General features: G+C 39.9%; 1 protein-coding gene across 4 annotated transcripts; it reads right to left on the bottom strand.

The window, feature by feature from the left end:
- Positions 1-1,680: 1,680 nt before the first annotated feature.
- fz2 (frizzled 2) lies at positions 1,681-112,934 on the bottom strand. Of its 4 annotated transcripts, none has more exons than XM_046615721.2 (2): positions 112,858-112,934; positions 1,681-8,653 (listed from the first exon to the last, which is right to left on the bottom strand). In XM_046615721.2, the coding sequence occupies exon 2, from the start codon at positions 8,598-8,600 to the stop codon at positions 6,675-6,677; it is 1,926 nt and encodes a 641-aa protein (XP_046471677.1). In that variant the 5' UTR covers positions 8,601-8,653; positions 112,858-112,934; the 3' UTR covers positions 1,681-6,674. The 4 variants fall into 4 exon arrangements, with proteins under 4 accessions (XP_046471677.1, XP_046471676.1, XP_046471678.1 ...); XM_046615720.2 differs by lacking the exon at positions 112,858-112,934 and adding an exon at positions 100,581-100,700; XM_046615722.2 differs by lacking the exon at positions 112,858-112,934 and adding an exon at positions 70,566-70,961.
- Positions 112,935-121,896: the final 8,962 nt, after the last annotated feature.

Here is a 121,896-nt window from a genome sequence, read left to right as displayed (position 1 = left end):
TATAACCTGTTTTTGTATTTTTGAAGAGATATTGATGGCTTACAAATACAATAATCTAACAAATACTCGATATGCGATAATCGATTAATAAAATAAAATGAATAAATATTATTGATTTTTGGCTAAAGAACCTCCTCAATCGTATGGCTGGCCAGAGATAAGAAACTAGATAATACCCACATCCATAAATTGAATTCGAACAACCAACAACTCGACTGAATAAGAAATCTATACGTTTTCCATAAATTACGTAAATATAACATAGATAAGTAAAAGTAATGGGAATAAAAGAGCAAGGGTCAGCGGAGATTTTACTTCACTTTCATAAATAAAATATGTTTATGTTTATGAATACGCGGTAATTATCCCAAACATAGTGTGTTACTATTAAAAGCATAAGTTTATCACAATTAAATATGAATAAGAAACGTTTTTCGATATGGTGCAAGAAAAAAGATTAAAACGGTTATAATGTTCGACAGAAGTATAAAAAATCCGAAACTCTTCCACGCCAAAATAAAATTAAAAAAAAAATCCAGTTCACACATCACAGATATTGTAATTAAGAATATATCGATTTTACTAACTCGCTTTCTTGTCTGTCTATTTGTTTGCTTTTCTATTAAGTACAAATTTTGCAATCGATTTTAAACTATACATATTCGAATAGAAATCAAGGTTTGTGCAGAATTAAATTCGACACAGTTTCAGTACAGGGAATATTTCAGTTAAATTGTCAGCAAATTATGCATCGTTAATTGATGAAAAATAAATAAATAAATAAAAAATATCGTAAGCCAGCCCGTTTCATTAGAAAATAATTTTCCACAGTTGAAAACGAAGGACGATAAATAACGCTCTCTACTCGTAAGACTTGGCAAAAAATTACTTACACCTAGAACGGAGACAAGGAGCAAGTTTTAGGGCTTCAAGGATGTTACGGATACGTGTAAAGCGAGGCTCTTACAGGAGGTTGGAATTAACGCCGTGAGCCGTGGCTGCCAGGTTAGCCTAATGAGGGAGTGACTAAGTGATCGTTATCTCTCCTCGCTAGACCAGCTCAACACAACTGTGAAATCGTAAACGTCCAACGCATGGTTTTGTTTATGGTGTTGATACCGGCCTCCGCTATACCAAATGTCATATAAATTCGAACTATTCTGAGTCACTTTACTCTTTTGCCGAAGTATCGCGCCCCGTGCGGCGTTTGTAATAACCGTAATAACGACGTTCGTAGAGCGGAAGTGTGAGAAAAATTTGAAAAAAAAAAATTCCGTTTCCAAAAAATTAAAAACAGTAAGAGAAAAAAAAAAAAAAACAACAACATCGAAAAATGTATGATCAACAGAGGCCTAAAAACAAATAAAGAAATAGACAAACTTACCTCGTCTATAATTATTCGCATGTATTGTTGCGGGGTTAGTTTTTCTTTTTTTGTAGAAGTGTGCAGTAAAATAATGACGCGCATGAATTAAATAATAATAAAATGTAATTAAAAAATCGTATACAATTTTGATTTCTGTATATATATAAAGTTAATCGATATTTTTTTTTTTTTTCTTCTTCTTTTTGTTCCTTTTTCTACTCCTTACGTTTTTCTTTATGCGCCACAGCACTACGTAAAATACACATGCTACAGTATCCACATACGTATACTAGCGCAATTACATACATATATAATTATCTTTAATCTGTGTTCGGTTTCGTTTTTTTTTTTTTTTTTTTTTTTTTCAATCTTTTACTCGTCTTATTTTAATTCAAAAACTTCTGCAGCCTTGAAATTAAAAAATGATATATCACCATCAGTGCTGAAATAAAGAGTGTGATTATTTTACGAAAGATAAAGAATGTTGCTTTCGCGCCAAGCCGTAAACTGATAAAAACAATAATAATAAGAAATAAGAATAAGAAGAAACCAAGAATTGAACTTGGTAATAATAAAAATGATAATGATGATGATGTTGATCATAATAATAGTAGTAATGATAGTAGTAATAATAATAATAATATTAATAATAACTAAATAAAAATATAACTAACCGTCGCAAAAATAACAATGATAATAATAATAATAATAATAATAATAGCAGTAATAATAATAATTATTTTAAACCGTTTCTTTACACATAGTATTTTCGCTTTTTATTGACAATTATTATGACAAAAAGTGACTTACAAATATTTGTTATATTTTTTTGTTCCATACTCATATATACTATATATATATATATCTTTATATATATATATATAAACTTTTTCTCGATCAAAGTTCCCTTCTCATTGACTCGCACGCAGTATACATAATTCGGTAAAATGCAAAATCTGTAGATACAAGTATTGTTATTATTATTATTATTATTATTGTTGTTGCTGTTGTTGTTGTTGTTATTATTATATTTTTTTTACTTATAAATATATTATCATACGAACATTCTTCTTACCGAATAATATTACTCGATTTATTGTTGTTATTATTATTATTATTATTATTATTATTGTTATAATCATTATTATTATTTTTGTAATAACTTTAGGTGATATGTGAGAATAAATTATCTTCCTTTTCTTTCTTCTTTCTTTATTTGTTAATCGTTTAATTGCGCATTACAAATTACACGTCGCTATATTAGTATAACGGTCGTTTGGCAGAGCAGTTTTTTCTTCACTATTTTTTTCCCTTTTTTTTTTTTTTTTTTTTTTTTTTAATTCATGCGCATATAATAATTTGCGGCAAGTGTCGAGCAGTTATTTATATAGTATAAATTATGTACTAAGAGTCTCGTTAATAGAAATCACATTTGTGTGTCCATATAGATAATACGTATATATATATATATATATATAAGTTTATGGTTTTTGAGTTATTTTCGAGGCGGTCACGTGTCTTTTAACGCGACGCAACGCAACGCAATTCAAAAAAAGATACGTATCTTATGAATTACGATTTTACGATTTTCAACGCGTGCAATTATCACTGTAAGTTTGCAATTTTATGTTAATGTTTTCTTGCGTTTAGTTTTTTTCGCCCCCCCCCCCCCCCCCCCCCCCTCCCCCCCCCTTATCAAAGACTGCACGAATAACTTTTTTCTTCAAAAGTGCAGCTGCCGCTTTTGGTTTTGCAGTTATCGCGTTTTATCAGGTTTATTACGACTTGCTTTTACCCGGTGGTCTTTTTTTTTTCTCACTCGGGGGGGAAAATGTTATTTGTTATGACCTCGCGTTGTATATGTATGTGTGTGTGTGTATATATATATCGACTACCTACCACAGGTATTTTGAATACAATGTACATCGCGTTGTTTCTACAGCCGTTAAGTATTATGGAAACTGATAAAGAAAACGATGATGAAACAAGAAGACAAAAAACGGAAAGAGAATTACGAAAGAAAAAATAAAACAAAAAAACAGGGTATTCCGAAACGTGTAATATTTCGGATTCTCACGCTATGTTCATTTCAATTTTTTTACGTGAAAACAAACGAAAGAAAGATTAATATAATGGGGGGGGGGGGGGGGGGGGGGATAGCACAGAACAAGAAAGATACGGGGTGTGGTAAAAAATTGAAAGACGGGGGACGATTTACCTTCGAATAAATTTTTTTGGACATATCGAAGGCGAGGATTATTCATTATACAGTTATAGACCGTAAAAATTACTCCGTATGAGAATGACGAATTAAATAAAAATAATAATGTAAACTAAATATTTTCATATCTTTTGTTCAACACTCCCAACGTCAACGTAATTTCCGATCGAACCGTCCATTCGGCAATGCGATTATATTATTATTTCACCTGTACACTCTAAATTCTAAGATTTCGTATTTAATAATATATCATGTATATATGTATATATACATATAGTCAATATTCTTATTATTAATATGTACGTATAAGGATAATGATAATTTATTTACAATGATCTAAACCCTAATCGTGTGGTATGTACAATGGCATAATTATTATAATAATTATATATATTAATAATAACTACTGTCGTAATTAGCATTTACTTCAATTATAATTCTCATTTCAGTAGTTATCCAATTGTAAACGTTTGTTTCAAAATCGTTACAAATCACGACTATTCGACAACCTATTAACGGTCTCCAATTACTTTCACATACCTCTTCGTTGAGATGAGAAATTATTTTTTATGTCAAGTTTCCTTCATCTGTCATTATACACACATGTATATATAATATTGAAAAGCGATAACGGGAAAAAATGTTCGTTATAGTTTGTTTCTTTTTTTTCCTTCTACCTTCAAACTTTTTTCAAACGACAAATTATACCGATCCGTCATCGTGGTTCGTTGCGAAATGTTCTAGACACGTAATTTCTAAGAGCGGGAATCGATGAAGATGAAAACGCGTTTTACAATGACGTAGAAAAATCTATAACTAATGTATTATTGGGTATATAATACGGTGATACATTATTAAATAGTGGATACCGGAAATACGTTGACGAGCGTCGCGAATCCTGCTGTATTATAGTTATATTTATTACGATTATTATTATTATTATGATTATTATTATTATCATTATTATTATTACTACTACTACTACCGCTATTTTTATGTTGTATTATGTATTGTTACAGCTATAATATGCTACGCTTATGTATAGATAAATAGACGAAACGACACACACACAGAGAGACGGACAGAAACGGACTCACGGAATGTCCGCAAACGTTATTACATACGTGAAAAGTGTAAAAGTTGAAAAAGGAGGGGAAGGGGAGGGGGTAGATATAGACAGAGAGAGAGAGGGAGAGAGAGAGAGAGAAAAAAGAGATGAAAGAATTATGTGGCGGGTTTACATAGTACATAGTAATATAATAGGAGAAGGAGCCTAGCGTCAAGACATATCTACTTCCGGTCGACGAGGCGTTTCAGTGTTCCAAGACGATCCAACTCACAATATAGTTTTCGTTTTCTTTCCTTTCTTATTTTTTATTTTTAAAGAAAATAAAAAGAAAGAAAACGTTAACAATAATTAAACCATTCACGCCGACGACGCAAGATTTTTTCGGCTCTAGGCTCGTTCTAAGACACGGGATTTACGTATTTCGGCAAGCGCTGCAGGACCATCCTGTATAGCCAACTCTTATAGCTAGTCATGTATTTCTTTCTCCTCATTTTATATTGTTTAGGATTTATAATCGAATATGCTTCTACTTTTTATCGGTTCCTAAATTTTGAGCGCGCGGGAAATTACGGGGACCCAGAATATTTTATTTCAAATTTTGTTCATTTGGTGAACGAGAATTTTTACTTCACGGTCAACTTGGAAATTTCAAGATATTCGTACGATTCATAAAAATGTACAAAACGGAAACTTTAGTTCGATAATTTCAGGATTTTGGTACATTCAAGTCACTCCAAATCGGATTTTTTCGTGATATTTACACTTTGCAATCATTAATTTACTCTTATTTACCACTGGTTCACATCGAATGAGCAGTAAGATAGCGTATTTTCGAACGATTCGTATCAAACTCAGACACTGGTTCCTCCGGAAAATATCCACCGTGCAACAGAGTACCGAATGTCCATGAGCAACAGAGGTGAAGAAATATCTATCGATAATTTTATCTGAGACGTATCGGATGGCGGATAGTGAATAAAGACATTTTGGCAAAAGCTCTGACACTCACTCGAGGCTCTCGAGTAAATTTAGGTATTAAAATCAGACTAGCTGATTCACGTTTTGAACACAACTCCTCACCATCATCTTTCCATGGTTTTCTCCATGTATGTACACGCGACATATGTTTCACATAAGCCTCAAACAGGCGGGCATTTTTTTTTTTTAATTTTCCAGGTGTTCGAAAAAAATATTTCGAATCGAAATCTCAAAAATATGCATTTTTCATTTCATCACTGCGTCCGATTGCGAGAAATGTATGAGAATAAAACTGCCGGAAAACAATTTTTGAAATGTGCAAAAATGAAAGTAGATATTCGTTGTGCAAAGACATTGTTGATACCGAATGTACAAATCTATCCATTGAACCGATAAACTTTATCGATAGTCTTTCAAACTTCAGATATATATAATCGTACTGTACCTACAATGATAAAAAGTGTCGTCATGAGAGGACAAAAAAAATTAACGGTCAGAATTGCGCTGTCTTCGAGTCAAATTTAAGTTTCTATAAAATAAATATATTAAGAAACGAAAAATCGAAAATGGATGATATCAGAGCTACAACAAAACGAAAGAAACCACCGTAACGAGACATTGTTCGATCTTTATCGTGTGAGATGCGAGAATTTCGGTGAAAAAATGTTTTTCTCAAACACCGTAATTTTTGAGACTGCCTTGCCAATAGAGAATCCCTTACGGTGATCCCGCTCCTCGTCTCACACCTCTGTGGCCTGATTGTAGGACGGTGTGAGAGCATGGGCCGGAGTGAGTGGTCCCATGGTGGACGCGAGTGACCTCCTCGAGTAAATGGTAGCTGCTGAATGGGGTGTGTGAGGAGCGGTGTGAGGAGTGTGAGGAGCGGTGTGGGAGGTGGGTGGTTGTTGGTGAGTCGAGGACGCGTGCCTCCTGGAGGCCGGGGCGAAGGGCTAAATGGGTCCGTAGTTGCTAAGCGCGGACGGTCTTTCCTGGTGCTCGCAACCCGCGGTGCTCATGTCGCCCCCCGCCGACTGGTGACGTCATACGTGCGAGAGGGGCGGCTGCTTGAGCACGTGGTGGTGAAGGTGGTGCTGAGAAGCGCTGGCTACGCTGCCGGGTGGGAGAAGAGCCCCGCCGGCGGGTGGTGGGGGGTACTGAGGCCCAGCGCGGCCGACACCCCCCTTGACGCCGGTGTTGCCGGGGCCCGATCCGAAGAGTCTACGCCACAGCCGCCGCCAGGAGTCGAGGGTCTTCCCGCTCCATATCCATACACCGGAGGTGATGCCGACCGCAAGGGCCATGAAGTACTTGAGCATGAGAACCGAGTAGAGAGGTCGTGCCCGCGGCTGACAAGGGCAGGCCAGGGACCTTAACCACTCGTCCCTGAGGGTGGACTCGTATAGGTGACAGGCAAGGACCGCGCTAGCTGGCACGGTGTAAAGGACCGAGAAAACGCCGATGCGAATCATGAGCTTCTCGAGTTTGTCGGCCTTCGCGCCGGGCTGACGTTTCAGGACCGACCGGATCCGGAAGAGGCTGATGAACCCGGCCAGCAGGAAGCTCGTGCCCAATAGCAGATAGACGAGTAGCGGAGCCAGAATAAAGGTGCGAACGCCCTCCGGAGCGACGGTGCAAACTCCGGCGACCGGATCGCCGGCGACGCCGCCGGCCAGTAAGGCCCAAACGGTCTGGGCCGTCGGGGCGAGCCAGGCTGCGAGGTGGAAGTACTGGGAGTAGGAGGCGATCGCTTCGTTACCCCACTTGAGACCGGCGGCGAGGAACCAAGTGAACGCGAGTATGACCCACCAGACCGACGATGCCATACCGAAGAAGTATATCATCAAGAATACCGTGACGCAGGCGCCAGGGCCTTGGGCCCCGGACCTTAGTGCCGGACCCTCGCAAGCGATCTCCTCGTGCCCTAGGACGCTGCGTGCCAGGTAACCCAGCGACACGACGAAGTAACACGCCGAGAGAAAAACGATCGGCCGTTCAGGGTACTTGAAGCGTTGGGTGTCGATCAGGAAGGTGGTCACGGTCATGAGAGTGCTTGCGGCGCAAAGGCCGCTCCACAGTGCGAGCCAGACCGCCGCGAACCCGCGTTCCTCGTGGGTGAGAAACGCGCCGTGGCAGGGTAGGGCGCAGTCTGGGACCCCGGCAATGTCCTGCGGGAGTCCCAGACCCATCCCCACCCCCAGACTTGGCGCCCCCCCGACGGCCACGCTGCTTACCGCCCCGCCGACCCCCAGAGGTACGAGAGGTGCTCTGCATCGACACGCGCACTCCCTCGCCCTTTCCCCTGGGGGATTTTGGCAGTTTTTTTGATTTTTACCCGGCTTGCACCTCGGCGGCTGCGTCGGCCTCGACGGCTTCGTCGGCCGTGGTGGGGGCGGCATGGGGGCGCTGCTAGCAGCGCTGCTAGTGTGGTTGTCCTGTTCCATGCAGAGGTTCTCCGGGTCTCCGTGATTTGGCAACCGCTCGCAGGCCATCCGCTCCGGCCAGGAGAACCCGTACTGCTGCATCAGCGGTGCGCAGCCTGCTCTCGCCCTCTCGCAGACGCTTCTGCAGGCCGGAAGCGGCTTGGAGTACTCCGGCAGACAGATCGGCGTGTACATCGAGCAGAGGAAGAACTTGAGGTCCGGCGAGCACTTTATCTCGACCAGGGGCCAGAACTGATGGACCTCGAGGCCGGCCTCCTCCTGCGTGTCGTGGTTGAGCTCGTTCGGCATCGCGGTCAGGTTGTAACCGATCGACCTGCACATCGGTATCGTTATCTCCTCGCACCTTCCATTACCCGTTGAACCTCCGAGGCTCGAGTGGCCCCCGGAACTCGAAGAGCCAAGCCCCGATCCCGAGGGACTTCCGCTCGACGCGCCAATAGTTGAATCCGATTCCGCGCCCCAAAGGCTTCCCTGGAGGATAAGCAGCGCCACCAAAGCACCCGTCGTGCCTCGACAGGGACCCATCTTCACGGCGAAACCGCACTCCTTCAAAAGCCTGTCCGTTGCATCACTTCGGCCTGAAAGCAGAAAACGGTTGGAATTAAGCAGTGAGATTAAATGTGTAAATAAACCAGTCAATTTGGTGCAATGTATCTTTTTTTTTTCAACGGTACGAGGCTGCTGTAGCCGCCTGGTATATACTACAAATTGTGTGTATGCGTATGCTTCGACTGACGGGCGACAAGTCAAAATAAGAATTCGTCGGGGCAAACAACTTCTTGTGCATATAGCAGTGCAGGGACCGGATGTCGTTGCTGCCGCTGCCACCGCACCACCTTCGCATTTTCGACCTAGCAGCTATACAACCGCCGCCTCTGAAACCACTCGTGACACACGAGTGGTGCGAACAACGATTCTGGGAACCGAGAAGTCGGGAGTCGAAAAAATATCCTCTCTTTACTTGCTTTTTTTTTTGTTCTTTCGTTTTTGTTCCGTTATAGTTCTTCTCGACGACTCGAGATGAACGACTAACGAGAATTACATTCTTATCTATGACTTATAGGTGATGACGGTTACCGTATATACACTTTTATTTATCGTCTTTTGTGTATTTACCAAAGCTGGAAGTATAACATCCACGAACAAATACCGATGAACGTAAAAGGTGATGAAGCTGACTGGTAATATAACATTCATTCAAAAAAGACACAAATCCATTACTCGTCGCTTGGTTTACAACCAGGTGTTTCACATGTACTCAAAATCAAACAGTATGTTCAACATAATGGTCTTCATTTCTGAGGACTGCTTCTACAGCTATATTACCGTGCAGTAACACCATTGATCCAAATAAAGAAAATGGACAATTGGTAAGAAATTCCAACTCATCCTGTATGGACAGCCTCGTCATACCGCAAGAAATACATGACGCATCATCGTCCAGAACGCGAGCTCATGATTTCCCCGGCAGTGATGCCTGCAAAAAAAAACTGTGATCTTGTCTGTTCTCTTCTCACTGTTATTCAAGGTCCTGCGGATAAAGGATGTCGCACATTATGCACCCTGCGACTAGCCGATTGGTGGTGGTGGTGGCCACTTGCCCATTGGTTATATTGACAATGACCGGATCGCGAGGTTGTAAAACGTTAGGACTGGCCCACAAACTCCGAGCTTTATCGGTTATATCGCACAGCGACGCTGACAGAACCAGCACCAGCATTGGCAGTGGTAGTAGAAGCAGCATCGCAGCAGTCGCGGGTCTTATAATAGTCGTGGGGCAGGGGGCGTGGGGCGGGAGCGCCACGTGACCGGAGCAAAATGTTATTGTTGGAGGCCGTGTTAGTTTTAACGTTTGTTAACTGCTGCCTAATGTGGTGCTATTTATAGTTGTGGGAGGCGATGCATCGAAGGTGCTGCAGCGGTTCCATCCACACACGAACGAGTCGGGATCGACTCGAGGAAAGGAACAACACGAGCCTGCTGATGCTGCTGCTGCTGCTGCTGCTGCAGTCATACACCCACCGGAGCGTCGTGTGTGGTTTGATAGGCGAGCCGGATCTCCGGGATTCGAAAGATTCAGACGCAAAATACTCTCCCCACCCTGGCTCTCTTCTCCTCTCCTCACCGCTTATTTCGTTTCGATTCGTCTCATCTTCTTTCATTTCATCTCACCGCTGCAGGCATGAGGTGTTCAGTGAATCAGGGACTCAAGAGATCCAAACCGAATTCGAAATGTCCCCCGAACAGTTTGATTTTCCTGAAGATATTCACGTTACAAAATTTTCTCTGGTTAATCGGTGGATTTAAATTTGATCAACAACATGTAACATTCCAAATGGTAGTCAACGACACAATCCAATCGTGAACGCAGGGATGTGATAGTTTACTTACTGTGATCATTTCTGACCTTTGTATAATAGCAATGCGCACGAGGCAAATGGACACTATTGACAAACAAACAGAAATAAATGAATATTCATTATGGATCACGTGTTATTCCTGCTTCTTCAAGTCACAGTTAGTCCGTAAGGTTGAGTGATAATTTCTGAAGAGGGTATCATAAACAGTCATATTTTGAATACTTTAGGTGCTAACACGTGCTACTTCCATTTCTCCGGCGATATCTTTGGTCATATTTATGCTGACGCGTTATTCCAGGAATGTTTTTACTCACTGCCAGTACACGCAACGAACCACGTCAAGACAAGAAGTGCAGCTCATTCGATAAAAGTATTTTACGATGGTTGTGCTCGTGATTGTTATTGGATTCGTTGTCTGCAATTTGAAATTACCTGAAATGCGAATTTGACGATCAAAGAAACCCTCGCAAAGTGTTCAACTCCATGAAAATCAAATCAAATCTTGATAAAGGTACTACCACGTTCCCCGATTCCCCTTGATGACGCGACGCGGTTGACTGATTCGTAGTCGAAACGTGACTCGAATTTGATGCGTGATTTTATCTACGTTCGTGGCTGGGTTCCAACACAGAACTTGAGGGCGTTCGATTCCTACCCGTCAATCAAACGAGTCCCAGTAATAGTGCGGGCGGGGGTTGGAGGGGCGAAGCAATTAGCGAGGGTGTCTCTTCTTCCCTGGCATACGCACCTCCTACCACCACCCCACGCAAACACGTGACTCACGCGGTGTCGAGGCGTCGGGGCAATGCGAAAGTCTCGTACACGGGCGAAAAGACCGGGTGGTTATGGATAGAGGGGGCTGATTTCGATACCCCCGAGGGACGGGATTTACGGATGGGAATTTCGTCCTCTCCCATGCGTAAGTCGCTCCGGCGGAGGGGGGGAACCCATCTAACCGTAATATTGAACAATTTTTCCTCGTTCGATTTGGCCTATCACCGACTCCCCGGAGGGTATACGTCTTCAGACGCACGGGTCAAGAATGACGGAGATGGATATTCGAGCCGGGGATCAGGTCAAAGATTGGTTTCCGAATGTGCAAAGACTCGTATTTTTGACGACGTATGAAGGATTTTAAAATACAGAAAAGATCGTCACCACAGAAAGGGATTCATTTTTTGTAGTTCATACTTGGGCTTCCTTGAGTTTCTTTCACCGATTGACGTCAGATTAAAATGGTAATTTTATACAAAAACATCAAAATATATGTATTGCCATACCAACTTTTATAACAATAAATAAGAATAAAAGGGCGACTTCTTCGAATACAGTAGAAGTAAAAGCTGCACACGCTTCACGAATGTTAGGAACCAATAAAAGTTCCTGAGCTTACTGTATACGTAATGAATACCATGGTCACACAACCTGCAATCACGAACATGACGCGGTATCCCTATTTCTAAAAGATCGTCAATCATTTCGAAACGTCTTCAGAAGCCATAATATGAACTATTGCCTAAAACGAATCGTTTCACTCTGATGACCAATCGAGAATGTTGCGTGGCCTCGATTTGCAACTTGTCAGGACTTTCTGCAAGCCATCAATCGATCGGTACTAAAGCGGTTTAAGCACATTTCGCGAGTGTCTGGGTCATATAGGTGAAATCCCAAATGAATACTAAACTATTGATTTATCATTTTGTATCAATAGTGGACGTGGTCAGGGGTCGACCTCGGACAAAGCGTTAACTCGAGGGTATGCCTGAGAAAACCGCCCACCATGAACAACCTGGAGCTCGTTTGCACGGGTATATAACCTGCGACCGAGTGAGTCGATTCTCGTCCAACGGATGGAAGATGATTTAAATATTTACGATGGTCTGCAGAGTCATAAATTCAGCAGATATGAGCTGGGTATATTATATAGCCGTGGTACAGCAGCGGGACATTTGCACGGTCTGCAGGGTATTAATGTCGTTGAATTTTCAAATAAAAAGTGAAAAGTGAAATGAAAAATTCGCCTGACTGCAGACTCTAAGACCCCCGGCTGGGTTTCACGATAACTCGGTCCGCAGGACGCCGCAAGGATATTTGTGACCTCTTAGACCACCGAAATACCATGACGATAAATTCGCGAGAGTTGTCTCAAAAACGCGCAGCTTTTAACGTACCAGTATCAAACAATCAAATCATTCGACATTTTTAAGCGTAATCCAGGGCAAAATGAAAAAAAAAAAATCCGCAAGGTAAGCGCACTTCAAATTTGATGTCCAGAAATTGAACATACATGTACGATTACGTAAAATAAACAGTTTCTCAAAGTCAAAGCTTGCACTGAGCAGTCCAAGTGTGATCTGCGGTTGGTTTATTTAGGCTTAAAAAAAAAAAAATGTTTCGTTGAAATAAATAAGGGCTTCTATGCGCACTGATACAGCAAGTAAATGTTTATCCCATCAGAATACGGAAGCTGTATGTTTAGAAATTAAACATATTCATACATACGTATACCTATTTGAATCAGAAGCACGACTAGTTTCATCTCTCTATATATTTCTCTTCGTATCAAAGAAAGTTTCCTCCGCGTTAAATGTTTGTTTATTATACATATCATTTCACGTATATACGTCAATATAACTATAATACATGAATTCAGATTACGTAGATTATGTAGCTAAAAGAATATTCAATGAAAATAAAAATCCAATGTGAATTTCAATGTCTTTTCTACCATTCTAAACGAATAACTGAGACAAAAAAAAAAGAAAGAAAAATAGAAGACCGTTTTGAAAACAGATAAAGGTGATGAACTTTCATTAGAATGTCTACATATATACGAATATGATTGATATATTTCATTGCAAACCGCGAACAATAAACATTCACCAATCAACAACTAAGCTCATCGACGACCCATCCTAACCCGACGTCCCTGACCACTACCATGATCGAAAATTTAACCCACAGCAACTTCAAGAAGACTGAAGAGAATTATGGTACTTAATCCTAATCGACTAAGGCGACTACAAAGTAAACAGAGACAGCAGCGCAATCAGGACTTGAAAAAACACAAGAAGCGAAACGGCGATCGAGGGTAAAAGAACGACCACAAATACTGCAGTGGCAGAACCCGGTGTATCGCCAACGATGAATCAGTTTTAGCATCGCTGCTGCCAGGAATACGATGAGTCCGGAGAGAGAGAGAGAGAGAGAGACTGGCGTTGTTTGGGTTATGATATACTCCCCCGTGTAAATCACTCGACTCGTAATGGGTGTACACTCTGGGCCAAAAGCGAGTAGAGAGGTTGTTACTCTCCCTTTCCATTCGTTCTTTTCTCCCTCGTTGAAAAATATACGGTGGTCGGTTCGAGTCGGGGTGGCGCGACGATCGCTCAGTGAGATCGATTCGCGGATCGGTCGGTGTGTTGTCCAGTATTGTGTGAGTTCACACCGTACCGAGCGAGGCGAACGACGCGCCACGCCAAGACTCGAATCGCCCGTTGCATAAATTATTGCCATGCGCACTATACCCGATATAACCTGTTCCCTCTTTTTCTTTCGGGAATTATTTACGTCCCTCTACGGTCAGCAACTCCGCTCGAAGAGGTGTCCCATGAAGTTTCCTGAACAAACTCCAGGTAGGCTGCATTTGCAGGCAGTAGCTTTCACGGTCCTACTCTCAAGAGTACTCAAGACTCGACTGGCTTAGCTTCGTGCCAGAGGTAGCCGGTAGTTTTCAGTGGTTCTCAACGTCGATCGGTGTTCCGTCGTTTGAATGAAAGAAACCATGTTCAAAGTCGATCGTCGGATCGCGAGCCATCTAAATCATTTTCCAGACACCGATTCAATTTGGATCATGAAAAAGTGCCGCTCAAGATGCCTGGGTTGTTCTTCTGGGAGTTAATGCAAGAAGACAACGGCTGAGTTTGTTTGGAACGATGTTCACATGTCTTAAAGGTTACAAGTATTGTATGGGGTTCCGATCTTTGGACCTTAATTTCGATAAGTTGTTTTAGTACAATTTTGTTAGGTTACGAGTTATTTGAAAATAATCACGCTTTCAAACCGATGATAACAAGAAAACCAAGCTTTCAACAACAAGGTTCCAGCTTTCTGATTCTTTTGTTGGCCTTCACCCGACATCAATATCTACGGAATGACAATGGATCGAACATGGGAGATTGAGAATCGTGACTTGTCTCATGAATATTGTATATACAGTTTTTCAACTAATGATTAGATCATGTAAGGTGATCAGAAATCAACAAATCAGCTCTCTGGAAAGGTTCTGCGAGTTTGTCCCTAGTCTCATTGGAATTGGAAAACACTTCAGACGAACGAGAACATTTAAACCATTAGATAGTCATGCCAATTTTCTAGTAATCAAGAACTTTACTTCACTCCACAATCATTACCTTTAATTAAAATGGAATGAGTTTCGATTAAAGTAGAAAACATCGCAAGTTTTAACTCAACGAAATGTAACTGAACAAATTCGTTAAAGTAAGCTCATCTCGCAAGATTCCCTCGTAAACCTGAGGACGGTCATCAATTCGGTCGAGGTGAACGTGCCAGCGACGAGATCCAGATAGGTTTTCACCCACACATGTACGATTACGAAAAATTCATGAGATATCGATCCGAGGCTAAGTCTGGGAGCCAGGAAGCCACACAGAGAGAAATTTCTAGTCGTGGGTACTAAAAAACGGTTCCTACCTAGTCTCAGTTTCAACAAGATAAGCAAAAAATATACTTCTATTTTCTCGACACAATTTTTCTTTATCACGATGACTCGCGCTACACTTTCTTGCAAATGTTGCAATAATTTGGTGCCTTGATGCGAAAATAAATTCGCGTTCTTACCTTATTTGACGGAAAAAATGTGTTAAATAATTAATGAGGTACCCCCTGGGGTAAAAAGTCTGTGCGCACCGGTTGTTCATGGGTCGTGCATACCGTTTCGGTGTGTAATCGACTAAACCAACACCATATAGTACCACACACGCGCAAGAGCTTCGCGGAGGTCCTTTTTTGGAGGATAATTGATCGCTGATTGGATGCGACGGGTGACCGGCACGAAATCGGGTCACCGAGCGTTGTACATCAGCAGCACAAAGCAGCGGCATGGTTCTTCTGGATGGAAAATCTGGTCACGTATCCCAGGGCGAGATGGAATGGAAGCTGTGCAAGCATTGAGCGCTTGACTCGCGGTATTCTGAGGGGAGGCAATGAAATTTAATTCCCTCTTTTCTCACATGGTCATAATTTCTTTCCTATTTAAGTTCTAATTTCCGACAAATATTTAAAGAATTTCAGTGGTATAACCTGCACGTACATTATACGAGTTACATTGTACGTGCATCAATTACACGTTGTTCAAATACAGTGAAAATTTTTAATCACACTTTGTAAAACTCCTGGACTTTGGTTGATTGCGTTAATTTCAAAAGTCCTTGTTCGAGATTATTATCGATACGAAAAAGCTGCAGTGCTTCGAAATCATCAAACGACTTTGTACACCTTCGATCATCGATGCATTGAACGGATAATGAACCAACTACTGTTTTCATCCCCTAGATGTCTATTTTGAGTAAACCGATCGCACAGTCGAAGGCACAAAGCGATTTTGGTAACGCGACTTCGGTTCCGGATCTTTATCTGAATCCACGAAGCCGAAACCCCCGGTGGATAATTGCTCGGTCTGTTGTGCTCAAGGATGTATCGACCCGACCAAAGGTAGCCGCTGCCTCTGAAAGCGAATAAATTCTGTGCGGTAGGTATAAGAGCCGCCTGGTCGGCACGAATAAACAACGAGATTCTCTGACCCTTGGTCCAGTTTCCCTTGGAACGGAAACAAATCTTTCGAGAGTCGGTCGAGCGTGGAACAAACCTTTCAACCGGAAGAAAGGAAGGACTTTGCAAGCTTGGGAAGTATGCACTAAGTATACAATTTTACGGCGCGATTTGCTCTTGGATTTGCATTATAAAGTCGCTAATTGGGGTCAACACGAGCTTTCGGGTGAAAAACGAGTACCGTTGACTAATTATAGAAATATAAGAGGTCCGTTTTCAGATTCTATCAATAAACCAAGAAAGACTGTCTTTTCAACTTCAATTATAACCTTCTAACTATTTAATTAATACATTGCTGAATATTATTACGTCACGTTAATTGTATTACAGGAGAATTTCTCTCTCGTTGAAAAGAGTGGGGTAAAGTGAATCGGTTAATTGATACGGAGAAAGAATCAATGAACAGATAGTTCATTTCATCAAGAAATAGGTATGCCATTTATTAGAGACGATATTCTTCAGTCTTATAAAATTATATGAATATTTCTGTCTTCAATCGAGAACTGAACCGTAAAATTAACACCAATACAACTTGATTCTAATAATTTTTATACACGAGAAATTTTTTTTGAATAAAATAATTATTGATATCCGTAGTAATGGGAATACAGCTACGCAAGAAATTTTGACATAGTTATATTAAGAGGGTGAAATGCTGAGACAGAACATTTGAGAGACGTGTCACACACGTAAAACGACCATAACCGTTGCGATTCGTATAACTTGCAGCAGAGGTGGATACCAGACGTGTCAAGGATTCCTTCAGCTCGCCGCATAAGGTAGTTCGATGTAATTAATTGCCGATGAATTATGGATTTACCACTTCATCATGCTACGGATGCGATTTTATTACCGCACGCAACCGCACAAACCGATTCCGCTTCGTTCTTACGGAATTGTCTTTCGCGTCCAATCTTTTCGAGAACCGTATTCGCGAAATATTAATTAATGAACTTGACAGAGTTCCGAAAATATCGACGAGTAAAAATTGTATTGGTAGTTCTGAAATAAGTAGCGCACAGATTATTTTCGAGCAACAAAACATTTTGTGAAATAGTCGCATTTACTAGAGTCAATTTGGATAAAACCGATTGGATAGAAAAATGAATTCGATGTGTTTTAGTGACAAAGAAAATTTACAATTTACTCCAAAAGCAATTGATTAAACAATGCATGATCAACACCTTCTCACTTTGGCAAAGAGGAAACAGATTTCTCGCGATCCTTTGTACAAGGATTATAAGCTTTTAACTCCAATCCAAGAGCTCTGAATTGGAATAATGCTCCCACGAAAGATGAAAGTCGGTATTAGAAACATTGTATTTGTTCTTTTTTAAATCATTTTACATCTGGCCACGAAGCACGATATATGATTTATTTATTAATTGGATCCTTAATCATAACAAGATTAATATCTGGTAAGGTATTCATTAAAATTCTCTCATTTATTCCCTCACTTACGACTAGCTACAGTTACTTCCAAAACGCATCAGTATTTCAACCCTGCACATAAAATGTCCATAAAAATTTTTCATCGCCACTCGAAATCACCCCAATGAAAAGAAGATAACAAAAAAACAAAAAAAATTGTAAAAACGCGATAATTTCCTCCACCCCAAATCGAAATAAGCGTAATCCGGTAATATCGGTTTAAGGCATAATAATCAAGTGGGTTGGATTTCGGTTAAAAGGGTGATCGGCAGTTTGCCGTGGACCACCAGGTGGTTGAAAGCTCGGGTTGGTAGCGTCTTGATCCGGGTTCAGAGGACCTGACGCAGGTGCGTCTAATAACGAGCGCCGTCGCGTCGTCGGTCTAGCTCGCTAGGCTAGCAGGTAATTAATTAGTCAACGAAGCGGCGCAGCAGCAGCAGCAGCAACAGCAGAAGCTGAAGCCGGAATCGCGGGTTCCACGGACGGGGTTTTTATTACACCATCCAGACACGAGTCTGCGCCTCGCCGCGCCGGCTTGTTTGCTTTTCCAAAGCGGAAAGTGCGCTGCTGCTGCTGCTGCTGCCGCACAGTGAGCGCACCGTGCACAGAGAGAGAGAAAGAGAGAGAGAGAGAAAGAGGGAGAGAGAGAGGGAAGGAGAGAGGCGAGGTGGAGGAGAGAAACGGCCCTTGATGAACGAGCGCCGCGTAGCGGGGGCGGACACGGGTTCGTAAATCATCCCCAACCCTCGCCCTCGCTTTCTCTCTCTCTCTCTCTCTTTTCCTCTCGCGTTATCTCCGTCGGGGATCTCCCTGCCTCCCCTACCTGCGCCGCTGTATCAAGGAAGGCCACGAAGGCAAAAGGTCGGCCCGAGACTGGCCACCAGCGCCGCCGTGCGGGAAAGAGAGCAAAAACGGTCCCTATCGGCACCGAATGATCTGTCTTCGAGAAGCCCAACCCCCCTCTTCTCTCTTCCTTGCCGCAGCTGTAAGTCACGACCGTTTGGACACCGTCTGGTCCTTCAGGATCCCCTTTTTATCTCTCCACTGACAATGAGAGAAATTTTTAGTTCCGGTTACCGCTCGGTCCTTAACTATTTTCATTTTTTACCACAATCGAAAAATATTGTTCTAGGTAGAAAATGAAAATTAGTTTTCTAGCTGTTACCGGTAAGTCTGGTATCCGTTACTATTCTTTCTCATTACGATCACTGTTGCACCGACAATAGCGCAAAATGTTTACGCGTACCTCGTTTTTCGTAATTCCAACAATGTTCAAACAGTTTTTCTAACGATACCTGTTTTACTCCATTTTTCTAGTTACTGTAACAAATGAAATTCTTCTCATCGCCGGGAGAGAGATCCAACGAGATAATGCAATTGAATTTATCACCTCTCTAATTTGTTTATTCGTTTACTTTCTCGTCTTATTTCGTATCGTTTTCAATTGCGAGTAAAACAATGTACATATTACGGAGCACTTTTATACGACATCTTGTCTTGAATTTTTCAAAGGTGTGAATTGCGTCGTATACTCAGATCGTTCACCGAGGTCGTTAGTGGGTGGCTACGGATATTATGTGAGTATGTGGTTCTCTGTACGCACATGCATAATTTCTATGGGTATGGGTGGGACCGAAGGGACACGTTGGGCGTACGAGGTACATGCAGGGTTTCGATGGCCTGCTGCATGCAGGCGCTTTTATCTACGGGAGACAACCGAGGCCTGACAGCTACGTGATGCATCGACGGTCATCGACATTGGCGCGGAAGTCGAGGTCCGTAATAGAAGTATAACGTTGAAGGAGGAGTTGAAAAAACGGGTAGGAAAATTTCGAACGCGAAATTCAAGTGGTGGAGGAAAAAACGTAAGATTATTCGCAAACTGAACGGACTTTCAGAGTAATTAGTGGAAAAACAAATTTAAACAATTCGACTATGCATGTTTTAAGCGGAAAGGAAAACCTTTGATCAGTAAATGGGTAATGAAAATTGAGTGTAAGAATTTCAAAAACTCATTTTATTACTGGATTGATCATCAGAAATGGAGAACAACTAGATTTTGCATAATAATAAACGGAATGATAAGAATTGTTTAACGTACGACAGATTTGTGGAAAGCTGCAAAGTAGAAAGAGATATTATTTTGACAGAGATATAACTTTGATTTAAAAGAGATGTTAGGGTGGCCACAAATTTTTGGGGGAAAAAAAAAATCTTTGACATTTCCAAGTTTTCCAGAACCTAAAACTTAGTTTTTCCTGACATTTTCTCAGTTCTAGCATGTTACTAAAATCTAAATCGTTAAGTTTATCAACTTTACATTCGGTTCAAAGTCAATTCTCAATTCTGAAAACGTAAAACAAGTAAATTTGCTATCTCAAAAATTCGTTTCTAGTTCCCAAGAAAGAAAACCGATATTTTTAGTTTCTCCCATAACCATAACAAAAATTCCCTTACATTTCTAGCTTTTCCATGTATCCGACCGCCATGTAATTTACATTGAAAGAATAGTTTTGGAAAATGTAATGTTGACATATTTTTTTCTCCTTCACGTTTTCGACTAATTTAATTCATCTCCTTATTTTACTTCATTAATGATTTAAATACTTCGAACGGTCTTTAAACTAACCATAGAGAAAATACCATAGTCGTGTATTTACTCGTCCCGAGATGAATCTCTCTCGACTGTTTTTTGTTTTCAAGAATCGTAAAATTTGCTTAAGATAATTGAAGAGAACGGGACGGGGAAGAATAGAGTTAAAAGACGAGAATGAAAAAGAACAGCAGCAGCAGCAACGCATGGTTATACAAAAGAGAATAAATAAGATTTCCCGTGCATGCGAAGTGGCCGACAAGTAGGCACACGTACGATACGTATAGAGTAGGCGCATACTCCTCGAGAACAAGTTTTTTTGTCATTCGCTTCGAATGAGGAGGAGGAGGAGGAGGAGGAGGAGGAGAACAAGGAGAAAGTCAAGAAGAGGAAGGTAAGGCAAAAACCGGCCACTTCCTTAAACGCCTGATAGAATAATGACCAACTTGTTCAGCCTTCTGATCTCCGGATATAAATGAGATCCGCCGATCGATCGATCCTTCTACCTTGAGATCTATTAACGGCACTTCCATTCAACTCCCGTTACGTTCTTCATTCTCAAAATCCTTTAAGTGTTCTCTTGTCCAAGAACTAAATCAACTCACTGTTGACGTAACTTTCAATGAAATGGACTTTAAAGAAATTCGGTTCGTTGAATAAATGTTTCTTACAATTGTATTATGTGTTTACTTGATTGTACGAATATTGCCAAATAGGTCGTTAAAATGTATTTGCGTCATTGCGACATCGACCTGTGAAAGATTATTCTGTGTAACGTAATTACAGTGCACTCACATAATGATCAGGAATAACATTTCATACATAAAATTTTCGTACGTATTTAATTATAATCGTTGGTTTTTGTTGATCAAGTTTACAATCAGGAACATATACTGATATTTGAAGTATTGATATTATGTCGTAAATTTTTTGTTATTCCGTCAAGTATTTTATTACAAATTTTAAGTCAGGGAAAGAAAAAAAAAAAACTGAAAACTTGAAAGGAAATTCAACTCTCAAGCATATAGTCTGTTTTTGGATTACAATCGACACAAAAACCGGAAAAAACTAATTACCCTAAAATCTATTTTGATGCTTATTTAGAAAACTTGATTTATGCGCATCCATTATAACTTTCGTCGCCTTCAACCTTGTCAAAAGTCGGTCTTGGCTGCAACCCGCAGCGTATAATTACAAGTTTCGGGAATGTTGGATGATTGATGAAGAGTAGGGTGCAAAAATTTCCGCTACGGATACGGAGGAAGAGGGTTAATTTCTCGAGTCTTGGGTATCGATTTCCAGGCTCAAGCTGCTGCGAGATTTCGTGGAAAATATTACACGGACAATTTAGCACAGGTTAAATCCAGCTGCGTCCGTGCAACTCGAAGGGTAAGTATTACCGACAGAGATTTTTCTCACAGTTCACGCGATTCGCCGACGCCTCGATTCTCAGCCAATCGCGTACCGCGACACAAGTAGATTGCATAAATCTCGATCGGTAAGACTGCACTCTGCATTGCAGAATGTTAAATAACGAAGTTTCATGAATAATATATTTCCTTTTTCTACGTATTTAAAAATGATTGGGTCATATTTCTTGATTTCAGTTAAAAATGATAATCATGCAATAATTACATGCGATTAAATTTCGCTAATTCCGATATCACAGTGCAATTTTCAACCAGTTGTACTTGCTTTAACTTTACTTTACATAAAAAAAAAAAAAATGATGCAATCTGAGATGAAAAGAGTAATTTGTAAAATTTCCACGAAATGAATCCGGTGTATCGAATGGTGCGAACGCCTTTGCGGATCGGCCTGCAGTCCGATTGGGTAAATTCCGTTTCGCAATCAGCGGTAAGAAGTGATCTCGTTCGTTCGCGGATGGATCGGAACTCGAAGGCCTCTCTGTAGCGGAGCAGCTCACGGGTAGGTACGTTTAAGGCAATGATCGATCAGCGGCGTTGTTTCAGCCGTTGCACATCTGTTATATAGCTATAGTTTTATAATAATGTATATATATATTTATATATATATCCCGCTACTAATGTTCTATGTACCCATGGGCGTGTTTTCACCCACTGGCTCAACAATTCCTACCAGACCTACGATCGTTGAACACCAAACCTCGGGGAGATATGACGCAAAGTGAACGGCTTTCACCTACGCCGAACCTCAATTATCAATAATACGCATAGGCGTGGCACGCAGATAGTACTGCACTGCAACTTCGCCTCGTTTTGATTCGATCTTTCCACTTCTCCTGTTCATGGTTGTTTCCTCGTTATTTACTTGCACTTTTTTCTTTCCATATTATAAAATTCCTTTCCTATTCCCAGACCAAAACGAAAAAATGAAGAAGAGAATAAGAATTTAAAGGAAAAAAAAAAAAAAAACTGCACGTGCCAATTTTATTATTATTATTTTTTTTTTCTCATACAAGAGCAAATTTTTTTCTTATAATACATTGGCCTCAGCAAACATATATTATATAGTGTAACGTTCTTGGACGTTACAAAAATAAATATGGATCCGTGAGTTTAATTATGAAACCAAAATCAAAAGCGTTAATAATATGTTGAGAAAAAGCTTTAATTGCAGGGTACGTGTTTCTGGTTTTAAGTCTGAAACGAGACTGTTTTTACAATAATGTTGGTTGACGCAGCAACCTTATTCTTTTCAAAGACATAAGAGGTTTATAAACGTCTTTTATCTATGATGACTACTAGATCATTGAAAGGGGGCAAGGCGGGTGAATTCACCCTTTAGCGCTACTATGTAGAGTTCCGTTCGTTGCATAGAAAAATTATTGTCTCCCGCCAACCGTCAGAATTGGATTTCTTACGTGTTAATCAAATGGGAGTTACAAAATCTCGGTGCGGCACGTCTTAAAAAAATCGCACGGCGATTTCCTTTCACGAGGTTCAATATTATGTTATAAACTATGATTTCATGAAGCTGGAGATCGAAAAAAAAAATAGTTTTCTTTTTTTTTTTTGAGGCAGTCTAATATACATGTATATATATACCAACACCGGAGTTAATTAAATGAACTTCACGCGTTCATTTAATTTCATTCATGAAACGTCAGGACGATAGTAAGAGAATTTCAAAAATAGAACCGCGTGCGAGGTCCGTGACTTTTTTCGCACCGCATTTGCAAAACGTAACGCGAGTTACACGTTCTCGGGATTGCACGTGCAGATGATGAGGGTTCCACGGTTTATTCGCGTCACAGTAACAGCGTTATAGCCGGCGAGTGCGGCAGCAGTGCGGAATTACACTGGTAATAAGGAAAATGCATCGTGCATGCTGCGCCTACGCGGATCAGCAAGCGTTTATTTATATACTTTGTGCAATCGCCGCGAGAAAGTACGCTGAGAAAAATATCATTTGTTACAGTAGCTAGAAAAAATTTGAAAAAATGTGAAAAATCGATTTGTACAGAGATGCAAAAAGAGTAGCAAGATCAGAATGTAGAATGTCAAAATGTAGGATCGGATACAGATTCTAGATTTTACCGATCTATGTTTTGATATTTCTCTAGTTTCAATTTTTTGTACTTGGACTTTCTACATTTTGATAATTCTACGAATTGGATTTTAACGTCTTTGAAAATTTCATATTTTCGTCCTACTATGAATCGGTCATTCTAGTTTCTTACCCCCACCCAAACGGAAATGTATAACCGTATAGCCAGAAAATCTTGTACTCCTTTTTTTCTACTTTTTTTGTCTGGTATAACACATGTACTATATTTTCTCGCTACTATAATTGCTATGTAGTAAATTGATGCTATTGGGAATTATTGAAAATAAAAACAAAAAAAAAAAATGGTGTTAACCCTTTGAGTCATAGTAGTAATTATTGTTAACACCTATTGTACATCCATTATTTGTATATTTAGAAAACTTTTCTATATATTTCTTGGTAGATAGTGTACTAATAGGGTTCTCAATACTCGAGAGTAATTATTGCGATATAATGTAAATTGACATTGTTAGAAACAAATTGATTGAAAAAAAAAAAAAACATGAAAATTGAAGAAATTGCTTTCCGAGAAAATTAACCCTCTACACATATGTACACGTTTTACATAAATTATAAGTTTTTAGGGTCACTGATCGTGAATCTGAAATCGGAATTATAAAGTTTCAAGATGGTGGATCCAATATGGCGGAAGAAAAATTCAAATTCGATCGTATCCGGAGAATAAAAACTCTGTCTAAGTGTTCTTGGGATCGCTGATTACGAATCTGAAATCAGATTTAAAAAATTCAGTATGCCGAGAATCCAATCAGCGACCCCAAAAATCCGTACATAGTATTTTTTTGACCGGATTCGATCAAATTTCAAATTTTCATCCACCATATTAGATCCACCATCTTGAATTCTTTAAATCTAATTTCACATTCGTAATTACTGTTATTCAAAGGGTCGACTTTGCTATTCTATAAAAAATAATTATTTTCTAATTACTGATTGTATACACCAAAGTTTCAACTTCAATATAATTTAAACCGTTAATTGTAATGATTCTACTTATATTTTTTTCACAGAATTTTCTCTCTTAACAGCTCCGAAAAATAACAAATATAAAAAATTAAAATAATTGGTATTGCAATCGAACAATTCGGACGTTACAAGTGTAGGTACGTTGAAAGTTAGGTAGATGTCAGAGTATAAGAGGTTCGATTCTGAGAATCGTACGTGTGATTAACTGAATTATTTTTAACGAGTCAACGTGCAAATGCCAGGGAAAGAAGGGCGAGGGTGAAGGGAGGGAGTTGAGCCCGTATTACACTTGAAGCGAAATGCGTCAAGGGTATAATCCGGTAGCTACACGGTTACAAGATGGCTTTTTTTACCTTGGATTTAATTCTTTTTTCTACTTCCCTTTCCGCAAGTATCATGTAAACGGGGAATTCAAACAGGAGGATACTTTACGCGTTAATAATATAATGGACAGCCTGTTAAAACCGCACGCTCGTGAACTTACAATTAAGTAGATTCGCGACGTTCCGTTTCTCACATAAGTTGACACATGTAACTGCGATGTAAGGATTCTATTTTTTCGTATCTCATACATTTTATACCTTTTCATTTTGTGTATTAATAATACAGCTTTAATGTATACAAGTCTGAATATTGTACCCAGAATCAGTTTCGAATTTTTAATTCGTAAACCAAAGGAAAAAAAAAATTTTTAGGAATGTTTATTATTGTTATAATATAATTCACAAATTTTATATACTGATAATTTAATAACGCTCGTAATCAAGAGGGAAATAACTCGAGATTTGATTGGCAGAATAATTTTTTTAGTTGCATTAATCGAAATTAATTCATGCAATTTAAACAATTTTTTTTATTTCAAATTAATTTTTTAATTCAGAGAAATGTTTTAATTCAACTAGTGTAATTTATTCCAATTCATGAATTTCAATTTTTCTCTCGATAATTCTCGATCGTTCACTCTAATTCGATTCGAATTGATGGGAGTCTTAAAATATTTCAATTCCTCCTTTTTTATTTTCTGTTAATTCAACTTCACGTTTTAATTTGATTTTTTTTTCTCTCTGCAAATAAATAATTCTGGCATCAATCCAAACTGATTCAAACCCAATTTGACTTAATTTTCCATAATTCATTCATTTCTCAGTAATTTGTCATTATTTGAGAGTTAGTATTTAATAATTCAGTTAACTCTCGATGAATCAATTGAATTATAATTGATTCACAAACTTATTGACACATCAATTCACCGAATTATTTTTCCCCTCGGCTCGAATCCAATATTTGAACACTCTCGATTTTATCACATTAAATACATTGTATTTATTCTATTGCGTTTAGTGTGTAAAAATGTAAAAATTTGTACCATTCGATCAGTCAACAATGGAATTAAACAACCGTACATTTGATATCAAGTATATAAATCTCACTCATTCTGACTGTAGTAAAAATTTATAACTTATAATAAATTATAAGATTTGTATTGTGTAATAAAACGGCGCGTCTACAATTGTCACGTTTTGTTTTTCATAAGTCTTCAGCAGCGATTCCAACTTCCCAGTTCATAAACGTATATATACAAAATTTGACATAAGTTTCTTTAAAACAAATAAAATAATGCAGTGAGAAACAATTTCGTGAAAAATTTGAAAAATTGAGAAACGATTATTTCCATTCATTCATTTATTTAACCGTGTTTTTCCCCCCTTTGTTTCGTTTTTTCAATTTCGTTCTCGACTGCACGAAAACGAGACGAAAATAATTCGCTGAAACCGTTCCTCCACTGTACATATATTGTGCACGTATAATCGTTATTATTTTAACCTGGCGTGACGACGACGCGAGGCTTCAGGTGTCGAAGACCGCGAAAACGGGAATAAATATATATATAAGGCATTCCACACCAAGCCAACTTACGTCTGACCTTCACCAACGGCGATTTTTGTTATTTAAAATTGTTTTTTCAATCAGAGTGTACAAAAAGAACGCCTTTCGTCGAGTTTTAGATATCTCGAATATCGGATTGGATTTTTACTGTTCCCCAAAAAACGAAAATCAAATTTTCGAATAATTAGCCCCAATCGATTGACTTTAATTTTTTGTCATACATTCTTTGTTAAATAACAAAAATTTCGAGACCAAGATGAAAGCGGACAAACTTTTGGCTTAGAAGCTACAGGCAAAACAAGTAACCGAGAAGTGAAACAAAAAAAAAATAAATAAACACACGAATAAAATATAAATCTGTATTTATTTTACTTTCATTATCGTCTGTAAAAATTTTCGTATTTTAACAAAGAATTTGGAAAAAAAAAATGTGAAGTCAATCGATTGGGCCTATGCATTCGAAAATTAGAGTCACGCGTTTTTGGAAGCAGTAAAAAATCGAGGTGCAAGATGTTTTTTATTTTTGTTCACGCCACGACATATTCAAAAATAAGGAATAAAAAAAATTTTTTTTTTTACATCGCTAACGGTGATGATAATACATGGATCAGTGCGGGGTGGAATGCCTTATACATAACATATCTGCGTGACTCCCGTGCAATTGTAAAAGTCCGCAAGGCGATAACTCGCTTCACCGTGATATATATATATTATACATATGCACGCAGCGCATCTCACAGATATACATATAATATAATCGCGTTTGCGCTGCTGCACTGTCTGGAGGATAATTCTTGTTCGTCTAAACCGAAGCGAGAAGCAGTCGAAAAATAAGACCAGAAATTTTTTTTTTTTTAAATCATGAAAAAGAAAAGAAACAAGAAAAAAATGAACAAGAAAAAGAAAAGAACCTTTAAGATAGCGCGCGAGAAGTGAACGCGGCACGAACGACGCGATAACGCCACGTCCAAATAATATGACTAGTTTGAAACTGCGTGTGTGTGCATTTATACATGTATATATAATACGGCCATCACCATGATGCGTGTATTAGGTTTACGAGTGCATTTTAGGTGTCAAGTGCGTCACGTACAGTTGGGGACAATGAATCTGAGACAGCTAATTTTTTTACACCAGCGCAAAACGGTAACGCATACCTCGTTTTTCGTAATTCCAACGATATTGAAACAGTTTTTTTTTCAACGATATCGGTTTTACTCAATTCTTCCAGTTACTCAAACAATTGAAATTTTTCTCAGCGATCGACACGTCAACAAGTATTCTAAGGTTAGATTCGACGGTCATTGGTTATGTTGTTCTTTATTGAGATTGAGTTTGTTTCGCGCTCGGCCGACTGTGGCGCTGCAGGTTTCTCGGTGTTGCCAACGTAACTGTCTGGTGTAAAAAATTACCCGTCTCAGATTCATTGTCCCCGAGTGTACATACAGTGAGAATTAACCAAAGCCGCAAATGACAATGCGAGTGACACTGTCCATGCACCACGTGCGTTATACACATGTGGGTTTATATATATATATGTATATGTATGTATATGAACGTATCTCGTTCTCCTGCAACTTATTCCTCTCCTCCTCTTCCTCCTCTTCGCATTCCATACACGCCTCAGTACCGTTAAACATTACAGCTCGAATGCGAACTCGCACTTGCATTCTCAAATCGACACGAGCATTGCGTGCAAAGTGCAATTGGCGCGAGTGTGAACATACATATGCATGTGTGTATTAGTATAGTTGTTATTTTGGTAATTAATAAATAAACGTAATTGACGTGTTGTATGTGGAATAAAAATTGGCGGAAATCCTAAATTTGTCCGATAAGTTTAACACGTCTCAGCAAGCAGTCGAGTTTTTGTACAGAAAAATGCATATATATGTATTCGAACATTTTTTTTTTTTTTTTGTTTTCAAGAAAATTGTTTGTTACTTTAAAAATATATCGGGGTTAGTTCGGAAAATTTTCGATACTGAAATTCCCTGACTTTTCCAGTTATATTCGAAAAAAGCGATCGTATGTCTAAGAAAAATACGAGAAAATTCGTATGTTATATATCATATGGAACAGCTAGAGTCGTTGATATTCGTCGGGGAAATATTGAAAGGAATTAAATTACGACGACAGTCTGGGCGAGATGTTGCAGCAAGTTGAGGTGTTCTGCTCAACGTGACAGAACGTAGGTGTATAAATCCCGCATCGCTGGTCCAGAATTAAACGTGTAAATTCTCGGAAACCAGATGCATTCGATGAATGCTTACTTATTCAGTCGCTGGAAAGCAACCGGGGTTCGTTGCCGTTTGCCTGGAGGCCTTGCACACGAAGCAAGGAGGAGGTAAAACGCAGACGTCTCTCCTCTCCACTCCTCTCTCTCTCTCCCCCCTTTCTCTTTCCATCTGCGTTACTTCCTCCCCCGCAAATCCCATAATAACAATAATTAGCAATTTCTTTGACCCAATTGAGCAGTTTTATCACTCCAACAACGAGTAGAAACGACGCGTTCGTTGCAATAACAATGATAGTATTGTTTTTTACGATTATTGAGTCAGTGACATACGGTATGCGTAAATTGCAGATAGTTGGTTGGAAAATGGGGGGAGAAATAAAGGAAAGGAAACTAAACGAGAGTGGGGTATGTATTTAATTAAACACGAGAAGAATGCGAACGCGAGTTTTAAAAACACCGCGGTATAAATGTGACAAGATCTTCGCTGCTCGTTACATCAGCTGAGCGTATAAATTTGCAGTTACACCTATTACGACACTTATTTGCATTGTAATGTCGTTCGTAAGCTGAATTAACCGCACCCAGAAACATCATCGTTTACTTTGATGTTACAAATATATGCATGTATTTTTATCGAACGAATTTACTGTGTCGTACATGCGGCTTGCGAGATTTATGTTACGTAATATGTTGAACGATCTAACGAAATGGAATTTCGTTTGGAATGTGCAATGATTTTGATTAATTTTTCGTAGCAACCGGCATTTTGTTGAGATCGTGTGCGTGTGTGTGTGTGTTTGTGTATATATTATATATATAATTGTTTAATACAATTAGGAAAATTTGGTTCATTTGATTCGAGATTTTAGAAAATATGTTGCAGCGATTCGAATTTATACATTACCTCAATTTATGAGAAATTTGAAAAACAGAAACAGAACTAGTACCTACATCAATTTTAGAACTTGGATTAATCATCACACTGATAATACATAGGAAACAAATTTTAATGTAAATTGCCAACGTACGCAAAATGTGTACGTTTGAATTTTCAAAGAGCATAAGCATTAAATTCCGATCGTTCTTTAAAGAATCAACTTTCCGAGCCAATAAAAAAATGCTTCCCAAGCCTTTCCGAGCAGCTACCTCAATTATTTGAGATTCTAACCTCGAAAATTCGTATCAACTACATCGCGGGCAAAAACAGAAAACTCGGGATGGCCAGCCTACACGAACAGCCGATAAAACTCGCGCATGCGCGGTTGATTTTCAAGTTTCAACATATCGTCCCGGAACATAGAAAAATACCAAACCTACAAATAAGTTTCTTTTTTTTTTCGATGGTACTAAAAAAAAGTGAAAAAAACTATGGCGACGCTATTTTTCCACAGAATCAGTGCATTTCGTATTGTGAAATACACGCGGCGTAACATTACATGTAACACATGTGGATATACCGGGCGTCCCAATTTAAAATACGCATCACGTTTTCAGCCGAATTAACGTTTCAATTGGAAAATGTGTCCTACAAAAGTTGTTCGGTTCAAAGGGGGACACACGAAGATTTTTTTTTTGTTTTTTTGGTCCAGCATCACAGTTGGCGATGCTGTGGAGGACGGACCAGTTTTTTCAAATGTAATCATGCATTTTTCTTTCAACTAAAATATTCTTTATTCAAAAATCTACAATTTTCTCGAACATTTTTTTTTCCAAACGAATAATTCGTGAGATGGAACAAAAAAAAACAAATATTTTATTACTCCAAACTTTATTACTCCAAATAGTATATACTATTTATATTCTATATATATATATATATATATATATATATATATATATATATATATATATATATATATATATATGTATAAATTGATATAGGTAATGAGAATTATGAACGAAGTTCAAATTTTATTGCTTTAAAAGGGTTAGAAGAGCCGGAGAGATAAAGCGATCAGTAGCCTGCAGGCACGGTTGTTGATTAGTCGCCACGTGTTGGTGCGAGTTAACGTGATGATACACACGATGCTGGCTGGCATAGGTATGCCTATTCCTTCGGTGTTGGTTTTACACCCGATAAGATAACGCGTGATGGATGTTGCTATGACAATGAATCAAAGATGTCTAGATGATGTTCGTTAGACTTTTATTTATTCATTCATTCCTTTTCTTTGGTGTGAAAAGTACGCGGTTGGAACAGTTTTTCAACTTTTGCTCGCATTCGGACGGATTATTTAATTTTCTAACGCGTGAATGAAAATTGTTGATTTTGTGAAGTGTTCGTAGTCGTGTAAACGTGAATTTGTACACTAATAAAAACGTTTCTTGTCGTCAGCCGTGTGAAGAAAATGAGGAAAATTATTAATTTTCGACAATAAAATTGCTCGAGTATTTTTGTTCATTGAAATCGATGTTTCCTTGAAATTGCTTTATAATTGATAATAACAATGCATTTTTAGTGTATAGACGTTTATTTATATCTCAGTATCGAATTTTTTCCCACTCTGATCAGTGACACAGTTTCGATTCAATTAAAAACTGTCTTTTCTTTTCTCTTTTGTTTCGTCGTATATTGGCAATCGTTTCGTCGTCCTGTACCAGCAGAGTTTTCAAATATGTATCACGATACATTGTAACTTGTACACACAGTTGCATGTACATAAGCATATGTACCGAACAATAAATAACGAAAAATAAATATACCTGAGGATGTATGTATGTACAAAAGAATAAAAACAAACTACGTAACGCGTGTATAGAATTTAAAATGAGAAGCCCTAGAAACAAAGATAGATAAAGATAAAGAGAGAAAAAAAGTTAGTTGATTGATTGAAAATTGTCGATCAAAGATTCTTCTACGATGGTATCAGCCGAGATCATCGCAGCTCGTCAAAAGTTGCGTAACTCGAATCTTGAATAAACAACGATCGAAGATGAATGGAGCGTAAAATTTCGGAAACGGTGGAATTTTCCTTCGTGTTTTTGCCAAATATCGAAGTCCACGTATTTCAAACGCAAAAAAGGGTTCAACAGTCTGATTCCTTACGCAATTTCAACCAAAAGCGCTACAAAAAATTTTCATTCGATGCAGAAATAAAGAATTGGCACGAATTATACGAAATCGCAAAAGTAAATTCGTAGAATTCAATTCAGCGCAGATTCCTAAAACTTCAAATGATCTTTGTTACTTCGTAAAACCCCAAAAACCGTGGAGTAACAATAAGTTTCGGCCATTGTCGTCGAATTTTGACAGTTTTGTTCGATTTTACATCCAAACTATCCAATTCCGACATCAGGTTCCTCATCGGGGAGCCGAAAATTCCCCGAGTAACAAAATTCTGGTCTGAATGTTAAAAATTGAAAAATGTGCGAACGAAAGGCGATTAAAACGAAGTGACAGTCGTCTCTTTCATCTCCTTCCTTTCCTTCGGACGTACCATTCAGGCGGGTAATTTATAAACAACGGCTATGCCACTCGGAAATAGACCCTCAATTAACGACTGCAGTCCCGGTCTTACACACACGGTGAGTAAGTAATTCACGCCTCCTCGCATCATCCTCGCGGCATAAACGGGGTCCGGTGATATATCCCCCCATTCGGCAGGCGTCGGCGACGATGGCTCTCCTAATCCGACCATACAAATTGCTTATTTACGCCAAATACGTGCGTCCGGGTTTGCCCCCTGCCCTTCGGCCCTAGTGAATCAAACTTCAGGGCACACGCAGAGCTCTACGCATGCAACTACGTGCGTAACCGCGTTGTAAACAACACCCGATACGCGGACCTCGAGGAATTTATAACCGCGAGATCAAGTCCTCGTCCCATAGCCCAGATTTTTTTTTTTAACTTTGGGGGGGGGGGGGGGGGGGTTAGAAGTCTAAATCTCGATTTTCGGAAAAATCCCGCAATTGCGTTCGCCGCCGTCTTGATTTAAAGTTCAAGTTTTTCGTTTTTCTGAAATAACTCGTTAATTTTTGCTCTAAAGTTGTAAATTACTTCCAACCACCACCCTTCCCCCCCAAAGTTTAAAAAAAAAAAAAAAAATCACTCCGCGTAATTACTTCCATTTGAATGTCTATCTCTACTGGACTACTGGTCTGTCTGTCTGAAATGGCTGCAGGAAATATCGCAGTAAGCGTACCGTGTACTCTGATTACGATGGTGTAATTCAATTCGATTATTATCGGCTCTCTTTCTCTCTCTTTTCAAGACATGTTCGTTGTTGTTAAGACAAATGGTGTCAACCTTGTCAAAGAAGTTGATGGAATTGATTTTAGAACACTTGGTTAATCAGGTTCATCGATATTGTCGAAGGAATGATAGTTCGAAGTCGGGTACCACTTCAAGTTGTATTAATCGTGAGGCTGAAGTTAGCAACGTTAACGCAACGAAAAATTCGGGAAAAATTTAGAACGACTTTCAAGGTATTGGCTTTGCAAAATAAGAGTAGGTACATTTTATTTGTCACGGTTCACTGAGTTTCAGACATTGTTGAAGGTTCGAAGTAACCATTTTTAACAAACGTATGCGTCGTTACAGTAACGTTACTAACTTCAGCCTCGTTATTAATCATCAAATCAACTCCACGCAATAAACATACCCTGTACTCCAATAATAATAGTGTCATTCAATTCGACGATTGGCAGCTCTCTTTCAGAAAAAGTAACTTCAAGTTATACGACGTCTCTCGAGTGGTTTGATTCAACGCACATATGACAGTCGTTTCAATTCAGAATTGAATCATATACCTATTACTTGTACGTAATCGTGTGAAGGAGTGATTTGAATTCGTTTAATCGACTCCGCTAAACATCAATGCGCATCGGATAATGTTCATAGGTTTGACTTGAACATGTTCGAATTGGTTTGTTTAATAAATTTGTATTGATTTTAATTCCTCAAGTCGTATAACTTGAAGTTGCGGATAGTCGTAATACCTATGTCATACCTTAAAATAACTTGAAACCGTATCAGCGAGTTTTTTTTTTTCAAGGCGCGTCAAGTGGCCGAATAAATAAAAGAAGCGATTTTAAATCACATCACGTATCTTATAACAAGTCATTGAAATTCGTGTAGTGAAAATGTCTATTAGGGTGACCTGAATTCGCCTCAAGTGTTATTCTTAAGTCGTATGATTTCAATAAATCACTTCTAGTTTAACACAAAATTGCACACCGTCGTTCCATTTCATAATAATATTAATATAGTCAGCCACTCGATATTCATGACTGCGTTCAATAAATCGAAACTAAAAAAAAAACAGAAGTCTGACAACGTGTGCAGAGTCCAGTTTCTCTGTATCATCTCCGTGATCGTGCGATCTTATTTTATTAATCCCTTCCTTTTCACGAGGTTGAAGCAAGTAACGTCAACGTCACGAAACATCGGAAAGAAATTCATTGTTTTACAATTTTCAACCAACTTTCACGGAGTTGGGTTTTGTACCGAATTCCAGAAAATTCGAACGGTCCGAAGTGAAGTTTTTTTATGATGCTGAATTTGGTAAAGTTATTGCAACGATTAACGTTTCGAAAAATCTTTTGTTTCACAATTGCAGGAACGCCTGAGATTCAGCGAATCACAATAAGTCAAAACTTGTGGTTATTTGAAAAACTGAACAACTTCAAAGTCACTATAAACTTGAAAATAGTAATTTTTCCCTCCAATGTTTCGTCGGGTCAACGTTGCTAACTTCAATCACGTTTCTTTTCGGCGTAACAATTTCTGCGAATCACGCCCGCGCGCATAAAAAATTTCGCTATACCAAGTGATAAAACGGTTTATTTATGTCCATAAACGATGCGAGACATTTTCTTCGCCTGAAAATAAATAAGCTTGTACGTATAGCATAATGCCGTGACGTGTGCGTGACCGTAGAAAAGACCACATGTTATAAGCTGTATGTTAATTTTGTTTCGCAAGCGTAACAGCGAGAGGCGTTGGGCATTGAGAATATAAAGCGGCATGCGGAAAGGCGAGAAGGGGGAGGGGGGGGGGGGGAGAGGGAATAATCGAGAGGCAGTATATCTTTGACAATTAACGAACAAACAAACACACCATCAGGCATCACCGATTGGCGGTGTTATCGACGAATACAACCTGAGCGTGTCTGGAATCTTAAATTTAGGCTGCTGACTCGTCAGCTGGCAAGATACGGTTATTTACGTGTGTAGCTGTACGTGATAGATATTGCGGTCCGTTTTTATTTTCATCTTCGCGGGATGTAAGATCACCCGAGAATCGCAAAAAGACGCGCCCGGTGCCGTTCTCACATTTCGCATACTTCGTGTCATGCCGATTGTCATATAGTGTCAAGTTTTTGGGTGAATATTAAAAAACGTAGAAGGATCGGAAGATAGAAGAATCGTCGCGATGAATTTTGGCACACTTCTCGACCGTCTGCTTCGAATAAAGTAACCACAGGAGTCCGTGTTACAACGAATTGTGTCTATTAACGAATGATAGACTTTTACATTTCTTCACGGTGAGCGTATCGTTATGAACCGACGCCGTCGGCCATAGAATGTTTGTTGTTTAGAGAGGACATCTCGTAAACATGTTTGTCTAACTTGTCAACCGGACCTTTGCCTAACTATTTTATATTCAGGTTACAACGCAATGCCGAACTTTGAAAGACGGGAGAAAAAACTAGTCTATACGAAATTTCAAAATTTGGATATCTTAAGACTATACCGATTCGTCTATATTTCGACTTTTATATACTTAGATCTATTCAATTTTTGTCGACGTTCTATAAAACGGGTTTCTGCGTTTCTTGTTACATATTTTTACCCCTAGCTAATTTTTCGCGTTTATATTTTTCAGCATTCTGCGACGCTGAGAAAAGAATATGCGTACATCGATCGCACAAATGAGTCGTTATATCTGGAGCGATAAGCGTTGAAATTAGAACGGAAAGGGGTCCTCGCATTGCAATCGCTGCTGCAAGGTCGCCGGAAATCAATCACGCGGAGTGTTGAGACTGTGGTCCGATAATTTCGCAGATTTCGTCGTATCGGTAAAGATATTTATAAAATATGATCAAGACCACCCGGCTCGATGCGATCAATCTCGTGTAATTCACAATGATCGATAATAGCTACGGGTGTCATCGTTCTTTTTATCATCGCTCATTGAGATGAGTTCCAGTTACGAATTCGAATCTTATCTGCCGTGAATAGTTTCCACATTACGATCAAGTATAATCACTGATCGTCAAATTAGCGAAATTCTTCATGAAAATACGCATATTGGGAACGGTTTTTTGAAACGCAGGAATTGCGCTGTGTGAAATTGAAACTCGAGAACTTTTAGACAGTTTTAAGAACGTCGATAGAAAATTTTTGTCGGCTTGTACCGATGATGAGTATGATTAAAGGTAGGGGTGCATTTTTTGCACCAATTTCATGTAATTAACAAGTTACAGAGTCAGGATACGAGGCCTGATTATATGTAAATTATTACGTCGTAAATCAGTCTTCGTTCTTGCACGACATTGTGGTTAAAAAGTATCGACCGGCAGAAAAGGTGGAACTTAATTGCTGCTCGTCTCGTCCTCGTCGTTATTATAACCGCGAAAATAAAGGAATGATTTTAATTTTTTAAACTAAAATCTGTACAATAAAGCGATTTCAATTAAATAATAAAAAATTAAACCGTTTGTTCGAACTGTGATTGATTGAGGAATATATTGTACATGTACGAGAATCCGAGGAATGAAAAAACAATCATCCAATTTCGTCGAATAACGATTAAATTCGAGGAAGAAATTTGTAAAAAGTTCATGAAAAAAATTCTACTATATAATTTTTGTACTCCATGGCGAGTGGGATAGAATTAAGAGCGTGGCGTGTAATTCTCGATATGAGAAGAAAGTGCAATGTAGTTTGACCAAGATTGATGACCTGACACCGGAGTGGAGAGCCTTCGCGTTTGTCACACGAGAGCTGAAGGATGAATGATCGAAGCTATCACGTGCGGCGGTTGTGGTTCAAATTCGGCGGTTGATTTGAATTTCGAACGAAAATCGAAACGGCGTAAGAGTTTGAAATTCAGAAAATCGGGTGAAAACAAGAGAACAAAAAAAAAAAAAAAATGGACAGAACGCACGGCGAATAGAGAATACAGTTGTCGTATAAAAACCCTTGACGTGTTGCGCGACGTTGTAATATTCGTAAGATTAAAATAATTGAGAATTGTCAAAGAATCTCACCTTAATTTATCGTGTGGTTGCCGGTGCCGTAGGTGAGCACTGGCGTACGCTAAGCACAGAGTGTAAATTGCGGGGTTGTTTAAACAGGTTTTGTGTTGTTGAAGAAAATTAATCCATTATCACGCACGTTTATCAAAATAGAATAATAAACAGGGTTATGTGGGGTTGAGTTTTAAAACTTGCCGGGATGCTTTTTAGAACCCGCACCGCGGGCGGCGGGAGATTTTAAACGTACACAGGCACTAAATCAGGTTCATAAATGCGTCTTCTCCTCTCTCTCTCCCTCTCACTCCCTTATCCGAAATCCACGGTGAGTCAGGGGCTTCCCCGCGAGTTTAAATATTTTGATTATCCGTCCCGTGCGCCGCTCGTTCGCGCCGCGCCGCGCAGCCTCGGGTTCCGAAAAACACACTTTTCAAACAACCGCGAAACAACCGAACGACGCCACCGCTGCTGCTGCCTCTCTTACGGTCGCGCACGCACTGAAGCCTCCAGCCAGCCGTCTCCGGTGCCGAACCACGGCCACGGATCGACCGGCCTGCTAGGAGAGGAGAGGGAGTGGGAGAGACGCCCGCGCGACGGAGCGACGCTCGCCGTACGCCCGTGACGTCACGGGGCGTCGTGCACGCCAGTCGCCAGCGTCGAGATAACAAGACAGCCGTCATTTTAATTTGTAATTCCGTATTCAGTCTGCCATCGTCTATCCCCCTCCCTCTCACTCTCTCTCTCTCTCTCCCTCTCGGCAAGCCTACCTGCACGTCATGTACGTACTTCTACCCTCCTTCTTTCCATCCACCATACATGCTTTTCCCTGCACGGTTATAGTAATGCAGAAGCGGCGCCGCTGTTTTCTCGTTTTTAGTTTTCTTACTTTTCTCGGCTTGTGTGTGTGTGTGTTTGTGTGGGTATTTTTTTTCTTCATCGTTTCATTTTTACCCTCTCCTTTTGATTTCTCATCACTCAGCCATGTTGTTTTTTATTTATTTTTTATTTTGTTTCTCGAACGAAAATAAAACTTTTCATAGCCACAGTACTGTACACTCACATCGTAGGTAGCATTGACTCCGCAGGTGTGTTTGTGTATTATGTACGCTTTCGTGCCTCAATTTTGAAAGCAATTAATTTCATACATACTTATTGGGTACGTAAGCCCGTACTCTGCAAGACCGACGACCTATTTATTGACACTACAACTCGTTTTAGTCAACCTATCGTTTATCGACCGGAGTGCAGTATTCTTATAAATATTTGTTTGAAATCTTTGAAATATTTTCTAAATGTATTTTTTTCTCAATATTAAGGAGATCTGAATGAGAATGATGGAAAAAAACAGAAATTCACGACGATGAAATCTTCTGCAATATTTTGAAATTTGATTAAATTCTTTGAACATCAAATCCAAATAATTACTACCTACACACATGATCGCTTATTTTTTTGATGTAAGGTTTGCACTCTAGTTTCAAAGCTTACAAACGTTAACGCTGGTCGAGAAAAAAGTGAAAAAAAGAAAAAAAAAAAAACATCGAATCATTTTGACTATGTGCGTAAATTAAAATTGTGTTCCAAGATAGATGTGAAAGTTATTGGTTTGCCAAATTAGGAACGGCTGTACGTGTACCCGAGGCATTTAAAAAAAAAAAAAACAACCCGCGATTTGCGAATCAAAAGATTGTACGCCAAGTACGTAATAAGTGCTTCTAAACTATATTCATCTTCGATGGAATTGTTGAAATCGTATAAGTTGGACACTTTCACCAAACGCAAATACGAGTCATTATCCTTTCAGCCTTTCGGGTCAGCCGAAGCGGCTTTCTTAAATCACGCAGATGATAAACACTAAACAGGCCTCCTTACAGCACAAGGCCCCCCGCATTACATATCTACATGGCGTTGGCGGGAAGATTTTTACTTTAGACTATTCTTCGATACTTTTTGTCTCTCCGGGTTGAACAAACGAGAAAAAAATCCGACTCACTGTTAAAACGAGAAAGAGAAATGGAGAGATAGACAGATAGATAGAAAAAAAAATACGAGAAAACATAAAACGAAATAGAATAAAAGGCGGCCCTCGTACATGCAGCACACTCGAGACACCAAATAAACAAATTTCTAATCGAAACCTGCAGGCCGAGCGGCAGTTACAGACCGTTTCTTTCACCCTGCGCCCGCCTCGAGAGGGACAAAAAACATCCAACCCTCGACCAGCCTCCTCCTCGACTATCCTCCGAGCCATCGGACAAATATTTGGGCCCTCGCGCCAGGGGGTAGTTTTCCTGGTGACCCGAAGCCAGATGACTTGATCTCTGGTTAGGTAGTCGGCCTAGTCTGACCGACGAAGCTGTCTCCTGATGGAATTGTTTCCACTTTAGAGTCCCGCAAATAGGACTCGGCTATACATCACCCGGAGCTGCAGGATTGCGGACGAGGAGTTTGGTAGATACGCAACCCATTGTCATGCATGCCTCGTCATGTGAGGTCCACCCTTGGACTTGGCACCCTTCTTGGCGATATACCGCAGAGCCGTTCCGGACGTTCCGGAAAGTCGACAGTTTTCAACCATCGCTTTGATCACGAATGGCCAGAAAACTCCGAAGCCCGACCGACGACGCGTCGTCGAATCTCAATTTGTATACTAATTGGTAGCCACAAGTCACACTGACCAAACGTCAAAAAAAAAAAAAAAAATGCGTTTCAACAAAAATGTATGAAAAGATTAATCTCCATGGTTGATAAAGCGAGGGCAAGAAATATTAAAATCGGATAAAAACACGAGATCTTAATCATACTTGCACTTCCAACTATGAAACCTTTTATAAAATTGTCGATATTTATGTTAGCTCTGTGCTCCTCAAATTTGTTCACAGTAAAAATTCATTTCTAACACATAGAGATGTTATTTCATTCGTGTTCACTTATCATTGTGCAAATAACTGTTTTTTCTGTTCTCCTATCTTTTGATTCAGTCCTGTTCGTAATTAACGAGTGAAGCTGAAGTTGACCAAGTTGCGAGTTGTTCAAAATAACCATCTCGAACATAGAAATACATTTGTTGATAAGTTTGAAGTTTCATTTTTCCCATAATGAAATACATCGGGATTACCAATTACGATACCGAACGCCTGGCGAGATGAAATAAATTGTCTGTAAGCTGGTTCTCGACGGTTTTACATTTTTTTCCTCATTCGTTTCCCTTTTTCTTTGTCGTTTTTTTTTTTTTTTTTTTCATTTCTCATACAAGCTTTTTGACGCACGTCTACATGCGAAAACTCGGCCGGAGATTGGATAGATCCAGAGATTAATTGGCAAAGTTTCGAGACTCCGAGAGTTGGTTATCGGTACAGTGCAGCTGGCGTGCGGCGTCTACCTGCAGTGAGTATTTTATAGATTGCGTTAGGTGCAGTCTGTACGAAAATTATGTACAGTATAATAATTCCACACTCTCTCAACGACCGTATAGTATAGTGACTCCGAGCTGTGAGGGAGAGAAGCCACGCATTGTTTGCGGTACCGTACCAAGTCAAGTTCTGGGTTGTTAATGTAACGCATCTACTGGTGGTGGAACCTGCCGAGTAACGACCCGGAAATACACGGTGAAACAATTTGTGGGGTCGGAATTGCAACTTTGGAAGGTTGGAACTAAAGGTGCGACGAAAACATCCGAAAACCATTTTTTGGAAGAGTTGATTCTGCGACACCTTCAACTTCTACCCAACTGATCAACTGGAAAGGCTGTTGCACCTCAGTCACATAGACAAGTTAAAGACGATTTCACGAGACTTTCTGAAGTCACAAATTGGATTTCATGGGTTTTCCACAAATTTGAAGGATCATCAAGATGAATTTTCACGGGACTTATACGGGTTTCAAAGAGCCTAGCGAGACTCCAAACACCTCATTCAGAGGTTCGTAATGGACGATGAACGTGTACGAAATGCAAGATCGATTTTAAACGCGTATTAATTTCTGAAGCAAAGAATTTCAACACAGTGAAAACACTGCGATGTAATATATTTGACAGAAATTATTTCTCCACAACGGATACCATGAACGGAAAGTAAATTGAATACTGTATTATACACGTTGTAGTAGCTAATGCGGAAACTGGTCGAGGAGTGAGGGAAGAGGGGCTGCAAAGCCGAGCCCCTCATCCGAGTCTCTCTATTGTTGGGTCACGGTTGACATTCAGGGCATCCAGAGGGCTGGAGGGCAGACCCAACGAGCCCAAGACCCCGGGGAGTGCCACCCTGGGCCACAAAAGGCAGTCCTGAAATGTCCCCGCAACACCGACACTGTGCAGGGCGACGACGCCACCGAAGCGAAACCTGCGCCTTAGAAATCCGTCGGAACCAATTTATCTTAAGAAGCTGCTAAGCTAACTCGATTTTCTACAACGGAGGGGGCAAATTGCGAGGTATCCAATGTTCCCATGTCTGTAGCGAATTTCATCCGACCTCTCTAACAGTATAAAAATTATCTGCATTTACGAATTAATTTTATTTCATCCAGCAATTAGGGGAACGGTTTGAGCTCACTTTGACAAATGGACAACAATTTGGGTTGTAGGTTGCAGTCGGTACGTCACGTAATTATTTCCCAACAAATTGAGTTATACGTTCCCGACAAAGAATGAAAATTTAATGATTCGAACAAGGATTTACGGCTTCTGAAACTGAACTCACAATTCACTGTCAACTGCAGGAATCAGACATCGTTTCAGAATTCAGACGGGATCATAAACTGAAAAGATTGATTGACATTCCGCATTTCGGCTAATATTTTAACTCCAATATTTTCTCCAGAAATATGTATATGGATATAGTTATTTGGAATTTCGCAATAATAATAATAAATAATTTGCAAATTCGACTGTCACTACTACTTTATATTTTGCTTATAAGAATCGTGAAAATAACATTAAATAAGAAAAAAAAACATCAGTTTAATAATTAACTCTTATTTTAAAAATTGATGTTCACGTTTAAATCACACCCTAACCTCAAAATTAATTAATTCCTATTATCAATTCATCCTTGGTTCGGATCAGCTCGGCAATTTTCGGTAAAAGATGCAAATGACGGTAACGTGTGCGTGCGACTTGCACGGTATACCTGTCAGTCAATCAATCGTCAACTTTTAGCCACAGAGATGTGGCCTAAGATTTAAAAATGTATATTCGCATTCGCATTCGCATTCGCGACTACTTAAAAATTTACATTCGTTAGACCACTAGTGGAAATGCAGCTGCAGAGGTTCTTCCAATCGCCTCGGTCTGATCCAGAATTTGACAAATCAATGTCGACGAATTCTTGGCACCGGGCATGGCAGTCTTGGCCTTTGGTATGCCTGGCGTTGCGGCGTTGCTCGCCTGGCCCGGTGGTCGGAGCCGGAGAGATAACGCACCCGTTTGGAACGCCGGTGTGTGCACGCACCCACCAAGCACATGCGGAACACCTAGTCACATCAGTGTAGATACTGTCTCAGCGATAGATGGATGGCATTGTTATCAAGCCGGGGGAAACACGGTGCGATTCGCTCCGACTGGTTGCTTCCTACTATCCGGAGGCATCCGAAAACACGATATCTCTATACGCTATGCACGTCTCTCACACCGATCGGTTCTACGAATTCCTGGAATCGATCGCAACTTCGATGCAACGCGATGTTCGTGAATTTCCGAAGGACGGAAGGGAGGAGGAGAGAGCTTGAAGGAAAAATAATACGACCGCACTGGAAACACACAAGTTGAAAAATATAAAAAAAAAAGAAAAAAATTGAAAAGTGAAAGAACACGGCAGTCTTACGAGAATGTACCTCGGGACTCTCTGTTCGAGGTCTCAAGTCCCCTGCTGGGCGAGCCTTTGACTGCTGGACGGTCCTTCCAAGTCCCATCGTAAAGGAGCCTATTTTACGCTTGCCTTTTTCCTCATTAGGGACAAAAGGACTTCCGTCCATGGATATCGTCGGGTGGGTATGGTCGACCCACCCATCCAGCTAGTTGACGTTTCACAGAAGTTTGCAAACATACGAGCCACTTTCTCTCCTCTCCCTCCCTTATTTTTACCCTAATTTGTCATTTTTATATGACTCGTACGACCTTCGAAAACTTTACACTCGTCGGAACTCGTCAGGAATTGAAACTGTTTTTTATATGTTTCATTCATGTGTACGTCCAGGCTGAATTCCAAAAGATTCGGGGAAAATACCGTACATACTGTGTCACTCTGACAGTGGTTGTATTTTTTGAATGGAGAAACCGTCGCTGCACAGCCCTTGGGTCTTGAACCGTTTATTATCGCTACTCCGTTCTTCTATTACTCTGTATACACAGAATGAAACGGATAAGAGCGAAACTTGTCCGCGGTAGAATCACCGATGCGATAACGAATACTTTTTGTCCCGGATTCCCAAATTTTTTGTTCGACATAAATTCGGTGATTCGTCACTGATTTTCTCACACAGTGAATATTTCTTCGCAAAATTTTTGTAAATGAACAGGTTTTTGACTATCAACGCTATTCTTCATCGACATAAACAAAGTCCTCTTCTTTTCCACAAGTCCTATTTACAGTTGGATACCATGCATCTGGCTGTTCCTACCTTTTTAGGTTCATTACCACGTGTTTGTAAGCCTGCATCGCATGTCGACTGAATTAGAAACACTTTACCAGCAAACAGTACAGCAAATTAGTGTCCCTACATTTAATAGGTTGACCTGATGTTACATTAACTTAATATGTATGGAATAAATGCGCCTGACTCGTTACATTTACTTTGAAAAAGGGGAGAAGAGTCTTTGAACCGTATGCAATGCTGCACGAGCATGTCTCAGCGAAATCGTTTTACTACACGGACTCATCACAACAATCGTGACTATGGACTATCCTTTGAAGTCAGCAATCATCCAAGGTCTACAGGATTTGTAAGCAGTTTTGTAGGATCAGGATCAGCCCCTAGGATGCTCAGATTTTAGAGGTTTTAGTCAATCTGAAGTGTTTAAAAAAGATCTTTCTATCAGACGAAATGCAGGCTTACATCGTAAGTGCGGCACGGTAAGAATTATTCTCACATCAATTTGTTTGTAACAATAATTTGAAATCTTAAAATCTCACTAGATCATCTATCGATTTTTATTCTTGCAATTTGAGTGATCTGTAATTTTTCGAGATCGGATTACGCGAAGCTCCTAACCCGCAAAATTTGAAACGGGATCACAAAAAAATATTTTTCTCGACCATACCTACAGGGTGAAATTTGAAGCGTGTGAAAAATCGGTGATGGCAAGTATGTGAAAAAAATGTGGAAACGGTGTAGCGACACGCGCCCGGAGTAGTAAAATGAGGTAGGATAAGGTACAAGGTAAAATGGTTGGTAGGGTGTTTTTATTAAGATCGCGGATGCGCCAGCACTCAGCTGTCAAGGAGCAGGAAGCCTTCTGTAAATCAGGGGACAAAAGAAAAATAAATCTCGACGCCTAGGATGCATTCCTGGGTGCAGCAGGACTGCACAGTGTTCGGTCTTCATCGCTGCTCTGACGCAGCGTCAGCAGCAGTGAAACAGCGAGGCATCTTACACCCGGCAGCGTAACACGATCCAAAAGATCTTGAAATAAGATTTAATAAATGGTGAGGCACCAGGGACGATACGTGGGACGGGTACCTGTAGATATTTCCAGGACTCAAATTACTCGCATTGAAAAAAGCGTGGTACCATGTGTCACTTTTTAATATATTGGCGTTGGGTCCGCGGCGTGACGCCGACGCAAAAGGCGTCGATTTTCTTTCCGGAATAACGTCGCGAGGGATGAGGAACCTTAGCAAGGAAATAACGCAACTTTTCTCCCGCGCTTTATTATTTCCTCACTTGGTGCTCGTCCGCGCTTTGACCCTGTAACCGAACACGAAAAACCTCCTCTTCAAATGCGGTCAAAGAACACTCTGCAGGGCTAAAACAAAATCCGACCGTGGCAGGTATAACGATTTTTATCTGACCCCCCCGGAGAAATGTTATTCGAGAAGGTTTGACTGCGATCGCTGATAGAGGGTGGCCGTCGAGTCAGTCGTTCACTTATTCACAGCCGTGTGTGCGTGTGTGTGTGTGACTGTGTAATAATAAAGTTGTAACTTCTCCATAAATTTGAGAAAATATGGGCACCCTTCCGTCGCTGAGACTTCCATTCGCCATAAAATTGTAGACGGTCATAACGTTGAAATTTACCACAACGTGTTGCTCCTACTCGCTGCGTTCTCACCCGAAACCCGTCTGCGGTAAACCCGCGCACGTATGAATACCCATAAATATATAGTATGATTGAATCGAGACTCGCGTATAAAATAACTTGTATGAATAAAATACATTTATACCGCTCGCTGCACTCTCGCAATAATGGAAAAAATTCCAGAGAGGCGTTAGTATCTTTTACCGTGAAGGAAGCTTACGTTTCAAAGGTGAGCCACGAGCATCGTCACAAATCGACAACTGTTTCAGTCAACTTGTCAATTTGACCTAACGTATCGGTATTAATGATCGTCTGCTTTGAATACCATCGACGATAAAAGGAAACGAAAACTTTGTAAACCGTTTCCGTTACAATTCATATTTCCCTATCAAATTCTAGTCAATTTATAAAAACTGTGATGGTGGTTTGTTCATCATTTCGTAATATTGATTAGTCATTCTAGATTTGCTAATTACAGCTTATGGAAGCTCCAAGCGATTGCCAAAAATTGATAATTACCTAAATCGGGTTGTTAATATTGCCTCAGATACTACGAATTCAACATCGTTGACATCATATTCGAAATCAGCGACCCTGAAAACCCCAGGATACCAATTTTCATGCAAATCGAACGAACTTTTGTTGGGGCGTTTCAGGCGCAGACTCCTAATTTTCCTAATCAATTCAATTTTCTGTCATTCATGGTCAGATCGTGGGAAAATAATTCCTAATTAGCTAATTCAGAATTGACGATTACCTCTACTAACAACTTTATACGATGAAATGCGTCCTTTTCTAAACGCGTTGGCGTAATCGTAACTCGCAGACTTGGTGAAAATTGAAAACCAAATGCCAGAGAAGTAGTGCTGGGAGAATGTTCATACTCTTCCGATGTATGATATTCTTTAGACGTGATTATTCTCTTAAAGAAATTCTCGCCACTTGACCCTGAGGATAAATAAACCTTCGTGAAGAGAGTTGTTCCACAGATTCTTTTGCAGTTAGCTCATCCTGGCATGAGCGAAGTGAATTCATTGTCATTCTTATTCGTCGCGGCTTCCTCGTTAGAGGCATAATCAGTGCCCCTTAAATAAGATCTCCTGATCCATGAGTCGCGATGATAAACCAGATTGCGGGTTAACTTACACGCGCGCACACATAACCATTCTATTTACTCTGTAAGAGGCATCTTGGTTTCCTTCGAGGCGCAGCTCGCATGACGTCGCGCGTAATCCCGGCAAATCAAGAGGCTTAAGAGATGGAAGCCCTGAAAAAGTATCCACAGGTTCTCGTCCGTCTTCCACAGCAAGCTCTCATTTTCTCTCTCACTGGGCAGGCCTTGCCACAGTCCTTCATCATCGGACCAGTCAAGACCTGCTTTTAAGCTCACCGCTCATATTATACTACCGCAAGCCACTTCTGGACGACGCTACGGATTGAGATCCTGATCACAACAACTGGGTGACACGTTGGAGATTAGAAAAAACCTGACAAGTAGTATTAAGACGAGGAAGAGGAACTCGGGAAAAGTGGGTCCGTGCTGATGGATTCGAACAAGTCCGATCTTCAGAGGCGATCTTCGGATCGTAATACAATTTCCACTCGCCAGGAATCCTAATTCCTAATTCTCGAAACGAGGTTGATGGTCCCTGTCAAGAGATCGGTTGATCTACAGACTCGGACTATTTCCAAACACGCTAACGAAACGAATTCACTGGCTGATCGAAACGGAACCGAACCATTAAACAGTGCGTTGAATAAGAAAAGAGACACTGTTATCTCAAATGGTCTATGTGCGTTCAGAGGTTCTCTGAATATTCTTTTCACTCTTTTACTGACAATTTAGGTTTTCCTTCGGGCCGATGACCCTGAAGTGCGGTCCCTCGGACGGATAAACGGAATAAATATTCGAGTGAAGAAGGGGATTGCGCGGTAGGAGGATAAGAGTTTCCCCCGGCAGTGGCATGTGAACAACACCGCAGGTATGAAAACATCTCGTATAAGGTTCGTGAACGAGGGTAGAATCCGAAATTTGTTTGGCCACTTTCGGTCCGTGCTCGTACCGTTTCGAACGTAACCGATGTGCAGCTGGTTCGAATGGCTTGCACCCACGGTGACCATCGGGCAGTTGCAGCAGCTCTCCCGCACACCATAGATCAAAGATAGAACTTCGAAGCGTTCTTCCGAATGGTATTTGAATATAAAAATATGCCACGAATTAAAATAACACTGTGAAGGTACTCGTGAATGCTACGTGACGCGCCGTGTTCTCAACCCTAAATAATTCATGTGGGATCATGTTGGCTCTTCGAGGCTCATCGGAGGAGTCCGACTTCGATCAACCGCGGGGTGTTCGGCTCAAGAGGTTTCTCCGACGAACCGCTTCTTCGTTGAGTCATTCGAGACGCCGGCTCATCCACTCTGAGGTCCCAGAATCCCGAAGGAGACGAGAGAGAGAGAGGGAGAGAGAATTTTATTGATAAGACTGAGGACTCAAGGTCATTGATAGTTCAGGCAATCGTAAAAATAAAAGATATACCGAATGTTTGGAGATTATGGTTGCCCGGATTGTAAAAAGCGAGTCGCTTCGCACGTTTACAAAGTAAAGACGTGCTCATACCATAAGTCGAAATTGAAAAATACAACAAAGTGAAACCTCAATAAAAAACAATAATACAGTCAACAATAATTTAAATAAAGTAAAACTTACGCTACTTGGTATTTACGATGGTTAAAAAATGAAAATAAAAAAAGGGAGAGAGTGAGAGACGTTTCAAAATAGCTCGATGCTCTTGCGCGCGGATTATAAACTCAACCCCATGAGTATTGACGCGATTTTAATGAATGTTTGCTCTTTTCTTGTTCCAATCAAGTTGCGGCGCGTTCGCTGGTACGGAATTTTGTCGGCGCCCTCTCGTTCGTTGTGAAAACAAATTTTGGCCGGAGTTTGCTGAAACGCAGCATCAACACTTGCGCTCGAGCTCTGACGGTTCGCAAGTGCACCATGGCGGCACGCAACTTAGATCCTTCTCGTACGTATGTAATATATACGATGAATTAATTAAAATCCTTCGACGAACAAAGGAAACCAATCTGAATGCTGAATTGAACGCGCGTAATCGTGAAACTCGGGGCGCTTGAAAAAGTTTTCCTCTTTTCTTTCTTATTTTCTCCCCTTCATTTTCTTTCCGTTTCTTTTTCTTTTGATTTTTTTTTTTTTCATCCTTTTCTTTTTCAATTTAACTTAACGAGGTACACGGAAGCCTTTAAAATCGACTCTTATTCTCAGACAGAGTGGAATCATATTCCTTTTTGTTCTTTCATATATACTCCCTGCACTTTACTTAACATTCTCTGATGAGATCAACGCTATTTCTGAAGATTGAAAACTGAGCTTACAATCCGAGACGAATTATTTCTAATAGCCGGTCCGTAGTCGTTCGAAATTCGATTCAACATCGAAATACGGAGCACTGGTCGTCGGATTGACCGATGATTCGATTTCAGGTCATTTGGTATCTATAATTGAACGCAAACAGCTCTTTGACAAGATAAAAACGTTACTCGACCGATCTTTTTTCTTTCTTCAAAGGCCTTTCGTTTTTTAAATTCCACCAAATTTACAAGATGTTAAATTTGCTTTTTATCTCTTAAGACAAGTAAGGTGCATAAATTTTGTTTAATTAAGCATAAATTTGTGAACGAAGAGCCTGGTATTGATGTCGCTGGCACGAATCAGAGTTGAAAATGAAGAGTGATGAAGAAATCATAGCGTAATCTGAATCCAGGCAGCTGGCGTTATTCGAACGAACCGCAGCCGTACAGCTTAAGAAGCTGAAAAGATGTACGACCGCAATTAGCAAGATTATTAATTATTTTCATTTAAAACCATGCGAACAAATGTGTAATTTGGCGTGAAAGAAATTACGGTTACTCGTATTTGATGCTAATGTATGCAAATTATGTCCGGGTTGAAGTCCATATGCATGATAATAAGACCGAAATATACGGGAATAAAACTATCCACAAAAAATTCGACATAAAAAAAAAAGAGGGAAAGAGAGAGAGAGAGAGAAAAAAAAAGAAGGGTGCGATCTCAGCGTTTTCGGCAGGCGTGAATCCCAGGATATATATATATATATATATATTATATATATATATATATACAAGGAATCGTCGTCTACATTGGCGACAAGCCCGGTAATTCGTCGTCGGTCGGTTGTTTTAGATTTACGCAGGTACTTTACGACGATCGGACTTCGTTCCCGAGAATTCGAGGGCTTGGCTTAAATCTTGATTTTCTGGTTTGTCCCTGAGCATCGTTGGTCCGCCGGAGGACGTTGCAGCAGCAGAAGCAGCGCCATCGGCATCGGTGCACCGGCTCGTAGAAATTTTATTGGGAGAAAACAAAAACTGTATAAATTTTGTATCCTACACGGTATATCGCATGACACTTTATTCACGTCTTGAATTTCACACCTTAATCTCCCTTCGCCTCCTTCGTGCTTGTTTTTTGTTTTTTTTTTCTTCTCTCTTTCTCTCTCTTTCTACCTCTCTCTGTGTCTCACTCTCTCTCTCTCTCTCTCTCTCTCTGTGTTTCGGAATATTTAATTAATCCGCTGATTAGCTCCGCCGTTTTATATATCCTCGCCCTCTTCTCTCACAGGCAGAGGATTTATCGCCTCGACGAATAACGAAGAAAAGTAAATTGAAAACACAAGCGCAGCCGGTCTGCTGAGTTCGTTAGCCAAAGATGTTTCACAATCTCGGGGACACACTTCACGATATTATCCGTATACGCACGTATAATATTATAACGCATGATGAACAAGAGGTGTGCGTGCGTTCAACACAACTCCGTAATACCGCAGCACGTATCTTGGATCTCTCGAAACGTTCAACACATTCATCAGAGTCCGAATAAGATTCTTGTCACATAGTTTGTCCAAAGTATTGTAGAATAAAACAAAAAGAGAAGACGAAGAGGTAAGAAACAAAAAAAAAAAATAAAAAATATATAAATAATACAGATTTTAATAAGGTACTAATAATTCTGCCACAAAACGAACGGCTACGTCGATATCGTTATTCAAAATAGGAACAATGAAAGCATTGTCGAAAAAGAAACGAGACGAGTGAATTCCCAATTAGATTTCTAGGTTTTTTTTTTTTTCTCTTTTTTTAAACCAGTGACTGACTTGGACGGGTAATTTTTGGCAATGATTCAAGGCAAATACCTGCACAAGTAGTACATAACGATTGGTGATTGATTATTCATCCGGAGGCGTTTACGGACCCGTTCTCAAACGTGCGGACGCAAATCTTTACCAGGACGTACTTTCGACTCGGTGGAATTTTTATACTTGTGTCGTTTTTTTTCTTTGATGAAGTTATAAATTAAACGGTAGGTATACGCATTTGAGTGTCGTCGAGACTCTGGACGAGGAACTCGGCTCCTCTCTTGGATGGATATTATAATGTGTTAATCCGTAAATAGAATCCACTTGTGTTGAACGGATCGGACGAATAAGTACGGGATGACAGAACGACGCCTCGGCGTCTTGTTTCGAAGCGCGATACAGCGGTTTTGACCCACATGAAATTCAATTTATGCATGATTCATGAGCCTCGCCACGCCTTGAGAAACGACGCGCTCTCTGTTCACGCCAGTCATGTTTTACGTGTCTCGATCGTACTCGATTATCTCGAGAAAAGGGACCATTATTCAAAGGTTATGAGTTACATGCGATAAAGAATCTGGAAGGTCGTTCGGACTTGCCGGTAAAAAGTCCCTAGCAAGATGGTGGTTGTTTTTTTTTATACCAATCAAGTTTAGAATCAAGAAAAATCACTGTAGATGCATTTATCGGTCTGCTAGTAATCTTTGTTATGAATTAGAATAAGTCGAGATAACCAAATTAATACTGGTAATGTATTCACGGTAAAAATCATGACCATTGGTGGTTTCGTTGAATTGATTTTTCACCCTAGAAGTCGAAACACAAAAGTTCCCTAGCTTAAGTCTGGTTCTTTTTCACCAATTGAGGTTAGAATCATTGAAACTGCTTTTGTGGAAGCAAATAATGTTTATTAACAACCAGAATAAGACAACATGAGTAAATTCACATTACTAAATGTATAATATATATATATTCGTTTCTGCAAATTGATTTTTCCAACGCAAAAACCGAATTTGAAAGCAAAAATTCCCTAGCTTGAGTTTGGTTCTTTTTGATGAATTGATGTTGTGAAACAATGAAGGAACGAGTTTGTAGAATTTTCGGCTTTATTTGAATGGTTTCTATACGTCCATTCACCACTTATAGCAATAAAAACTCGCGATAAGTTTGTTGCTTTTTACAATAAATTTTCAAACCAATATCGAACATTTTAATTCCTTCGATTCGATGATTTTCAAAATGATATGTAACAATGGTACAGAGTTCGATTTGCCAATGATTTAAACGAAATGTAAAGTAGAACGAGCGGAAAAAAAGAAAAAAAATACACAGACGTGCCAAACATTTTGGCGTTAAATTTGGATTCTGTGTTAAGAGATATTCTGTTTAGAACAACGCGCAGTTCCATTTCGGATGGTCGAACAAAAGATATTCTTGTCGATCTGCGTGATGCATCGATTCACAAGATTGATTTGATTGATTTATTTCGCGTTATTTCGGCTCGCAGTAAGAACCGAGTTTGAATAGAATTGTACAATTCGCCGTTGCGTAAGCTGGTAGATTTTCACACCTGTAGTAAAGTTTAATTACATTCTAACATAAAATTAATCGACGTTGTAGCACCTGCCGCATGCTTCTTTTCCTAATTAGCATACCTAATTACTGTATAAATCTGCGAATGTGTTCATTCGGTCAATAAAAGCCCAGCCTCTTTGGCGCTCATTCGACTTTATAATCTGAAATTGTGTTTTTTCACGACAAAGTTTTTATTTTCTCGCTTCGTCGAAACGGCAAAGACTCGGAGCAAAATATTTAAATGTGCGATAAATCTCGACTTTTACGTCTGACATTGATTATTTTTTTTCCCAGAACTTGCAGATTCTTAATAGCCGTGTTGCATAAAGTATGCTTATAAAACGAATTAAAATCCGATTCTGGGTATAATTTACATCGCGTTAAAGGGAAGAAAGAGAATGAAATAAATACATGTTTTTTACGTTACGGAGAAATTCGTCCGTTGCGTAATTCGCTACTGCCAAGAACACGTGCCTGTACGAGAGTATCAAAGGAAAGTCAACCATCGATTTTGATTTCTGGTCGCTAATGAACTGCGTTTCTTTTTCACAATCGTTTCGAACGCGTCTTCCGAGTCGCGTTTAGCCATAAAGTCAATTGTTATTCCGCTTACATTTCACAGGGGTCTGTAAATCAACGTCTGCAGTCTTTCCGGGCGCGTGTTTCGCGCTGCATCCGTTAATAGGCGTGCCCTGTCTCCCGGCTCGTCAATCCTTGTCGCCGTGATTTATTGACTCCGGGTATATAAACCCCTTCGTCGATCATTTACTCGGAATAAACCATATTCACAATACGATCATGTCTTACACTTATTTCCCCCGCTTCTGCACAATCGCGATTATCCAAAGCATTAACTCCTACTCTTCTTCCACCGAGAACAAGAGACGAAGAGATTTCGAGTTCTTAATCGGATCTGAAAGAGCTTTCAGGACTCGGGGCTGAGTTTACGAATTTCATTCCCTTATTCTGTTTTCCGTAAGCTTTAAACAGCTCCTCGCGTTCTTTTCGGAGTCTGTGTATTTTCTTCTTAAGAATACCAGCAGCCGTGTGAAATACCTGAGAGATACAGCGTTATTGTTTAATTGCAATGAGCTTTCGAAGTGCGCAAAATATCGACTTTGAATAATCGAACCAAGTATTCAAAGACTCATTCATCATTTAGCTTCGTTGATGATTTTTCTCGATTTCGTAAAATGATGCTATAAATACGAGTATGTACGGTTACTAACTATCGATTTTGTTAAAAAGATTTTCGGCATTCTCGAATTCACTTATGAGACGCATAGATTCAAAATTCGTAATCGTTTAGTTCACCTGATTCTCTGCGTTTATTACTTTCAATTTCATGTCCGAATTTACAGACTAGTCGTCACTCGATTGAAACTATGTGTGCAATACGTAACCAGTCCCAATTACAGTTTCCAACTCTCTTTGTGATCCCAGAAAAGAAATCAGTTTCCGTAACATCGTGTGCACGAAAAAACGGAGTGTAAATAATCGAGCCGCACGTACCAAATCCGTAATCAGGCTGAAGGAATTCGGTGCGGGTTAAATTTAAAAAGCTGAAAAAAAAGTACGCGTCTGAATTCAGCCAAAGTAAACGGGCGCGGATTTATCGTGAGCCTGAGATTTGCTCGTGTGCATGAAACGCAGGATACGCGAATCTCCGTTATCTTTGGCAACGGGATCCGAAGGTAGGGCGTGAGATATCAGCCATGCTTTTAACATCTTGCAGATGACTAAACTCCGGCACGCGTTCCATTTCGAGCTTGCAAGCATATTCATCGTATGGCCGTAGGGACTTTAAACAATAGCCTTTATCGTCTAGCAGTGAATGCATATTCGGTTTCCGCTTTCTAGACGCCGTATACCAACGCTCTGCGCATCTCGGATGAGAGTCACTGTGAAATCAGTCATCATAACTCACCCAGCATGAACCAACCGGCGGACACGGACCTCACGAGGACCGCGGTTGGACTTCTCTCCTCCTCTTGGATCTCCTTTTATTTTACTTGCTCACCGTTTCTTTTGCCTTTTTACCATTCTGTTTTGGTACCATGCTCAATTTCCGTCTGGTCCTTTTGGACCGATGGGCACTCCCAGAATCCGGGAGACTACTGCGAGGTCCTCCGCTGATCGAGGAACGGTGATAGATCCACCTTAGCGCTCATCAATCGTTGGAATTTGATCACTCGCGATAAGCAGTCATAAGCCACGGGGTCACGGCGTTTCATGGGTGGAATAAAACCGAATTTCACTTCAGCGTTGCCCGTCACAAGTCCCGATAGCCATCGTCTGGGCCCCGGAGCCACACGGTGGCTATTGGATTAATTGGATGTTATATTCCTAACCACCGGGATGTTGGAGACCATGTTACCATCCGCGCAGAGACCTGGATCTGGATAGAACGGATCTGGCTATATGTTTGACGAAACCGAGGCCGAATTCTTCCCTCGTTTATTTTCACATCCGCACGAATTGTTTTCCCAGCCTCCCAGCAACGTACGTGGCAAAGCCCGGCACCAGAAACAGCAATTCATCGATTCGGTATCCGGTGCAGAGAGAACGAGCCAAGCATCGTTTCGGACACCGTTTACAGATATCGGAGTCTTTTACAAGGTATAGATTAAAGGATGAAAACATTCCTCAACTTTTTTACCGCAACGTTCGCTCGTCACTGTCATCGTTTGGTGGTTCCATTACCTGAGAACGGTTGTAAAACCACTGAAAGCTGTCTGAGCTTGATTTCAAATCGATTATTGTTCCACGATCCAACTTTTATGCGCTTTAAGATCACACTGTCTCACTGCTATAATGACCTTCCGATAGAACCGTGAAGAAACCCTTCCGAATGATGTTTTAACCTTTTGATGGAGAGTCATCATTTTGTCCACTAGGTAGAAATTCAGTCTGTAATGCGGTGTGATCAAACTTTCACTTACGATTCTACCCTCCATTAAGAGAAGGTCACCATTCGCGCGGAAGTTTTCTAAACGATTGTTCCCAAGTGCCGAATGTCCGACCATGTCAATTTCAACGAAATATTTATTCCAACAGTGAAGTTGCGACGAAGTAAGCGTACATGGACGATGATCGCACGAAGGTGTCGAGGCAACGCGTAAAAGTGTAAAACCTTAACAAGGGTGATCTAGGATTACATTCTACGAGCGACACTAGCGGGGCTTCCTTCACACCTCACATCCCCTTAATGCACACCCGAGACGGTCAATGGTGTAGAACCTTGGGCTGGAATCGAAGGATGACCGAGGGAAAATGGAGAATCGCGCGAGGATGCGCGAAGTATTTTGCATGGAATCCATAATTTACACCATAAGGTCATTTCATTGGGTCCAACAAGCCGGTGACTGCCGGAGGCGCGTGCGTTTAACGGGGCCTCGGATGACATGGATTTTGGGTCTGTCGGCCCGTGCTTTCCGAACGAGTCCGAGGACGAGAACGGCGGAGATGAAGAAGACGAACCAGGCGTAATGGCGCGTGCCGCAAGGATTTCACGGCACGTTAACTCGCCTTGCTTCCATTATCTCTCACGGCTTCCTTTCGCCGACTCTTTGTGCTCCTGTCCTCCTAGACGGACGTCTTCGTCTCTGTTCTATTCGTTTCACTTTCTCATCTCGTAATCAGCTATGCTGTCTCAGAAAACAGGTGGACGGGTGAACAAAAAAAAAAAGGTAACGCTTTTCGTTCTTCTATCCTCATTGATCCTCCGACACGATGGTAATCAGGCCAGGTTGAGGCGACGATGAACGTTGACGGTGCCTCTTTTAGCAGAATACAAGTCGATCAATTGAAGAAATCGTATAGCTCGAGGTGTGTTGATTCGTCAGAATTGTAACCAACGACACGCGAAAGGCTTCCTAGCCATAACAGAGATGCCAAAGTCAAGTGAAGACCTGACCTCAATCATGGTTAGCCTTCCTAAAGGAGCCAAAAGTGATTACTCAACGACAATTTGTCAAGTTGATTCTTCAGCCGTCTATCTGGCACTGGGATCTGGGTTGTCATTCAAATCCCCCGCCGCGGAAAAGAAAATTAAGCCAATTCATTAAAAACGTTGTGAAAAATAATCAGTGGATTTACCTTGTGGCAAGATGACGTCAGAATGATCTTCAGACTCGACAGGTCTCCAACGATGTCAGGAGATACTCGATATTATCGAAATGATATACGGACGGTGAGAGGAAAAGGATGACCAGACGGTAGCATCACGGACCCTGACAAGTGAACGGGGCATGAAACGGCACCAGAGGCGGACAATGAAGTCGCGGGACGTACGTTTATTATTTTCTTACTTGCAGCGACAGCGCCTGCGGAGAAGGCTGTCCCATGAAACACTAGCGGACAATGCGATACGCGATGGGCATATAAATAACGCTAATTTATATCCGTGACCAAGATACCCATCGCGTTGTACGAAGTTACCAGCGAGCAGCGGGGGGCTTCGAACCAAGCCTTGGGGGCATCGGCGCCGTTCAATTTGACGATTATTTAGTCCTTTCAGCGGAGAATATCGTCGTTTCAAATTTTAATTGTTTCCCATTAGGGTGTCGCTCCGGCTATTCATACAATCGCCTTCTTGAATGCCGTATGAAGCGAGGCCGAGGGAAGAGGAAGACCGTTGAAGCACACACACGAGAGAGAGAGAGAGAGAGAGAGAGAGAGAGAGAAACGGGGTGGGGGAAAAAAAACTACTATTTAACACAGGTTACGTGATCTGAGACACCAATTTCAATGTGCCCACTTTTGGTAAAAGGCTCCGCACAAAAAGTTGACACTTGAACGAATCTTCGTCAGAGTAAACGGTCTGGGTAATTATCAGCTTTTCGGTACTATTTCACGGTATTTTTTATTTTTTGTTTTTTCTTTTTTTTTTTTATTCTCATCGCTGTTTCGCACCAGCGTCAAATTTTGGCAACATCTTAAGCAGGAGGTGCAAGCCTTGTAGCTTTTGTCGTGGGAGGGAGAAACCTCCTCAGCGTTTTTAGAGCCGGATTATCCTCAGCTGAACTCTAATGTATTGGCAAGGCGTTTAATCGCATTAGGGGTAAAAAGAAAATAACCTAATCCGCTTTCAGGATAGGCGGGATCCGTGAAAAAGTGAGTCTGACAGTATTTGACGCGTCAATCGCGCTAACCACCTGGAAGACGAGGGTAGTATACCTACACGTACATAACGGGGACCCTTTGTTGCTCACTTCAAAGTCCCCCTCCACCTTCCTCAACGCCGAACAGCCCAGAGCAAAGATCAAGTGAGAAGATTCCTAGGAAGCGGCTAAAATTTCAGGACGAAATGTGTATTCTGTACGGGGCGTTCCGCGTCAATTCGAACTTCGTCATCTTCGATCTCTTCCCAATTTAATCGGCGTGTTCTAGTACGCTGAGAAAAATTTCATTTGTTACGATAATTAGAAAAATTGAGTAAAACGGGTATCGTTAAAAAAACTGTTTGAATATTGTTGGAATTACGAAAAAAGAGGTACGCCTAACCATTTTGCGATATCGTCGATCCTTTTTCGGTTATGGCAACGCAAAATCAGTTTCTGAGGTTTACTTTACTTTTTTATTTAAATAAGGCCTTAACGTCAATTTATTGTTGCACAAGCATGAAATTTTCGCAATATTTGCAAGAAAATATGGTAACAGTGATCGTAATGAGAAAGAATAGTAACGTATACTAGACTTTGCTGGTAACGACGACAGAACTAATTTTCATTTTCTACCTAGAACTATATTTTTCGATTGTGGTAAAAAATGAAAATAGTTAAGGACTGAGCGGTAACCAGAACTAAAAATTTCTCTCAGTGTAAGATCGTTGTGCATAACGATGTGCACGAATTTTTGATATTCATCCGACTGCTTGAATTAATTAACAAATCATCGTGTTGCTGAATCATACTTATAAATTGTTCAGAGCGAAAGTTTTCTTGTTGTTGTATGGCTATTAAACACGTTATTCATTGTTCAGGAACGGGAATCCTAAGATTGGAATTTTCCCCCCGCTTTTTTTTATTTCCTTGTAATGATAAGTCCATTGCATTCCGAATAAAAGTAAATTAGAAACTGAACTGAAAAATTAAATTAACAGGTATAAATTGATCGAATAATCGAAAATTACTGTTATCCAGTTGACTCTTTTCCAGAAAAATAATTTTTAGAAACTCGGATATAACAACGATCCGAGAAATGCTGCGATCGCGTTTTAGAGACCAGAAAAGCTTCGAAAAAAGAGGAATAAAAAGGATGACATCCTAGACGTTAAGAGTTGAATATTGATCATGTTGGCATGGAATGGCGCCTAAGAATTCGTGTAAAACAATACGTGCACGTGTAGATAAAAATCAGAGATCGACCCGTAAGCCAGTAACAGTAAAATCTGCCAACGTCTCCGTTCAACCAAAGCTCTTCTTCTTCTTCTTCGTTTCCTCTTTCTTCGTCTCTTCTATTCTTTTCGAGTCGTCTGTTCTTCACAGCTCATTGATTCCAAGACGCAAAGTCTTACGAGGCTGGTCACGAAACATTCCCTATCTTGTCGCACGGTCGTCAATGTACGCAGCATTCTGTTTTCGTTTTTCTATTACCCTTTTTTTTTCATTGTCTATGAAGACAAACTGCAGCGATAGCAATCGATACATATTTTATTTACGTACCGACTGTTCGTTTTTTTTTTTTTTTTTTTTTGGTTTATTTTTTTTTCTCCTCTATTATCGTTATTTTTCTCATGCTCGATGTCCCAAACATCGTTCGTGTCTTCCGACACGTGAATAACAACGACGAGAAATTTTTCCACGCGGAGGTGACGCGGCAGGAATTTTTTTCCTCCCAATTCTACGCAGGGCGACTCTTCGGCCAAGGGCCAAAGCAACGCCTGGCTCTTTTGATTTCAATAGAAATCAGTGTCTTTCATTTTATCAAGAAGGCGAGTAAATCCACGCGGGATTCCGTCTCCACCTGCGGCTATATAGCTTCAGACCTTGTACGGATGCCGATGGTATTTCGACAGATACGATAGCTGCATACGAAACGTCGATTTTCGGTTCACACATGTGCCAGGTCCATGTGTGCGTGAATCCTAGATCATGCACGTTTCTAGCCAGCCGTTCCGAGTCGAAAACGGTGCCAAGCGAAACAGGTGAAATTTGCATAAAAATACAGAAATGAGACGAGAGGTATAAAAGGTAAAAATCAAACGAAGAAACAGATTAAAAGAAAACAGCGAAGAGTACCGGGAACCGTTTCAATATTTCCTCTATATCGTGAACGATTCAAAGGACCGAGGAGAAGAGGGACCTGGACAAAGAGGCTTAGAAACGGCGTCGGCGTCGTCTAAAACCAGGCGAGGCGTCGGTTTAACGAGGAGAATTTAAACGCCCGCGGTTGGGAAGTAGTAGAAGTGGAAGAGTTGAAGAGGAACGAAAATAATAACAATCGTGTGAAAAAACAAATTCTGAGCAAATAAAAAAAAAATACCGAATAATTACTACCGCGGGTATATTGCCGAGATTTTATAATAGCCAGGAATAAATTTCAGAAACTGTAATGAAATGCGCTCTGGCAAATGTGTATAAAAACACGTCTCGCTCGCTTTGAAGAAAATTTTTTTATTTTTTTTTTTTTTTCTAACCAACCCGCCGCTGATTTGACGCAGCTTTTATTCATCGTTTCAGCATTTGATTTCTAGTGCGAAAAAATGGAACGTTTCTGTTCTTCTAGCTCAAATTTTAGCGCTGTTGATGATGGAAAAATGAATCGTACGTTCGGAGTCAAAGTATATAATAATTGTAGAATATAGTTTTTATAAGATTTGTTTGAAAAAATGTTGCGAATATTGATGCATAGAGGATTAAATTCGGGTCTAGGTAACGATCGAATTAATATGATTTCTTTTAATTAGTTTTCGGTATGAATTTTCAAAGGTAATATCACACGTGTTAATTTCATTCAGCAGAGGCATAGAAACGAGAAATATTGAGACTGATAAAATCGCTACGAGTCTGATTTAATCTATAAAAGCTTTTTAATTATCCAGTATCATCAGAAGCAGAAAAGCAGCAACACGAAATTTTTTTCACAAAATTTTTTCATCGGATTTTACTTTTCATCTTTCACTACTAAAATTCTATTCACCGTGAATGTTTGCAAAATCAACGAGACGTCTTCTTATCGATCTAGCCAGCATTCCAAGGTTTTAAAAAATAATCAATTTTCGGCAAATTAACCAACATTTTTCCCGAACTTTTGTACATAGTCTCAATTTTTCCTTCATATATTAAGTTGAAAAAATGCAGTAAATTCTTCTTCCAATATTACAGCGAACATGACAAGTTCGCGTGGCGAATCTTATAAAAGCTCCCAGTTATTAAATGGTTGAGAAATTCCAATCACGAAAGCAATAGAATACCTTCAGTATTATTTTCCGCCTGTAATTCTTGCACGGTATAAAAACGTATATATATGTAGGTCCGTATCTTCGTACACAAAAGCTCGCGTGTACAGAGAACGTTAGACTGTACAAACAAACGCTTTGATTGCAGTAAAGATTTGCCAAGTTCCACAGCCGGGAACGTCTTGAAATAAGATTCGAGCAATTTTTTCCATTACCGGAGGGCGGAAGTAAATGCCGTAGTAATATATAGTTGCCTGCAATTAAAACCGCAACAAGGACGATTGATTTCCAAAAATTGCGCCTCGTGACGCCCGAATTATTTCGGGACTGTGATTCTCCCTTCGTTGCGAGTCCCGATTTTATTTCGAAGACACGAAAGCCGAGAGATGGAAAAAAGAGAAAACAGCGAGGATTACCTGAGATAAAGAAGAAACTAGGGCTTAATTCCTGCGACCGATTGGAAACCGTTCCACATGCTTGACACCTGATTCAAAGGGCTAATTTCACCCATTAGCTTATCAGGCGATCGTAAGTGACGGACACTAATCCAGCAGCACCTGCAGCGTGGATCCTGATCCACAACCCTCTTAACGACACCGCAACACCGATACATTCCTTTTTTTACATCGCTACTTTTCAACGGATGCGGAAGAAAAAATGTCTTCGAGGCGGGTAAATTTTTGGGATTTGTCTTGTGCTCGAAGAGATGTTTTTTTTTTTCTTCATACAAGATGAGACCCATTCGGTCTGAATAAATAGAAATGATGAAGTTTACGGCCGATTGGTGAAACGGACAGTTCAACTCTGTCGCTTTTGTAATGATATAATACAGGTTATAACGCCAAGGTAGATTTTTTGGTGTGGGGTTGAAGTTTCGAAAGATCTTAAGTCCGAATTATCCGGTGGCGAAACTTGAAGTGAGAAATCAAATTTTTGCGAAACAACAAAGTTTCGAATGGTCGGAAAGCCGATGGCTTAAAAGTTCCGAAATGCAGGATGCCGAAAATTCAAGTTACGATAGAGCAAAGTTCCGAAAATTAAAGATCCCATAGAGCAAAAAGTTTCTATGGAGTAAAATTCCGAAAATTAAAATATACTCGCGCAGCGTAGTTTACTCAACGATTGGTTGTGAAAAATTAGAAAAAACGAAAATAAAAATTACCAGGATTCCGAACGTAAAAATATCCAAAATCCAAAACAAAGAAAGATCAAACTGCTGAAATTCCTCCAAGCCAGAAATTCACAGAACTGAAAATCTTCGATCATTCGGAATTTCTATGTTGCAGATTTTTTAAATTTCTCATTTTGGCACTTTCGGAATTTTTTCGTTTCGGAAGTTTCGGACGATTCGAAACTTTGATGTTTCGTCAAACTTCCATTTACATTGAATTCTGCCATGAAAAAGTTCGGAATTTGGTATTTTCGGAACTTGTAAAATTCGGTATTTCAACTCCGCCCCCATTTCCCCTGGTGAATGTATAATAATAAAAAGAGCTTCGGAATAAAAGAGAAGGATGGTGAATTTCTCGAGAGCAATGAGGGGTCCTCTTATTCGGAAAACCGAGGTGGAAAAGTGGTAATATAAAGGAGAGAAGAAAGCGCGGCCATAACTTAGCCGCTTCCTTTTATATTTGAAATAATTTTATCTTCCCCTCGGTATATTCGAAGTTTTTGAGTCCGCGGTGCACGGAATCGGCTCTATTAATTCTACACCTCGAGCCTTGGCTCTTCGACGGTTTTATTAAACCTCCCCGTTTTTCTCGTTTTACATGAATTCCATTAGAATCTCGCGAATGCCGGACGATCGAAGCTCGTGTTTTCGAGCAAAGTTCTATCGATTAACACCGGTTTTCACGAAGCGCAGCGTTTTCCGGCGCACGTTGCGTGTCCGACGATGCAACCCCATGCTCACGGGGCAGCCAGTCATTCCCCATTGCACGAACAACCGAGGGGATATTTGGGGTTGCGAAGAATGGTTCGGCGGTGCAAAAAGCACCGAAGACCCGTCCGCCTATTGTCCGCTTAATGTTCGCCTCTTTTGATCGTCAACACACTTGCCGTTCGTTCTATATTATACATTATCGAGATTTTCAAGAACCATAGAACGAACCGACCAGCTGCGCAAAGGTGAAGAAAGCCCGGATTTTACCGGCTTACCAATCTCAATACGTCTCGAGAATATCGAAGGTAATAAAAACAGGCTTTCATCGTTCGCGTAAATCACTTCAGATATTTAAAAATAATTTCATTACAGCTATACTGCATGTTTTTATTCGGTTAAATAATTTCACACGAACACTGTCGAAACGATTGCTCAGTTGTTTGCTAACTGAACAATGAATCTCTGAATACATAAATTGCAGCAATGATAATTTTTAAACTGTCTTACAAGATTTGACACATTTTTGTTTACTTCGTAAAATCAACCCTTTTTGAGCTCACGGTTATCGGTTGAGGAAATTAAAATTGCAAGAGATCCTGTTTGTTGTTTCTTTTTTAATTATTGCGTGTTTGAATAGCTGACGAAAAAGTGATTAGCTCGTATTTTATTCTTCTTCCAATTGCGCCAAAATTTAATCTCATTCCTACAACGAATTAGAGTAAAAGAAAAAAATATACATATATATATTAAATTAAACGGCCTGGAAAAATTGCAGTTGCTTGTTTTGAACAAAAAAGAAACAATCCAGTCACTTTAACAAATGTATTGATTATATCAAAATTCGAGATGGAAGTTTAGCACAAAAGCTACGACGGGATAATTTTCACTGAAACGAACATCTTCAGTCATCAGCTTTTCAATGTTCGAAAAGTATAAGGTATGTCGATAATGTGTACATGTACAATAAACTTTCATTTCAGATGAAGATAAACGTATAAGGTAGTAATAAATATGCATAATACACACGTGGCGTATGGTATAAACCCTATATTTCTCTCCTTCTCTCTTTCCCTCTCTTTGTACGGATGCAGAGAAACGAATGTAAGTTTGTTAAACCGATCCCACGCACACCTGATCCCCAGGTGAACAACGTCCATATGTACATACAATGCATTCCACGCCAAATCGACCAGGGTCTGGTCCTCGACCTCCTGAACTTAGTCAGCCATTTGTAATATTGTTCTACCAATTCTAAAAATTAGTCAATTTTTTTATCAAATTTTGTAAAAATAAATTTTCCAGAGTTGTGATTTTTGAAAGTCAAAATGTCTCTTGACATAATATAAACGTCAGACGAAATTCTCAAAATCTTGTGTCAGATATAAAAATTTTCAAGTTTAGACCCAAAGTGGTCCGACATAATCGCTTTACTCTTTTTTGGGTCAATAAACAAAAAAGTTAAACGTAGTCTAAAGAAATAGTCAGTCTGTCGTGGATTGCTATTTGAAAATTTTTACGAACGGCTTTAATTTTTCAAGTTAAAAAAATTGCAAATAATTAATTAGTTTCTGAAAACCCGAAAAATTTCTTAAACTTTTGCAACCTACAAAAGACTTGTAATTGCTTCGAATTTTTTCTTTTCAATTTTTCTTCACAAACGGCTCGAAAAAAGTAGAAGAAAAATCGGGGCCCGTTCTAGACCGGACTTAAAAATTTTAGTATCCGACACACGATTTTTGAGTATTTTTGTGGTTTTCAAAAATCACGATTGAAACAAATTTGCTTAAAGAAATATGAAACGAAGTATCCAAGTGCTTTTAGCGTTGGAAAAACAACATGAAAATTCGCGGACCAAGTCCTACGGGTCGGGAGTCGAACCCCGGTCGATTTGGCGCGGAATGCCTCATATACATAATTTGCACGCAACGTACGTAGGCAGGATAGGATGAGATACATGGTTACACGTTGTACGTGCATACAGAGACGCGTGTAAATACATTTGCACAACGCATCATCGGGCAAATATTTGCAAGGCCAAATTCAGAAGTGATTTACGATCCGTGGCGAGCAGGTTTCGCTGGAGCGAGTTTCGTGCCTCCGGTTGTAAATTTGCTCAGCCCTTGGCAAAGTTCCTTATCTTGGTAACCCGCGGAACTCCAAGCGCGCATATAACGCGGTGTACGCGTACGTATGACTGAACGTAAATTTGTAAACTCCGAGGTTTGCTCGGCAGTCGCTTATGGGCACCTAGACGGGCGTCTAGACGACACATCGATCTGTCACGTCTACATTGGCTATTTCGCGTCAAACGAATCACTCTCCGACTCCCGCTTAGGGTAGTTTTCAATTTTACGGGTTCAACGGTCCGAAAGAAAAGGGGTGCCGAATTTTCTTCGCTCAGACCATTTTAGTTACAGCGAGAAATTCATCGATACATTGAGCGAAATTTTTAGTTCCGGTTACCGCTCACTCCTTGTCTATTTTCATTTTTTAAAGCCATGTTTAACTAAAAAAGTATAGTGAACCGAACAAACTGATTTTGCGTTGCAATTACCAAAAAAGGATCGACGATAGCGCAAAATGGTTAAGCGTACCTCGTTTTTCGTAATTCCAACAATATTCGAACAGTATTTTTTTAACGATACCTGTTTCACTCAATTTTCCTAGTTACTGTAACAAATGTAATTTTTCTCAGTGTATATCTGGGATGGCAAACTTACAGTGTCGCTGTTTTTTCTTAAGTTGAAAAAAGAACTTACAAATTTCTCTGTAAATGTATCACGGTTAATAAACTTACATGCGGAAAGTTGCGATAATACATCGATTTTTAAATCATGTTCTGCAGAAACTTCAGTTTCAGCTTTAGTTTCATTATTGTACGAGTTCTGTGTCGAGTGACGTCATAACTGGTCGAGTCATCGAACTCGTGAACTTCTCAAGATTACGAGAGACGGAAATTGCGCGCAACGCTAGTTTCGAAGAACTTTTGTTACGGAAAACCCGAGAAAGAGGTATTTTTAAATTAATTTATGAGATGCGATATATCTTCGAATTTAGGCTAAAATTTGTACGCATTTTTTTGAAAGTCGAGTACGGTATTTTTAAAATGGTTGAACAATAAATTTCATTGGTACGAATTGAAACATTAACTTGATTTTGGTAGTGACAAGTAATTATTATTGTTCTAAAATTGATTAGTATTTTCTTGAGAAAATGGATTAGTAGTAAAAATAGATTCCGAGTGCAGACGACTATTACGACTGACCGAGTCATACATTTTCAAAAAAATTTTGGACATATTCTGCTACTTCAAATAACTAAAATAATCTATTCGCATGAAAAATAACCATATAAAAAAAGTGATATAAAAAATATTCCAGAATTGTAACGACTCACGAATTTGAATGCTTAGAAATTCGTGTGTGATTTTATCTGAATAATATGAATAGAATTATTGAGAAAAATTGAATTTTTGTACCGAAAAGAAATTAGAGAGTAAAATTTCAGCCGATTCCAGTGGATTTAACCCGGATCTCGTGTGTCTTGTGCAATTTATGAACAAACCACGCGTGTGTTTATCGTTGCTAAACACGCTCTCCCGAACCAAATAGCATCATGGGAAAAAGGCGTATCTGAGAGATCGGAGCGTTTTGTCCCCCCAGCTTGTAACACTACGCGTCGACAGAGTCATTTCGTTATCTTTATAGCCAGCACTTCCGCTTCATCGATTCTCTGCAGCTCTCCGAGTGCACACGCCTTGACGTGGCTGTTGCAGAAACATGAATGGAGCCTTGTCCAATTATACAAGTGGGTAATAAGCTGTCAGAACTAGAAAAATTGACGTTGGAGGTTTAAATTTTTCCAAAGTTGACGCGAGCTTCAACGATTTTGGAATCTGATTTAACGAAGGTTTATTGCTCGAGAAATTTTATGCATCTTCTTATTCATCCGATAAATTTCACGGAACTTCATCCGAAGTTTCAAGAATGATCGATTTTTGAAAAGGTGTAATTGCGACTTGATTACCGGAATTCATAGAGCATTGAAAATGTCACTGGAATGTTTTCCTAACGACGACTCGATTTGACTCAGAAATTTACAGATTTTCCGGAATTGATAATAAACCCACGCCATTGGAAATAGTACGTCTTATTTATTTAAATCGGTACAGTATAATTTTTCAACAAAATAGACAGAATAATCAATTCAAAGCTCATATGTATGTTAGCAATTTAAAAAGTTTTGTGAAATCATTGATCTATCCAATTCTTGATTATTTATCCAAATTAGCATAGGGTCATTAAGATCAGTGAGATAATTTTTCTAGAGTTAAGGGTAGCAAATTTTTTCGCTTTCAAAATAATGAGAACAAATCAAATCGAACGTATTGCAATCGTTAAAAATTATATCATCAAGTTGAAGGGCAAATTCATTCCTTTTTTAAAACAAGCGTTTTTCACCTTGATTGACGGAAAATCTGAACTGTTGGCGAGTAAAAAAAAAAAGAAGCGGCGAGAGAGAGAGAGATTGAGAGATAAGAGGAAAAAATATCGACAAAGAATCGCCCCCACCCGCAATTTTTTCGGTATAATTAAACTTGGCGAAATAATGTGTCAGAAGTTGGAATTCGAGATAATTGACACTGGGGCTGCGGCGCCTCGGCACTCGACTCTCACCCCGTGGTTCTGGAGAGTTTGAGCGAGCGTGGCGGTGGAACAGGGCGAGATCGACCCTTCATTTCCGCTCGTCACTCAGCGTCGCGACGCCGGGAACAACCCCAACGGCTTGTGAGTTTGGGGGAGACGGAGTGACGCGCAGCGCCGCGCTGCGGATGAATTGCGAATAGAAGCGTTCAGCCAAAAGATTCCCGGGCTCCAACTTCCCGCTCTTTCCCGCGGCGCGCGCATAACTTGAGGTTATGATTAGGTACTTGTTAATTTTGATGAATCTCTCTGAAGCGATTCGTTATTAGGTTTGTGTACGCCCTCGCGATTTTCAAATAGTAATTTATTCACACGGCACGTGACGCAGCTGTGCCAGCTTATTTTGCGGTGATTCGTTTCAGACTGGGGGGATCCTCGTGCTTTGGAAACAGCTTCATTTTCGGTTTGGAAACGATCGTTTGTCATAGGAAAGTTAAATTTTAAACGAGTGCGGATCATTTAAAGACGGAACTTTTACTCGGTATGTACTCGCATAGGCTGCGGATAAAATGGCCGACATTTTTGTTGACAAATTCGACATACAATTCAGCTTTCCCGTTTAGCAAGAATTGTTACCGGTCAATGGATAATGAAAAACGAATTCAATTGAGAAAAAAGTAGATTGATAAGCGTTATCAAGTTAATATGTACTACAAATTGTAATCCATTTGATGTACATGTTATTAATTTAAACAAAAAATCATGCAACCAGTCTTAATTGTATACACGAAAGAAAAAAAATGTCTTCAAAATTTCACGTAGATGTCAAATGCAGAATTGATAAGAATATAAATATTTAGTAAATTAATACATTCGTGAGATGAATCATAAAACAAGCTGACAACATTTTTTTACAATTCTCACAGTTGTCGCACTCGATGAATTTTTGGGGATAAATAATGTAACGATTTTCAAGTAATCAATTATTCGTAATTAAGCATCCGCTACTCGGATCAGGTCAAACCCTTTAATCCAAGCGAATGTTCTCAGAATTCTATAACCGTTCAGCGGCGCAAGAAAGGGCGGGAAATTCAAAAAACACAAGCGCAGCAGCCCCGATTCGGTTCGCAAAAACGGGCGGGAAATTCAAAAAATACAAATGCAGCAGCCCCGATTCGGTCCGCAGGAAGTGATGACCGATATTTATTTACATGTTGTATGTTTCACCTCTGAGATTGACGGCAGTTAAGTGGAGGCAGAGGTATTTCAGCTCGGTTACGTTCGCGTCGATAAGGTAATAACATCCTCAACGCGTTTATCGATCGAGACCAAAAAGCACACCTCGCATAATTTGGCTCCGTCAGCAGTGCTAATTTGCTGACACTTCGCGATTTTTGGGGCTTCCTGGCTGCCACGCGCTGTAATCTCGCGGGAAAAAAGTTGACAGACCCTGTTTGCGGAATGCTTTCATCTTTCTCACTTGCGAAGTTTCCACCCGCGCCTCGCATATTTTCACCATTTTTTTGCCAAGCCTCAGGCTCTTCGTCGGGTAAAAACAACGCGTTAGAGAAAAATAAAAGAATATAGCTTTTATACGTCTACTGAACATATTTCGTCACTCGTTTATAATTGGTATTTTCTTATATCGAATGCCACAGAAATTACTACCTCATCTTTTTAGACGAAATTCAGCCACGTAATAAAGCAATCGATTCATCTAATTGCGAGACTCAAAAATTAGCAAAGTTCAAAATTTTCAGCCACTCAAGCTTCTGAAAATTTTTACGATCCCGAAAATCTTTCGACGAATATTAGCAGAAAAACTGGCGTGTGCGAGTTCTTTGACATTCACACTTTTTTGTAGTCTTTCAGAATTGAGTTCCAATGACGTTATTCAAATTAGCAAACGTTTAACCGATGAGACATGACAACTTGAAGATTGATATTTTTTTCAATTGAAAAACCAATTGTTCTCACTGGTCTTTGATGCTGCGACCAATTATATAATAAATTCCACGAGCTAGGATAATTCACTGATGCTATGATGAGATTTTATGAAATTTGATATTATTGAAGCTAAAAAACGTAAGAAGTCATTGAAGTTAAATCATTTTGTTGTTCGATTGCGAAATCTGGATTGTGTGAACTCGCCGGTGTTTTATAAAGGTCTTTATTAAAGTTCGAATTCCGAGAAACTTGGAAGTGTCAAAAATCGATAAAAATAGCAGCGGAATATTACAAAAATACAGATTGTCATCACGTATAGTAATACCTCAGTCATATGTGAATGTTGATTTTTTTCTTACGTTAAAAATTAACGATTCGAAACCTGTTCGAATCCTGAGCGATAAAAGCTCTTCAACACATTGAACAATTCGCGTCAGATTTCAGCTTTACAACAGACAACAATCGTACTGAATCCAGTTTCTAGACAATTGAAAAAATTCGTGAAAATTCCACTTTTCCTGACTATTACACACGACGCTCTAATTTAGCTTCATTTTCAAGAATGACTTCTCACTTCTCACGGATTGTCAGAATATGCTGGAACAGTTTCTCCGTGGAAGAAACGTGGGTGGACAAAAGTTCTCCTGAATCGTCTGTTGAACAAGGACTTTATTAAGGATCGTTGGTGAACGAAATGTCCTTTTGTCATCTTGACACGGAGTTTTGGTTAATTAAGGTGAGATGAGGCTGGTCCTGGCCAACTTTAACGCAAAGGTGACACGAAGACGTGAATAATTTCCGAGTCACAAGTTGAGTTTTGGTTCATTAAATCCACGGATCTGTCAGTCGCTATTACCCACGCATTCACCGACATCTGGTTCTTGGCGAGCTCGACAATGACCACAAACGACGCATTATTTGGCTGCGACAAACGCTCGCATTCAACGCGACCGAAATAAAATTCACCTACCACTCGAAACGGAGAATATTATAAAATAAACATGTCTCCGTTGTAATGAAAATTGACAACAACGAAAAAAAAAAAAAAAAGAAGAGAACGAATAAAACGAAAGCAATACTTTCCGAGCCACACATTACGAACATTCGCTTTTACAGGTTATGATATACGCAACCGTCGGACAAAAGCGCGGGAATTTCGGATCGCGAAATACTCATTTTCTCCACATTGTAAGAATCTTTAATTCCTCAACTTCTCCAAGCAGAGAATATTGTAAAATAAACATGTCTCCGTTGTAATGAAAATTGAGACAAAAAAAAGAGAGAAAGAAAAAAATTAACACAATATTTAACGAACCACATATCACGAATATCCGCTTTTAGAGGTTATGATATACAAGCGTCGGACAAAAGCGCGGGAACTTCGAATCGCGAAATATTCTTTTTCTTCACGTTATAAAAATCTTCAACTCCTCTACGGAAGCTGTTGAGTACCTGGATTACACACGATATACGCAACCTGTTGAGACGCACACAATATAATGTTTACGACAAAATATACACAGCCGCGTTAGGTGACAGGCCGAATCTTTCCATACCTGATTGCTGCCAGATTAGATTATGCTAATCCTCTCGTAGCTCGGCGATAAGACCAGTGCAAATCTTGCCTCGATGCAGGGTATGTAAAGGTGTGAATCTATATTTGTAAGCAATATATACGCATATATGTAATACATATATTATCTATCAGCTGATTACGCCCCGGGCCACTGCAGATATCCAAAACTCATATCTCTCCACCAGCAGTGATTATTTTCAGTCTAGTCAGTCCCGCGCAACAGTTACTATAAAATTCGCCTAATCACCGTAGCTGAAAAACTTCACTGTACATGGTTCTTAACTTTTTTCCAAATCACGGTGTTGACTTTTTTTTTTTTTGTTTTGTTTTTAAGACAATATTTTCAACAGTCACGATCGATTATTTATCACCTCTTAGCGTATCACTGTCATTAACAAAAATTCATCGACGAACCGCATGCGGGGATTTCGTCCCCTGCTACCACGGAAAAGAATGAATTAAAAAAAAAAGAAACCGCACAACTTCACTCCGACTGCAGCGTTTTGGTCCCTGTGCAAATCATGAGTGAAGGGATGAACAGCGGATGGAAACACGGAGTAAGAGTTTCTCCGTGGCCTTTTTCCTTGAGGAAAAAGTGCAAGCTTTTAAGAATATATATCTCGCGGACGAGAAAGGGGTCGTCGTGTCTCTTGCTCAACGGTGCGGTTCGACGGTTCGACGGTTCGACGGTTTCACCGTTGTAACCACACTGCAGACGGTGCTGCTGCCTGTTCTCGAGACGCGTCAGCAATGCCTCGTCCTGGCCGACGTACCCGCTTTTATCAATGCTCACCGATTCGCGGGTCTCCCTTCGTGTGTTGGTGACTAACCGTCGGAGGTCTCCGATGTCGAGAGTCCGGCCTCTCGGAACCCCTGATAACGCGCACACGCGCAACGCGCCCGCGACGCAGCCTCGTTCGGCAACCCGGCATGCAGCCACAGGTATAACGACCCTCGTTTTTGCCAAAATTGAAGATTTTCTCTGTTCTCAAAACCCAAAGTCTCTCCCGCTGTCGATTTTCCAGTGATCTCGGAAGAGCTAACGATTTTGGTACGTTGAATTCGGTTATGCCGATATACGTTTTTAAATTTGGCGCCATTTCTTGTTCCGAAAGCTTACGATTGATTGACTGACGGGTACACCGTGCGAGTACCACCCACGCATTATCGCCGTTTATATCTTATTCCGGAAATTTCCGAGCTGATCCGAACCACGTCGATTGTTTGTTTGATTATTTAACCACAAATTGACAGAGGAAACAAATTAATTTTGAGGTTAGAGTGTGATTCAAACGTGAAAACATACTTTTATAATAAAAGTTCATTTACAAATGAATGTTTTTTCGCTTATTTAATGTTATTTTCATAATTTTTATAAGCAAAATATGAAGTCTTTGTGACAATAACATTTGAAAAATAATCTTACGATTTTTGCGAATGCGAATGTCAAGAAATATGCTAATATTCGTTACATCACTAGTTTCTATTACGCAGATTGTGGAGTTTGGATTGCCAAGAATTGACACTTCTTATTCATTTTATTACTAGATAGTTGTGCATCGAGTATTTGTCAAATTATTGCTTTCTTGTGCTACGATAATCCCTTTGAAGAGACAAAAATAGAAAATAGTCAAATTGTACAGAAAGGTTCGGATATCGATTATTCATTTCGGATTGCCTCGAAACTGTTGATAATTTTTTTTATTCAGAAGAATATACCTCTTAGAAAGTCGCTCGAACAAATTTTTGTTGCTCTTGTCATCGGTCAATTTAATATTTTCATTCGTTGATCATATTCAGCATCGGTGCGACAACGATAACGAGAACGTTAGTTTAAAAAAATTTATTACTTTTTTGGTATCGTTCAAGCTTTGAGCCGAGAAAAAAATATTGAAGGAACAATTTTCTCAAATCGTTTCACCTGTGACCTGTGCTTATTAATGATCGTAACAGCTTGATTCGAAATAAAGCAAATTCGTTGAACGTGTTTCATACAGTAATGAAAAGATGCAGTATTCATCCATTCCTGATTTTGACTACCATTTTGATTCGGAAATAATCTAGGATGATTATAATATTCAAACGAGCTTGATGAAAAATGATTGTAAACAAGAATGTTGACAAAACCTTCACGATCGATTTTTTTTTCTTCATAGATCAACTGATCGCAGCGTTTTCTGGTTCAGTGAGTGGGATGTCAAATGGACAGAACGTGTTTCGAACGCAGCATTGAAAATTTATTCAAAAGAAGATGTGAAAAAAGGATGATTAATTAAAGTATATAAGAAAGACGAGTAGTTATTAGTCGAGAAGTAAATTTGAAACAGGTTCCACTCGCGTATACTATTACAGTCGTAAAAATTTGATGACCGTTGGATAATTAATTTTCTATAAAATGTGTTTCGATCAAGAGAAGGAATAACTGCACACTCAATGCGCGAGGGGAAGTTACATTTAAACCACCGTGCAGTTAGGCCGTTATACGTATTACCGGAGTACTTTGACGATGTGGTATAAAGTATAATTCCGTTCAAGCAGCGAGGATGGGCGAAGGGGTATTTGCGTGTGAATTTACAAGGCAATAAATGTCGAGAGGTGAAAATACACGTTAAATATTTAACCGGCTCTTAAGAGGTTACAAAAATGTTTGCAGGCTACTCTCATTAACCAAACAACCGGCGATCCTTATCTGCCGCCGCGCAACGACTGCGGAGTCGTTTAATCACGTCTCAGCTCTGCAATTACATACCCACATGCGTGCATATGAGTATATCACAAACTGCGTGCAGCAGATAAATGCAACCGCGCAAAAAGTAGCCCAAAGATTGAGCAACTCCCTCCTAACAGTTGAACAATTTCCACTGCATTTTCCAGCCAACGCAAACTCTCGGAAGTTTTTTCTCTTTGTCGTTATTGTTTATTTTTATTTTTTACTCTTTTTATCACCATGGTCATGAATTTCTTCACTTATCGTTCTGTTACTCTAACGTTTCTTGTGTCAATTTACTTTGCAGGCGGTGTTATTACTTGCTGTCCTGCTTTTGTAAAGGAAACGATGGTTGACAGTCGGTAAGTTTCGATGTCAGGCCGATCGTAGCTCTGAAATTTTTTTTGAGCAATTTTTTTCACCGAGATTATGTCTACTTGATTACTTTAACACTGGTTGTTATCTTCGTACCGTCGAAAGAAAAGGAATCTGAGAAACTGCATTTTTTTTTCATTTCAATTAAATATTCAAAATCATGAAATTTGAACGTTTAAAATTTTGTATTCTGCCACCACTATACTCGACGTTGAAACGAGACATGAATTTTCAATTTCCACAAAACCTGCGACACATTTGCAACTTCGAAATCGCCAATGAGCTATTATAAAAACATTTCGTCCAATTCGTCCAATGTCAATTCAGTCGTTGAACAATAATCACGATATAATTCATCTGGAATGGAGGCTACTATAAACAGTTTTTCCAGTATCGTAAATAATTTTCAGACTCATCAAAAGTACAAATAAAAGCATGAAATGTTTGGTTAAAATTCTTCCTTTGGGTATAAGGCAAATTTGAATTTGAAAATTATAAAGAAAAGTAAACAATACGACGATTGCGATCTTGTTCATTACTGGGAGAAATGTTCCCAGCTAAATCTCATAATATACGTATAAGTATATCCTCGCATCTGTGTGTCTTTGAAGAACGGGCAGAGTGCTGATTAGGTTGAGTCAAGTTTGGTTAGGTTAGGTTAGGTATGGTAACACAGGTAAACGCCCGAAATTTATGATCCGGGGAATAATTGCTTTGGCATAACTGGGCGTGGGGTTGAATACAACGCCCCAATTATGTCCCATCCACGCTTAATCTACCCCCATATTTTACACCGCATATTATTCAGACAAAAGCCTCTCTATTTATACGTGCTCGCGTATACATATGAATATGTGTTAATAATCTACGCATTATGTAATACACCGACGCACACACAGACACACGCACACGCGTGTATTCGTATGCAACGCGCTTTCCATACACACTAGGCAAAATCTCATGAAGGGTAGGCATCACCAGCCAAATTTCTGGTAGGCTTTGCCTTTGAATCATGAATCATGCGTTACACCTTACGAGGTTTAATCGGTATAATATGGCGTATTTTAGACATGGTTGTGAAATGGACGATTAGCTACGGAAACGGTCATAAAATTTGTCCAAACTATAGCAGCAGGTCTTTTTTCTATTTTTGGATAGACTGGTTTCACTTTTGATATCCCAGAGCACAACACTCAGGTGGATACAATATTTCTTTACGAGCTAAACGCGACCGGTTTTCAGTTTGGTATGATCAGACCGACGAAAATGATTGAGCGAATCTTTTATTTACCTAGTCAAATTTTCGTAAAGATAACTGCACAGTCTAACGATAAGACGAAGTGTCTATGGCGACTTGGCGGTTATATATGTTGAATTTTCGCGACGAAAATAGAGACTCGAGATATAGGACGCGACGCGATGGGCGCCGAGGAATGAGATCTCGCCCCAACAGATCTCTGCCGTAAAATTGACCAGATGTCCTTGTAAAAACAGTCAATGTAATTAAGATATTAATAAACCGACCGCGAGCGGATACGTGTCCCGCTTATGAATAATATACTCCGTGATAAATATAGGTGACATATTACAACTGCAGAAGCAAATCAATGAAGCGAAACAATAATCGTCATTCGAAAGCTGCAACGAGGTACTTGAGCATATCGATCTCCTCGCCACTTGGGAAATGATTGACTAGATTCAGTTCACGTTCCAATAAACGCAAAATTGCGACTGCATACAGCGTCTTGAAAAGTCGTGTTATGATTTTTTAAGCTACCGATTGACGTTCACCGACTCTTTCGATGACACTTACAAGAATCTCGGAAACTTTTCTGACGTGCTTTGAATCGCTTTAACGAAATGGGCCAGACCAACGAGTCTGGGCTCGAAGCCAGAGGGAGTGTACCGCTGGTTGAGCAGAAACAGGGTTGAAAATTTTTCCTGGTGAATCAGACGGCAGGAGACGAATGGCGGAGTTGCGGGAAGGACTGACAGATAGAGACAGCCGACACAGTGACTAGACTGCCAAGTTAAGTAAGGTACTTTTGGTGAAGGTATAATTCATTTGGTATCGCGTTCGAAATGTTTTTCGTCGTGGTCCCAGGTCAGGCCATTATCGGGGCGAAGTTATGACCGCCATTACCATTAGTCTGTAATATAGTAGGCATTTTACTTCCCACTAAACAGATATCAACCCGCATCTTCGAGGGCTCACAAATTCTATCGTGTGCGCAGCACCCAGATCAGCGCGGTGAACGTTATCGGCCGTTCGGCTCTGGACTTACGACTACGAAGTACTTTATGTACACGTACAGTCAAGCTCGGGTGCGCTACTAGAAGTGAAGTTTGGAAGTGGGTGCGGAATGAGTCTTTGGAGGGAAACGTGAGAGGGTACAACTTTCTGGATGAAAAGTTAATTGCCATTTCTCTTCAAATGAACTCGACTCGATTCGGAAACGTTGGGTTTGAAAGTCATCCATCTGGGGCTTTCGAGTATCACAGTCAGCAGGTGGGTTTCGTTACTCCAGTGTCTCTTCCACCTTCTCTTTGTAAAGACTATCATTGAGGCTTTTGAGAACGGTATAAAGTTGGCCCCTCAGACATGGTCAAACTGGAGGAGGAACGCGTCTCTTTGGTCTTCTGTTTCATTTTGCGACTAGGCACTCAACGGCTTCAAGTCCGCACTTTGTTCCGGATGGGGCACGTAGAGCGTCATCAACCTGCAGCGCGCTTATGCATTGGCTGGTTTCGCGTAGTGATGGGAAAAATGCGAGATTCGTCATGACGGGTGAGTGGAGAGCCAATTAGGTACTGTACCGTTGTCAACCCGATGCGAGGGATTCGCTAAAAGAATTAATTCAACGGTCACTTCGAACGCGGAAGGACCGCTTTTGATTCCTGTGTCTTTGGCTCGCTGCATAAAAAACGAACCGAATGACTCTTCTCGTCGTTCTTTGTGGTTCGACTCTTCAGGGCTTCGCGGCTGAAGGCTGAGCCTGAAATGGAAACCCCGCGCCCGCTCTTCTCTGGCTAATCAACCAAAAAGAACCGTGCCCCGGTGTCTCTTCAGCTCTTGGTTCTTCTCCTCTGTTCCTACGCCGCGGTAAGCCTGATGGCGTATGCAGAAAACACCGTTCAAAGTGGCTACTCATATTGTCGGGGAGTACCCCTTCAGCTCGGCTTTGATGACGAGGAGTTAATTAGCTCGTATTATACTTTGTGACATCCCGAATGAGCCAGCAACAAAGGCAGAGTATGTTATTCGCCACTCTGCCGTTCAGCTGCGTATGTGTGCGTGGTGGCCATCGATGCATCGATGTACCTGCACCAAGCGATACTGCATCCGGATTCAAGGCCCCAAGCGGATTCGCAAGATTGACAATGAAGGAACAGGCTTCGTCTCGACCATTCGAAGAGTCTTCAAAAAGTGATTTCCGATCAATCGAGAACCGAACTGACGGAATGAGGAAAAAATGTCGAGCAATTGATTTCAGAGGGTAATATTATAGCGGCTGGGTAGTTAAGTGGGTGGGTACGGAAGCCGGAGGCGAAGGACTAAGTTCCTGGAGATGTCTTGAAGCTTGAAGGGAAGTAGCCTTCAAAGAACCGGCTATCCGAAGAACATTCCACAAAGCGCTATTTTATTTGGTCTCAGATCAGAGATGCTTTAATACCCTCTTTACCGTAGAATCGTCAAAGATTCCCGACTTCCTTCAGTAGGTACAGCGTGCTGTTTGGGGTGGGTTTTTTTCTTTCTTACCGCCCCAATAGAAATCTCATGGTAAACAAGAAGTCTTTTCGCAGTCTCACGTGATCTGGACAAAAGAGAAGGCTCATCACTAGAGAACACTGCATGTAAGAAGGATATGCGGTGTGACTATTACAGACTACGATTTCACGTCAATCCAACGCAATATGCACATATTGAATATTCAGTTCGACTGAAAATTTTTTCTATAATAATCCGGACCAGCCAATTCCGGTCACTTTTAAGTTCACCATTGTTTACAGCGTGCCTATTTCGCGAGAAGCAAAGCTCCGGCATCGAGCTTTCTCAAGACTTTGACGGCAAAAGCCTTTAAAGCGCAACTCTTGAAATCGCGGTACATGCGGAGGTTTGTTTGCGAGAGGGAACCGGGCCTATATTCAGGGTGGTGGAGCCGGGTCTCTGCTGAAGAGATGTTTTTCGATCCACCACGTCTGCCGGTGGGAGAGGATGCCGCGGCGGCACACGGTGTCAGAGAAGATTTGCAACCCCCGGAGGTATTCTTTCACCCGTCGAGAACTACGGTCACGGTTTTTCACCCAGCTGGTGCAACGTCGCACGTACGTGGGTAGGTAGGTAAGTACGTGCAAAAGCTCGCGGTGGTGATATTCGAGCAACAGCCGCACCGTGTGCAGTATAGTATGCGAGCCCGCCTACTCCCGATGAATTCTTTGATGCACACTGTAATTAGTTGGTGGCAGAGGCCAACCGGGAGATGAGAGCAAAAATGTTTGAGTGGCGATCAAAGTGCGACTCTGCCTTGAACCGGGCGGCTGGGGGCGGATGGATACCCACTGCCACTGCAGCTACGGCTCGAGTCGGGGCTGGGGGTGGACCAAGAGGACGCCTGTGTCGCCCCCGCTCACTACCGTGTTCCGGCGAGCTGGAGGTGGATGACGTGAAGAGGATGGCGTGGCGAGGAAGTCAACGGCGTAGCGACCCCAGGGACGGATGTCTTCCGCTCAGCCGTGAAGGATCAGCGTTTGTTTCCTCTTCTGGAATTGGACTGCGAGTTCGACGACGAGCAGTTTTTGATAGTGTCCATTTCGCTTCTCCGTCTTCGTTCTGGCTCTTCTTCTACTTCTTCTTTTTCTTCCTTTTTTCAATCACGTATTTGCGTCTTCGATCATCCGCTACGCCAGTGGAGGAGGCCGAGGGCGCCATGACGCGTCGAGTGCGCCACTCCGCACCCTCAAAGCAGCCGCCGTCGTGACGCTCGCCCTACAACCTCGAGCTCAGTCCCCGTCATCCCGACAAAGACGCGTGCACACGGAATTTAATGCATTCGAGAAAGGCAACGGATAAACACCAAACACGCGAAATCCCTTGGGCAAAGTAACGAGCGATATAGGTATACGTACTGGAGAGACCAGACTCTTGCATTTTTACGTCGGAGAGAAGCCTGCCGGCGGGGAATCGTTCTCCGTTTAGAGTCTCGTCGATGCGCTTTCACAAAGGACTGAACGATATTTCAAATTCGTTGTGCGAATTTGGTCAGAAAATCGATGACGTAACGGTATTGTTCCAAATTGCATCGCGCCTTGCTTGGTAAAAATTTGATCACAAATAACTTGAGAATTCATAAAGTGTGTTTAAAATTGACATCAAACTACTGTAATGAGATTCTTGTCTCTTTTCCATTATCAGTATTCTTTGATAGATTTCTGATTTCACTCGTCGCAAATACAAGGCCAATCCGAATCAGTTAGTTTTGGAAGAACCCGGTTTTCGGATCACTCGTAGCCTGATCTCGAGGTTGCGCGGATTGAAACTGTAAATGCAAAACGGTGGGCCAAAGTCGAGAACGAAGAGAGACCTAAGAGAGAATTAAAATCTACTGAATATTCTATGAGGGCCAGTTGCTTCGGTACAACCCTATTCATACCTTCAATTTCAAAAGTAGTTACTTCATCTGCTACTTCAAAACTGAACAAATACTGGCATAAATTGTGCGGGTTACACTGTTTTCGGAATCTTCACGCAGTATTTAGGATAAGTAATTTTTGAGGCAACAATCTAAAGGTCACATGCCTAATCAATGATTCTAGAAATTTGTAAGAACCAACCTTCACCAGAAATGGATGGTTTGTTGCATAGTAAATATTTCATAAATGATTAATATTAGTAAGCATCGTCAAACTCGACTTGAAATAAAAAAGAACGAAAAAAGACAACATTCATATTTTGAAAATGTGCTTCCAAATGCTTGTTAAATGTTTAAAATCTTGAGTCTGACGGGGGAATTTTTGGATGGTGAGTTTATGACGTCAGGAAAACGGGGAAGCCTCTGGCGAGGGTTACGTGACGAGGGGAGCTTGGATGCACGCTGTTCGTCCACAACATCTGCCACGCATAGTTGGCGTAATTGTTTCTCTGATACGCGTATACGGATACATTGTAATCCTCTACACGGTGATACGCGAGCATGGAAGCCTACCCCACCTTTCGCAAGCGAAAACAAAAAAAAAAAAAACAAAGACAAAGTGAATTTAGACACCAATTAAAAATTTTCAACCATTTTTTATACCGGATTGAGGCTCAGTTTAACTTGTACTAGATATGTTAATCAGATCTCTCGTAATTTATCATTTGTAACGGTCAATTTATAAACTGGGTATACTGCAAATATAACTCTGATAATATGCTGAAAAGACACTGCAAATGTTTCCGTGTACAATTGCAACATGAAGTTGTCACGGCGCAGAACTTGGGATCCATTCTACTAAACATTGGCCGGATCCATTGACGATTTCAGATTTGCAACAGAAACTTATCTCATGATGTGGAAATTGGGATAGTAGAGTTTACTGGTTATTGAAACATGGTCCAACATCTTATCAAGTACTCGCTATGCTTTTCTCGTCAGCTCTACTGCATTGAGAGAAATTTTTAGTTCCGGTTACCGCTCAGTCCTTAACTATTTTCATTGTTTACGACAATCGAAGAATATAGTTGTAGGTACAAAATGAAAATTAGATTTGTAGCCGTTACCAGAAAGTCTAGTATCCGTCACTATTCTTTCTTATTAAGATCACTGTTATTATATTCTCTTGTAACTGTTGCGAAAATTTAATGCGTGTGCAACAATATATTGACGTTAAAGTCATAGTTAACTAAGAAAGTAGAGTAAACCGAAAAAACAGATTTTGCGTTGCAATTACCAAAAAAAGGATCGATAATAGGGCAAAATGTTTACGCGTACCTCGTTTTTCGTAATTCCGACAATTTCCAAACAGTTTTTTTAACGACACCTGTTTTACTCAATTTTTCTAGTTACTGTAACAAATGAAATTTTTCTCATTGCTCAACAGATTGGTAAGAGTTCGAGACCCAAAGTCGTATGACTGCATATCTTGGTCCATGGTGTCCATTGGCAGGGGAAGTAAAATCGTTTGAGCAGAGTCCGATGTATGAAGTAACAGAGTCCACGCGGGGTGGGCTTCCAGTAGAGTCCCTCTCCTTTCTCTCCTTTCTCTCCTATCACTCAAGCCGAGCCCCCTTAAACTATTGATTGACGTCCGGGTGACAGATTTTGCTGGCCACACACCCCTTTAACTACAAGCTACACGATACAGTTTGCCACGCCTGGCAGACGTACGATGGATGCATAGTTCCTCTCTTTTGTCATGCTGATATTGGCCGAGCAGTGGCTGTCAACCGAAAATTTTCGGCCAGAGGCTGCGAGTCCTCGTTCGCGGAGTTTATATCGTACCAGAGCGGTAAAAAACCCCTGAGAGCAGTAAAAGGTCGGTGATTCGCCGGCGAGAATACGCAGCACCATAAGCGATATCAAACCAAATGAAATTCTACCCGGTGAATTTTATCGACGCTTCGAACGCGATTCACCGTATTAATTTCCCCTCTCCCACCCTCGACTCTTTCTCTCACTCTTTTCAGAAGCGACGAAGAGAGTGAGAAGGAGGGACCGGGAATGAGAATGGTATCTACGGAGAGACGTATGTCTCTGCGACTTGAACGAAGATAAGAAACGTGCCTCGCACCAGAGATGGAAGAATCGGAAGATGTATTGTCGACGCTTCAACGGCCAACCCTTCAAACCCCCGATAAGGAATGTTTTAGTTAGGAGAAAGGTTACCGTAATCGTTTCAATTATTTTCAATATTAATTCAGTCCTTGTTTCAGCCGTGATCCTCTGCTCTGCACAGGCTTCTTCTTAACGTCGCGTCAACTTAACAGGGCACATCCGTCTTCCCTCTTAGAAATTCAAGCCGTTTCCCACCGTCGGAACAGCGGGAGTAAATTTACGATCAAGATCAAGGATCGCGTCCCGTCGAAATTGGCCTTTTGCATACCTCAAGGATGGCTTGCAAAAATAATTCCGACTCACTTATGAAGTCTTAATAGACACGATCGTAACATTCGGATGGTATTACGGTGAAGTTTTTAATTCTGTTTCGTTAAACAATGAAAATAAAGACCAAGAACCAAGTACCTCGTTAATAACGTGACAAACTGTTTCAGTATCATTTCATTTCGACTGATTTTCAGAGAAGAGAAAAAAATATTATTGGTAAAGTTTTGACAAAAGTTTTTACAGAGTCGCTTCGATTCCCATGGATGTTTATTAGAGTCTGTAGTGTACCACCAATTTTTGTCACATTCTCATTAAAAACAGTGATCATCGATGTACCATACGAAACAACTTGTGAAGTCGATGGGTTTTCTCGTTCAGTTTAAATTGATGACGCATTGAAAAGTTCCCAATTCCGTACCCGTCTTAGAATTTCGACTTTCTTCAAATTTAGCCATCAGACCATCGCGAGGACTCGACGAATCATGAATAATCGACATTATACTCGAGTCATTCATTAGCCGCTAGGGTATTTCTTCACTTCTGGAAAAAGTAGGATTATGAAAATATTCTACGCTAGTGGATCGTATTAAGAAGTAGTCGAAGGGCTAACGCGACGACCGACACACGTGTTCCTGAATCACTTTCGGTATGCGTGTGTTTAAGACGAGAGAGAAAGAGAGCGTCACGAAGCAACGTCTCTTTCTTATTCCCCTGGTCCTCTTTCTCCCTCCTTCATTTTTCTCAATAGCCTCACTCTCTCATACCTATTTTTATATTTATTTCACTTTATTTTTTCCACCGGTAGCCTGGTTTCGGATCGAGCATGCCTCGGACTTTCTGTCGCGCGGCGTTATACAGCGCAGGTGATAACGACGATAAGAGCCAGTTCGTTTCAGTGTGGACTTTCTGGCCCAATTCCGATAACGATGAAATCACTTCCACGCATTGGGATTAGAAACCATAAATTCAACACGTCGCTCTTATTTTCACGCACCTTAACGTCAGCCTGCCTTTATATCCCGTACGAAATTTGTGGCCAGGTTGGTTGTTTCAATTAAAACCTGTTCTAAAATTACCGCCAACAGTTATTGGCACTCGAGTAAAACACACGATCTGTAAACTCTGCCCAACTTCTCGATCTATAAGTGGAATTCCTCCTTTCCAGAACGGCTTCTCCTCCGCAGTACCGAGGACAGAAAATCACGAAGATGCTATATTTATGTGTCTAAATACGCTGCACTAAATTCAGGTGAAAAGTTTATCCGGAAGGCATCCCCGAAAAAATAAGGTTGACTCACAACGTTCGGTACAAGGCGGCCCGAGTTCTCGTTCGGCATAGTTTCTGGGTATTTCCTCGGTTTATTTACCCACCTAGCTAGCGTCTTATAACGAGTCAGTAATTATCAGCTAGGATATAATTTCAATTAATGCAGACCGGGACGTGGATGGCTCGGTACCTGGCGGCGGCCACTTAAAACTAACGCAAGCGTGGTAAGTTTAACGTCCACTTGTGCGGTTAAATATTATGTCGGAGAAGCTGCCGCGGTGGTCGAGCGATGAATACCTGCTTACCTGGCGCAAGGAATATTACCACAGCGTTAAGTCAGCTCGCTAATAATCACCTCGTTGGAGGTGTACAGAGAGAGGTACGGTGGTACACAAAACTGGCTTCTTCGTAAAATGGAATATAGAAGACCGCTACTGAATAAACGATTCGATCATGAATAAATGAATGGAGTATAAATAAATTAAATTCAAAGTAAAATAGAAGACGACGTGCGTGGTGATATTTTTTTTTCTTTCTCTCTTCTTTTTTCTACAATTTCTCATATTTACGTTAAATTTATTCATCGACAAATACAAACTCCTACCCTTTCATAAGCGTTACGACTGTACAGGTTTATAACTTGCCCAACTTCAAGTTGTGCGACTTGTCCGATGCACGGTAGCTCATGTGTGCTTAGCTGTGGATACATAGTTGCGTTATGCTCCGAACCCTGCACTGCGTTCCAGTGGTTGCCTTCTCGAGGAAATTTGACAAAGGGCGAGGGGCAATGGGGCGCGGGGAGTATCGTTTATTATACGATTATTTTGAGCTACGTTTGACAGACGGCGGACTTTTTGTGAGGAACCTGCTGGTGATGCATGTCGGGGCGATGCTGTCGTCCTCGTACCCGCGTCCGCAGGCCCTCGAACTCTCTAAATGGGCCTAAATTTGGAAAACAAACATGTCTACGTACCATTTGACGTGACAAAACAAGCCACCAGCCAACAGGGATCAACCCTCGCTTCCTATATACACTTTGCTCTGCGCCTCCTCCACCTTGACACCGTTTTTCTTACCGAGAGAGGAAAAAAATCCATCGACAAAGTCTTACAGCAGATTGTCAACGACCTTGTACAAATTTGAAGCGACCTCGGGAGTCTCGTTGATTGTTATAATTGAGCGGGAATTTCAAATCGATCACATTGTCGGTCACGGTTGTATCAATTCATGGCTCGGTTTATAGGAACTGACAATTTTTGTATGGTTTTAAACAAAAAAAAAAGTTTAATCCTGAATTCGAAAACGTTATTTCATCCATTTCATTGGAAATTTACATGAAATAAAATTTCTTTCATCAATTTTGGAGAAATTTATCGATCGGTTTATCGGGATGTGTTACGAAACTTCTACAACTCTCGCTACTTTACGTTACAAAAAATTGTAATCACCTATGAGGTTAAAAATTTACGATTCGCAGAATTTGTGATGAATTTTCAAATCGTTTACGAAATAAAAAAAAAAGCTTATTTGAATGTGCTCGAAATGAACAAAATCTGTTTGAATATGAAGATGTATAAATTATGTACTACAAAAATTCATCTACTCGTGGAGACATCTCATCTCAAATGGATTGCGAATGTGACACAAGACGTTTGAAATCTGACTTTATAACCTCAACTCCAAGATCATTTATTGCTCTGATAACAATCGACGTCGCAGACGTAAAAATACTTTCTTGCATTTCGCTGTGAATCGTCATTGCGGCACGTTTCTGAGTCCATTGATGACTCGTGCGCATTTAGCTTAATGGAATTGTGAACGAAAATTTAAGTATTTTGAACGGCGCCAGGCGGTGTATAAACGCCATTAAACGTCATCCGTCTCCGCGAGACGATGCAGTAAAAATTCGTCTAGACGTTGGTACAGCCAAGAACTGAGTTGTCGAAGAGAAAATTTGAAAAGCAGCAATCAGGAGACGGTGGCGGAGAGCCATAGAAACTCCCAATCCTCTGTCAAAGTCAGCAAAAAGTACAAGGTGACAACACGTGTTTGTCTGGTAACCTTTGACCGATCGTCAATGTCTCGTTCGAGTCGCTTCGCGGGCCTCGGAGGCGTCATGGAAGTTGATTGGCCCAGTTGAAGAGGTAATTGAAGATGTGACAACGGGTGGACGTGCCGGAATCATGTCACACGTCAAATAAATGCTGGATAACTGTCATTGGGACCAAAGCGGCCAATTACGTCTTCATATCGTTCCGGTCACCCCAACTTTCTCAGTACAAGCGAATGCTGCTGATGCTACTGCCGTTGCTGACTGCATACGAGCAACTGACAGGTTTGGTAAGTGACCAGAATTAGGCACCGGCCATTTCGATGGTTTTGATTCTGGGTCTCAGGCTGACTCTTCGATTCCCGTTCCGCCTACGAGCCGCGGGTCAGCCGGTCACGTTTCACACCAATTTGTTCTGCTGGATGTCGTTCGGTACTTCTCACAGAATCTGTTGACGACTCATTCGTAACAAACTTTTCCAGTCATTCTGACAATGAGGCCGGATATTATATCGAATCTTGTCATCGGTTTGACTGATCAAAATTCCAATTTTTTTAAATGTTCGAGAGGTCAGGATACATGCTAGCAGGTTTTTACTCTTAAAAGTTCAAAATTTGACAAAATGATGACTTTAACTGGGTTTCGGACAGCTTGCCTAATCTGTCAGGAAAATCATCTGACGATATAATAAATCAAGACCAGTATTTACAATTTTTATCCTTAGGAAATGTGGAACATTTGAACATTTCACTCCTAGGATCACTTAATATTCTGGTACCAGCTAACTATTTTAAAGTTTGAACCTGTAGAAATCTTGATCCTTGGAAAATTCAAAATGGTTGGAATTTAAATTATTCGAACCGATTGCAAGGATATTCGCGGAATGAATGATAACTGTGGATTACGACCATTTCGGGCAGTTTTTAAACCACACTTAAAATTTCCTTCGTCTGCAGGTGGTTTTGTGGTGAAAAAACGACACCAGAATACCGATAACGAAAATAGAAGAGAAAAAAACGGAAGAAGGACGTGATAGAGAGATAAAAAAAAAAAACTGTTTTGTGTGTCTAATTTATTCCGAGGCATGATTTTCTCCGTAATTACCAAAGGCGCCCCGAGTAAACACTAATTTGAATAGTGTTGCAACCGGTCTAAGTGCTTCTGGACACAAGTTTCGTCTAGGGTGGGGAGGTTGCAGTGACGTTTAACTCTTGCGTGACAACTTCAGCGACAGCATCAGCGGCAAAATGAGCAGATAAAGCGCGGTTTCGTCGCGGAGGCTACCGGAGAAAATTAAAATAAACATTACCAACACCGTGGCTATTTCGTCGTACGTGGTTCATTGTCAAAGAGAGAAACCTGACGACGACAACTCCAGTAGTAGAAGTATACACATGGTAGGTATTTGTCGTGGGAGATCGTACCTTCGTTTATCTCACATAATCCACAGCCCCGCAGGCACTTGAGCCAACTTCCTGTTGTCCGAAATTCATACCAGGTACCATAATTTAAGATAAAACTTGAAAATCAGGCTGTTAAAACGTCGGTTTTGGTGCTAGCGACGTCCTTCTTTTTCTCTCATTGTAAGTGCAAACGGAGCGAGATGTTCCGCGAGAAAAAGCCATGTGCGCAAACAGCTTAGAGGCATCCCCTGATCAGGCATCGCAACCCCAGCCAACGGTACTTAGGGTGAGACACGTATTAATCGCTTGTTCCGGGCTTTCAGCTTTCATTGACCGTATCCTATTACAGCATGCTTTCAGGGCGGTAAACACAATCGGAAGAATATAGTGTGTCTGCTGTTCGACGACTCTTTGATTCCCTTCAAGCATGCGATGGTCGAGACGCTTTGTTTTTAGCTTGTGTAAGGCTTCCCAGTTTTCCACGTTCATAACCGTTCCGAAGTTCGAAACTAAGATGTCCGGTTACGAAACTCGATAGTGTATAGGAGGAAGCGAGGAATAAGCAGCCATATCGTCATCTCTTCACTGACAAGAAACATCAGTTTGGTATCCTTTCCAATTTCGTTGAAACTCGTGTACCTACGTTGCAGTTAATGAAAATAAAAACGGCTCCCAAGTGTGGAAATTAGATGTGGTGGTTTTTCAGTTTCGGATAGAGGCGCTTGATGTATTTGAATGAAACCAACGCTAAAATGTTCCATTCATTAATAAAAACTGTTCAGCGTTGGTTTCGTTCGAATACATCAAGCGCGTCAAGAAATTACCCCGTAGGGTGCCCATATTTGGGGGTAGGGGGTTTGTTTTCAATACCTTCGAACCGTTTTTTCGTCAACAAAAAATACGTATCTTTTGGTTTTCAATGTTTCACAACGTACGTGAGTTGTAATAAAATCAGAGGGAAACACCAAACTGACGTTCATTGTGAATGGAAGAAGCAGCAAAGGCCACAGAGATGCGTCGGCCTCCTTCTCCATGGCGGAGAATTGATACAGTCTGAAGCTTGTAAGTCAGTATCGCACGTATCATACCCCGTGCGGTGATAATTTCCAATAAGCACGTCAATGGGTTGACGGTGATGAGTTAAAGTCTTGCAGTACCAACCATCCTCTACCGCTCGTGTAAGTTAAGCTCCAAGGGTGTGGTTTACGAGCGTTTAACGAGTTGTTTATTGCCGTCATAACAGCACGGGCAAGTCAGAGTTGCCGGTCGACGGCGTCGCGACGCCCTAGGCTGCACGCCAACCCAGCAGCTACCGCCCATCCCGTCGCGTCGGCATGGGACGAGCACGTGGCGCTCTTTGGCGACAGTTTTAGAGATGGCCAGATATATAGAGCACACGATAACCGTTGTAGACACATACGTGATGCTACGTCGAGGCTCTTTTTTCCCGCCGGAAACTCACGACAGGCTTTAAAAGACCGTTGCGTTTCCTACTTCATCCATCGATCAGCCCGGACCTCGAGCCTCGATTCTGGCATGTTAATCAGGGTTCAACGAGTCGCACTTATTCATCCGGTAAATAAAGTCAGAGATAATTTACAAACAGTCGAGGAGTTGGGAACTCCAAGTATGGTGAACGGATGGACATGCGAAGTCCGATGAAAGGTCCTTGAAGTTTACTCGGGTCTTTGGAGAATCATGAAAACTGGAAGAGTTCGATGACATTTCTTCATGAATCCAGCCGTCAAGTTTCGTGGAAATTTTATGAAATTTCAGTGGACGTTAATGTATCCTAATCACTTTGAAATCTTCTCAAGGCGCGTGGAATGTGTTGAAGTACTAATGAGCTTCTTGAAAATTGACGAAATCCCATGAAACGTATTTGACATCTCTTAACATTCGGTGCAATTCGTAAAATCCCTCAAAGTCTCACGAAATCTTTGATATCTAGTATAACGTATAAAGCTTCACGAAATCCTTTACAGTTTCGTCGATTTTCACGAAGTCTCGGATGAAATTTTTCAAGCTTTGAAAAGTCCAGTTTTTACAATGTTTCGAAGCATAATGACTGACTGGATGTTTCGCCGCGGGTCTCAAGGACAATCAAACGTGAACGACCCAATGGCCATAAATGTTACAGACCCAGATACAACCCCATCCCAATTTTTGGTTCCCTCGATATTGTAAGTCATCAAAGATCTGGGTTTACTTCAAAGATTCTGCTTTTTTTTTCGATGCGTTCAATCACGCTTAACGGCTCTAGCTTCGAGTCCGGATAGTCAGTCCGGAGTCCGTACTGTACTAAACTTATTCCAGAGTATCTCGGCCGCGGTTGTGTGGCGATGATGATTATGCATAAACTTGGTGGGTGGCCGAGCGGAGGCGCGTAAGCAAACAGTGCGAGTCAAGTTTCGAGGAGCACGGAGGAGGCCTGGATATAAGTTGAAGCCTCATCCGAGTGGGCCCTGCTTCCTTCTTCACCTTCATCATCTTCCTCTGGTTCTTCCCTTCTCGTTCCCTCCCGCATCCCTCGGAAGAGCGGCGCTCGGCAGTGAGTGAGAGATTTACCGTTCTGGTGAGTAATCCGGTATTTGTTTGCAGCCGGGGGCACAACGCAACGGGGCGAGTGGCAGACGGCGGGAAGACGTCATCCAGGACCGGGATACGCGAGAAGGATGCCCTTCGTTGGGCAAAAAGGGTCTCGTAATTTCCTGTCTCCTCGTTCAAGTTTAAATGGAAACAGACCGGCTTCTTCGCCGGCTTTTCACCCCCCCCACCCCGACTGACGCTAAAAGGAAAGTTCTGGGAAAAATTCGCGGGGGATGCGTACAGCGAAGAGGCTGAGATTACAGGGGACCGAAAGCTAGCGATTTTGAAACAAAAATGAAGAGTCAACGTTCGTTCGATCATCCGTCATCTCTGCTGTCTAATCGAAGCGTTGCTAGATCAAGAAACAGTTTAAAACAAAGGTTCAACAAGTGGCAGTTGAAGCCACTCATCCAGTGTAACTTCGTTCAAACATCTAGTCTCACTTAATGGAGGAAAAAGAAATTAAGATTTCAAAATCACGTATTTTAACTAAAAATAAAGACGATGTTCAATAATGTTAGGCAAGAAATATTGCTTTAGTTCAAGTTTGATCTGAACAAAATAATCGGTTGTCATTCTTAAAGCTTTGTTTCCAATCTCATTCGGTCTGAAAAATGTCGCGTTGCTCAAAAAATTTTGTAATCGCAAAGTGGAACCCATTTTTTTTTGAAGACTTTTTACGTTATGCCATTTCGTAATGATTTAAAGCGATGATTACTTGTTTCAAAATGGTTATGATTAAGTTGAAAGATGTAGTGACCGAGTTATCCGTAAGGTAACTTTGACCATCGAATAAAATAATTTTTTCTCAAGCGAAATCCTGTTCTTTCATCTCGGTGCTTTCAACCCTCTGAGTTTCCGGTTTCTCTTTTGAAATTAGAACGTCCTCGAAGAGACGTTTCAGGTGGACATTCATGCTGCAGTATTCCATTACACGCTTCGAACGCTGAATCCTCGACAAGATCAGAGAAACAGAATTCTCGAACCCTCGAAAATATTCTCCTCGATCAAGACGGAAAAGGGATCGACAATGAACGAGTATCCGGAAGTAATCGCGAATCGTGCACATAGCAGGCATAACGGGACGATGAAATTCGAATGGTTATTCTTACTCGGTTTCATTTCACGGAGGGATGAGGAGCGGATTGAAATTTTGAATTTTAACAGATTCGAAAGTGACAAATTTCGAATTTTTTTTGCTGGCGAAACTTGGAGTGAAGAAATAAAAATTTGCGAAATATCAAATTTTCGAATGGTCCGAAACCCGACGCTCAAAATTCCGAAAGTGCGGAAATCAGAAAATTTGAAAACCTGGTAAAAAAAATCAAAATTCCGAATGATCAAAAATTATCAGCTCTGTGAATTTCTGGTTTCGTGAAATTTCACCACTTTGATCTTTCTTTGTTTTGGATTTTTTACGTTTGAAATCCCGTTCGTTCTGTTTTTTTACACCCACTCGTCGAGTAAACTATGCTGTATGAGTATATTTTAATATTCGTAATTTTACTCTGTCGAAACTTGAATTTTCTGAATCTTGGATTTCGTAACTTTGAGCCGTCGGGTTTCCGACCATACGAAACACTTTGTGGTTTCGTAAAAGTTTGATTTTTATGCTTCAAGTTTCGACACCGAATAACTCGGAATTAGGCAATTTCGTAATTTTTAAAATTCGGAACTTCAACCCGTCCCAGGAATGAATCGGTAAAAAGACAAACGGGAGGTTTTAACCCGTTGCGTTTCACTATCGTGCTTCTGAGTCTTCCTCCTCATATCCTCGTCGTTGGGTCCTTCAGCCTCGCACACAGAGGAAGAAGCGAGACACAGGCGTGTTTTGACAAGACGCAGAGATAGCCGAAGGAATATCCGACTTGTTCCTGTATTATACATTATACACGTCTAGCCACCGCTGGAAGCCGGGCTAGCTAACCGTTTACAACTCGTGAAAACCGCGCCGAGAGCCCTAACCAAACATTTACAATCTTGGAGGGAACCTGGTTACAAATAGTCCTAGAGAGAGAAAGTTCTCCTACACGTATATGTACAAATTATTCAACAGGACTTCTTTACACTAACCTCGATTCCGGAGAAGTCAGGCCTCGGATACCGCCTACAACTAAAGCCCTGAGGATGCTTCATGTCAAGTTACGTTGCCCGACCAACAATCACTGACAATGAGCCGTGGATTATTTTCTACTTTTTACCGATGCTATTCAATTCCTTCTCTTATCTCACAATCCGTCGTACAATTTTCTGCTTTTAATGGTTCTCTGATCTCAGAAATCGTCGCGAAGTTTATGATTCGTTATTGAAATAAAGTTAAATTCAATACTAGAAAGGCGAACTTGAATAACGATATCTTTTTAAACGAAATTTAATCGATGCAATCTCTCATTTATTGCGATTTCATTCGCTTTGGTTTGTTCAATTCAACGTCGATGAAAATTAAAATTCTCGAATCACATTAAAAACTGAAGGAACAGCTCGTCAAGAGATCTTGTTGCACTTGTTCAATCGCGAGCAAATGCATTAGCAAATGCTAAAAGGAGAGAGAGAAGTTGAAGTTTATTAATAATGTACTAAGAAACCTTCCAAAGCAGAGGTCCACGTTAGTCCAGGCTGTTACCAGTCTTACAAATTACAGCTCAACCAAGACCATAAGAATAATAATAAACACATGTCAGTATTCACAAAAATGTGTACGTACGTACAACAAAAATTATAAAACGCGGTACAATTAAAGTGTTTCAGGATCTATAAAAGCGTTAAAAAAGTAGAGAAAATGAAGAACAAATAAATAAATAAAAATGTATAGATGTAATATATTCTCACAGTCGTTACCGAGGGGTTGCTCAGTCAGGAAATCATTGAACCATTTTACAAAAAATCAGGTAGGCAATCGCTAGGAATCGCTGGAAATCTCACTGATTCAGGCGTTACGAAAATCGTGAAATCACAAGAAATCGATTCCTTTCGGAAATCGATGAACCACGGAATAAGCGAGTGAGCAGCCTCTCGGTCGTTACGCTTTACCATGAAACATACGCTCGAAGATATGATCGAGAGAGACAGAGGAGAGAGAGAAAGAGAGAGAGAGAGAGATGGAGATAGAGTGACAGGGCACCGTACTTCAACTTTATTGATTTCAACGTGATACTGGAAAAGGCAGCCACAGGGGGATTCGTGGCTGCGTGTCTTGCGACACATTTGTATACGCTATGGGGTCCATAAATTAAAGACGACTCACACAAAGCTGGCTTAAGCCGTGCGTGCTCACACAAAACTGTCATCTTGAGGTACCCGCGAGCCCCGTGAATATAATTGTGGTAAGACGGAAGTGCCCAATACGGATTACGTATTACAACCGGCGGTGTAATCGATTTTCACGTTAACGTTGCGAATCGTAAATATGTCTAAAATTGTGAAACGTACAATTCAACTAATTGCAAGGATTTCCGCGATTCATTTTTATAAGACGTGCAGAAAACGAGAGGCTGGATTTAACAGCGCTGACGGTAACTAAACTTGGGGGGTGAAAAATCACTGTTTCACAATTTTACAGTGACTGAGGTAGTTGAGTTTTCAAAATAATAATACATTGTTCGTTATTATAATTTAGCGCATCGTTAGATTCTTAAAATTGTAAAATAACGATTTTTTTCCGAAAAATGAATCGTTACAATAACGTTACCAACTTCATCTTCCTAAAAAAAAAAAAAAAAAAAAAACTCCAAAATCTCGTCCGCTCAATTTTTCCTTCAATTCTGCGACTCTCGAAGCTTTTCGCTCACCTGTTGCAGATCGATATAATTCTTCGGCCCTCCTGTAATTGAGATCAGCCCTAAAGACACCCTTAGGATTTATACGCTTTCCCCTCTGCCGACCGCTGAGAGTCTCATTAGAAAATCAACCATTTGCGTATCTGAAAATTTCCCCACTGCGATTATACATTTTTTTTTTCTCCTTCCATTAGGTCGTTGGGTTTTTTTTTCACTTGTAGCGGATTCGCACCGTTATTGTTATCGTTTTTGCATCGAAAAGGGTCGCAGTTTTAAATCCTTTAACTTTACACTCAAGTTTCTGTACGCAAATTTCCCTAAATTTCCAGACTCGTGGCTTTGAATTCTTCTTCGTATTATATAAAGGGTCGATGATCGATGCTGATATTGTTTTATTGTGAACCTCTATAACCCTTATCGACAAAACTGAATCGATGATACTTTTACCACGAAAAAATTACAATATATTTTGCTGATTTGTTAAATCGTACAAAAACTTGGCAGACTGCATAATCTAAATGTGATTTTTGTATCGAATACTGATTTTGTGTCAAAAGGCGAATCAGAAGAACGAAAAATGAAATATTCAGTAAGAGACTTGCTTTTATCTGGGTCTAAAATGTTGTGAATTCGAGCCACGTGATGTGTACTGCTTCCGGTGAGTCAAATTCACCGGCGAATCAATATTATCGCTCGTTTTCTCGGAATTAGGAAGGGTGTAGCCAATAAGTTTTGCCAACACCGAAACGTAATTGGATGGAAAATAATTAAAAAGTTAACTACACGTCTTTTATCAACAGACGTTTTTCTTTCTCCTTATTTTTTTACGCAACAATGAATTCCGGACATTTGATGTTCTACACTTTTTATCGAATTGAATTATGTTTAACTATAACGTTAAAAACTGCTTTAACAAATATTTACGGACAGAAATTCTACAACACAAAATGTTGTTGTCTTTGAAATTCCCGTGTTTGAATTACACATTAAATTTCATCAATTGCCTGAGAATGGATAATAATTTTGTCCCGAAAAATTGTTAGCTGAAGTTTCCGAGAAGCTTAAGAATGGTGGCGAAGAAATTTTTTTTATCTTCAAATTAATCGGAAATAAATAATAATTGGGTGCAATTATAAGAAGTGCCCGAAAATAAAAAAATGATTATCCACAATTTCTGTCTCTCGATTTTGTTCCTATTATTCTTAAAAATGAAACGTTATAAAAGTTCGATGGATGTACTTAAACAAATTCACCCCAATATAATATTTACGATCAGCCCTTGTCCCAGAATCATTCATTGTCCTAATATCGATTTCGCCCCTAATTACCTGTCGAAAAATAAAAGCAGTCCTGATTCTCGGAAGCGAGGAGTGATTTTGAGGACCCTCGATCCTACCGTCACAGGGGAGTAATTATCTCAATCACGCAAAACAGTCAGTCAGTAATTCGTAGTTGTCCGAGGAACAAAAACCCCGATGTGTATATGGGAAATTCCATGGAAACCCAACCGACGTCTAATCCTCACCATTTTTAATGTTGTTTAAAAAAATTTCTGCGATCGTTCCGACTCTGAAGCAGTACCTTCAATTTTTTCAGATTTCTCATACAACTGGATAATTATTCATAAATATTAAGGTTGATTTTGAAAAGGATCTTTTTTGTAATTCTCAAAAACTGTATTTTCTTTTCCAAACATTTCAAGACCGGCCAGATTTTTTTCAGCACTTTTCTTTTTTCTCTAAGTGCTTTTATTTTTTTTTTCCATCAAGTAAAACATTGCTTAAACGGTCTAAAAATTCTCAAAAAATTCTCAAAACTTCTACTTTTCACTTAGACTATTTCTGATGGTTCTGTTTTCATTATGAAGATGATAAAACAAGTCAAATGAGCCAAAGAAACAAACAAGAATTGCTGTATAATGAAACCGGTCTAGAAATTATCTAATTGTATGTAAAAAATAGAAAATTTGAGAATTTTTCGGGAATTTTCAGACAATTCGAACAATGTTTTAGTTTACCGAAAATATTTGTAGTGCTGAAAAAAAAGGGAAGAAATCAGCCCATCATGAACCCGGTTTTGAAATGTTTCAAATAGAAAATACAGTTTGTGAGAATTTTTTCATATAATCAAAAAAGGTCCTTTTCAAAATAATGTTAAATATTTATAAATAATCGAGCAGTTGAATAAAAAATCTGAAAAAATTCAGAGTACTGTTTCAGAACTGGAACAAGTGGAGAACATTTTTTAAACAAAGTCAGAAATGGCGTGGGTCAGACGTCGGTTGGATTCCCATGGAATTTCCCATATACATGTATATGTACAGTGTTTTTACCTTTATTCGCTTGCGTACAAGGAAATCGAAACGGGAGAAATGGGGGGTTATAGGTAGGGGGTGGTCGAATCTGATGTAATTTATTCATAACACCGCGCAAAGCCAAACAAACGTGCATTGTATTGCATAATAGGTCAATATTTGCAGAGAGCAAACGAAACGCGCGAGTCTGCAGCTACGAAACATCCCCCCCCCCCCTTGCAACCCGAACGCCGGGACGATACTCGGCTCTTTTTTACCTCCGCTTCCTTTCTTTTTCAATTATAACCCCTTCGCGTAATTACATGTCCTGATTTATACTTGCGGTGGGAAGAACAGTCTCTACGATTTCGAAATTCGAAGGCCAGGGATGAGGGTGTTCCAAAATTTTAAAAGTCTGATTTTGAATTTGGTTCGAAGGATCGGTTTTAGACTGTTCAAAATGTCGCTTAGTTAAATATGTTTAGGTAGTGTAAACCAAAACAAGTACTCGAAAACTTGTACAAGTACAAGTAAAATTGATTTTCCTGAGATATAACGTGTCTTTTATCTTCATTTTCTTCCCGCAGAATTCAACATTCGATAACGAACAAAATAATTTAGTAATCTGAAGATTCCGTTTCGCATAATCGAATCAGAGATGCATAAAACATCAACTATGTGAGATATCTTCAGCGATATAAATATATGTATATTACACGTTTCAACCAACCCAATAAAAGACGAGTGAATAATTGTCAACAAAACAATTCAAGACGTTAAAACGACAAAGCTGCAATTAAATAAATGTAAATTAAAGTGAGAGACTGTTTAAAAATGAATGAAGAGAAAGAGAATATTTAAACAGGAATAATACCAGGATGCTGGTGTTTTTTACTGCCCTAGATTAATTTTCCATCCAAAAACTTATCGACTCTCCGTCAGGAGCAGAATTTTCTTCGAGAGACTGTTTAGTTTTCAAAATTTGGCGTGCAAGTTAGAATAGCTCGTTATGCGATTAGTGTAAAAAATGAAAAAAATTTCTCAGCATTCAGACCTCAGGGAACACTTTTGCACGCAGTGAAGAAGACACTTTGCGTTTTGCCTCAAAACGTTTTCGCAGATTAAAAAAAAAAAAAGACTCCTTGGACTAACTATCGGAACAACCCGAATATACAACATCTCAGAGTCCAATATGCATTATCAAATTCGATCAAAGTTGAGAACACGGTGAGCCCGAATTTCCCGTTCCTTTTCCTTTTCCTTTTCCTCTTGCTCTCGCTCTCTTAGCAGAAACCCGGCATCGATCGAGCCGCGGCACTTTCTTCTTACCACGTTTCCAAACGCCGAACGAGGGTGGCAAAGATATCCGAGGACGGTATTGCGCCCGCATCAGGGGTAGTTGGCAGTAGCAACCGAATCTATGGAAGGGCCGTCCTTTCCCTTCAAGGAAACGAATCCACCCCAACATCGTCTTGATAAAAAGTTCCGATGTGCGAAAAAACTGTGCAAAGTATATCAACCAGCAATGTTATTTGCGCCGATGACGATGAACACGAACGAAACAACGTACCTACGTACTGTTCCGGGACAATCTCCAGAAATTTGAAAATCAACCGCGCATGCGCGAGTTTTATCGGCCTATGATACCCAAAATAAGCCCAAAAGCATCAAAACCGGATCAAGAACACCAGAATTCAATAATTTTGAACGTTCTCATGATAAAACGATTTTTCAAATTATTGATATTTGAGCTTGTGTTGTTCGGATTTGTTCAGATTCATTTCTGTCAACTAACACTGGCGCAAATAACATATCTTGAGATTTCTTCGAACGGTTTTTTCTCTCATCCTAACTTTTGATTGGGACGGTAGAGCCGATAGATCCTTAAGAAGCGTCCTGCTGGGGACTCTCTTCCCCTCTACGTATTTTTTTTTTCTCCTCATCTTTTCCCATCTCGTCGTCGTCTTAAAATCTCAATGTATGTAAGGTTACTCGCGACGAGATAAAAATTCATCAACGACCGTGCAGAAAACATCAAACTCCACAGAGTGCGGAGGTTTGGAAAGTTCGCGTTGATGTTGTTTCGTCAACGGCGAGCTGCAGTTGCGTGAGTCCAGCCTGGAAGCCGAATTCACCCCTCGGTTAGCCCTGTCCACCTGTGTTTGTGTTTCCTACACGTAGATGCGATCCGCGCACGCAGACGTCGACGGTCGTCAGGGCGCAAGGGAGGTCGAGAGGGTGGCCTGTCACTGGGTGATGGATGATTTTACCAGGTTGCGATCAATTCGCTCACCGCATGGGGAAACCCTCGCAGCTATACGATGTCTTACGAGTTACTAGAGGGTGTATAAAACTCGAGGTTACATTATACGGAATGAATTCCATACGACCGAGTCGTCCGTTGTCTTCGAAAATTTAACGCGCATGCGCCGCGTTCCGAGAGCCACTGTTTGACAGGGTGACCAACTGTCATAAAACTAACCTCAAAAATTTTCACATTTTTCACCGGCATTTGTGCTCAATACAGATGACTGTCAACATTTTTTAGGTTAGAGACAGTTGGCTGCCCTGACGAACAACCGCTCTATCGCGTTGCAGCGCATGCGCATTAAATTCTAGCGAAAAACGGATCGTGCTACAGTTGTTGAGAATTTAATCAGTAGACATACGGTATATATGTAATATAATGTAATGTAAGCTAGTGAGTGTGCAAAATTCATAAGGTTAAATCCAGCGGCGTAGGCGTAACGAAACCGCAACGTTAGGGAAAAATCATTATTTTGCCATTCCAGAATCACTTTGAACAACTTAAAAATGTAAAAATACATATATGAGTATGTGCGATGCTTTATATTAAGATTTGGCGAATTTTAGATACTTAAAAAAAGTTATAAACTGACCGTTTTTTCATCAACATCGTGCGCATCGCTACAATAACGGCACTACTTTTAATCTCTTCACAAACATCTCGAAGTAGATCGTGTTGCGGTTTACAAACTGCTATAACTTTCTGTCTCCGGGCGCTAGGGCGCAGTTTTTATACGAATATATCGGAAAGTTATATACGAAACGTTCTAAAACGTCATAGCAGTCATAAATTTACGTATTTTCCTCAATTTTTTACCAAACGAATCCAACTGATTATGGAATTAAGAATCTGAATTCAGCTTTAAAACATTTTCAGCAAGTCTCATTCTTTCTGTATAAATCAAGTTCCAAATTTTAACGAGAGAATTCATAATTTTAATGTTCTCTTCAGAGGTTATAATTACAGCAACGGAATTTGGAAAACAAGATGTGCCAAATATATTTTGCGTTATTCTGTTTCAAATTTGAGCTTCAAAATTTTAGATGACACTTGCGCTTCTATTTATAATGGACATAAATCAGGAAAGAGAAAAACGAAAATGCTCAAGTCGTACTTCAGCTAATAGACAGCGTATATAAATGTGTGAATTCGACTGGGGTCAAACACGTGACGGATTATTTAAATACTCCTCAGCAATTCGTTGCCTTCTGCAGCTGAAAATACGAATAAAATAAGCGATAACGATATTTGACTTATCGTTTCCCGATTTATAAATAAGCGATCAATCGATGCGTCCATTTTGGCGCGATATATTCGTATCGCTGCAGGAATCGTAAAGATGTTGGTCATAACAACATCGTAAGTCTCAAGATAATCGCATTTTTCGAACGTTCTTAGGGAACTAACGATTACCGAAGAATTCATTCAATCTTTCATTTCAAAATTAGATTGATGAGCTTTCGAAAAGAGAAGAAGGATCGTAAATTTCAAACTTGGAAATGCTTGTTATTGAAAATTTTTCGCTGTCAAGATACAGCTTGATAAATTGTAAAGCCGTGACTAATAGAAGAAAATACTAATTTCCGAGTGGACGAAAAATTCTCACTCACATTTCTCGTAAACGAATTCAGATGCAGAAATCGTTGTTGGAATATTATAATTCAAAAATTGAAAATTCCTTGCGCAACAACTTCTGCGTGATTATGTATCTTCGATGACCAAAATTGCAACAAAAGTTCTTCTATTTTTCTGTTCGTCTATAAAGGTACCGTCGATTTCCTAAACCGAGAGAAATTCTTTGTTGTTACTGTTTTTTTTTTCTCTCTTTCTCAACTATCTTCAATGTTTACCTCAAAAATCGAAAAATAAACTTCTAAATACATGAAATAAGAATGAAACCATCATTTATTTACAACTATTGCGATAATTCGATATTGGTGCAAGAATAAATTAATTCTAAAGTTTTATTTAGCTGTAAAAAATAAAGCAAACTTAACGAGTAGATTTAATACTGTGCTATATAATCACTTGTACAAAATTTTCCTGTAATTCCGATAAGGTTTGGACCATAATTACAAAGATCTACATTTAACTAGAATATTTGAAAGCAACTGTGAAGAATTGAACGAAAAATTTTCGACTAAAAGAAAAAAAAAAGAAAACATTGTTCGCATTTCTGAAGGTAAAATGCAGGAAGTGAGGGGAAAGAGGCGGCAGCCTTGTCGAATCCCCCGCGATTCCGAGTCCCGCGCCTAATTTGCATGGCAAATTCGAATCAGCCTAGCCTCAAACTACGATATATTACAGTTCGAGGGTTGAGAGAGGGTGGCGAAGGCAGCTTCGCGCGGTAATTGCAACAGCCCCGTAGTCGAACAACTGCGTTAATTTAAATTGCCCGACTAGCAATTTTGCATACTATAATAACACGCTGTCCGCAAATATCGCTCCTTTCCGTTTTCCGCACTTTTTCGCCTTCCCTAGTTTGCGAAATTTCCTTATCACTCGTGCGGCTCCTGTTTCGAATTGAAAAATTTTCCAAATTTTCCAAACAATCACCAAAAGCAATAGTTTCAGATTTGCAATAATTACCGCATTGCAGTATTCGACAATAAAAACCACCGTACCACGTCTTGGTGTAAGCGTATCGATTTTCGATTAGGTTAATCTACTCGGAACTCTACGCGAGTTTCGGACACGCTTTGAGTTTTCTTCCGCCCCCCCCCCCCCCCCCCCCTCAAACCTCGACACGAAGGCTCTTCGCGGTCGGCTAATTTTCGACTACGGCCAAATTCCCGTTCTTATATCGCTCTCCTCAATTCCCCGGAGTTCGATTAAACGGTTCAAGTTTACGCGTCGGATTAGCCCGTTCACTTTTCCCTTCATCCCGGCAGTGTTTCTATTTCTATCGCCAATTAGAACCATCCGGTAGAAAACTCGCTCCGGATATCCGTTCTTCCGGTGTTGGAGAGGAATTATTTTGCGAAAGGCCCAGTTTATCCACGGAACGAATTCACCCTGACACTCCTTTTGTTTACAGTGGGAATTATCGTGCTTTTGCGAAAGCGTATAATACACAATATATACGTATTTGCACAGGCTGTGAAAAGAATTCAACATCGTAAGTTTAATCATGAAAATTGGCTGACCGTGGATGAAGCAGAAATTCGTGACACCGGAGGATCTGCAGATGAATTTTCCCGAACAGGTACAGAATATTTCGTCAACAGAACAACACTTTCGACACTTTTAGACGACCTCACTGCTTCCCCCGGACTGAACCGCGACTTCCGGTGATGTTTTTCTTTTCTTTTCTTTTTTTTTTTTTTTATTTATCACCGTTATCACAGCGGAACACACCGATTAACCGAGGTGGATATGGGTTAACCTTGAAAGAGCCGGTTGCAACAATACGGGAAAGTGTTTTGGGAGGCATGCATCGCGACGACGTCAACGACGCCCGGCGTCGGCTGTTGGAAATACGGAAATCGATAAGCCCTGCACATGCGTGATGGGTTCGCTACACGGGGTGAGATCAGAAGGGTTCCCAGACGTCGCTTGGAAAGAGAGCTAAAGGTCTCAAAGTAATAGGAAATTTCTCGCTTTTTTTTACATTTTTTTTACATTTTTTTTTTTTCCCAACCCTCTTTTTTTCATCCTCCGCCAGTCTTTGCACCTTGCATTTGCTGCGCCGATGTTTATTCGCTGGCTAGTGCCTCTTATCTTTCACCGATCTAAAACCATCCTCGAAACTACCTTCCTATTTTACGAATAAAGCTATAAAACGGATCATATATTCCCGCTTCATTCACTCCGATTCATCGTTTTTTCTTCTCTCTTCTCGTTTCGTCGGAGCAATCTAGCCTTCTATTTATCGCCTCTAATTTTGCGATTTCTGTGATGTATAATACGGAAATATAACGTAGAGTGGTTCGATAAAATTGAACGAAATTGATAATTTCCTCAAAACTCTTCTTGGCTGGGTCACATCTTGAAACGACGCAGCCGTGAATCCGTAACCCGAATACATGAAATATTGACACATTTCGATGTATTATATTTCATCACCACTTATACATAAGTTGGGACTTGATTTGGAATTCGAATTTTGGTCGTTCTTTCTTGCGATGGCCGGCGAAATTTGTAAAAGGAGAAATCTTGATCGTTAAATAATTGGGAAATTTTTTTTTCTTGCGACTACTTACAACTAATTCAAGGCTTTAACACTATTTCAATATAACAATTTCGAAATAGTATACGTACTCGTATAAAGTGAACGTTTCAACCAAGTGCTAAAAATTTCGGAATTTCTTTTTCGACATTAATAAATACGCAATTTGGAAACATGATAAAATTTAACTCTTTGGTTTTGTACAGCTGTAATCGCTTGTTGGATTTCGTTGGATTGAATCCTTTTCATACTTGTGAAAATACCGTAATATAGTAACAGAATTTACGGTACGGTTAGCAATTGATATATATCATCCTCGGATTTAACCCAACCGATGAAAACGGTCCAGTTTACGACTTCGTCCTAACCGAAAATCATTTACCCCTAAATCGATCGACGTTTATTCAATAAAGGATAAATTTCACTCGCGTACTGGATAAATTCGAGCGATTTGCTCTTGCTCGGTCAATTTTTAAGTCTCACTTTCTCGTCCCGTTCGCGTTTGTGGTCTGGTATTATTTTTACTTTCGAGTCAAGGCTCACGCAACGCTTGAAAGATGATAAAATGTAATCCTGAAGGGCGTTCTAGGACGAGTGATGTAATTTTACGGCTGTTTCGCAATTCATGGACGGGGGTCCTGGCCTCTCCTGTGGGCAAGGAACTAACGGGGGAGGATTTCCTGGCTATGCTATAGAGGGATGGGGGTAGGCCCATGGTGTCATGGCAACACCCGTGGACACCGAAACTCTACGGTGCATTCCTAGCATCAATTCCGAGCTCTGAACCATTTCTCCTGGATGCACCATGTTTTTTTTTTTTTTGTGTCTTGCAGACACTCCAAAGTCCGGAACACTATAAATCAATATAGTTTTGAAGACAGTCATTTTTATTGCGATGAAATTCAAAGTATTCAAAGAATATTTTCGAGACAGCGGTAACAATTGGTTTTTTCTTTTTTCTTTTTTGAAGTAACTAAAATTGTTTTACTTCTTCTTCACGCTCTTGACGAGTAAAAAAAATTTCACCGGTTAAAAATCTTATCTGATACTTACACTGAGAAAAAAAATTGCGATCGGATGCAGCTAATTAATAAGTAATTTGATTTTCCTCGATAGCATTTTTAAAATTACTTTTAAAAAAAGGGTAATTACCAAAGTCATATGCGATTGCATTTTGCTATTTTTTTTTTTTTTCAATTTCTAGGTATACTTCATCACGAGTCAAGCGAAATATTATCTTTTTCCAGTCTGTTGTACAGTACCTCAACTTTGTTCAAAACGGGAAAAGAAAACACGCGATCGAGTGCCTTTTTCCTGAACCACTGATAGATTAATTAATTATTTCAGCATAAACAGTAATATTTGTGAAACAACATAACAATCTCCATTTCTCTTCACTCGTATCTGCGAAGCAGCAAACTCCGAATATCAAAGAACATGAAATAAATTGAGAAAAAAAAAAAAACGAAAAATAGTAACATTCCTTTATCGCGAGAATCACAAGCGGAGAAGAGACGAAGAATCCGTTTTGTAGTGACGAAAGAGTTTTATCGGTCGCCTCGCGGAGGTTTTCATATCGCTGGCTGCAATATCGTGCACCTACCTACCTACTTTCAATATGTCGTCATCGATGAGTATCCAACAGGCAGGCGCGTCTTATCTTATCTGAAAATGTGTTTTTCGTCAAGAAACGAGGTTAACAGCCCCGCAGGATCGAGGCAGGCAGGACGTTCAGACTTGGCTCGATTCCCTGGCAGTTACACGAGTATTTCCTCAACATCCTGGCCCCTGGATTTCGAGTCGCGGCTCGCGTTTCACGTTCGAAATATCGCACTCGTGTATTAAATATTCGCCCGTTGGTGCAGCAACTGCAATTCCTTCCGCTCCTCTTATGCGACTTACACACTTGGTGTAATCTTCGACAATAAATGGCGTCTGGGTACCGCAACGAATTCACCGCAGAAGCTGAATTTCACCGAGGCAAACTTCTTATGGAAATTTATGGCTCAGCTGTATATAACAAACTTATATCACCAACGCTCCGTTTCATAACCAACTCACCGCCAAGTTTATAACACCTAGGAATACTTTTCACGTGGCACGTTAAATATATTACAAACCGCAGAAATGGGAACCAAGAACAAATTTTACAGTGGACTGTAAACATTCACGAATTACGAAGCGTTAATCTTCCAGGGGAAAAAATATTCACTATTTTTTTAATAATTTTTTTCACACTGTATATGAATTTGTATAAAATGGTCTTCTGAATTGAACGATTAAACATCCTAGAGTTAAATGCAACGAATTTATGGGATTTTCAACAATGTTCAAGCCATTTGAAACGAAGGATCGATATCTAAGCTTTTATTTATAATTTTAGCCGTTTTTATTTTCGCATTTCCAAAGTGATCTTCATACCTTACAATCACAACAAATTGACACATACTCAATGGACGATTGTTACCGCAATAAAATTAATGAAAAGTATCGATTTTCGAAAAACTAACCCTGAATTATTATTACGTCGATTTCAACGCGAGTCAGATTGGATTTTTGAAATTTGATATCAGATTTGTAATCAGCCACCCCAAAAATCACAGCATACATTTTTTTGACCGGATTCGAAGAAATTTGAATTTTTCGTCCGCCTATATTGGATCTGTCATATCCAATCCGCCATCGTGAATTTTCCAAATCTGATTTCAGATTCGTAATCAGTGACCTTAAAAACCCATACGCAAAGTTTTCTTTGAATGGATTAGATTAAATTAGAGGTTTTTTGAAATCTGATTTCCCATTAGTAATCAGCAATGCCAAAGTTTTTTGACTGTATTCGATTAAATTGGAACTTTTCGTCCACCCATATTGGATCCACCATCTTGTATTTTTCAAATCTGATTTCAGATTAGTAACCAACGACTCCGAAGCCACCGTCATCAGTATTTTGACCGGATACGATCGAATTTCAAATTACCGTCCACGACATCGGATCCGCGATCTGGAATGTTTGAAATCTGATTTCAGATTTGTAAATAGCCACCTCGATAATAACTGGATTAAGTTTTTTGACTGGATTAGATTAAATTAAAAGTTTTCATCCGCCATATTGGGTCCATCGTCTCGAATATTAAAAATCTGATTTCAGATTAGTAATCAGCGACTCCGAAGCCACCGTCATCAGTATTTTGACCGGATACGATCGAATTTCAAATTACCGTCCACGACATCGGATCCGCGATCTCGAATGTTTGAAATCTGATTTCAGATTCGTAATCAGCGAGCGTAGAAGCCGCGGAATATCGTCTTGTCGTCAAAGTTGACTCAGCGCAACAATGTGTGACTCAAAGGGTTAAACGCATACGATCCCAGACACCCAGAAGATCTGCACTTCGTCGATGGTTAGAGTTTGCGGAGGAAGTCGAGTCGTAACAACAAACTTGAAGGCGATTAGTCAATCCGGTTTAGCCGGTATTATTGTTAGGCTTGCCATAAACCTATCAAGGGCCTCATGCGGGGCTCGTATAGCAGTCACTGTGCCCTCGGTGCTTCGCCGCGTGAGCTACTACCCAATGTGTCATTTCGGACACGGTGTGTATACGCACCCCATATCTACGTATAAACGAGAGAGCCCTCCTCACCTCGCACGAATATCCTCCCGCCATCCTCGGAGAAAGGAACGCAAACGTCCCACCAGCGAGCCTCTTTAGTCTTTACACTATTATCGTAGCAAACGATACGGTTGACTACTCGGCTGCTCTCCATCTTTATCCTCCTGCTTATTCTCGCGCCTCTTTCACACTTGAAATCTGTCGCCTGGCACTTTAATGCAGGAGTGTAGTATATTCGAGGCGAGATATCATCGAGGTGGAGCGATTTCATATTCAAAAATAACGCCTCGGTGATGTTCTTAATTTGTTGAACTTATCGCTAAATGGTCCAGATGTCGACTCAAGCTTTCACCTTTTTCGACTAATTCGAACTGTCACGGACTCACTACAGAATTATTCCTAACCTTGCGGGACTTTTACTTTTACGTTTCTCGATATTGTTCGAATTGGGTGAATTGATTGAGCTTCGGACGACAAAAGCTCATTTTAATCAGATACGTATTACAGGGCACAGGAAGTAACTTCATCTTCAGAAATAACGCCTCAGATGGGGGTCAAAGTATGGAGAAATCAAGAATGGAAAGATCGCAGTACCGAACTTTTAAAGAAGTGAAAATTTGATTTATGGAATTTATAAATGGTGAAAGTCGAAGCATGAAGGTGTAGAAAAATAGAAAGGTCGGAATTTCGAAATTCAAAATCGTCAGAATTCGTTTTAAAAATATGAAATCGTATACAGACCATAGATTTTAGCGTTCCATGTTTTGACCTTCCTATATTTTGCCTTCCAGTATTTCGATTTTCTATATTTTCGATTTTCTATACCCGGATGTTCTAGATTTCAATAATTCTCCGAATTAGATTTTATCGTCTTTGAGAATTCGATATTTAGGTCCTTTTATCAATCGCTATTCTAGTATTTTACCCCCGCACCTTAACGCCTGAGTGCTGTTCAGAACTTATTGAAATTATCGCTAAATAGTGCAGGATTTGATTAAAGACTTGAGCTTTATCAATTAAATCGAATTATTACTGATTCACTTCTTGAATTTGTTTTCTAAAGAAGTCGAACGTTTTTTGAAATTACTCGAAGAAGATGAATCGATTGATCTTCGAACGAAGAACGCTGATTCCGATAAGGCTAAAATATTTTGTCAAAATGTTTTCAGATTCATGAAAGTAAATATAAACCACGATTATTAAATTTGCATTACAAATTAAGATTTCTGCGTACATCTTTTTTTGTACTGTGAAGAAATGGTTCACTTTTGAAAGATTCTGTGTGAAAACTAATTTGCTTTCCTGCATTATCTTATCTTCCCTACTCGTGATTTCAAGATTCTAGAATAACAATAAAAATTTTACCCATAATAATAAGCGTTTCACAAAAGATTGCAAATGATTTCATTACAATTTTAATACAATAGTAAAATTGATGTGATTTCAAAATATTTGACAGACAAAATTCTACGAATTTAAAGACGTGTCACAGGATTGTCCAGAATTTCAGAAAACCGCAGAAAGGAAATAAGGACAGGAAAAAATTGAACCTGTTACCACACAATGTATACCAAGTTTCAAGAAGATTCGCTCGATTTTGCATAATTTTAACAATTATTCTCTAAAATTTCTCGGAAACAATTGACAAGGTTTCATTTCGAAATTGAAAATGCGAGACACCATAATTTGGTGTTTTCTACATAAAAATACTTGATGCAAAACCATTGGAAATGTGTTACATTTATCCCCGTAAATCGAAGGTATGTAAAGACGGGTAAAATTCATAATGAGTCTGTCTACAGCACCCGAAATTAACTTTACTATCGCGTAGATAAACTACAGGCGAGACAATTAACGATGGCGTGAGATTGTCGTGGAATTCAGGGAGCTTTACGACTTTTGAATGACCGACTCGAGTGGCGGTAAGCCGTAAAATTGGGCGTAAAAGCAGCAATTTTGACACGCCACGTTGTTTGTGAATTAGGCGAAAAGTGTATTTCACATTTTTCCGTTACCTGCATGGACGTTTGGTCGAAGAGACGAAGGCCAAACTCCGGGTAAAATTTTATCGCACCAATAAAACTAAACTACCCCGTAATTGATATTTAAGATCAACGCCGCACGCGGAGATTATGGTTAGGCTCATTTTGTAGAGGCGAAATCTCCCCCCGGCAATTGTACAGAGATAATCTCTCCTTCGAGGAGGTCTCAGATTTAACCGAGGGAATTAAACTGCTCGGGTAGGTCCGATTCGAACGGTGTTTGGAATACGTCAAAAATGGGCAAAAAACACGTCAACGACTGAAAGTGAAATTTGTAAGATTTGCAGTTATCGAAAACAAGAGATTATCTCTTGTAAAATATGATCAAAATAATGAAGACTGTTTTGAAATGAATAAGGGATGAATTTGGCACAATATATTCGAAAGTATCGAAGAAAAAATTTTCAAAATCAGTCAACTTCTGGCGATACAACGGAAATTTTCGTTTCTTAAGACGAAGTCGACTCAACTCTTGGACCTAAGTTAATCAACCTTAAATAAGTTTTTATTCCAATTTGCGATTTTTATCTGAAATTTTAATTCAATGGCAACAAATTGAGAGAAAAAGTAAAAACACAACAATGTCGACACAAGCTTCAAAGTTTGTTTTACGTTGAAATGCGTGGAAAATTGATGAAAATTCTGAAAACTGTCAACTTTTACAGATATAAAGGGAAAAACTTTAACTTGTCGAAAGCTACGATTCGATTTCTCGTATCCATTATATTTGTGTATATTTTTGTCACCAAGTTTGCAGCAATTTTTTTATCGAAACCTATCGAAGTTTCGATTGCTTGCTTTCATAGCCTGCAGGTATTCGAATTTTTAGAAAGTAAAACTTGAACATTGTTTCAAAATAATTAACTAAATATTCATATCAGAATTATCATCGTTTCTATAAAATATTGAAAAAACAATATATTTTTAAATCGGATAACAGAGAATAATTTTCTCCTCGATGCAGTCCCGGCGTAATTTTCCCGAATCAATCGAATCAAAGTAAATACACAGGATCATGGTGAAATAAAATAACAGTTGAATCAAAAGAATTGAAGTAAAATAAAATGGATCGTTGCAATTTTACGGTCTTAAAAACGAGAAAGATTTTTTCAAGCAAAAATTCGATAAGAGAAAGTGCGGCTGGTATGTGAAAAGTTTTCAACTTATTTTACAGAAAGCTTATACAGAAATATAATGTGAAGTGGAAGGCGATTTGAAGAAGAATAAAAACGAGGAAAAAAGAAAGTAAAAGTTCCGCGTTTTCATTTGCTTGAAATAAAAATTATTATCGTTTGGTTAAACAAATTACCTCTAGATTTAATAATCGCTAATTTATAGACAATGGCGCAGCCACTCTTTTTCTCATTCTTTCTCTCTCTCTCTCTCTCTCTCTCTCTTTCTATTTCTCCCAAGTGGCTTCATTAATGTTTCAACTTGATTGTGAATCCAGTCGCAACGAACCGCTGCTCCGCAGGTTACCGGCTATATATATATAAAAGCCGTGTGCGATTATACTCGCTCTTTTAATTGGGTGGAATTTGCAATGCAGATTACGCAAACTAACAGACTGTCTACATGTGTCGATTGCTGATTACGACCGGACTGTACGCGATTATTCCCAACTCTTCGCAATGTATGGGGTGTAATCTTACGTCAATTTTGTGTGTATAAGGCATTCCGACTCAAGTTGAACGTTATTCTTTCCTTTATTACGTTTTAATTATTGCATTTATATCTATTTATGTAGGCGGCATTCCACGCCAACTTTGTAAACGGTCAATTCCATCAAGAATTTTTCCCATGTGAGTACGACCATTGAAAAGTTTTATTTTAAAAGAAATCAAATTCCTTCAATCACTCGATTTTACCGTCAAAAATATTTTTAAATCCTCTCGAAAAGACCCAAATTAATTTTTATGAAGCATAAAAAAAAATTAATATTCCGTTTTTGGAATAAAACATTTTCGTACAAGGTTCGGAGTGAACGGACGTTTTTTTTATTTTTTTTTATTTTTTATTATTATTAATGTTATTTTTTTTTTTTTTTTATCGAGATTCACGGAAATTTTCTGTCAACTGAATAGGAATTTGATACAGATCTTTTTTTCGAAGTTCATCACTTTTTGTTTTTTTTTTTACGAATAAACTCAGGAGCCGTATAATGTTCTGCAAATATACCGTGGTATACTTTTGGACAGAATTACAATTTAGGATCACAGTAATAATTATCCTTCAATCGACTTGTTTTGAACGCGTGTAATTAAACGCATGAATAAACAGCGAATGAATCTCTCTGAAAGTTTTATAAACGTTTTTCTACCGTTTAAATAAATCGTTTGATTTATGTAAGCGTTTATTTGTTGAGCATACCGGGAAGGACTGTTGATTATAATTTTGGTTTTCGTTTTACACTACGTATTCATAATTTCGAGACAGCTTCTTCACTTAATCTCCTTTTAATAGACAGCTGAATCTGTATCAAAAGAACAGCTTGTCCAAATAAAATCAGTACTTTTTACTCGCTTCAACTCGTCGTAAAATATTCAAGTTTAGAACATTGATTGATATCAAATTGTATAGGAATATTGAATTAACTAATAAAAAATGGAAGAAAACGATTTCAGTGAATTTGTAGAAATTGGTTTTCTGAATAAAATGAGCTTATCAAATATACCTGCTAGATTTTTGACTGAACCGAAATAATTTTATGGATTGCATCGACGTATCTAAACTTCTGTTTATGATTACCTTATTTTTTGTTTTTGTATTTTTAAAGAGATCTTCCGAGCTTGCGAATGTAATCCGAAAGCGCCAAATTCGAAATTTTTCGGTAGCGAAGCCTGAAGTAAAGAAGTCAAACTTTGACGGAACATCAAAGTTTCGAAAGTGCAAAGTTCCAAAAGGGCAAAATTCCGAAAGTGCGAAAATGCGAAAATTCAAAAATCTGAAACGTCGAAGTTCCGAATGATCGAAGATTTTTAGTTCGGTAAATTTCTAGCGTGGCGAAATTTCGCCACTCTGATCTCTCTTTCTCTCGGATATTTGATATTTTTGCGTTCGTAATCCTAGTCACTCTGATTTCTAGTTTTTCTCATTTTTCACACCCACTCGTTGAGTAAACTCGAAAATTTATTTTTCGCAATTTTGTTCCGTCAGAACTTTGCTCTATCGTAACTTGAATATTCGAAATCTAGTATTCCGTAACTTTGAGCCGTCGGGTTTCCGACCATTCGAAACTTTGTTGTTTCTTCAAAGTAAGATATCTTCACTCCAAGTTTCGCCTCCAAATAATTCGGACTCGGACGCTTTCGGGACTGTTCAAATTCGGAACTTGATCGCCCCTTTTTTGTCGACCTACTTTATCGAGCCACACAACAATGTAAAACGATTCCTCAGCCTCTCTCTTTCTTCTCCTTCTTCTTCCTAGCGAGTGACTCGCATTATATCGTTCAGCAAACTTGTAACCATAATAAAGATGGGTAGGTGCAGGACACATACGAAGATGTTACGCCGTCACGCATTGCGGATAAATAAATAAACACGGGTGGCTGTATTATTTTACAACTAACGGTGGCTTTGCTTTATGTGTGCGTATAGCCGAGAAACATCGAGGCTCAGGATTCATTATTACACCTCCACCGTCTCTCTACTGTGTAATTAGGCAGCTCTATATGCCTCTACCGCCGGATCCATTGTATATACTTAGGGTGTTGATGATTTCTTTTCAGACCATCCCCAAAATCAACTATAAATAATTAAAAAACAATTTCCTAATTCTTTCAGATTTTTATATCAATTCTAACCCGTGCCTGTAAATGGATGGATATCACCAATTAAAATATAACCTGTTTCAGATACATGCTCAGCATATAATTTATTGTAAGAGGGACGATGTTCGAATCAAACTGTAATTGCGAAGATTTAGTGAGTATTAGTTCTACTGTCTGAGAAAAAATTCACATCATCGTACCAACCAATCTCGACGAATTGCACACCCCAGAAATTTGACTTTTTCTTTTTATTTATAAAAAATGCAATTGTCTATATTACCTGGTATGATGATGTGAATTTTTTCTCAGATAGTAGCACTAATGCTCGTTAGAACCTCACATTCATGGATTTTTTCGAACATTATTACTCTTACAGTAAAATATATACTGAGAACGTGTCCGAAACACGTGTATTTTAAATTGGGAAATCCTTTCTCTTACAGGCACGGGTTACAGTTGATTTTCACATTTTCAAACTCGAGATATAATCAAGATTTTCGCGTTTTTGAAAATTTTACATTACATGTTTTCCAATCTTTCTGAATTTTTACTCTCACACGAGCAATGTTCTCAATTTTTTTTTTTTTGTGAGAGTCAAGTGTAATTATGAAGAATTATAAAACCAGGTTTGTTTTAATCAGATTCAATATCAATGTCGTTTTGTTGAAATAAAAATAAGAAAAAATCAAGCGATGTGAAAATACCGAGGTTTCATTTACAGCGATATTGGATTACCTGCACGCGTGTAATTATAATTAACGGATAATTCAATCAAACAAGGAAACGGTTGATGAAGAAAAAAATTCTAGCGAACTTCAATTTCGTCCCTGTATTAAATACTCATCGTTCGTCTGCTGATTTAATTATCGTCAATTGGTAACGAAACACGCGCCTGGTATAGAAAAAGTATTTTTTGCCATGCCAATCCGATAAACAAATTAAACTGAAAAATGAGAGTGGAAAAAACTGTATACTTGATTTTCAAGTTTTTACTTTTATCGAAATTGAATGAATTTCAATGTAATTTTATAACAAACATGCAATAACTATTATAATAAAAATTACTGTGACGAGACAGAAACAAAAATGTAACCTTAAACAAAGACTCAAATTTAAACGTAATATCACTTAATTACAAAAAATTGTTGTGTTCAGACCGCGCTTTTTCTATTGCATCAAATGACATTTCTTTTTAACATAGAAACAAACAACTTCATCGTCGCGTATTTAGTAAAGTGAACGAATCATTTCACTGTGTGGCAAAAGATTGGTATTTATTCAAAAATTTGAATGAAAGCTTTTTCATATACTTCATGCTCACGATTTTTCGCTGCGAACACTTTTCTCGTCAAGAAAGAAAAATGATGAGCTTGCGTCTTGCATGACTTAAAAACTTATCAGTATAACGTGGATACAGTATCAGAAAACGGAGTGGACGAAACAGAAACAACATAAAATTATCATTTAAGAAATTCTTTTAGTAATTAAAAATTGCCTCGTTGCAAAGTCGAGGCGCTTGAGGTGTCATCGTTGGCAGCCGGACTGTCAAAGGCAAAAAGCTGAGCGGTTGAAGCGCGAGCTTCGTTAATAAATTAATGTCTTTTCCCCGCAAGGATGTTCTGGCGGTTTCTCGTTCCAGCCAGTAGCCGATTTGCGACGGGCATACAGGCGGAATTTCCGTAAAGAGACGTCGAGCTTGCATGGCGAGCGCGCGAATTATGCACGCGGCAAAGAAGCTTTACGAAAGCTATTTCAGCCCACTTCGGCGGTGAGGTCTTTTTAAATCGTATCTGCGTATGATATTTTAACTCGGTTGTAGGAAATTTTCTTACCTTCACTTATCCTTCGGTCGTTTCTTCCACTCGACTTCCTCCTCCTCCTCCTCCTCCTCTTACTGCTTCTCACCAATTATCGAATTACCTGAAACAGGTAAACCGAGCTTTCAGCGCAACGTTTCTCTCTTCAGGATCAAGCGTTGTTCGAGGTGAAATATAAAATTCGAGATGAAATCATTTGATTATAACTATGAACAACTACGTGAATAAATTAGCTCGTGTGGAAACATTTTTGCTCAAAGATACAGAAAAAAAAATAAATAAATAAAAAAACAGAACACAGCTTTTTTTGTTCACAAGAGTATATTTTCTTTACCATTTGGCTTCAAGCTTTCGATTAATTTTTTTAATTCGGTATAATTTTTTCGTAAATTCGTGGTTCGTGGCTAGATTTTTTAATTTAAAAATTACACGTTTTTTTAGTTTAATAATTCTTGGTTTCGATAATTTTTAAAAAGGTCTCATGCGTTAACCCTTTGATTAATAGTGGTAAGTATTCTTACCACCCATTTTACATCCGTTCTTTGTATATTACCCTGCGGTTTTTTGCTATTTCTTATATTATACTAACAGGTTTTCAGTGCTCGAGAGTAATTATTGCGATATAACGGCAATTAATATTTTGTTAGAAACAAATCGATTGAAAAAAATCAAAGAACTTTGCAATTTCAGGATATCTTAACCTCTTACAGATCAGATACAGTCCGAGCAAGACATATCGAGTACCTAAAATTTCGTAGTAACCGCAGAATATACAGAAAATCTACAACTTGTGGCACAGTTGATTTCTTAAAAGAACTTTAACAACATGGATTGATAAAATTCAATATAAGAAATCAAAACAACTTCACCCCGGACTAAAAAGACATGTGAAGGATGCTTCGACGCAATAATAATCACTCGACGTCGAATATCGCGAAGGTGAACCGCGAAATACGGCGAGAGATTGCGCGGCGGGTTTCGAGAAGATTGGGGAGTGAGGATTGGTTTCATTTCCCGAATGGGACCAGGATAAAAGTTCCCAACTCGACTCGACTCGCGTGATCTTACTATTCACGGGATAAGTCCGTGTAAGAAAGGGAGTAGGAAGGGAGGGATACGAGACTGGATGGGGTCCTGAGTCATCGAGGACAAAAGTAATACTCATCCCGAGAGTAATTCTTCACCCCCGTCGAGACTCGGTCTCTGGAAGACAGCCTGGAGGCTGGTATCAGCGACAGGAATTACAGACCAATACCAACGAGTCCATCGCGAATCCAATAATAAACGGATCTGCGGGGTTTGTTATGCCGGTGAAACGGGGAACCGTCGAGCCTATAAAGCGAACAACCGCCAACCACGCCCCGATAATTACTCCTCACGGTGCGGCCAATTATCCGCCAATCACCGTCGACCTACCATTCGTTGACATCCGGGCCGTTATTGAAGGTCCTCTCCTCCATCCGCCCACGCGGTCGAAATACGGGGGACCCAAGCCTCGAGTGCCCGCTGAGAATTGGATTGCATTAGGTGTTTCATTAGGCGCTTGATAACCAAATCCAACCCACAAAATGGTCCACTTGTCCCCGTCTTCTCTCCACCTTCCATTCAAGGGAAACAAATCATCGCTCCGAATCTTCTAGCCTTCTGACAACTTCCACTCTGCATACGACAGGCGACGTCTAGTGTGACCTGGAGTACCTGATCGGTTGTTCCGGATGAAGGGTTTTGTGTCGGTCGACTATCGGTGGCCAATTATCTGATTCTCCTCGTGAAATCGACGAGGTGAAAGTACAAGTTGGATTACGAGGTCAGAGGGAGAAGACATCGCCACGGCATATTTTGGTACTTGTAGTTTGGTTCAAGTACAAGCACATGTTTAGTGTAGTTCTGAGATATGACAAGTTTTGTCGTTTGACGAATTGAGTAGTGGCTACGATATCGTCACGATTCATTCAAGAAAAACAAAACTCCGATCGCCCTCTCATCACTTCGAATCTTCTCATCTTCTGCCAACTACAGGCAACGTCCGGTAAATCCTGAACTTTCGATAATCCGTGGTCCTGGATGAAGGCTTTTGTCCTGTTTAACCATTGCTATTCAATCATCTGAATCTCTTCAATTCTGGTACAGTGAAATCCACAAGGGGAAAGTTCAAGTTGGACAGCGAAATTAGAGAGACAAGAGATTGCGACAGTCTAGTTTTGGTACTCATTTACAAATGGAAGCCATGTTTAGTGTAGTTCTGAGCTATGATAAGTTTTGTGGTTTGATGAATCGAGTGATGGTCGCGACATCGTGACGATACCGCTGCCGGGAAGCTGTTAATCTAATAATTGTCAGTTTGAATGATGAATGGTTCTCGATGTGGAATCAGTGAATACGCAATTATGCCCACTGATCGTTGGTATGGACAGTGCGTGTATAATTACATATTATGTGCAACCGCAATCAGTGAAATGTCGGGTACATTCAAACGGAGAGATGAGAGATGAACAGACTGGTCCAATCAGTAATTAAAACAAATGTGTTTGGCACAGAGAAGGAAGAGTTACTACTCCAGCATCACGTCACGTTGTAGCAATGTCATCAGAATATTCGTCGCTTTATCTGGTTTGCAATATCGCCACATTTGGTGCAATTGTGCAACATTTGAACAACGAATACGATTAGCGTTTATTTACGGCATTTTATTGATAAACAAACTTCTGAAATCAGAATGTTTCACCGACCATTAAATTCGATTTATGAAACGCTGGAGATTTTTCTTTGAGCGACTGAACTTCTTAGTACTTACACTTTGAAGATTTCACGTGGTTTCACTAATGTGATTTCGAAGGAACCTCTAATCAATACACGGTATTGATAGATTTATTGCGTAATCTCACCATCCTCATTAAGACCCACTAATTCACCCCTTGGTCAAGAGAAATCTTTGTGGATAAGTAGTAGAGCTCAATTAAAGAACGAATCGAGTGGAAACCTCTCTATTTCTCTCCTTGATAAACAACTGTAGATAGTCTCCGACGAATTGAAAAATGGACTACGAACCCGATGCGATAGGATTATAAGCTAACTTCCCTCTATTTAGTCTATCAGAACTTATTATACACAAATCAAGATTCCAAGCGAAGAAGATGAAAGAAAATTTTGACTGAAATCAGCAAAATCGTTTTATGTGTCGTTTCTTCTTGTTTGCCCGTTTTTTAAAAGAAGTGGAAGATAAATTTAAGCATTTTTCCTCCATCGTGAGGTTTTCCAATGATCTTCAATATACAGTGGAATACATTCTTGAGTTTCTCCGAGTGTTGTCCAAATCGTGTTACCTATTTTTAATCCTATCTATAACGATATCATACTTGGCCATTTTGAACCCACTTAGAAGTGTCCCAAAATTGCAGAGCAATTTAGGGAATTAGCTTAACATTTCTTTTTGATGATCTAATAGTTTTGCAATTTTAAAAAGGTACCGAAAAACCCAAAAGTTAGACGTAACGATATCGTTACAGATGGCCGACGTGGGGTCGACAAATCGGAAGTGGGAAGAAAAATTCTAGCTCCGACAAGTATTCAACTTTTCACATCTCTCTATTCTCTGGTCGGAAAAGGGCGAAGATAGATCAATCCGGAACGTGGGTGCATATAAATAAGAGTTAGCATGCCGGGAGGTTGGAATGGACGCGTGTCTCGAGCCCCTCGGCGCTGCTATCCGAGGCCAATAAGCGGAATGGGTACACAGAAGAAGTACGTGCACGACGGGCGAGAATTACGATGCAGGAATAATCACCGCAGTATCTAATACACATCGCAGTGTTGTCGAGCTGTCGGGAGACAATCATGGACCGCTAAACACACATCAACATCACCGAGAGAACGAAGGGGGACACGGACGTGTGTTTCGTCCAATCTGGATATCGCCCCGGGGAAAACGGAGAGGCGTGAACCGCGAACCATTTCATTGGTTCACCGCGCACTGAACCTGCAACCGGCACCACCGACGACCAGCTTTTGTCCACCCCGACCTCCGGCTTCGAAACCCTTCGACGCAACCGGTCTCTGCAATCCTCAATGTTATTCGTACGCATTAGACACCCGAGATCTCGCGATAATAATCTAATCGCACGTTGATGGTGTTGCACGGATTTGATCTCGTGCGGAATCACCCTTCTGGAAACCCAAAAAATGGCCGACCCGATTCGTAGTCGTTTTTGGTTCTGCTGCAGAAGTGTTGCATTCAAAAACTGTACGTGTTTTTGAGATACGAGGTTGAAGCTGTTTCAAACATAAACTCAATTTGTAGCTTTAATCCTCGTAGCTTAAGTCCCAAGAAACAGCCGAGTCGCAGTAGTTTTTGGTTCTGCTGTACAAGTGTTACATTCAAAAGTATATACATGTTTTTGAGAACCGAGGTTCAAGCTACTTTAAAAATGCACTCAATTACTAGCTTCAACCCTCATAATTTGAGTCCCAAAAGACAGCTAACAACGATTCACAGTAGTTTTGGTTCTGCTGTAGAAGTGTTAGATTTAAAAGTAACCAATCTGTGGAACGTGAGCGCGGTGATGAGGACACAAGATCTTAAGCATCTTTTGATCGTGAAGTTAACTTTGAGGGCCAACATTCTGCGCAGTGTCAAAATTTGCCGATGCGAATTGAATCCTCAATCCTGATCACCGTACAATACGAATACTATACATAGTGGGACAAAAATTTTACTGGATGGTGAGAGTTGGAGGTATCAAAGAGCGCGGTAAATACGAGTGACAAGTCGAACCGCGCCAACTCTAACCCAATGAATATGAATGAGTCAAAGAGAGAGAGAGAGACAGAGAGAGAGTGAGAGTGAGAGGTGGCGGTGCGGACGTGCAATTGTATGAAACGGGTCCGTGCCGACAAAATTACGGTGTAGAAATTTGAAGCCTATATAGCCGGAGGGGTGCGAGAACGAAGTATATATATGTGTGTGTGTGTGTGTGTGTGTGTGTGTGTATATATATACCCACGGTGCGCTTTCGACGGGGCGTCGCGTTGCTGAGCTTCCCTGTGGAAATGTCAAATCGGAAGTGACGTAACGGGGGAACCAACGACGAGATCCCAGCGGTTACCAGGTCTTGTGCGTTTTAACACAATAAACTTTCACGCTGTGTTATATTATAGACATGCTTGTGTGAGTGCAGCGTATAAATCATGTTTCAGCAATTGTAAATTCCACTTTAGCATGAACTAGATTATTTTTGACGTATATTAATTGTCTCGAATTTTATCCGTGATATCATATTTTAATAAGATTTTTAGTATCTCGAACAAGCTACTGATACGAATGACAAATTTTTCTGGCTCACTAAAAATACTTTTTAATATACTTCTTTAATCGTATTGGCTGAAATTTGTACGATGTAACAATATGAAACGATTGAAAGACAATTTTGCCAGTATGATATATTCGGTGAAAAAAGTCACCGAAAAAAGCTTCCAATATTGTGCAATGAATGCAACCTCATTTTGAATAAGAAAATGTGTTTGAAAAAAAAAGTTGTGAAACGAAGCGAAAACTTGATTGGTCAACTAAATGAAAAGATTGAAATATTGTTTAGACGGATCACACTCCACTTGATCAATTTCTACTGATAATTGTGCTCGAGTAATTCGCGTGATTCGAATCACATGTTTTCTTTTTGCCCTGAATTACAAACTAAGGAATCGAATTTTGTCAAACAATGATGACATCTGCTACATTCCATCTGTGGACGTACAGTTTTCGCAGAAATATTGGAAAATTAACTTAGCTGCGATGACGAAGCTCCCTCAATGGAACTGTGTGTGTGTGTGTGTGAAAGAGAGAGAGAAAGAGAGACCAACACGGATGTGAACATGAGAGCAAGGGCCACGGGCGGTCCATCATGCTTTCTTACCCTTCGTTAGGCAACAGCCGTTACATTTCGAGAGGTTTTATTCAACCTTCATGAAACGTTCGATTTCACGGTTGCTCTGCCATAAACGTATACACGTTTTACGGTACGTGAAATTACTGAAAGTTTTGCTTCTAATGTATCGGAAATGTCAACCCTTGAAAAAGTTCAACATTCTCCAACATTCGTACGTTCGTTTTTTTTCCAGATTTATTATATACGCAAAAGAGCCGTTTTTTCCAAAATCAAGACTTCGAATGCAATCCAAAACGGCTTTTTATTTTCTAGATAAACAATAAAATGTATGCTCTAATTTTTTTAACATTCTTTTTCCCTCTTTTTTCCGTCTGAATTTACGATATTGAATATTATAATAAAGCCGACTGTTGCTTTAGATCAATATTTTAAACTGTTTGAATGAAATTGATGAATATAGCAATTTCAAAAATAGCCAATAAAAAAAGTATTCGGAGATGTGAAATCTTGACACACTGAGAAAAGAGTTTTTTCACTCCGAACAAACGCATATTTGGATATAGAGAAATAAATGTGTCGTTATTGTTATCAAATTTTAGTCGAGTCAAATGACGATCGATAGAAATTTATCAATTTTCAACAAATCTAATCCAAATATACGTTTGTTAACAGTAAATAGACTCCTTTCCCAGCGCAAGTATATTAAATATCGTTTCTCCACTTTGTCATCGTTTGAATGACACTTCGTATTTTTCGCAAACCAAACGCGTAACGTTAGGATGAAAAATCAGGAGGTTATAAAGTACGAAATATAATACACAATCCAGCCGAGGATTTGTGAGCCCGAAAAACAAATTTTCATTACAGCGGCTCGGAGGTGTTTGAATGAAAAAACTTTATTTAACCAAGTATTTCGAAACGATGTTTACAGTCTGAGACGAATCGTCGCGCGGCGTTGAATTTCGCCCTCTTTTAGTTTATTCATTTTCTTGCAATTCCTTCATTTGCCTCCACGGACTCGGATGTAAATCTCTACACGTGAATGCATACACACACACACACACCCACACGCGGACACAGGTCGTTTTCGCATACAAACAGCACAAGGGCAGCCGAGGTCCACGTAAATAATTACGTCGGAACAACCTGAACGCAACTCGACGGCTGGAGGAAAGGAAAGGGAGAGAAATCGTTTGAAGGCGAGGCAACAAAAAGCTCTGCAAAGCGAGCCAAGAGTACATATACATTACGAATTCAAAACTATCGTACATGCACGTATACCTGCAACTTGCCAGGCGTTTGAAGAAAACTTTTTTACTCTTATCTTCTTTTTTTTCTCTCTCCTCTTCCTTACTTTTTTTTTTTGTTTAATTTTTTTTTTTCTTCACTCTCACAACAGGGTAACAAATGTCCCAACCTTGCTTCAGCCGGCAAACAACTCGAGGAACACGAACGCCAAAATTCATCGCTGATGCAGGACTTGCGACATTGACGAAGAAAATTTTCATCAATTTCAGCCCTGATATCGTAATCAATTCTTACTATTCATAATCCCGTTTTATCGCAGTTATTGTCATTTCGTCGTAGTTATTGGAATTATGAATTTTGGTGATGAAGAAGTAACGGCGAAAATACGTTTTACGATAATTGAATTGGGGTTTTCGAAATATCGACAAAGTGCAATCGTAAGCTTCTGAACTATGAATGATGAGATCGAAAAAAAAAAAAAAAAAAACAACAATTCATTTTCTGAACGAAGAAGAAGTTTAGGTTAGTAGAAAAAACTTATGTTATCAGCTGAAATGTTTCTAAAAAATTAATGACTTGATAGAACCGAATCGAATTGAAACTGTCATATTTTCAAAACAAATTTTGGAAATAAAAAATTTCTCCAATATACTCTGCAAACAATATTTTTGAATTCTTCACTCCGTATCGATTGTTGTGAATTAGATACTTATATTTTTCCATAGAAATTGATTCATTCAATTTTCATTCTATCGACAATTGTCACTTTCATTGATTTCTTTCATTACTTTAATCATTCATATTATCAATTTTTTCGTCTCATAACCATTTCCATTCCTCATTTTGACTTTTTCGTTCTTACGATGACCTGTGTAGATGCCATACTATTTTTCTGATCGTCAGATTGCACGGTAACCGGTGAATACTTGCTGTCAATATTATCGGGAAATAAAATAAACATACATATTATATTAATAGACTCGTACGTCAATCTCGATTTTGAGTTTCAATAAATTCTCTTCCCTATAAATAGAACTTGTATTACACGTACGTGATATAGATTAAAGCGGTTGGATATTTCGGAACCAAGCGTAAAATATCACCCGTGTAACCGATATGATCGCGACGTTATTATTATTTCTATGTACACAAATGCGTATAATAACAATGAAAATTCGGGGTGCCAAGATTCGACTTGGTAGAACCGTGATTTGAGTGACAGTAGAAGATAAGACCCTGCATCCGTTTTCCCCAATATATCTATGCCTATATGAATAGTACGTAACATATATACACCGTGCAACCGCAGTAGCTCTCAATTTCCGTTTCGCGCTCCGACAGAAGAACGTTTGCTTTCCTCTTCTTTTTTTTTTTTGTCTCTTTTACTCTTTTTCCTCGATATCAATCCCCGGATGCATTCCAAAGTCCGTTTTCTTCTCATCCCGATTTCTCCCATCAGCCTCACGGACTATTCTATCCTGCGTGTAATGAATATATAATAAAACGTACTTCCCATTTTTTTGACAAGTCCGTTAAGTTGGCAATCCAGAATCAGCTCGCAGCGCCACCGCCGGCCGGCTTCGAAACAGGTTCAATCTTCGTAAGCGTAACATAACGCATGACCGGCGAATTTTGTATTTTTGGTTGAAATTCTACGGTTACAGTTCGATATTGTATTTTAAGGTTAGATTCGACGGTCATGGGTCATGGGTTATGTCATGTTTACAAAGATTGGTCCAAATTTTGTATTTGTAACTTGGATTCTACGGTTAAAATGCAATTTTGTATTTTTAGGTTAGATTGGACGATTACAATTCAATTTTATATTCTCAGGTTAGATTCGACGGTCATCGGTTATGTAATGTTTACAAAGATTGGGTCAAATTTTGTAATCTTAGCTTATATTCGACGGTCATGGGTTATG

The sequence above is a fragment of the Neodiprion pinetum genome, chromosome 3, assembly GCF_021155775.2.
Source record: "Neodiprion pinetum isolate iyNeoPine1 chromosome 3, iyNeoPine1.2, whole genome shotgun sequence".
Classification (NCBI taxonomy): domain Eukaryota; kingdom Metazoa; phylum Arthropoda; class Insecta; order Hymenoptera; family Diprionidae; genus Neodiprion; species Neodiprion pinetum.
This window is presented reverse-complemented; position numbering and strand designations above follow the sequence as displayed.

Excerpts from the sequence above, each read along its gene's own strand:
- fz2 (XM_046615721.2), bottom strand. The coding sequence starts at position 8,600 with ATGGGTCCCTGTCGAGGCACGACGGGTGCTTTGGTGGCGCTGCTTATC.